Raw genomic sequence first — 128,987 nt, 5'->3', positions numbered from 1 at the left:
AAGTACTTACCAGCAGATGCATGTGATGCAAGCCTGTCACAATGCTCTAGTGGCTGTACTCTCCGAAGCATCGCATTCTACCCATGCACCTATTCCATCACATCCTCCCTCTGTCCATCCTTCCACCATCCATCCTTCCACCGCCATCCATCCTCCTCCCACTCCCTCTCCTTTCTCTAGTTCCCCATTCCATTGTTCCCAGTACCTTCCTTCCCCATTGCATTATACCCCAATGCCCTCACCATACCCACCCCCACACACACCTTCAATGTTCCCACAAACCTCCTCTGTCCATCAACTCCTGTCCCAAACTCATGTTTTCAACCCCCCTTCCACTTCTGATCCTCAAAAACTCCCTTCCCAGTCCTCCACCCCCCCCCCCGATGTGGTCAACCCTGTTATCCCCTCCGATGATATCTCCACCCAACAATATCGGCATCTGTAATCTTCTCAAAAAATGTTATATATGTAATTTTATAAAAAAAAAATTAAATCAGTTTTCTCAAAATTAACAAAACAGTCTATAATTTTGAAAAAAAATTGCAAAATAAACATGTTTCTGTTTCAAAAGAATTTTATTGTGTATTTTCCTTTTTTTCTTAGGTTCTTGGTAAAAGGTTGAAAGTACACCGGTGGTGTACAGATATTTCAAAGTACACCAGTGGTGTAAAGGATCAAAAAACAAAACTTGGTAAGTTACACTGGTGGTGTACAGGTAATAAAACACAACATTGTTATTACCCACAATTTGTGTAAAGGTATCAAAAATAAAAAAGGAAAAATTACTAAAATTTTTCTTATCCAAAAAAGGAACCTTGGTAAAAAAAAAAAAAATTATACCTTGTCATCTTGCCAGTCGACTCTTCCTTCTGGTGACAGAAAATAATCCGCAAATTTGTCCCTCATTCTTGACACTGACCCAGTACTCCGAACAGTTGGCTGCTGATAATCCCACAAGGTGGTTTCACAAACATTTTCTTCCATGGAAACAGGTTCCTTTGAAAGTACAAAGTTGTGCAGGATGACACACGCCTTCACCACCTCATCCACAGTCTGTTTTCATTTTTATGGCTGTTAACAGTACTCTCCATTTTGCAGTTAAAATCCCAAAAGCGCACTCCACCACTCTTCGCGCTCTGGTCAATCGATAGTTAAATATTGTTTTCCCGTGTGTCAATCCATGACTACCATATGGCTTGAGAAGATGTTTGGACAGCTGAAATGCGTCATCACCAACACACACAAATGGCATTGGTGGGCCTGTTGTTCCAGGGAGTGGTCTTGGAGGTGGGAAATCAAAATTATCTCCATACAAACGACGGCCCAATGCGGACATCTTGAACTCCTGAGAATCATTTGAACGCCCATACGCACCAATGTCCACGGCAATAAATTTGCATTTTGCGTCTTCAATGGCCATAAGTACAATTGAAAAGAATTTCTTGTAGTTTAAAAATTCTGATCCAGATCCAATGGGTTTCACAATCCTAATATGCTTCCCATCCACAGCACCAATGCAATTTGGAAACTGGCAGATTTGTTCAAAGTTGTCGGCAATCTCCAGCCACCTCTCCTGTGTTGGCTGTGGGATGTATTCCTCATGGAGACAATCCCACAATGCCCGGCAGGTCTGTTGGACAATTCCAGATATTGTTGAAATCCCAATCCGGAACTGGTAATGGAGGGAGGTGAAGGATTCCCCAGTTGCCAGGAATCTGGTAAAAAAAAGGGAAAAAAGTAAAATTATTACAAAACTACAAGCCATAAAATAACAATAAAAGTCTGCAGAATCTGAAACATTTTAAAAAATAGATTACCGTACTTACCGAAGGGTCACCATCAAATGCTCTGCCGGTGAAATAGAAAAGTGCATGTAGGTGTCCCGTCTCCGGATTTGGGCTCCAACACGCTCCACCAATATCTCGAACAAGTCCTGTCTCATGCGCACATAGTTGAAGAACTTGTCCGGATTATCCCTCAATTCAAGATACAGTGTAGAAAACACGCCAAGGGTAAATCTCTGTGCAGTTATCGGATAAATCCACTGCCGTCGTCTCTTCCTCTGATGCAGGACTCACAGTCTTTTCTCCCTCTGGAGAGCAATAATTGCCAACCGATTGCAGTGAAGATCAAATTCCACACAGAAGCTGTCAATACTCGCAATAACTCCTTCCAGACTCGCACTAACTCCTTCCATCGCTGCCACTAGCTCTACAACCTTTCAAATATATTGTTTTACAACACCCTAGATATAGTTTTCCCCTAGTTTCCAGGATCCAATCACATTTGGGAGCATTTTCCAAGAGCCAGTCATATTTGGGAGCTTCCCATTTTGGAGGTGTGGAAAAACAGATCCATCAGAAAACGGATCTAACGGATGGCAAAAACGGATGCCAGCGGATGGAATGGATCCGGTTTTTGACAGATCCGTACAAAAATCCATATAGCGGATCCGTCAAAAAACGGATACGTACCATCCGCTTGCATCCGTTTTTACACATTTTTTGCGGATCCGCCATTTTCACTTTTTGGCGGATTTTGACTGATTTGAAAAAACTGATGTGTGAAACAGGCCTTAGGAGCACAGAAAATGGTAACTAAAACAATCAGCGCAGCGCCGGTGTCTCAATACGGCTGGGGTCACATGAGTGTATGTTCTTGTGTGAGAGAATCGCGCTGATTATGCTAATGACACTGGCTCAAACTCGAATTTAAGTGTGATCAGCATGAGCGAATAGAACTTAATTTCTCCATCTTTTCTACTGTCCGTGTCTGTGGATGTCAGACTGAACTTGGATGTCATCTAAGAGCAGGTCTGATGATTCACACACACGCATACACTAGAATGGGTAAGTGCGATCTGAATTCTGGAGCCACTTGGAGTAAGCTGCACTTTTGTCTCATGCCGAATTGTGAAGAGAAAAAAAAAAAGAAAGAAAAGAAAGCAGATCAGCACTGCCCCATGGTATAACATTTATAGTATACCATGTATTGCAGATGTGGGCAAATGGCGGCCCACGCGTCAAATCTGGTCCTTTGATTCTTTCTGTCCGGCCGCAGACAGAAACAAGGAAAGGGCAGGAACTCGCATGTGAGCTCACAGCTTGGTATTAGCCCCGCTGTCTTACTATTGGTGGAGCGCCTTCTGCTGGAGGAAGTGAGATCACTCACAGACACCAGAGCAGCTCCACTTCTGTTGTAGCTTGAGGCTCTGTGCAGACGGTGTGGATTCTGCTGCAGATCCGCAGCGGATTTGGCCCTGCGGATTCACAGCAGAACTGCATGTGATGTACAGTACCATTCTTTTCTATGTAAAACAAAATCCGCTGTGCACATGCTGCAGGCTGTTCTGCTCAGATTTGGTGCGGAATGAAAAAAGCAGCATTTCGTGCGCTTTTGCTGCAGTTTTCCACCTGCTCCATTCTAGAAATCCGCAGGTGGAAAACCGCAGGGGAAAACCGCACAAAATATGCACTAAATCCGCAGGAAAAATGCACTAAATCCGCAGGAAAAATGCAGGTCATTTGACCTGCGAATTTAGTGAATTCTGCACGGAAAATTCCTAAGCAGAATACGCGTCGTGTGCACATACCCTCACTGGGAAGTCATTGCAGTGCCCGGCAGCTTCTGCACATATGTACTTGGGAATTAGTCGCCTTGTAAGGGGGAAAGGGGGGTGTTTGAGATTAGAACCAGGAGGCAGTTGTGCTGGGTCTGTGCTGTGCAAAGAAGAATGGCAGAGCTGCCTCCTTTTAACCCCACAACTGCTGGATCACAGCTTGAAATCAAACTGGAGGGAGGGCCGCTAATTATTATCTGCTGCACCATTCTCTCCCTCCCTGGCAACTGGATCAGGTTGATAGGAGATAAAACACTTGAGCCAATTATAGTGTCCAATAGTGAAGTGCCCCCTCAGCCTCACTACATGCAGCCTGGAAATCTCACATTCTGTGTGCACCCCCTCCCTCTATCCTTCAGTAGTGAAATTTGCTTCCCAAACTTGTCTTCTTTCTGTGTGCCCCTTGTACTCTGGTGGCTGCTCTGTGTGCGTGTGTCCCATGTACTCTGTTGTCTGCTCTGTGTGCGTGTGTCCCATGTAATCTGGTGGCTGCTCTGTGTGCCTGTATCTGTGCGTGTCTCCATGTGTGCCCCTTGTACTCTGGTGGCTGCTCTGTGTGCGTGTGTCCCATGTACTCTGGTGTCTGCTCTGTGTGTGTCCCATGTACTCTGGTGTCTGCTCTGTGTGCGTGTGTCCCATGTACTCTGTTGTCTGCTCTGTGTGCGTGTGTCCCATGTAATCTGGTGGCTGCTCTGTGTGCCTGTATCTGTGCGTGTCTCCATGTGTGCCCCTTGTACTCTGGTGGCTGCTCTGTGTGCGTGTCCCATGTACTCTGGTGTCTGCTCTGTGTGCGTGTATCTGTGCGTGTGCCCATGTGTGCCCCTTGTACTCTGGTGGCTGCTCTGTGTGTGTGTGTCCCATGTACTCTGGTGTCTGCTCTGTGTGCATGTGTCCCATGTACTCTGGTGTCTGCTCTGTGTGCGTGTCCCTTGTTCTCTGGTGTCTGCTCTGTGTGCGTGTCCCTTGTTCTCTGGTGTCTGCTCTGTGTGCGTGTCCCTTGTACTCTGGTGGCTGCTCTGTGTGCGTGTCCCATGTACTCTGGTGTCTGCTCTGTGTGCGTGTCCCTTGTTCTCTGGTGTCTGCTCTGTGTGCGTGTCCCCCATGTACTCTGGTGTCTGCTCTGCATGCGTGTCCCTTGTACTCTGGTGGCTGCTCTGTGTGCGTGTGTCCCATGTACTCTGGTGTCTGCTCTGTGTGTGTGTCCCATGTACTCTGGTGTCTGCTCTGTGTGCGTGTGCCCATGTGTGCCCCTTGTTCTCTGGTGGCTGCTCTGTGTGCATGTGTCCAATGTACTCTGGTGTCTGCTCTGTGTGCGTGTCCCATGTACTCTGGTATCTGCTCTGTGTGCGTGTATCTGTGAGTGTGCCCATGTGTGCCCCTTGTACTCTGGTGTCTGCTCTGTGTGCGTGTGTCCCATGTACTCTGGTGTCTGCTCTGTGTGCGTGTCCCTTGTACTCTGGTGGCTGCTCTGTGTGCGTGTGTCCCATGTACTCTGGTGTCTGCTCTGTGTGCGTGTCCCATGTACTCTGGTGTCTGCTCTGTGTGCGTATGTCCCATGTACTCTGGTGTCTGCTCTGTGTGCGTGTATCTGTGCGTGTGCCCATGTGTGCCCCTTGTACTCTGGTGGCTGGTCTGTGTGCGTGTCCCATGTACTCTGGTGTCTGCTCTGTGCGCGTGTCCCATGTACTCTGGTGTCTGCTCTGTGTGCGTGTGCCCCTTGTACTCTGGTGGTGTGTATCTGTGCGTGTGCCCATGTGTGCCCCTTGTACTCTGGTGGCGTGTATCTGTGCGTGTGCCCATGTGTGCCCCTTGTACTCTGGTGGCGTGTATCTGTGCATGTGCCCATGTGTGCCCCTTGTACTCTGGTGGCTGCTCTGTGTGCGTGTCCAATGTACTCTGGTGGCGTGTATCTGTGCGTGTGCCCACGTGTGCCCCTTGTACTCTGGTGGCTGGTGTGTGTGTGTGTGTCTGTCTCTTCTCCACTCCATGGACTGAAAGGAAGACTTCTTACCGATTGTCACTTTCTCCCCACATATGAGTGGTGAGCAATTAAATTTTTGAATGCCCTCAATTTTTTTTTCTTGAAGGGGTTTTCCAAATTCAGAGAACTCAGTTTCCCGAATGTAATTTAAGAAAAAAGAAAAAAAACCAAATCTGCTTTAGGGCATAATCATACATCAGTTTTTCACGTACGAACTCTATCCTTGTTTTTCACAGATGGCACTCAAACCTAGTATCATCTGTGGGGGGCTGTTCACATGTCCCATTTTTATTTTTGCAGACTGAGTGGCCTTTGCAAAATCACAGACACATGTCTGGTACTGATCCGAGTGTCCTGTCAAACTCAGCAATGCAAGTCTGTGGAAAAAAAAAAATCTGACAGCACTGAGACGTCATCGGCTGCCACATAGGAAAAGGTAAAGAAACTTATTTTTTCTCAATGGAAAAAACTGATGAAATGCAGACCAAACTCAGATGAAATGTTGACATTGTGGAAGATCTGATGTAAGTCTAAACAGAATCATTGATGAAACAAGGACTGTTCTTCTGATAAATGAAAAAACGCACATCTGAATGAGCTCTTACTCGCCCTTCCCAGGTTCAGCCGCTGATGTGCGCAAAAAACGCATCAATGTGCACAAAAAGTGCGGAATTATTTAAAATGAATGGGATGCTTCTTGTAGCGTTTTTTACGCGTTTTTGCTGGTAAAAACGTGAAAACAAACCCGCTTACGTGGGGGCACAGCCTCACAGACTCAGCGCTGGTCCCAGGAGGAGAAAAAAAACTTTTTTCTTTTGTAACTGCAGCTAATGAGAAGGGTTTTCTTAAACTGGAAAACCCCTTTAATTAACGGCTAATACATGTTACTATGGGTCTTAGCAGCTAATTAAAAACCTATAACTTACTGCTTCTTATAACCTGATATGATCACTGTTGAGCTCTGTTCATATACAAATTAAAAGCCACATTTTACAGTACGAGCCGAAGCGATGAGAATTTGAGAACGGCATCGTCTTTTTAGTCTGCAGTGTGTCAGTTTGTTCAGCGTTTTCCACTGTCACCCACAGAAAGTGCAAAAATGCTGCAAAATACGCAATAACTGTTTTTGTAACATTTTTAAGCATTTTTGGGAAATAAAACCAACTTTATTAAACAAGTTAAGTATACAAAGCACACGTGTAATCCACACCCAATAAAATGCAGCAAAACTGGTGTTTTGAACACAGTAGACTTATTGCCAAGAGAGCAGGTTTTGGCTTCAGAAACAAAATGCAGCAAAATCACCGCATGTGCACATAGCCTTAAGGAGAATTATGATCAGCCAATTGGTTCAGCCTCCACAACAGTCCCAGTTTTTTATGTGGCCTCTTTGAAAAACTGAATGCCCACCCCTGCTCTATTGGATAGCACTCGGCCGTGTTATACGCTTGTGTGAACGAGCCCCATTTATGGGGATAAGCTGCTGCAGGAGACTGTGCTGATAAGCACAACACTTAAGAGGACACAGGTGACGACCCCTTTTACTACCATCATCTGTACTCCAAATAAACATGCGCTGCTATCAATACAGCTGGAGGTAGGCAAATAGGCTTGAAAAGCAGGGGTTTGGAAGATACCAATTTTTTTTTTTTTCAAGAATATTAAGGGATTTTTCTACATTGTGATTTACAAAGCTTCATTACTTTCTCTGCTGGACAAAATTAGAAAAAGATAAAAATGAAAGTTTAGTTTTTCCTGAAGGAAAAGCTGTCTGCGTAGGTTCTGATTAGCAAACAAAGTTGCACTCTGTATCACAATAACATGAAATATGAATTGCATTACTGCTCTAGAAAATAGGAAACATTGAGAATACTTAGCACATAAATTGGCCAGTTCATGTGTACCCGGCAGCCACGGTAAGGTGATTCTGGTTGCCTTATCATGGCTGTCGGGTATACATGAAATGGCCAATTTATGCGCCAAGTATTCTCAATTTTTCCTATTTTCTAGAGCAGTAATGCATTTCCTAATTCATATATTTCATATTTTCATGCTATAGCGCTACTTTTTTTGTTGATTATATATGGAGATGGCCACTCTTAGTTTGCACCTGTACGCACCTGTCTTCCGTTTGGAAGTGACGGTCAGTCTTTTGTTAGAAGGTTCTCCTTAGGTCATACTTGGTTTGATTCAGCATTATCATGTAATGTAGCACTTCACAAAACAATTGCTGTGTCACCATAAAATTTATGTTGAAAAAAAATGCACTCAATTGAATATTGAGTTGTTAAAGAATCGAGTTTCGTGATAACAGAAACATACTTGTATTTATTTTTGCAATACATCTTCTGTGCATAAAAACAGATAAAATTTAATTTTCGGAGTGCATTTCCTTGCACAACATAAGCCATTACCTTTTGTTTGTGTTAAATTAAAAAAACCTTTTGAATTAACAAAAAATTAATTTACCGTGTATAAGCGGAGATTTTCAGCCCATTTTTGGGGGCTCAAAGTCCCCCTCTCGGCTTATACATGAGTCATATAAGGGGGGTCGGCGGGGGGAGGGGAAGCGGGTGTGTCAGATATCATACTGACCCCCCCGACGCGTCTCTGCAGCCCCCCTGCTTCTCCCACAATCTCCCTTCCTTCCTTCAGCGGTCACATGGTACAGCTCATTAAACTCATGAATATGCGCATATTCATGAGTTTAATGAGCGGTACCACGTGACCGCTGAAGGAAGGGTGACCGTGGAAGAACGGGGCTGCAGAGACCGCGCCAGGAGGGGGTAAGTATATCCAATATTCACCTGTCCCCAATCCATCGCTGCTTGCTGCATCCTGTCAGTGACGTTCAGACAGCAGAGGGCGCGATGACGTGGTTAGTGCACGCCGTGCCCTCTGATGCGGCAGACAGCAGCGATGGATCGGGGACAGGTGAATATCTCAGGTGCTGGGTCCTGAGCCAGCAGCGACACCGGCACCTGTCCCCCATAGCGCACAGGTGTCTCAGCCTGCTCAGGACCCGACACCTGGCCCCCAAGGATGAGAGGTGAGCATGTCATTTTTTTGCAGCAGCGGCATATGGGGGGGCATAATCTATGGAGCATTTTATGGGGGCATAATCTATGGAGCATCTTAGGGGGGCATAATCTATGGAGCATTTTATGGGGGCATAATCTATGGGTCCTGAGCCAGCAGCGACACCGGCACCTGTCCCCCATAGCGCGCAGGTGTCTCAGCCTGCTCAGGACCCGACAACTGGCCCCCAAGGATGAGAGGTGAGCATGTCTTTTTTTTTTGCAGCAGCGGCATATGGGGGCATAATCTATGGAGCATTTTATGGGGGCATAATCTATGGAGCATCTTATGGGGCAGCATATGGGGGCATAATCTATGGGGCACTTTATGGGGGCATAATCTATGGAGCATCTTATCGGGGCATAATCTATGGAGCTTCTAATGGGGCAGCATATGGGGGCATAATCTATGGGGCACTTTATGCAGGCATAATCTATGGAGCATCTTATCTGGGCATAATCTATGGAGCATCTTATTGGGGCATAATCTATGGAGCATTTTATGGGGGCATAATCTATGGAGCATCTTATGGGGGCATAATCTATGGAGCATCTTATGGGGGCATAATCTATGGAGCATTTTATGGGGCTAGAACCTTTATGGGTCAGCATATGTGGCATATTATTCTATGGAGCATCATATGGGGCCATAATTAACCATTGTTCAGCATTATATGGGGTGTATTTTCTATAGAGCATCTTATGGGGCCCATCATGAACTGTATGGAGCATTATATGGGGCTCCTGATTCAATATGGGTATTCAAAAACATTTAACCTACTGATGTCTCAATTTATTTTACTTTTATTGTTATCTATTTTTATTTTTGAAATTTACCAGGAGCTGCTGCATGTTCCACCCTAGGCTTATACGCGAGTCAATAAGTTTTCCCAGTTTTTTGTAGCAAAATTGGGGGGGGTCGGCTTATACCCGAGTATATAAGGTAAACTGTATCTAAACCAAGCACCAATAAAAACTGATTAACATACCAAAAATGAGTATAAGGACGATCATAAACTAAAGGCAATTTTTCTTCCAATAAGTTATTGCTTAACTATATCTAACACTTGTATAGGTTTGCTCCTTCAGGATGCAACGTTACTGACCAGTTCTTAGGGTACCGTTACACTTAGCGATGCACCAGCGATGCCGACAACGATATGGATCGCTGGTGCATCGCTAAGTGGTCGCTAGTGAGCTGCCAAACAGGCAGATCTCACCAGCGACATCGCTGGGGTCGGGGGTCGCTACTTACCTGTCAGACGCGGCGATCCTGACGTCCTCCCGCCCGCGTCCACGCGTCACTCGTCGGCGCCACAGGAAGCCCAGCAGGAAGCGCCTGACGAGAAATGGTCCAGGACCTTCTCGTGCAACCAGCGATAATCAGCGGGGGAGCCGGTCGGCGGTAACTATCACATGTAGCGATATCGCTAGCAATATCGCTGCTACGTCACAAAATCGGTGACTTTACAGTGATATTGCTAGCGATATCGCTATGTGTAACGGGGGCTTTAAATTACCAAAAAAAAATACTGTTAAACATTGGCGCCAGTCTTTGTGCCCCTCAAACTCAATAATCTTATCTGTCTCTAAACAGATTCTCAGATTTATAACTTGATACATGAAATCTACCATTGAGACGCATCATTTTCTTTTACTCAACACCCCCGAATACTATTCTACACATTGCTTATTTGTATAAAGAAGTGTTGCTCCAGATCTGATATATTTTATTTTAAATAGAAGACATTTTCTATAAAACATTTGCTTAATTTTCCAGTGAAAAAAAAATTACACATGAACGTGTGCACGAGTTTACTCTTCTGAAGTTCCATAAACAGTGAAGTCGATGGCTTTAACACTTGGATTCACAACAGAGGCAGCAGTGATTGTCCATTTCCTTTATTCTAGTTCACTAGGAGAACTTTCCAGCTTGTGGAGGAGGTCCCAAGAATCCCCCTGCCTGTTTGGTAGCAGCCCGTGAGGGTGCGAGCCCCAGCATCTTCTGGATATTCTGAGAACAAACAGAAATTAGTTTGACGTTATTTCTCCCAGCTAACTCACAATTTCCTTACATTAAAACCATGAAATGTATAGTCTGGGCTTACTATGCACATCACATGCTTCATCACCGCTAAAGTGGGACCATCAGTAACTACTACTGATGTAACAGATCCTTTTGTACAAGATCTTACTTCTAGATTACCCAAGGCACTTAGGGAGCCAGGTACATACAGCCAATGCCTAAAATTAACACCGGATAAGAGGATATTAATAAACCACACCTAACCCGGCATTCCCACAGTCTGGGCCTTTATACACAGGAAGTCACAAGCTCAGACACAGGATTTGCGTGCTTCCCTGGAAAGGAACATGACAACAAATGGAGCATCCTTAGCTGCCAGGGAAATCTGAGCCTCATTCAGACGTTGGGGTAATTTACTTTTTTTTAACTTGGAGAAAAATCTATTTTCATCAGTATTTGGTTAAATTGACAGTTTTTACCATCAGTTTCTCTCAAATGCACAAGAAAAAAAATATGTAGGTTTCTCAAGCTTTTCCAAAAGTCAGTGAAAACTGCACATGGATGGCATCAAAGTGCTGTCTGCTTTTTTGCAATCGGCAAGTTTGATCTGTGACTTAGATCAAAATCGGACATCCATGATTTCATGTGGATCACTCAGCTCCCAAAAATACATAAGTATGTGAGCAGCACCATAGGCTATAATAGGAACAAGACCTATCAGTGGAAAAAACTGAACTCATACATGAAAAACTGATGTCTGAATGAGCCCTAACAAAGAGCTACATAACAGGCCTGGACAAATGTCATCCTGAACTAGCAAAGTCAGTAAATTGCAAAAAGATCCCTGCTCCCTCACATATGTCTGAACACATAATAGCATACATCCATTACAAGACAAGCACAAGGAGGAAAAAGGGAAAGGAATTATCCACAATTAGATACCCACCATTTATGACATGGGCGATGCTCAACCACTAAACATGTCTACGATCCAGATTACAAGCATTCTCATACAAACACTAAGGCTGTGTTCACACACAGCGCTTTTTTCGCGGTTTTTCCCGCGGATTTGCCAAAAAATCAGCGGGAAAAACGTGAAAAAGAAGCTTCCCATTCATTCTTATACATTTTGCACTTTTTGTGCACATTGATGCTTTTTTTACCGCGAAAAAAACGCATCGCGGTAAAAAACGCAGCATGCTCATTAATTTCGCGGATTTTTCCGCATTTCTGGCTAGTTCAATGCGCTTTGAAAACGCGCCGGAAAAAATGCATCAAAGACACGCAAAAAATGTGCAAAAACCGCGACGAAAACGCGCGGAAAACGCAACGACAAAAAAGGCTCGGTTTCTGGGAAGGGAGTCAGGTTTTTGAGCAGAAATTGTGCACTTAGCCTAATGCTGATCATTACCGCTTGCCTCTATGATGAACACACTTTTTATTGTCACTTTCCCGGAAGAATAACTTGTTTTTGTGTAAACAGAACGGTCTGAGGGCCGGATCTTGGTATTATTTCTGGATCAGCTGCTCGTCGGTGACATCTCGGTACATTTAACTTGTTACCCAACGAATAAACTCTTCAATTATGTGGTTTTAGGTTTTATGTATCTACTGCAACTATTGAAGTTAGACTGAGTTAGCTTTGAAGTATTTTTGCATATATGATTATAACCTATTTTAAAGTAGTGTTCTGTGCAAACACTCAGAAAAAAACAGGATTTTTGGGTTGCTTACCGTAAAATCTGTTTCTCGGAGCCTTCATTGGGGGACACAGAGACCTTGGGTGTATGCTGCTGCCACTAGGAGGCTGACACTATGCACAAAAAAAAGATAGCTCCTCCTCCGCAGTGTACACCCCACCGACCGGCAGAGAATTCCTCAGTTAGTGAGAAAGCAGTAGGAGAAGGAACAGAATAGGTTGACAACATAAACAACTCAACTGTAAACATTCAACCAAAGTAAGAACAGGAGCTGTAAAACATGGGAGGGTGCTGTGTCCCCCAATGAAGGCTCCGAGAAACAGATTTTACGGTAAGCAACCCAAAAATCCTGTTTTCTCGTTCGCCTTATTGGGGGACACAGAGACCTTGGGACGTCCCAAAGCAGTCCCTGGGGTGGGAAACAAACTTCCATCAGGCCAGCGGACTCACCACCGCGGCCTGCAGAATCCGTCTACCTAGGCTGGCGTCCGCCGAAGCATAGGTGTGGACTCTGTAGAATTTCACAAACGTGTGAACCGATGACCATGTTGCAGCTTTGCAAAGCTGCAGTGCGGAAGCTCTGTGGCGCACCGCCCAGGAGGCACCCACTGCTCGAGTAGAGTGGGCCCTGATACCCGGAGGGGCTCCGCGACGCTTAACACGGTAGGCTTCCAGGATAGCCGATCTGATCCAGCGAGCAATGGTGGCTTTTGACGCCGGGTGACCTTTCCGCGCTCCATCAGGGATAATGAAAAGAGACTCTGTCTTTCGCAAGGAAGTCGTCCTAGACAGATAGACTCTTACCGCCCTAACCAGGTCCAGCTTGTTCAAGGACCGCTCTCGGGGATGAGTTGGATTCGGACAAAAGGATGGGAGCACAATATCCTCGTTGAGGTGAAACGAGGACACCACCTTCGGAAGGAACGAGGGCGGAGGCCGCAGAACTACCTTATCCTGGTGGAGAACCAGAAAGGGAGAGCGGCACGAAAGAGCTGCCAATTCCGACACGCGCCGGACGGAGGTGATGGCCACCAGAAAGGCTACCTTCCAAGAAAGGAGAGAAAGGGAAATATCCCTGAGGGGTTCAAAGGGCGGACCTTGCAGAACCTCAAGAACCAGATTAAGATCCCATGGATCCACGGGCGCCCGGTACGGCGGGACCGTGTGAGCCACGCCCTGAAGAAAGGTCTTAACCTGAGGACGGGAAGCCAACGTTTTCTGAAACAGAATGGACAGCGCCGAAACTTGACCCTTCAGGGAACTGAGGGCAAGCCCCGCATCCAATCCTGCCTGAAGAAACGCTAGGACTGAAGGGAGCGAAAAGGACATGGGCGCGACGTCATTGCTCTCACACCAAGTGAAATAGGCCTTCCAAGTACGGTAGTAAATCTTGGAAGATGATGGCTTTCTGGCTCGGATCATGGTCTGAATTACGTGGTCGGAAAATCCTGCTTGTTTCAGAACCTCGGTCTCAACAGCCACGCCGTTAAATTGAGCGGCCGAGAATTGGGGTGGCAAATCGGACCCTGAGACAGCAGATCTGTTCTGTCTGGAAGCTTCCAGGGGGCGTCCGCGAGAAGGTTGACAATGTCCGCGAACCAAGACCTTCTGGGCCAATTCGGGGCGATGAGAATGACCGGAAGTCCTTCTGCCTTGATCTTCTTCAACAGCTTGGGAAGAAGAGGCAGAGGAGGGAACAGGTAGGGAAGTTCGAACTGGGACCAAGGAACGGCCAGGGCGTCGGCGCCCACTGCCAGAGGGTCCCGAGACCTGGACACGAATTGTGGGACTTTCCTGTTGAGGCGAGACGCCATGAGGTCTACATCCCGGGTTCCCCACCGAAGGCAGAGCAGATGAAACACTTCCGGATGTAGGGACCATTCTCCCGCCGCGAGACCCTCGCGGCTGAGAAAATCGGCGGCCCAGTTGTCTACGCCGGGAATGTGAACCGCGGAAATTGTTGGGACGGAAATCTTCGCCCAACGAAGAATCTTGGACACCTCCGCCAGGGCTGAAACACTCCGTGTTCCCCCTTGGCGGTTGACATATGCCACCGCTGTGGCGTTGTCTGTCTGAATCCGTACCGGCAGTCCCTTGAGGAGCCTTTCCCAGTGGACCAGAGCAAGATGGATCGCTCGAATCTCCAGAACGTTGATCGGTAGCGCTGATTCCCGATCCGACCATCGACCCTGAACAGTGTGGTTGCGGAACACAGCACCCCAACCGAGGAGACTGGCATCTGTGGTTACTATCTGCCAGTGAATGGGAAGGAAGGATCGACCCGACAGAATGAGTGGTGACGACAACCACCAGTTGAGAGACCGCTTGATCCGGTAAGAAAGATGGACAGGGCGATCCAGGGACCGAGGCGACCTGTTCCATTTCGACAGAATGGCCTGCTGGAGAGGCCTGGCGTGAAATTGGGCAAAGGGAACTGCCTCTATTGCCACGACCATCTTTCCCAGGACCCTCATGGCTGTACGGAGGGATGGGAATCACGAGGTCTGCAGCGATCGTACTTCCTGCTGCAGAGAGAGAATCTTTTCTTGTGGGAGAAAGACCCTTGACCGACGAGTGTCGAACAGAAGACCTAGAAAGACCAGGCGTTGGGTAGAAACCAGACAGGACTTTTTCCTGTTGACGATCCACCCGAAATTGGAAAGAGTGTCCAGGACGATTGACAAACTTTGGTGAGCCTGTTGGAATGAGGGAGCCTTGATCAGAATATCGTCTAGGTACGGGAAAAGAACGAGGCCTCTGACTCTCAACAAAGCCATCAACGCAGCCATGATCTTCGTGAAGACTCTGGGAGCGGTGGCAAGACCGAAGGGCAGTGCGACAAACTGGTAGTGGTGCTGTCGAATCGCAAAGCGCAGGAACTTCTGATGTCCGGAGAAAATTGGAACATGTAAATAGGCATCTTGGATGTCTATTGAGCACATGAATTCCTGCTCCTCCATGGAGGCGATGACCGAGCGAAGCGACTCCATGCGGAAGTGGCGAAGGCGGACCCTCTTGTTGAGCAGCTTGAGATCCAAGATGGGTCGAACTGCGCCGTCTTTTTTCGGCACTACAAACAGGTTCGAGTAGAACCCCGTGAAGCGCTCCGATTCGGGAACGGGCACAATCACCCCGGAACTGAGGAGAGCAGCGATAGCTGTAGAGAACCCCGGGATCAAGGCTGGATCCTTTGGAGGCCGGGATTCGAAGAAATGATCCCGTGGGAGAGAGACGAACTCTATCTTGTATCCTGAGGATACGACCTCCCTGACCCAGGCGTCCTCCACGGCGGCCAGCCAAACGTCCCTGAAGGAAAGAAGTCGACCTCCCAATTGGAAAGGCCCTTCGCGTGCCCGATGATAGTCATGCTGAAGTAGACCGTCCAGATCTAGATCTGGACGGTCTGCCCTGGGAGGAGTGGGGTCGCCAGGAAGGAGTGGGTCTGAAGGAAACTTTCCTTCTCTCCTGGCGAGCCTGCGGTCTCTGTTGGCTGGAGGAGTTGTCCGCCGTATTGAAACGGCGGAAAGTCCGAAAGGGTCGAAACTGACGCCTTAGTGGGGGTCTGCGAGGCTTGGACTGAGGGAGGAGTGAACTCGTGCCTCCGGTGGCGTCCTTAATAATCTGGTCCAATTGGGACCCAAAGAGGCGCACCCCCTGAAAAGGCAGGTTAGTGAGGGACTTTTTAGAAGACAAGTCCGCTTGCCATGCCTTTAGCCAAAGTGTACGTCGAATTGCAATAACGTTGCTTGACGCCTGAACTGCACAGGATGCAGCATCCAAGGAAGCGGAGAGAAGATAGTCCCCAGCATGGGAGATCTGATTGGCGAGATTGGCCAAATGCTCCGGTTGCGCCTTATCTAAGATGCCCTGCCGAAGGTCGTCTGCCCACGTGGCTATGGTCTTTGCTGTCCAGGATGAAGCAAAGATTGGACACACCGCCGCTGAAGCCGCTTCAAAGGCAGACTTCGCCAGGGATTCTATAATCCTATCATTAGAATCCTTTAGGGACGCCACGCCTGAAAGCGGGAGAACCGTGTTATTGGATAGCCTGGACCCGGCGGATCGACCGAGAGAGAGGCCGACCAGTTGTCCGTGAGCTCCTTAGCAAATGGGTAGAGTATGCCGAGACGTTTTCCTCTTTGAAAGCGTCTGGTCGGATCCTCTCTTTCCTTGGTAAAAATGTTCCCAAACTGGGAATGGAAAGGAAAAACCCTGGAGGGAGTTTCTGCCCGTCTGAACGAAACCTCCTGATCTGAGGATTTCGCAGGGGAGTCAGCAATATCGAAGGTATGATGGATCGCAGCAATGAGGTCCTGCACTGTGACCTTCATGCTTGCATCCTGGTCTGAATCCACCTCTAAAATCCCCTCAGATGACCTGTCCGAAAGCGCTTCCCCTGACTCGGGAGAGGAGGCCCGAGAGGGAGACTGGTGAGAAGGGCTATGCGGTGAGATGGGACTAGGAGAGGATACCGGCTGGGAATCTTGCCTGGGTCTTTTGCGACTACCGCTGGCTGATTCAGATGGAACAATTTGGGACCTGCTTGGCCCTGCTGAAGAGTCCAGGGGCAACTTATCAAGAACGGCCACCAGGGACTGAGACACCCTGGTGAGGTCTGCCACTGATTGAGATAGCGAGGAGGCCCAGCCAGGCATGGGGGGCTCACTCTCACCTGGGGCCGCAGATGGCTCCTGGACGGCGTCAGGCTGAATTGGATTGCTACAATCCAGGCAGAGGGGAGTGGACTGGCCTGAGGGAAGTTTGCGATTGCATGAAGAACATGCAAAGTACTTGACTAAAGTGCAGGGGGGGGGCGGTAGAGCGGGTAAGATCAGACTTAGACATAGTGAAAAGCTGAGGTAATGCCGGAAGGTTGGGGGACAGAGGGCGGAGAAGGGTCAGTCTGCAGTGCAGAGCTACTCACAGTCCGGTGTCCCCAGAAGCGATGCTCTGCGACCTGTCAGTGGATGCAGGTCAGAGCGAAATCCGGCCGACAGACCTCCTGAAAAAACCAGCTGGAGAAGATGCTGTCCAGTGAGGAGCTGGTGCCCGGCTAACAGGCTGGGAAAATGGCGCCGTCCTGAGAAAAAGCGCGCCTTAGGAGAGGAGGGAGGGCGGAGCACCTCGCAGGGTTAAAATTCACCGCCCTCTAGCCAATAGCAGGCTGGGCAGGTGAAGGACAGGCGGTGGGAGGGCCTGGGAAGAGCGGGAGAGAAGCCCGCTTAGAAGAAAGGGGCGGGGGGCGTGGCCGCGACGCAGCGGTAGGCCCGAACTGAAGCCGGGGCCTAAATTAGTTGCGGCGGCCGCCTGTCAGCAGGGGGTCGGCGCGGAGGTCCGAAAAAGTGGGACGCCGCAGTCGCAAGTCGCTCCCAATGGGAAAAAACCTTGTGCTCCCTGTACCCAGAAAGGGGGGAGGGAAGGGGGGGGATGCCCAGCAACATTGAGCTGCGTATAGCCTTGTGGCGACTGCGAGCGACCGCAGCGCCTACCCCTGTGACCATTGAAGAGGTGACCGTCGGGAATGGTAGCAGGGCCTAATACTCACCTATCCACGATCCGTTACCTGTCTGAAGAAGTCTTGCGTCTCATCCAACCGACAGGCTCTGGTAGGCGAGTGGGAGGGAGACTGGCGACAAGGACCCCTGGAGTCGCTGGCACGTCTTGGTGTCGGCGTCCGTCTGGCTGGTCCTGCCGCGGAGAACCGCAAGGATACGGGGTGGCAGTAAACGCTGTACTTGCAGACTCCATGTGGGAGTACAGATGTGACTTTTCACTCTGTATCCCTCCGTAGAACCTGAAAAGGAACGACGCACAACGAGGTAGATATGGGTCTAATAAAAGACCCGTGTCCACCTCCTACTGACACTAAGCTAAACTGAGGAATTCTCTGCCGGTCGGTGGGGTGTACACTGCGGAGGAGGAGCTATCTTTTTTTTGTGCATAGTGTCAGCCTCCTAGTGGCAGCAGCATACACCCAAGGTCTCTGTGTCCCCCAATAAGGCGAACGAGAAAAACAGGTTTTTCCGTAATGAGTCCCAAACACTTGTTATGTTTACTTCCGCTCCCTGCATCCATCTATGAAGCACTATACTGACTATCTTATACAATTCCAGGTTTTTTCTTTTTGATCACCGTTTGGACGTCTCGGGGACAGTCTCATTTACCTGTATGTCCAACACAAAAGACTCGCACAAGATTTAGTCCTCAGGCTTTAGGCTAACGGGGCATCCATTACATGTTGAGGAAAGGCGATTCCAGCAGCTAAACAGGAGAGGGTTCTTTACAGTTAGAGCAGTCAGCCTGTGGAATGCCGACCACAAGAGTCAGTAATGGTGGACACTATATCAGCTTTTATGAGAGGGCCGGAGGAACAAATGGCACTGTGCATTACAAGTAATCTAGCAATAAGGCTGAAGACAATGGACCTGTCTTTTTCAAGCTAAGTACCTTTTTTCTGAGCATTCACTTATTTTTCATAGACAGGGCTGTGTGAGGGCTTCCTCTTTGGTGACACAAACAACTGAACTTTTTGGCACTTGGTATTTTATTTTTGGGCAAGGATGTACAAATAATCTGAAACATTCTTTGAATGTTATTTTTTTTTATGGCATTCACTGTGCTGTAGAATCGAAATGTTAATATTTCCCAGGTCAATATGATTACAATGAGACCTAATTTATATTCTATTTTTTGCTTTACTGTTTTTACATAAGAATAATCACTCTTCAAGCCATCATACTGTGAGAGCGATAATCTTACATTATTCTCTTTGCAGAGCTGGATGTGGGTTTGGCTTTTGTGGAAACAGCAGTAGTTTATTGGTAATATTTGGTGTTTCTGACATTTTCTTTTTTTCCACTTGAACTTTGTAGTACAGGTTTTTATGGACACAGCAATGCTAAATGTGTTGTTTTTGCAGTGGTTTTATCCCCTCCCTCCCCCCCCAAATCAACACTTTTTCATGTGTAAGACGGGTTTAGGGTCTGTTATGAAGACCCCACCTCAGACAGGATACATTAGGCCTTTGAACCTGACAGACTCAGAGGCCACTGCTGGCCTCTGATTGCCATAGCAGCCGTCCAGCACCTCATAATCATATTGCATAGGTGCCGATGGGCTACCTCTGTGAAACTCCTCCGATCCCACGGTCAGTTTTTATCTTGGCATCTGATCAGTAACACTGCCGGGATAAGAGCTAGTTTCGGTCCCAGAAGATGTAGTGGGGGGCTCAGCTGTGTGTTATAGTAGACTCCCAATGCTGTGGCCACACCACCCCTGGGATATACATGTACATCCTGATACGGGACGTGGTTAATATACTCATATTGCCCATCTACAATATGTACTATTAGGATGCATCAATGATTAAATAATATGGTACCCGGCCCGCTGCATGAGAAGGATATTCTACTACACATTGCTGGGCACCCACTGGATAAAAGACCGCTCTTAGACTGACCGATAAATAGGCGCCCTACCAACCAAGCTGCTCATCAGATCGAGGAGCCCACCAGACACCTCATCGCTTGTCGCCCCCAGATCTAACTCTCTTACAATCATTCACACACATGGAGTGTAAGAGGAGCCATACTGTCCAAGTGATAACCTTACTTACCTGCCGGATAGACATAGTGCAAAGTATGTAGAGGAAAATAAATGAGCAGTCAGTATAATCCTCTCCCAATAGGTTCCTGTGTGATAGCCCTTGAATATAGGACAGAGGAACAAAGGGTAATTTTGCCACAACGCGACCATCAAAACTGAAAATAAAGAGAATACATTGCACAAAAGTTACAATATATTGCAGACATACCAGGGGATTCAACTGAAATACTTGCAATAAAAGCCCTATAGTATTTTAAAGGTAAATCTCTCATTACGTTTGACTCCTCTTAACCTGTTTACATATATAGGGAGGGGAGCAGAGCTGACAATGCTGTGAGAGCTGCAGATGGAGAAGTGTTAGTAATGACATTTAGGCTAGGTGCACACGCTGTGGTTTTTGCTGCGGTTTTGGCAGCAGCAGTTCTGCAGACAGTGTACAGTAGCATGTTATCCTATGTGATTTACATTCTGCTGTGCACATGCTGCGGATTTTTAACTGCGGAAAAGCTGCGGTTTTGAATCCGCAGAAAGAAATGACATGTCAATTCTTTCTGTGGATTCTGCTGTGGTTTATCATCTCCTCCATTGTAGAGGTGATAAACCGCAGATCATTTTACCTGTGGTTCCGCAGACCAATCCGCAGCGTGTGCACTTAGCCTTAGGCTACTTTCACACATCTGGTGTGTGGGGTCCGTCGGCGTGCGGCAAAAAGCCGGGCCGCCGGATCCGGCTTGCAGCCGTGACACCGGATGTGTGTGCGGCGAGAGATACGGCTCGGACATTATTTAAAGGAGCCGCAGGGTGAGGTGGACAGAGGCAGCCGATGAGAGACAGCTGCTGAAAGGGAGGGGAGGGGACGAGAGGAGAGGATAGGAGAGGGGAGAGGGGGGTGGAGAGAGAGAGACATGGGGGGTTAACACTTAGTGTCCAGGCGAGAGAATCTCTCTCTCTTGCCGGGCACTTGTGGGGTTAACCCCACAGAGAGATCTCTCTCTCTCACCCAGACACTGTGAGTGTTAACCCCACAAGTGCCCGGCGAGAGAGATCTCTCACAAGTGTCCGGGTGACAGAGAGAGATCTCTCTCTCTCTCTCACCGGGCACTTGTGGGGTTAACATTCAGAGTCCCTGCATGCGCTGTGGAAAAAGCCGGTCCGGCGCTGACAAAAAACGTTGCAGGGAACGTTTTTTGCAGATGCCGGACGGCTAGTTTATGCCGTGTCCGGCAACAACCGGACATGACGCATAACCATCCGGCACGATGCGGCGACCATGAAAGCTTATAGGACAAAACCGGATCCGGTGCTGGATCCGGTTATTAAAAATTTCGTCGCATCGTGCCGGATTACAAAAACCGGATGTGTGAAAGAGGCCTCAGGTCTGCTCTCCTCACTCCCTCTCCTTGTAGTCAGAGGGAGGGATGTGCCAAGCTTATTAACTCCTTAGTGACCAAGGAAATTTTGACCTTAAAAGGGTTGTCCACTACTAGGACAACCTATTGTTAAACTAAATGTTACGCCCCGATAAAAAATATACCAGGGTTCCCCAACTCCAGTCCTCAAGGCCCACCAACAGAACCTGTTTTCAGGATTTCCTTAGTACTGCCCAGGTGATAATTGCATCACCTGTACAATACAAGGGATATCCTGAAAACGACCTGTTGGTGGGCCTTGAGGACTGGAGTTGGGGAACCCTGGTCTATTCTCACCTCCCGCGCCGGAGCCGTTCCCGTGGTGTGGACACCCGCTTTCCTCGGGGCTGTGATGTTGTGGAATGATGCGTGATGCTCATCGCCCAATCAGCGCAGCTGTCACCGTCTCTGCCTTCAGACTAAAGGGGGTTTTACACATAGCGATATCGCTAGCAATAACGCTAAAGCATCACCGATTTGGTGACGCGGCAGTGATATTGCTATGTGTGATACTTACCTCCGACCGGCTCCCCTGTTGTCTGTTGCTGATCGCGCAGTTCCATTTCTCGTTGGGTGCTTCCTGCTGGCACCGACGAGTGACGCGTGGACGTCTTCATCGCCTCGTCTGAAAGGTAAGTAATGACTGCTGTATCGCTGCTGCATCGCTGTGAGATCTGCCTGTTTGGCAGCTCACTAGCGACCATTTAGCGATGCACCAGCGATCCTGACCAGGTCGTATCGTGGTCGGGATCGCTGGTGCATCGCTAAATGTAAAGGGGCCTTAACTGAACATGAAGAGGAAGCCCGAGCTACAGCTGCAGCCCTGACTTCCTCTTCATGTTCAGCTCGTACGAAGGTGGAGACAGTGACACTAGCACTGATTGAAGGCCGGCATTACATGTTCACAACACTACATCACAGCCCCGAGGAGAGCGAGTGCACACACCACGGGAACGGCACCGGCACGCGAGGCAGGTATAAGCTTTACTATTTTATCAGGGTCGAACATTTAGTTTAAGAAGGGGTTGTCCTATTAGTGGACAACCCTTTAATGACCGCCAAATTTTACAATTCTGAGCAGTGTTCTATTATGTGGTCATACAGTGGCGAAAAAAAAGTATTTAGTCAGCCACCAACTGTGCAAGTTCTCCCACTTAAAAAGATGAGAGAGGCCTGTAATTGACATTATAGGTAGACCACAACTATGAGAGTCAAAATGAGAAAACAAATCCAGAAAATCACCTTATCTGATTTGGCAAGATTTATTTTGCAAATTATAGTGGATAACAAGTATTTGGTCATTAACAAAAGTTCATCTCAATATTTTGTTATATATCCTTTGTTGACAAGGACAGAGGTGAAACGTTTTCTGTAAGTCTTCACAAGGTTGGCACACAATGGTGGTGGTATGTTGGCCCATTCCTCCATAGCAGAGATGTTTTGGGCCTGTCGCTGGGCAACACGGACAGTGCAGTACAATAGCTCAGTGGTTAGCACTGCAGCCTTGCAGCACAGGGGTACTGGGTCCAAATCCCACCAAGGACAACATCTGCAAGGAGTTTGTATGTTCTCCCTGTGTTTGTATGAGTTTCCTCCGGGTACTCCTGTTTCCTCCCACATTCTATTTACAATGTGGGAGGATAGGGAACTTTTGTGAGCCTCACTGGGGACAGTGCCAATAATGTCTGTAAAGCGCTGTGGAACTAATGGTGCTATATAAATGAGTAACATAAATAAATTAACTTTCAAATCCCTCCAAAGGTTTTTTATGGGATTGAGATCTGGAGACTGACCAGGCCACTCCGGGACCTTCATATACTTCTTAAGTTGCCCTGTGGTGTACTTGGGATCATTATGCTGAAAGACCCATCCACTTTTCATCTTCAATGACCTTGCTAATGGAAAGAGGTTTGCACTCAATCTCAATACATGGCCCCATTCATTCATTCATTCATTCATTCATGTACACGGATCAGTTTCCTGGTCCCTTTGCAGAGAAACAGCCCTAAAGCATGATGGTGCCATCCCCATGCTTCACAGTAGGTATGGTGTTCTTTGGATGCAACTCAGCATTCTGTCTCCTCCAAACATGACGAGTTTTGTTTCTACCAAACAGTTCTACTTTGGTTTCATCAGACCATATGACATTCTCCAAATACTCTTCTGGATAATACAAATGCTCTCTAGCAAACTTCAGACAGGCTTGGACATGTACTGGCTTAAGCAGGGAGGACACGTCTGGCACTGCAGGATCTGAGTTCCTGGTGGCGTAGTGTTACTGATGGTAGCCTTTATTATGGTGATCCCAGCTCTATGCAGGTCATTCACTAGGTCCCCATGTGGTTCTGGGATTTCTGCTCACCGTTATTGTTATTGTTATCATTTTGACCCCACGGCGTGGAGCCCAAGATCGCGGGAGATTATCAGTGGTCTTGTATGTCTTCCACATTGTTATTACTAGCCGAAGAGCCCAGCGTTGCCTGGGCAAAGTAGCTAACTACGGTTAGTTGTATCAAATTATGATTATATATATATATATATATATATATATATATATATATATAAAGCTGAGTGTAGAGCCCCGCCCACTCCTCATAGCCACTTTCACTATAATATCCCACACTTTCCTGCCAGCCAGATCTACCGGACTACTACCCCTAATATCCCACGTCGTCCCGTCAGCCAGAGCCACCGGACTACTACCCCTAATATCCCACATCGTCCCATCAGCCAGAGCCACCGGACTACTACCCCTAATTTCCCACATCATCCCATCATCCAGAGCCACCGGACTACTACCCCTAATATCCCACATCATCGCGTCAGACAGGGCCACCGACTACTACCCTTAATACCCCACATCATCCCATCAACCAGAGCCACCGGACTACTACCCCTAATATCCCACATCATCCCATCAGCCTGGGGTCAGAACCAGAGTGCTGAGTGGAACGGTCCTAACTTCCATACTGGTGATCCCTTTAAGAGAGGCCTGGCGTCAGAACCAGAGCGCTGAGTGGATTTGCCATGACTTTCATACCAATGATCCCTTTAATAGAAGCCTGGTGTGAGAATCAGAGTGCTGAGGGATTTACCCTAACTTCCATACCGGAGATCCCTTTAAGAGAGCCTGGGGTCAGTACCAAAGCGCAGAGAGGATTTGCCTTAACTTCTATACCAGGGATCCCTTTAAGAGATCCTGGCGTCAGAACCACAGAGCTGAGTGGAACGGTCCTAACTTCCATACCGGGGAACCCTTTAAGAGAGGCCTGGGGTCAAAACCAAAGCGCTGGATGGATTTGCTCTGACTTCCATACCAATGATCCCTTTTAATAGAAGCCTGTGGTCATAATCAGAGTGCTGAGGGATTTGCCCTAATTTCCATACCGGAGATCCCTTTAAGAGGGAAGATGTGCCTAGGGGATGGAGGATGTGTGATGTGTATATGAGTAGGGAGGGGGTGATTCATTTCTGTCTTGTGCTCTCTGCTCCTTTCTGGGGGGCAGACAATGGCTGAGAGCTTATGTTCCCGGGGATGCTAGATTTCACCACCCGGTCAGTGCCTGCTGAGGTGTTGTGGAGTGGGAAAACTGTTGCTCATAGCAACTAATCACAGCTCAGCTTCTTTTAAACAGCTCTGGTGAAATGAAAGATGCTTAGTGATTGGTTGCAAGGAAAACTGTTGCTCATAGCAAAAAAAATCACAGCTCAGTTTCTTTTAAACAGCTCTGGTGAAATGAAAGATGCTTTGTGATTGGTTGGTGATAGCTACATACATACATTCAATTTTATATATATAGATTGCTCCCAGAGTTGATTTCATCACACCAAGCTATTTGCCTATTGCAGATTCAGTTTTCCCAGCCTGGTGTAGGGCTAGAACTTTGCTTCTGGTGTCCTTCAACAGCTCTTTGGTCTTCACCATAGTGGAGTTTGGAGTGTGACTTTTTGATGTTGTGGACAGGTGTCTTTTATACTGATAACAAGTGCAAACAGGTGCCATTACTACAGGTAATGAGTGGAGGACAGAGGAGCCTCTTAAAGAAGTTACGTTACAGGTCTGTGAGAGCCAGAAATCTTGCATGTTTTTAGGTGACCAAACACTTATTTTCCACCATAATTTGCAAAATAAATCTTGCCAAATCAGACAAGGTGATTTTCTGGATTTGTTTGCTCATTTTGACTCTAATAGTTGTGGTCTACCTATGATGTCAATTACAGGCCTTGTTCATCTTTTTAAGTGGGAGAACTTGCACAATTGGTGGCTGACTAAATACATTTTCCCCCCACTGTAACTCTAGAATGCTTCAACGGATCCCACTGATTCTGAGATTGTACTTCCTGATAGTGGTAATTTTATTTGAAATGACTTGTGTTTATTTATGGAAAAAAAAACCCGGAAACTTGGCAAAAATCTTGCAATTTCCAAACAACTTTGTGCCCTTAAATCAGAGTTATATCACACAAAATAGTTACTAACATTTCCCACATCTACGTTATATCAGCACAATTTTGGATTAAAAATTGACCCGCGATTTCTCAATTTTTTAACAAAATTTACAAAATTTCGTCTTTATTTTTTAGGGACCACATCATGTTTGAATAGACTTTGAGGGGTCTAAATGAAAGAAAATACCCAAAAATGACACCATTCCAAAATCTGCACCATTCAACGTGCGCAAAACCACATTTTATAAGTTTATTAACCTTCAGCTGCTTCAGGGGAAATGACAAAACGTGTAAGGAAAAAACGTACTTTTACAAAAAAAATTCTTTAGACGCAAAGTTTTTTATTTTCACAAGGGTAACAAGAGAAAATGGACCACAAAATTTGTTGTGCAATTTGTCCTGAGTACGCAGATACCCTATATGTGGGGGAAATTCACTGTATGGGCGCACGGCGGGGCTCGGAAGGGAAGGAGCATTGTTTGACTTTTTGAACACAAAATTGGCTGGAATCAAGAGCGGACACCATGTTGTGTTTGGAGAGCCCCCAATATGCCTAAACAGTGGAACCGCCACCAAAGTGATCCCATTATGGAAGCCACACCTCTCAAGGATTTTATCCAGGAATATATCGTGAGCATTTTCAACAAAAGAGGTCCGACAATTTGATAACACTAGATCATCATATTAAATATGTCGTCATTAGTGTTGCGCTCAAGTGCTCACTATTACAGCTTGCATCGGGTATGCACCGATTATAGCGGATGCTCAAATGACATGTTCGAGTCCCAGCCCCACATGTTTTGCAGCTGTTAGACACCCCCAAAAAACATGAGGGGATGCGCAATAATCTATGCAAACCAAAGCACATGATGCAAACTCGAGTAGCTTTTTATTTTATCATTTTTATCTAACTAAAAGGTGACAAAGGGGGATTTGATTTACTATTTTTTTTATTTTGATTACTGTGATAGGGCCTATAACAGTGTCCAAAAAGAACCAACAGGAAAAATTCTCTATTGTTGATGGGTACCAGCCCGGCAGATCTCGGCAGGCTCATTGTGAATGCTGAGGGCTGGGGCACATAGAAGGACAGACAGGAGGATGGTGGAGGTATTGGAGGTGCTCGGGGGACCCCGTTTCTCTCTTCTCTGATATGTTAGATCATATCAGAGAATCAAGAAATTAATTTTAACCCCTTTCCTGACCAATGACGCCACATAGGCGTCATGAAAACCTGTGCCATTATTACCAGTGACGCCTATGTGGCGCCATGACTTTAAAACCCCCTGCGGGTTGGGTGACCGGGGTCACTGAAAGGTCACCCGACCCGCAGATACAGGGGGCTTTGTACTTCACCACATGGGGCGTGGCTTCGCCCCCACATGGCTACGATCGCTCTGATTGGCTGTTAAAAGTGAAACAGCCAAACAGAGCGATAATAATATTTAATCAATGAAACATGGATTTTTGTGAGTACTCACCATAAAATCCTTTTCTCCGAGACGCTCACTGGGGGACACAGAGACTGTGGGGTGTATGCTACTGCCATCTGGAAGCTGACACTAGGTATACAAAAAACAAGTTAGCTCCTCCTCCGCTGCATACACCCTCGCCCCGATAGCGGGCGGAAACCAGTTTAGTGCAAAAGCAGTAGGAGAACATAAAAAACAAATTAGCCTTAATGCAGAAAGTCATATGTCTGAAGAAGGACCACCCTACATTAAAAAAGGAATTATAGTAATTAAATAAAGAAGAGCCAACTGGCCAATAGGGCGGGTGCTGTGTCCCCCAATGAGCGTCTCGGAGAAAAGGATTTTACGGTGAGTACTCACAAAAATCCATGTTTCTCCTTCGTCTCATTGGGGGACACAGAGACTGTGGGACGTCCCAAAGCAGTCCCTGGGTGGGAGGACAACTCACCGATCCAAGCCGCATGCCCTCCTGTCTAAAGGTGTGCCACTGCTGCTTGGAGAATTTTTCTACCCAGGCTCGCATCCGACGAGGCCTGAGTATGCACATTGTAATGCTTACAAAAAGTGTGCAGGCTGGACCAGGTTGCTACTTTGCATACCTGCTCTGCCAAAGCCTGGTGCCGAAGCGCCCAAGAGGCGCCCACTGCCCGAGTAGAGTGCGCCCCTATCCCTGTTGGAATTGGTGCGCCTCTAATATGGTAAGCCTCCTGAATAGTTAGGCGAATCCATCTGGCTATGGTCGACCGTGAGGCTGCGAGCCCCTTCCTGCTCCCTTCGGGAATCACAAACAACGAGTCTGTCTGGCGAAAAGGTGCGGTCCTTGCCACGTACCTCCTGAGAGCTCTTACTAGGTCTAAAGTGTGGAGCGCCCTTTCCACTCTGTGTACTGGCGCTGGACAAAACGAAGGCAGAACAATGTCCTCATTAATATGGAAAGAGGACACGACCTTCGGCAGAAAAGGCAGCGGTGGTCTAAGGACTACCTTATCCTTAAAAAAAGTCAGAAATGGGGCTCTACAAGATAATGCTGCCAACTCCGAGACCCACCTAATGGAAGTTATGGCTACCAAGAATACAACCTTCCTGGAGAGATCTGCTGAGATTACCGAGTGGTGCCTCTCGGCCCAACGGAGTACATGCTCTATCTCGCGCATGGTTGCCCTGCTGCGCGTGCCTCCCTGGTGATTCACGTACGCTACTGCCGTGGCGTTGTCTGATTGAACCCGGACTGGGTGTCCTGCTAGCAAGTGCTGAAAATGCTGCAGCGCCTGTTCGCTATTGCGATAGAGCCATTGGCGGCTGCTATTAGACGCAACAAGGCAATAAAGGGGTTTCAATATGGCGATTTGGAGGAAAAGGTGGCCCTGTATGCGGATGACCTTTTGTTATTCCTAGGGGACCCCTCGGCTTCATTGGATCATGCTGTGCAGACCATTGAGGGGTTCGGTGAGAACTCAGGACTGACCATAAATTGGTCTAAATCAAGCCGATTTAAAGTGGACAAGGAGGTGGTATGGACTCAGGAAGACATAGGGGCCAATAAACTACAATGTGTGGAAATGTTTAAATATTTGGGGATACAGGTTTCCCTACCGGTGACTGAGTACCTTAATACTAATCTAGTACCCCTAATGGCAATTCTAAGAACTAAGGTGGACACTTGGAACAAATCGATTGCAAACCGAAGGAACCTTTGATGCGGGGGAAAAATAGGGATGTGCAGGTAGGCATCCTGGACATCGATCGAGGCCAAATATTCTCCGTGCTCTATGGACGATATGACCGACCGGAGAGATTCCATGCGAAAACGCCTGACTCTGATGAACCTGTTCAGGAACTTTAGGTCCAGAACCGGCCTTACTGTTCCGTCCTTCTTGGGGACCGCGAACAGGTTGGAAAAAAATCCTTGGGTTCTTTCGCACTCTGGTACAGGGACAATGACCCCGTTGCGCTGCAGCACCTCGATGGCCCCTAGCAATGCCTCTGCCTGGGATTCCGTTTTGGGAAGCCGGGAAATAAAAAATAGTCTCGGCGGATCTTTGACAAATTCTATTTTGTACCCGGAAAACACTAATTCTGCCACCCATGCGTCGCGCGCCACTGCGACCCAGACGCGGCAGAACCTGAGCAGACGTCCGCCTACTCTGCTGTCCTCGGGTACCGGATGCCTTGAGTCATTTTGCTGAGGGCCTCTGGGACCTGGCCCCCCTTGACCTGGGCGGGCGGCCCCGCATCCTACCCAGCAGGTTGGTTTTATACGTGACCTGACGCTCTTTGTCTTGGCTATAGCGAGCTGGGGCGGAGGTACTGGCCGCTGCTATCCACCCGGGGGTGCGAAATGCTCGAAAGCGCGCCTGAGGTTGACGAAATGGCAGTCTAATCCAAAGATGCATTAATTAAATAGTCACCCGCCATCGCGATCTGACTTGCTACCTCAGCCACTTCCGTCGGCAATTCTCTATCCTGTAGGACCTTATTCAAAGAATCTGACCATGACATCATGGCTTTGGCTACCCACGTTGCCGCAAAAGAAGGAAAGAGCGCTGATCCCGATGCCTCATACACCGAGCGAGCTAAACCTTCTATGAGTCTATCCGTGGGGTCCTTAATGGAAGAACCACTAGGTACTGACAAGGATCTTAAGGCCAGGCGTGACACTGGGGGATCCACCACCGGAGATTCTGCCCATTTCTCACAGAGCTCTGATGCGAACGGATACCTCGTTTCTAGCGGTTTTTGTCCTGAAAAACGTTTGTCTGGACGTTCTCTGTGCCGCTGCACTATGTCCTCGAACTCAGGATGAGTGCTAAACACTATGTGGTCTCCTGGCCTTCTTAAAGGATACATTATGACCTGCGGTTAGGGAGACATTATCCTCAATACCCGCTTCAATAAGACTGTCTACCATCTCCCGATACCCCGGGGTATCCAGGTCCAAGGATTCCTCCACGTCATCACCTGAACTCTGCTCGCTCCCAGAAAATGGTGACGGTGAGCGAGACGCCGCACTCGCAGATGCTGAGGCACCGGAGGGGCCTGGAGACGCAGTATGGGTTCTTTTCCTATGAGTCTGCCTAGAGAGAGTGCGGCCCCTGCAGGCCGGAGGCTCTTGTGAGGTGGATGAACCCTCCCAAACAGGCGAGCCGTCGTCTCTACCCCTATCCGGGGCCTGAAGGGTCTCAATCGCCTTCGTGAGCGAAACCATGGACCGAGAGAGTGATAACGCCCATTCTGGGGGATCCAGACCCCTGGGCTCTGTCGCAGGGGAGGGCGTTCGGAGTCACAGGCTTCACATAACTTAACAGTCTGCGCTCGTGGGAACATAACCCCACAGGAAACGCATGCGGCATAAAGGAACGTGTGCGTTTTTCCTTTTCCAGACATACTGCTGGAGTAGGCCAAAAAAAAAAAATTCCTTTTAAGGTTCGAGGGGAGAGGAGGAGGAGGAGGGTAACCCTGTAATGCCATAGTGTGGCTCCGGGACGGGGTCGCACTTACCCGCTCCTGCGTGTCTCTCCCGTGTCTCTGCGTGCTCCTGCAGTCAGCCTGCTGCTTCACTCCTGGGTAAGCTGCGAGTCTTCTATGATCTCGGCCTACCCTGCTTTGCAGCCAGGGCCTCAATTTTATCCGGCGCCCGCCCTGGTGATGGGGGGGCGGCGCCGGATATGACGTCGCGCCCAGGGCGGAACTTCCTCCCGCGGTCTAGGCCGAAGCCGCGGGCTAAATTAGAGACGGTCCGCCCGCTTGGTATGCTGGCAGACCGCTACCCCGCGATCCGACTCCCCATGCCGCTCCATCTGCTGGCGGCTCCCCGGGCCCACTGAGTCTCCCAGACCGCACCGTTACCAGGAGGGAGGAGGGAAGTGACGGCGCGAGGATGGTTAGAGGAGCGGAGGGAGGGAGGGAAGGAAGGGGGGGGATTAACTACCCGGGCTTTAGCCATTCTAAAGACTGTCCCCCCCAGCCAAATGGCCGCCTGACTCCTGCAGCGCCTCTCCAACTATCCTTGGCTCCGAAAAACGCTGCCCAGGGCCCTCTCCAGCTCATACCTGCGCTCCAGCTCGATAGCCAGCACCTGAGGTATTTCCGTTTAGGACGGTGCAGGCACCCTAACTCCGTCCACCTTGCAGGGGCGAGGAGAGGGACCGTCCGCCGCCATGCAGCACTGCCGTCATGCGTTGGTGGAGCAGTGGGGGCCGCACAGACTAGTCTTGTGCCTCTGTGCAAGCCCATAGTTTCAATACCTAGGGGTGGACAGGGCTAAGTCTGGCATAGTGTCCCACGTCGCGGGAAAGGAAACGTGGAGGGACACTCGCACGTGGTCGCCGTTGCTGGTTTGGGGAAATCGGATCCTTTCAATAGGATGCGTTGCCCCTGTCTTATCTTCATAAAATAAAAAACAAAGAAAAAATAGATGTCTGGGGAAAAGTCCCAGAGATGTCCCTCGGTGCGGGAAAGGATACGCGGAGGAGATACTCAACGCGTGCTCGCCCGTTGATGGTTTGGGGAGATCGGACCCTTTCAATAGGATCCGTCGCCCCTGTCTCATCTTCATGGTAAACTAGAAAAAAATAGTCTGGAGAGATCCAGACTGCGTGTGCCTCCATAAGACACTAAGCAAAAAACTGGTTTCCGCCCGCTATCGGGGCGAGGGTGTATGCGGCGGAGGAGGAGCTAACTTGTTTTTTGTATACCTAGTGTCAGCCTCCAGACGGCAGTAGCATACACCCCACAGTCTCTGTGTCCCCCAATGAGACGAAGGAGAAAATTGATGAAATATTACAATCCAGCCATGGCCGATGCTGCAGTAGCATCGGACATGGCTGGTGACACCAATCCGACCCCCCCACCAGTTAACAGGGGCGACCTGCCCCCCGCCACTGAATGACAGCGGCGATGTGCCGCTGCGGTCATCATCTGCTCCCCCGCCTTCCGATTACCTCGCCTCCCACCCCCCGGTACCTACCGAGTGCCGCTATCGCTCCCGGTGTCCCTTGGTCCTGGACCATGGGCGCCGCCATATTGGAAAATGATGGGCGCATGTGCAGTGCGCCCGCTGGCTGCAGATTCCATTCATTTATTTTAATCACTGTGATAAACTCTCACAGTGATCAAAATATAATGAAAAGTAAATAAACCCCCCCTTTATCACCCCCATATGCAGGAACAAATAATAAAATAAAGAAATTATTTTTATTTTTCCATTAGGGTTAGGGTTGGAATTAGAGTTAGGGTTGGAATTAGAGTTAGGGTTGGAATCAAATGTAAATTATTTGGCCACCTTATGTGCATTGCCGCTATATATATTCCACCCCCCTACTCGAGTACTAAGCTGAGGGAGACTTGGGAATTCTCAGGAAGAGGGGGAGTATTGCCTCTTTTGATAGTGGGTGACTATAATAATGTAATAGACTCTTATTGGGACAGGAATAGGAGGCCGTTGGGAGTATTGAGTGACACTATAACCCCATTTGGCAATTTAGTTCGGGAAATGGGTTTGATGGACATTTGGAGGGTAAGAAATGACGGGAAACAGTGCTTCTCCTGCTATTCAGCTTCTTATAACACCCTATCTCGCATCGACATGGCATTAGCTAATGAGATGATGAATGCAGTGGTGGGGGATGTGCAATACTTACCGAGAGCGATCTCAGACCACAGTCCCATCCTTGTGTCCATTAAACGGGAGCGTTTGAGAGGCGGGATAAGGGGAGAGTGGAAGTTACATCCGGCCTGGATACAACATATAAATATGCAGGGCATCATGCAGGAGATTGGGGAATTTTTTGTCCATAATGATGATAGTGTTCACCTTCTGGTGGTATGTGACGCCATGAAGGCATATCTCCGGGGAATTCTATACAGGGATATATGTAGGAGAAAGACACAAACTAAGCGAGATGAGGTGGATAGTCTGGAAGCCCTAACTAGGGAAGAAATAGAAATGGCACAGCACGCTACACCCGACACTCAACTGACACTTAGGCAGGCACATGAAAGGGTCAATAGGTTACTACTAGATAAAGCAACTAAGAAGCAGGCTTTTCAGAGGATTAGATTCTACGAAGAAGGGGAAAAAGTTGGTCATTATTGTTGATTATAGCTGCAGCCCAGAGAGGCAGCTCATTTATACATAGTATGGATACTGCAAAGGGGACAAGGGTTACTGAGACGCCCGACATTCTGGAGGTCTTCGCAGGTTTTTACCAGAACCTCTATTCATCGAGTAGAATGGGAGGGGAAGGGGGGGCGGAGGCATTTCTACTCCTATCACAGTAGAGGAGTTGGAGATGGCTCTGCATGACATGACTAATGAGAGGGCCCCGGGAGCAGACGGTCTTCCTGCGGAAATATACAAACACCTAGAAGAAATTCTGCTACCCAAGCTATTAATAGTGTTTGAGGCGGCTATGAAAGAAGGGATTTTGCCTGCGTCTATGCAGGAGGCGGTGATAGTGGTGATTCCTAAGGACGGTAAGAATCCAGGAATTCCAGATTCATACAGGCCAATATCCTTGCTGATAGCTGATGTGAAAATACTGGCTAAAGTGCTGGCGAACCGACTAACTGGTGTTATTGATACATTGATCCATATGGATCAATCGGGGTTTATGCCCAACAGATCAACAGCAGCCAATATACGGAGACTATATCTCAATCTGCAGTTGCCAGTCGATAACCCAGGTGGGAGGGTGATAGCCTCACTTGATGCCCATAAAGCCTTTGACTCTGTAGAATGGTCATACCTGTGGAGAGTGCTGCATAGTATGGGCTTTGGTCCTCAATTTACAGCGTGGATTCAGCTATTGTATACTCAACCCGCAGCTAGAGTTAAGATTAATGGGGTAATGTCTCCGGGAATACAGCTGCATAGAGGAACGAGGCAAGGCTGTCCATTGTCACCGCGCCTGTTCGCTATTGCGATAGAGCCATTGGCGGCTGCTATTAGACGCAACAAGGCAATAAAGGGGTTTCAATATGGCGATTTGGAGGAAAAGGTGGCCCTGTATGCGGATGACCTTTTGTTATTCCTAGGGGACCCCTCGGCTTCATTGGATCATGCTGTGCAGACCATTGAGGGGTTCGGTGAGAACTCAGGACTGACCATAAATTGGTCTAAATCAAGCCGATTTAAAGTGGACAAGGAGGTGGTATGGACTCAGGAAGACATAGGGGCCAATAAACTACAATGTGTGGAAATGTTTAAATATTTGGGGATACAGGTTTCCCTACCGGTGACTGAGTACCTTAATACTAATCTAGTACCCCTAATGGCAATTCTAAGAACTAAGGTGGACACTTGGAACAAATTACACTTGTCGGTGGTGGGAAGGATTAATCTACTTAAAATGGTTTTAATGCCCAAACTTATATATATATTACACAACTCCCCAATCTGGATACCGCAGAAAAGGTTCGGAGTGGTGAATTCACTGTTTAGGGCCTTGGTATGGGGTAAGAAACAACCTAGAATAAGGCTAGAAACCTTCCAAAGACCAAAGGATGAGGGGGGACTGGCACTACCAAATCCGGAACTGTATTTTTTAGCTGCCCAAAGTCAACATCTCAGAGGGTGGTCTAATCAAGAGAAGGCAGGCGTCATCAGAGGAGTGCTTCAGTTTTCATTATCAGAGGAGTGCTGGAATACGTACTAAATATAAGCCCGTTGATACTTGGCCTAGAGAATGGGAAAATGGGTGTAATGGGAGATGGGTGTCCCACTCTGCGACTCTTACAAGACCTGTGGAACAGACTAAAGAGGGTGAGAGGGGTGACCGGGTTGACTAGATTCACAGTTATATGGGATAATAACCTCCCAGAGATTCGGAAACTTGGGAGACTGGAATGCTGGAAACGTAGGGGGCTGACATTAATGTCTCAAATTATGGGTAACGGGGAGCTGAGACCGTTTGTGCAATTACAGAGTGAGTTTCAGTTGCCGGATTCTGAATGGTACCACTACTGTCAGGTACGGCATGATATTACGGCTCAAAAACTTTCCAGAAACCTGCAGATACAATCTGACAGTGTTGGACTATATATGTGGTGGTGGTGGACTTACAAAACGGGTAATTTCTAACACCTACAAAGATATATTGCATACACATTTAATGGGGTTCCCACTTAAAGCAAGATCCAAATGGGAGGGAGAGATTGGGGTGATGACTGACAAGGTATGGGACAGCGTCCTAGAATATGTCCCCAAACTCACTATGAGTGAACCAGCTAGGTTGTCCCATCTTTATGTGATCCATCGTGTGTACCGTACCCCCCTTCTGATGTTTAAAATGGGGCTGAGGGACAACTCTGACTGTCCAAGATGTGAGGGGTCTGATGCCGGAATCCTTCATATGATGTGGACTTGTCCCAGGCTATCTGCGTTCTGGTTTAATGTCATTGACAGAATAGAAGGGGCTTACGGAAGTGTTATACCCAAAAACCCACTGGTCTGCATACTGGGATATGTGGAGGAAATTGAAATAGTTAATAGTGCAAAGCTTGCTATAGCCAGACTACTATATGTAGCAAGGAAGCTGATTGCGAGGAACTGGATCAGGAAAGAACCACCTTCTGTTAGAGAGTTTGTGAAACAGGTGTCTTGTATCATCCGGCTGGAGGAAAGGATATATGCTAAAAGAGGCAATTCTAAAACCTATGACAGGTTGTGGAATCCCTGGCTACAATTAGGTACAGTTAACTGATGGGAATGTGCTATATTTTACAATGCTGGTGTTGTAGATAAACCATTAATACCCGAACATAGGAACATTTCTGTTTTGTATGGTTTGATTGACAATATGGGTAAAGAGGATGACTAATGGTACATTACAGTGTAAGAGGAATCTTACGGAGAAAAGAGTTATATATGCTGTCTACATGGGGGGGGTGAGAGGGGGGGAATAGGGTTGTTCAATTTGTAAATCTATTGTTTGTGGAAGATTTACTGTATATTCTGTATTTTGAATTCTAATTAATAAAAATCTATTTGATAAAAAAAAAAAAAAAAGTTAGGGTTGGAATTAGAGTTAGGGTTGGAATTAGAGTTAGAGTGGAATTAGGGTTAGGGTTCGAATTAGGGTTGGAATTAGGGTTAAGATTAGGGTTAGGCTTGTGTTTAAGTTTGGTATTAGGGTTAGGGGTGTGGTTAGGGTTGGGATTAGGGTTAGGGATGTGTTGGGGTGAGGGCTGTGGTTAGGGGTGTGTTGGGGTTAGGGTTGGAGTTAGAATTGAGGGGTTTCCACTGTTTAGGCACATCAGGGGGTCTCCAAACGTGACATGGTGCAACCATTGATTCCAGCCAATTTTGAGTTCAAAAAGTCAAGTGGTGCTCCCTCCCTTCCAAGCCCCGACGTGTGCCCAAACAGTGGTTTACCCCAACATGTTGGGTATCAGCGTACTCAGGAAAAATTGCACAACAACTTTGTGGGTCTAATTTCTCTTGTTACCCTTGGGAAAATAAAAAATTGGGGGCTAAATATTATTTTTGTGGAAAAACATTGATTTTTGTGATAAACTCACCGTAAAATCCTTTTCTACGAGACGCTCATTTGGGGACACAGATACTGTGGGTGTATGCTTTAGCCGCTAGGAGGCTGACACTAAGTGAAAAAAAAAGAGGTTAGCTCCTCCTCCATCGTATGCACCCTCGCCCCTATTGCGGGCGGAACTCAGTTTGGAACAGGACGGATAAGGCCGATATTTGTCTCCTTAGGGAACTAGGGGCAAAGACCGAGTCTAATGCTCTACCGACTGAGCTATCCGGGCTCTCTAAGGCCGACTGGAGAAAAACCAAGATGTTGAGGATCGAGAACCTCAGCGGAGAAATACTGCGGCCTCGACACCAAGCAAAGAACACCTTCCAGGTGTGGTGGTAAATTCGTGCTGAAGCAGGTTTTCAGGCGCTAATCTTTGTAGCGACCACCTCGCTCCCGAACCCTGCCTGGGTTAGAATCCAAGATTCAACGGCCATGTCGTCAAACACCGGGTCCCTGAGTTCGGGTGGCAAATCGGCCCTTGAGACAGTAGATCTGAGCGCTCTGGCAGGCGCCAAGGATCGTCGGCGAGCAGCTGCATTAGATCTGCGTCCCCCGCTCGCCGGGGCCAGCAGACTTGTTGGCACCCCTTCCGTCTTGATCTTCTTGATGCCTCTCGGAAGTAGTGGCAGTGAGGGAAATAGATATGGGAGGCGAACTGGTTCCATGGCAAAACCAACGCATCCATCGCGAATGCCTGCGGGTCCCTGGCCTGAGCAACATATGTGGGCACCTTGGCATTCACTCTGGAAGAAATCCGGTCCATATCCGGAGCTCCCCACAGTTGACAAATCTGCTGAAAAACTTCAGGACGTAGAGACCACTCTCCGGACACAAGCCCCTGCCAGCTGAGAAAGTCTGCTGCCCAATTTTCCACGCCCGGGATGTGGACAGCCGAAATCACCGAGTGGTTTGCTTCGGCCCACTGAGGAACGTGCCCCACCTCACGCATGGTTGCTCTGCTGCGGGTGTCCCCTTGATGATTTATGTAAGCCACCGCCGTGGCATTGTCCAATTGAATCCGGACGGGGCGGACTGCTAGAAAGTGATAAAACTTCTGCAGAGCCAGCCGAATTGCTCGTATCTCCAATAAGTTGATCGGGAGGCGTGCCTCCTGTGGCGACCACCGTTCCTGGGTTGTGTGGTGGCGAGACACCGCTCCCCCACCGAGAAGACTGGCGTCGGTTGTCATTACCAGCCAATGATCTGGGGGAAAGGTTTCCCCTGGGCCAGAGAGGAACTGGTTATCCACCATCCGAGCGACTGCCTGACTTGAGGACAGTCGGCACCGCCGATCGAGCGTGAAAGGATTCTTGTCCCAGGCTGACAAGAGGGTGTGCTGCAGGGGGCGAAGGTGGAACTGGGTGACAGGTATTGCTTCCATTGCCGCCACCATTTTCCCTAGAATCCTCATCCCGGATCGGATGGTATGAGTGACTGGCTGGCGAAGTGTCCGGACTCCCTGCCGAAGAGCTAGGGCCTTATCCTGAGGGAGAATTACCAACCCTCGGCAAGTGTCGAAGATCATTCCTAGGAAGGAGATCTGAGCTGGCACAAGGGATGACTTCTATGCATTGACCAACCATCCTAAGCGGGCAAGAGTACCTAGTGTGATGTTGACCTTTTCCTCGCATGCCCGTATTGACGGGCCCTTGACCAAGAGGTCGTCCAGATAAGGCAAGACGACTATGCCTCGAGAATGCAGTGTGGCCATGACAACTGCCATAACCTTTGTGAACACTCTGGGAGCCGTGGCTAGCCCGAAGGGTAGCGCTACGAACTGAAAATGTTGATCTCTGATAGGGAAGCGTAGAAACCTCTGATGAGGAGGAAAAATGGGAATATGCAGATATGCGTCCTGGATGTCTATTGAAGCCAAGTATTCTCAATGCTCCATGGCCGATATGACTGGACAGAGAGACTCCATCCGGAAATTTTTGATCCTGATGAATTTGTTCAGAAGCTTCAGGTCCAAACAGGCCTGACAGGCCCATCCTTTTTGGGAACCGCAAAAAGGTTGGAATGGAACCCCTGAGCTCTTTCGTGTTCCGGCACTGGAACAATGACTCCGTTGTGCTGGAGCGATTTGATGGCTCCCAATAGAGCCCTTGCCTGGGTATCCACCCTGGGAAGCCGGGAAAGAAAAAGTCGTTTTGGAGGATATCTGACAAATTCAATTTTGTAACCTGAGGCCACCAACTTCTTACCCATGCGTGACACTGAACCAGATGCGGCGAAACCAGAGTAGCCGGCCGCCCTCCCACCTTGCTGGTGTCGTCTGGCAAGCGCCTTGAGTCATTTGGCTGATGATCTTTGGGATCTGGATCCTCTCAATATGGCTGCTGAGTTCGCATTCTCCCCAATGGGTTGGTTCTTTTGAGACCTGCCACCCCTATCCTGGTTGGGACGGCCTGAAGCGGCGGAATTGGCCGCTGTGGTCCACCCGGGGTTGCGAAAGGCCAAAATGAGCCTAAAAAGGGTGGCGAAAAGGCGGTTTGACTTTTTGTTGAGGGATAAACCCGCTCTTTCCTCCTGTGGTCGGAGATAAGTTTATCCAACTTCAAGATTCTATGGCCACGCCATGTCCTTAACTATAGAGCTCTTCTGATAGCAATTGTGTTAGCGGCAGCAAGTGCCGAGCAATTGGCCGCATCCAAAGACGCCTTGATTACGTAATCTCCGGCCATCGCGATCTGACTCGCAATTTCCGATCTTTCTGCAGGTAGCTCTTGCTCCTGCGCGACCCTGTTTAATGATTCTGACCATGAGATCATGGCCTTGGCTACCCCAGTTGCTGCGAACGAGGAAGAGAGCACTGATCCTGACGCCTCATATACTGAGCACACTGAGCTCTCTATGAGGCGATCCGTGGGATCCTTAATAGAGGAAACGATAGGCCCGGATAACAGGGTTATAGCGGCAAGGCGCGACACCGGTGGATCCACCGACGGAGATTCTGTCCATTTTTTACGAAGGTCCGGGGAAAATGGAACCTTGCTTCGAGTGCCTTTTGACCCAAGAATGCCTGTTTGTTCATTCCCTGTGTGGCTGTACTATGTTCTCAAACTCAGGGCGAGAGGAAAAAATTCTGTGCGGCCGCTTCACTCGCTTAAATGCCACTTTATGCCCCGTAGCCGCTGCGGGATCATCCTCAATCCCCAGGGTCTGATTGACGGCTTCTATGAGGCTGTCCACTGTTTCACGTGACCCTGGAGTGTCCAGGTCAAGGGGCTCGTCTGAGTCGCAACCTGAGGTCTGCTCGCTATCAACCACTGGTGACGGGGAGCGAGAAGCAGAGCTTACGGATGCCAAGACACCGGATGGACTGGGCGACACCGCGTGGATTTGTTTCCCTCGGGTCTGCCTGGAGTGAGAGCGGCTCCTGCAGGCGAGAGGCTCTTGTGAGGTGGAGGTTCCCTCTAAGGTCGGTGAGCCACTGTCCTGTCCCCATCTGGGGCCTGAAGGGACTCAATTGCATGAGCTGTGACAGTGATAGCGCCCACTCTGGGGGGCTTGGCACATTGGTCGTGGTCGCCACAGCAGGAATCCTCACAGGGGAGGGCTCCTGGGCGAGTTTGGAGTCGCAGGCTTTGCATAATCGCTTGCTCTGCACCCGCGGAATCGCAGCCCGACAAGAGATGCATGCTGCTTCTTCGGACATGCTTCGAACCTCCAGTCGCGGACTAAATTTATCCCCTGCCCGCAACGGGGGTGGGGGGCGCGAACTCCATGGCGCCACAAAAAATGTCGCTACTTACTGGCGCGGGCTTCTCCGCACCGGTCTGCAGCCACGCTCATCCAGACATGGCCGGTGGCATCTGACAGCTAAGGGCTCCAGCCCCGGATCTTCGACGCAGGAGCCCTCCCAGGCCCTCTCCTCACTGACGATCCTCTTCAGCTTCCCAGCTCAGGTATGTGAGGGGGGCCTTGAAAAAATAGGACGGTGCAGGCACCCTAGCTCCATCTAACCCCTTCAGGGGGTGAGGAGAGGGACCGTCCGCCGTCTTGCAGCACCGCAGTCTAAGCATTGGTGGAGCAGTGGGGGCCGCACAGACTAGTCTTGTGCCTCTGTACAGCCTATGGTTTCAATACCTAGGGGTGGTCAGGGCTAAGCCCGGCATTGTGTCCCACGTCGCGGGAGAGGATATGTGGAGGGACACTCGCACGTGGTCGCCCGTTGATGGTTTGGGGAAATCGGACCCTTTCAATAGGATCCGTTGCCCCTGTCTCATCTTCATAGACGGTAAAAATAAAAAAAAATAAAAAACCGGTCTGGGGAAAACGTCCCAGATATGTCCCACCGTGTGGGAGAGGATATGTGGAGATGATACTCAACACGTGCTCGCCCGTTGATGGTTTGGGGAGATCGGACCCTTTCAATAGGGTCCGTCGCCCCTGTCTCTTCTTCATGGGGGGAAAAAGAAAAAGTCTGGAGCAAAACCAAAAGTGTGTGCCTCCATGGACACTTAGGCCTGTTTCACACTTCCGTTTTTGTGTCCGCCAAACGGATCAGTTTCCGTTTTTTTGACGGAAACTGATGCAAACGGATCCGTTTTTAAAAAACGGATCCGTTTTTTTGACGGATCCGCTGTAACCACTAATGGAAGTCTATGGGACAAAAAAAACGGATCCTGCAAAAAAATGGCGGATCCGTTTTTTTACGGAAACCAACGGATTTTGACGGATTTGAAAAAACGGAAGTGTGAAACAGGCCTAAGCAAAAAACTGATTTCTGCCCGCAATAGGGGCGAGGGTGTATACTGCGGAGGAGGAGCTAACCTCTCTTTTTCACTTAGTGTCAGCCTCCTAGCGGCAGAAGTACACACTCACAGACTCTGTGTCCCCCAATGAGGCGAAGGAGAAAATATTTTTTAATTTCACGGCTCTGCGTTATAAACTTTTGTGAAGTACCTGGGGGTTCAAAGTGCTCACTATGCATCTAGATAAGTTCCTTAGGGGGTCTAGTTTCCAAAATGGGGTCATTTGTGCGGGATCGCCACCGACCACCTCATCTATCATTACTATGGTTATTGTGGTTTTATGTGATGATTAATAAAGGTATATTTTATATCTATTTTGTGCCATGGTTTATGTAGGGCTGGATGCTCCTTTAATGTGTATATTCTGACTGTGAGGTATGTGTGGGGAGAGAAATTTACTGACAGACGACCTTTAAAGGTGATAAGCTGGTGCAACCGAACCATTTGGCTCATTAACTGAAGTGTGCAATGTGAATATCCTGTATGAGCACTGAATAACTATTTAGACCAGGGCTGTGGAGTCCAAGTCGGAACCCATTTTGGTGGAGTCAGAATAAAATGGACCGACTCCGAAAATATATAATAAATTGGGTACAGTAGTTCAATGCAGTTTGTGGGGAATATTTTTTTCATAAGAATTGGGGAAAGTTATGAAATGTCCTATAAATGTCTGTCCTATTCCTGATCTAAGGTCTAGACTTTTAGCTGAGATGAATCTGTGCTGCAGTTTATGGTCATGATAAGTAGTGAAGTTCCTCCTCTAAGGATAGGGGGAAAAAATAAACACACAGGGAAGGAAAGCCTGCATTCATCTCAGAACTTCTGGAGTGAACAGGAAAGCAGAATTAAGGAAGGTAAGCACTTCTTAAAGCATATCTACACTTTCAATAAACTGTGCATAAATTAATAGTCCAGAATATGTTGTCTCTGTATGCGTGATAATTTAGTTTGTTTTTCCTGTTCGTTCGTGTTTGGAGAAAGTAGCTGCTCAAATGACTTACTGTATATACACTATATATCGAATATAAGGGGAAAAACTGGTTTCCAACATCTCAAATTCGGAAATACAGCAACAGGATCCATAAGGAAATATAGACAGAGGGTAAGGAAAGTATTCAGACCGCTTTCAATTTTTCTCTGTTTCATTGCAACCATTTGGTAAATTTAACAAAGTTCATTTTTTTCTCATTAATGTTCACTCTGCACCCCAACTTGACTGAAAAAAAAACAAATGTGGAAATTTTTGCAAATTTATTAAAAAAAGAAAAACTGAAATATCACATGGTCATAAGTATTCAGACCCTTTACTCAGTATTGAGTAGAAGCACCCTTTTTAGCTAGTACAACCATGAGTCTTCTTGGGACTGATGCAACAAGTTTTGCACACCTGGATTTTGGGATCCTCTGCCATTCTTCCTTGCAGATCCCTCTCCAGTTCATGAGGTTGGATGGTGAACGTTGGTGGACAGCCATTTTCAGGTCTCTCCAGAGATGCTCAATTGGGTTTAGGTCAGAGGCTCTAGCTGGGCCAGTCAAGAATGGTCACAGAGTTGTTCTGAAGCCACTCCTTTGTTATTTTAGCTGCGTTCTTAGGGACATTGTCTTGTTGGAAGGTGAACCTTTGAGTAAGTCTGAGGTCCAGAGGACTCTGGAAGAGGTTTTCATCCAGGATGTCTCTGTACTTGACCGCATTCATGTTTCTATCAATTGCAACCAGTCGTCCTGTCCCTTCAGCTGAAAAACACCCCAATAGCATGATGCGGTCACCACCATGTTTCACTGTTGGGATTGTATTGAGCAGGTGATGAGCAGTGCCTGGTTTTCTCCACACATATCGCTTAGAATTATCACCAAAAAGTTCTATCTTCGTCAAATCAGACCAGAGAATCTTATTTCTCATAGTCTGGAAGTCCTTCATGTGTTTTTTTCTTAGCAAACTCTATGCGGGCTTTCATATGTCTTGCAATGAGGAGAGGCTTCCGTCGGGCCACTCTAACATTAAGGCCCGACTGGTGGAGGGCTGCAGTGATAGTTGTGGAACTTTCTCCCATCTCCCTACTGCATCTGTGGAGCTCAGCCACAGTGATCTTGGAGTTCTTCTTTACCTTTCTCACCAAGGCTCTTCTCCCATGATTGCTCAGTTTGGCTGGACGGCCAGGTCTAGGAAGACTTCTGGTGGTCCCACACTTCTTCCATTTAAGGATTATGAAGGCCACTGTGCTCTTAGGAACCTTGAGTACTGCAGAAATTATTTTGTAACCTTGGCCAGATCTGTGCCTTGCTACAATTCTGTCTGAGCTCCTTGGCCAGTTCCTTTTACCTCATGATTCTCATTTGGTCTGACATGCACTGTGAGCTGAGCTCTTATATAGACAGGTGTGTCACGGAGGATCATAAGGAAATGGACAGCATGTGACTTAAATATGACTCTCTAAACAAAGGGTCTGAATACTTATGACCTTCTGATATTTCAGTTTTTCTTTTTTAATACATTTGCAAATATTTCTACATTTGTTTTTTTCAGTGAAGATGGGGTGCAGAGTGTACATTATGAGAAAAAAATGAACTTTTTTGATTTACTAAATGGCTGCAATAAAACAAAGAGTGAAAAATTTAAAGAGGTCTGAATACTTTCCATACCCACTGTATTTGTGTATGTGTGTGTTCTGGAATATGATTCAGCAAAAACATGCTCCCTCCCTCCTCCCCTCTTCATAGACTGAAGAAATATGATGTGAAGCATTCATTGAGCTGTACCCCGAGACAAGCCTGACATTGAAAGTTCAGAGTAAAGCTATCTAACATATTTTACAAACTTTATACTTATCTGTCATATTGATTTATGAAAGGATTGTTTTATTTGTATCTTAAATTATACAGTGCATGATTCCATATTCTTAAATTAACCAAAAAGGGAAAAAATAAAAAATCACTATATCAAAATAAATAAATAGGTACACAGATAATATATTGAAAAACCCCTCTGGAATGAATGGATGGCAGACCATCCGGTATAAATACCACTATGAACTCTGGGTGTGGTGGAAGTTGAAATAGGCAGGGTGTAGGAATAAATAAAAATAAAAAGGTAAATAACAAAAAATATTGATAAAATAAAAAATAAAAAATAATCCAATAATAATGATAAATTGCCTTTATTAAAAAATTATTATTAATACATGGTATCATATAATGAATAATTAGCTATATATTACAGCAAACAGGTTAAATACATTGCCATAAAATAAAAAACAACAATAAAAAAGTGCAATTGTGCTATCATATGAAGAAAAAAATCACTGAACAACTCTACAATTCAGACAAGAATAAAGTGCAATAGTGATGTCATATAAGCAATAAATAACCATCAGTGATTCAGTGTAACACACCAAAATTAAAAGGCAATCATACCTGATAGACCAGAATTACAGAGTGCCGGCGTAACGCGCCCCAACGCGCGTTTCGGAGTTGCTCTCCTTCGTCAGGGGGTAAATAAGCTGGTGATCAAAGCATCCATTTATAGTATAATTAATTCCGGGCATGAAGCACAACGACTCATGCGCCGACGACGTGACTCGGAAGACACAATGCACGGAGGCGTCATGTGACTGAACACCACCGGGTGAACCCGGTGTGTCAGAACACACAGAGACGCTGTCGCCATGTGAACCGCCGGCGCGTTAGGCGGCGCATGCGCTCTACATAATGCCCTGAATAGATTTTAGAAAATACGAATGGGCGGCATTGAAGTGTAGAAGATTATACAATAATCCAATAAACCGCCGACATGTACCCAGCGCATGCGCCCTATATAATACCACAAATGGATGTATTTTACTCCAGGCGGCACAAATGAGCGGCATTGGAACATGATGAAATAAAAATAGTCTAGATATAAGAAACTTATGGGCCATGTTATAGCATAAAAACATGAATCTAAGATATTCTCAGTATATAGACAAAGGATATAAAATATATATATATAAGAATATATAAAAAAATAATAATGAAAAATAAATAATATAGATGCATATATAAAAAAAATATATATATCAATACTATACAAAAAATATATATCTATAATAATGCAAAAATATAAATATAATATAAAGTGCAATGTGCAATAAATTTTTTATATTATTTATTATAACAATAAAAAATATATATATATATATATACATACTGTATTTGAGCATTTCACAGTGACTCAAGATAAAAAATATTGTGTGTCAGTGTATAAGTGACCCAGATGAAAACAAATGCTGTGATGCCAAAATCACTACATACTCAGGCAGTGGAAAAAATGTTCCTTCAAGAGCTTCAAATCTAAAAAGAATTGTGGCTCGCGACTGTCTGCGAGCTTGGTGCATTAGGTCCAGGTCTAGAAAACAGGTATAAAGAGCACATCTCAAAATGGTGAATTTTGTGAATAGTCCTGCACAGAAGAGCAGAGCTGGATGCACATTTACTGGTCTTAGGGGTTTAGAGATGCTTTAGGTATGGTACCCTGGAGGATACTACCTGTTAGAGGAGGTTCTTGAAGCTGGATGTGACAGTGTGTTGGGAGTCCTTGATGGGAGAATACTTAATGGGGGTATTGTGGGAATCCCTGGATCTCAGTGTACTGCTTTGGAGTGATTTCTGTAGAAAAGTTTTGGTTATCGTTATGCCTGTAATAGGGGCTTTGGTTGACACTACTTTGAAGGGGGTGGGAGCTGATGTGGCTCGCGACCCTTTCTCTAAGGGTACCGTTACACTTAGCAATGCACCAGAGATCCCGACAATGATATGACCTGGTCAGGATCGCTGGTGCATCGCTAAGTGGTCGCTAGTGAGCTGCCAAACAGGCAGATCTCACCAGCGACATAGCAGCGGTCGGGGGTCGCTACTTACCTGTCAGACGAGGCGATGAAGACGTCCTCCCACGCGCGTCAACGCGTCGCTCGTCACCACAGCAGGAAGCTGACGACGAGAAATGGCCCAGGCCGTTCTCGCGCGATCAGCGATACCTCTGATCGGCTCCCCCGCTGGTTAAGTATCACATGTAGCAATATCGCTAGCAATATCGCTGCTGCGTCACAAAACCAGTGACGTTATAGTGATATTGCTAGCGATATCGCTATGTGTAACAGACCCTTAAGCTGAATGTGGCTCTCAAGGTCAGAAAGGTTGGAGACAACTGCCCTAAGGCATTCTTGGAGTCTGCCACACTGAGCTCTCTCATCGTAGGTCAGGATCAATCTAGTAGGTGGACTGAGGGTAAGGAGTTGTTGAGTGAAACAATTGATGCTTCACAGTCATCATAAGTTGAAAGGTTCTACTAATCTAAGCAACAAACTGAAACATGGAGAGGGATTATTCAGATGAAGAAGTTATTACATAGTTACATAGTTATTAAGGTTGAAGGGAGACTTTAAGTCCATCTAGTTCAACCCATATCCTATCCTAACTTGCCCTAACATGTTGATCCAGAGGATTACCACCACAGAGAAGTGATTTAGGGAAGCATATGAATGAAAGGCTTGCATGTGTATGAGAGAAATTTACATTTGCAAACCACAACACAGGCAAATTAAGAAATACAGATGACCCAGGTTACTGGGAGCTCTAATTTCCAGGGTCTGACATACTGAATTCTTACAATGACCAGATTGGTAAAAGATAATTGGATATCAAATCCTGATGCTCTCCCCTTGTTATTGAAAAATTAGGCTGGGAAAGAGAGACATTACTGCCAGCCTATGAAAAAAAAAGGGCCTTGTGATGGAAATCAAAGGTTATGATGGGCCCTGTGGAGCAGAATAGCAGTGCTACTCATTTTTATCACATAACACAGAAAAGAGAGTTCTGGAGCTAGTAGGGATATAGAGGTGAAGCAAAACAAGAGAAAAAGCTTGCCAAGATTTTACAAACAGTAAGACCGGTGCAGGGAGAAATGGTGGAAATAGGGGCTCAATTTGTTGGCTTACCCCAGGAGCTGAAGGCCAGAACTGTTGGCAATGGTACAGTGATGGCTGGACTGTCACTGAAGATGGGGCAGTATCAGAATGCTTCACTTAAAAGTAGGGAGAAGGCCCAGGTCATGCAGCTAAAGGGCTGAGACAAATAGGAAGGAAAAATAACGACTCTACTTGTACCCTACATAAACAGTGAAACCTGTGGCACCAAGAAAACAGGTACTGAGCCTACGAAAAGGGAGATGGGTACAAATGGAGAATGCAGAGTTATAGGTACCTGCTTTTTAGAATAGACTGATTTTTTACAATTTCCCAAGAAGCAAAACGAAAAATCTCTGAATATCATTCGATTTTGTTCACACTTGAGGCATAAAGGCTTGTGTGAAATCATATTCCAACAGGAAAATTAACTGTGAACAGGTTTCCTGCCAAACAATTGCTCCATTAACTTCTAATGATGCAAATCCCTTTCTAAACATTAAACTAGTTCCTGCATAGACGAGCAGTGCACAGCTTCTCCCGCTCAGAAGTCACACTAACCTACCTGATGTCACCCTGCTTACTCTATGCAAATACATAAAGGGAACCTGGCGCCAGGTGTGTCCCATATGTGGTAAGGTCAGTACCTGAAAGGACTCAAATACAGCATACTAATATGCTGTATATATGCCCCAATCTGTCCTGAAAAACAAGAAAAAGCTTTTATTATTACATATACCAGGCGGTGCAGTTTGATGGGTGTCGCTGGTCTTGGTCAGCTGCAACTTCTTGTGATGCCCGTCCTCCTTCGCTGCTTCATGTGGACGACGCAACCTACGTCATCCACACATGCATCGCACTCCTGTGCAGGCGTACTTCTCTCTGCTGTCACGGTCACGTTTGTCTGGACGCAGCGAGTACCGCAAGGCGAACCCATAAGACACCCGTGACCCTGGATACAGCGCCTCCAGTGGGGCGAATTTAAATAATAAAACGTGTAGCTGGATACGCTGCCTCCAACTGGCGAATTTAGGTATTACACGTTATACATACAGTAGTCTGGAAACCCCGCCTCCAGTAAGGCGAATTTAAATAATAAAGGGGGAACCTGGGTAACATTAACAATGGTGGGCCCTGCAATAGGGAATAGGAAAGTGGAGACTTCCTGTACTCCCCTGAGCCAGTGTCCCTGCACTCCTAATGTTCCCTATGCCGGTTCCGCACCGAGCGACGCACAGGAACCTAAACACCCTAGCTCGCCCTGAACCTAAACCCTCACTAGGGAATTGGTCGGTGCGGAAACTAATCCCACCACTGCACTAAACACACATGAGGGAAAATGACAATACAGGGGAAACACCACTTAGCTTTGCTCTGTTGCATACGCTCCTAGCAACAGAGCCCACCACCTGTGTGCATCTTATCCTCCACCCAGATCCATCACCATAACTGGATCCTTCACCATAGTGCAGCCTTGGAGCAGAGTCCACCACCAATTGCAGAAGTCCAGTAACAGAGTCCCAAAGAGGAGTTCAGCTCCTGCCCAAAAGTCAAGCATGCTTGAGTCCAGCTCTCAGCAACCAAGTCCCGCACGCTGAGTGCAACTCTCTCCATAGTCGTCACTCCACCAAGCCATGCAAGCACCTCCTGCCGACACCATAAACTGTGACTCCACCATGCCATGCCAGCCCTTCTTGCAGACCACATAGCTGCCACTCGTCCTCTCTGGCTGGGCTGCGCAGGACTCATGTTCAGCTCCTTCATCACCCAGGCTTGCTTCCCAAATGATGAACACACAATATCACCAACAGTGATTGAACACACCTGGCTCTCTTTTATAGAGCCTCACACCCGAATTATAATTACGTGCACTAAACCAAAGAAACTAAAGTGCACTACCACTCACCACCACCGGGGCAACTTAGAATGAATGACACCACGTGTAATAATTCTAATGGCCACCGGGGGCAATCACATCACTTTGGCACCTAGCCAAAGGGAAAAAAGTTCACTTATCTATTTAATCTGTCAGATCCACGCTGGATCATGACATCTGCACTGTTGAGGGCAGAGTACAGTAATGCAGTGAGTATGCGCTGGGGCTCTTTGGCCTTTTCCTACGCATGCGCACTGCAGTTCTTTGCTTTGCCCTCAACAGTGCAGAGAGAACTATGCAGGCGCGCGATGCTGGACAATGTGTGGATGACTGTGGATGATACCACCTGGTATAATACATAGTATAGTAAAAGCTATTTTCCTTGTCTTGCAGGACGGATTGTGGGTAGAATTACAGCATATTAGTATGAGGGCTTTCAGGTACTGGCCTTACATCATATGGGACAAACCTGGTGACAGGTTTCCTTTAAATTGCCTTTACAACTGACATGACCATGCTCCAAAATAAGAAAGGGAAACTAGGCTTCCCTAGTAAAAAAAAATGTGCATTACCACTAGTCAGACAGCATTAGCACAAACCAAAGATTTCAGTCTTCAAATTCTACAACTATATCTACAATTTTTAAAAGCAAATTGATTCTGGTCTATGCTCACATTTGGGATTAGATGTATATATAAAAATATGCACCTTTAGCCAGTTTATTTTGTATTTTCTGCCAGATAAAAAATACACCATTAGTATACAGTCATCAACGTATGGCATACAAATTGCCTTATGTAAGGACAACAGTCTATTGTGAGTACAGTGGGTACGGAAAGTATTCAGACCCCTTTCAATTTTTCACTCTGTTTCATTGCAGCCATTTGGTAAATTCAAATTTTTCTCATTAATGTTCACTCTGCACCCCATCTTGACTGAAAAAGAGAAATGTAGAAATTTTTTCAAATTTAATAAAAAAAGAAAAACTGAAATATCACATGGTCATAAGTATTCAGACCCTTTCCTCAGACACTCATATTTAAGTCACATGCTGTCCATTTCCTTGTGATCCTCCTTGAGATGGTTCTACTCCTTCATTGGAATCCAGCTGTGTTTAATTAAACTGATGCGACTTGATTTGTAAAGGCACACACCTGGACCTGTCTGTATAAGACCTCACAGCTCACAGTGCATGTCAGACCAAATGAGAATCATGAGGTCAAAGGAACTAGCCAAGGAGCTCAGAGACAGAACTGTGTCAAGACAGATGTGGCCAAGGTTACAAAAGAATTTCTGCAGTACTCAAGGTTCCTAAGAGCACAGTAGCCTCCAGAATGCTTAAAGGGAATCTGTCACCCAGAGTATCAGCTGCCAGCACCGCCATCAGGGGCTTATCTACAGCATTCTGTAATGCTGCATAATTGCATCATTCCCAAGAAGACTCATGGCTGTACTAGCTCAAAAGGATGCTTCTACTCAATACTGACCAAAGGGTCTGAATACTTATGACCATGTGAATTTTCAGACTTTCTTTTTTAATAAATTAGCAAAAATTTCAGCATTTCTGTTTTTTTTTCAGTCAAGATGGGGTGCAGAGTGAACATTAATGAGAAAAAAATGAACATTTTTGAATTTACAAAATGGCTGCAATGAAATAGAGAAAAATTAAAAGAGGTCTGAATACTTTCCGTACCCACTGAACATTGCAAAATCTGCTTCTATACAATCTTTTTATACCAATATACACCTGATGTAGGCTGAGTGGTAGAAACTGTTCTTTACTTATATGAAAAATGAAAATGTACTTCTGTTTCAAGAAATTAAGAAACGCTGTTCTGGAATAAAGTGTCGTAATAAATTACATAACTTACATAGAATTGAACATTCCCATCAAAGCTGTAAAACAAAATCCAATGGCAAACATTGACTTCATTCGGACCTAGGAGACAGCAAATGTAAATTTTACAAAGCCAGTAATAACATTGGTATTGGTGTTGTACAAGAAAAGAGAATAGAATACTTGTAGAACAAGAAGATATACTTAATATGCACTGTGTACGTACAATTGCTTACTTTGCCTTTGACCCAGCTAATTCTTCTCTGTTCCATTAGGTCTACAACATCATGTGATTAAAAACAGTTTAGCTGAATTCTTCTAAGCTCTAGGTAGAGACAGGAAGTCTTTACTCCCACTCTTCAATTCCTGTCACCTCTGTAATGTCAGGTGACATCAAGCCCACAGGTTGGTAATGGAGAGGTATCTATAAAACGCCCCCATTACTAACCACAGTCATATTATAGAAAAAAACACACACACAACCAGAATAAAGTACTTTGATTGAAATAATGACAGTCCTTTACTGAGGCTCAAGTAAACCATACTCCCTGAATGCCCCTACTGAAGCCAATGTCTCCTGTAACAAAAATAAAACAATACTCCTCACCTGTCCGGTGAGAAGATAATAATCCTTAACGTCCCACGACGATCCTGATGACTCAGGAGCAGTCACAGTGACTGCTGTCAAGAACTACTAATACAGGAGCGTCATCGTAGCACTGAGCTGCGGTGACAGAGTTTACCAGCTAATGAGCCCAGGTGATCTCACTTTTACAGCAGCACAGCTGCACGAGAAAGCAGAGGCGACGTGAGTTAACCGGGGCTCATCAGCTGATAAACTCCGGTGAACTCTCTCACTCTCTTTTTATACATATAGATGGTCCCAGCAAAGAGCAAACAGATGAACGGCATACTAGGGCACACAAATCACCACATTAACAGACGGAGCTATTTATCTGAAGTATTGCGGCATATAATTCAGTCAAAAAATGGAGGTGCTTGCATGAAAAAACATGAATATTTCAATGTGAAAAAAAAAAAAAAACATGAATATTTCAATGTGAAGAAAAAAAAGAAGAAATATGCAGCACTCATGGATGTAGCTGAAAAACTGTGAATCTTTATTTCACATAATTTCCATCAAATGTGTGGACATGCCGGACGTAGAGGAATGCTAGGGGAGGGAGGGGCCGGACAATGGCCGTTTCGCGATTACTCGCTTCTACGGGTCCAGGTGAGGGGATTAGCTAAAGGTCATTCCCTTTATAGGATCACAGACCTTACTAATTAACATACATAACAAGTTGTGAAACAAACATTTACAAAAAAATATATAGTTATACAATATACAGAGTGCAAGATACTAGTAAAGAATAAATCTTTCCATATCGATTTACAAGATAATCTATATTTTTACAATGTCATAGGAAGATTATTATCTAAATAACTTTACACACAATTTTTTATATAACATTTTTTATAAAAATACTGATAGATCGATCCGGTCATTTAGTCCCAAAGTACTTTGTGCGTTCGCTTTCAGGATCCATTTTGCTTCTTGTTGCAATAAAGCTTTGTCATGGTCGCCTCCTTGAAGTGGAAAATTGACCTTTTCAATCCCTGCAAAACTCAAAATTTCTGGGTTAGCTTTATGCACATCTTGAATATGCTTAATTAATCGCAGTGAGCCCTTTCCTGATGTAATAGATCAATAGTGTTCACCAAAACGTATCGTAAGTGGTCTTATAGTTTTTCCAATACAAAAATAACCACATGGACAAAAAATATAAACCACGAATTTAGTTTGACAAGAAATATAATTTTGTACCTTATGTTCAATAGAGCCAAAATGTATAGAATTCCCTGTCAGATGAAGATGACAGTATTTGCAGTGACCACATTTATAATTTCCTTTTATTGATAATTCTCGTAGCCAATTTTTTTGAGGGGGATGACGTCTATGATGTACTAATAAATCCCCTATATTCTGTGCCCTTTTGTATGCAAATTAAGGAACTAATTTACCATCTGTGTGTAAGGTTTTTTCTGCATCAATGAGATGTCAGTGTTTTCTCACTGCTGTATGTATTGCTCTATCCATTGCACTATGTTTGAAACAAAAATTAAATTTTTTTTGTAGGTTTGACTACACTATTTAATTTTTTAGTCCTTTCCTTTAATAAATCCATCTGAGAAAATTTTTTTACCCTTTCATATGCTTCATTTAATAAAGTCATAGGATATCCCCTTTGCAAAAAACGTTGTTTCAGCTCAGAAATGTGTTCATTAAAAATGGTTTCATCGTTACTCAGTTTTCTTACTCTTAGCATTTGACTATATGGAAGTCCCTTTTTAGTGTGTAATGGGTGAGCGCTCTTATAATGTAAGTACCGTATTTTTCGGACTATAAGACGCACCGGACCATAAGACGCACCCCTATTTTCAGAAGGAAAATAGGGAAAAAAATAATAATGTGTCAAATGGGGGTCCGTCTTACAGTCCGAATTCAGCTTACCTGGGAAGGGATCCGGCACAGGTGGAGTAGTCACAGGGGTCATTCAGTGGTCCAGGCTCGTGCGGTGGCGGCGGCTCTGTGCTGGGGCAGCTGCACTGGGGCTGGGGCGGGTGGGCTGTGCAGGGGCAGCTGTGGCAGGGGCTGCTTGCTGGGGCAGGGGCAGGTGTGGCAGGGGCAGCTGTGCTGGGGCAGGTGGGCAGGGGCAGCTGTGCTGTGGCAGGGGCAGCTGTGGCAGGGGCAGCTGTGGCAGGGGCAGCTGTGCTGGGGCAGGGGCAGCTGTGGCAGAGGCAGGGGCAGCTGTGGCAGAGGCAGGGGCAGCTGTGGCAGAGGCAGGTGGGCAGGGGCAGCTGTGGCAGAGGCAGGTGGGCAGGGGCAGCTGTGGCAGGGACAGGTGGGCTCTGCGGTGCGGTGGTGGCAGCAGGCGGCACTCTGCGGTGCGGTGGTGGCAGCGGGCTGTGCTCCGGTGCAGGGGCGGTGGCTCCACCGGCATTTCTTCGCAGCCCGGAGGCCCCCGCGCACCCCTTGCTGGGCGCTGCCATGTTGCGGTGGCCTCCGGGAGCATGGACGCCGGCAAGATGGCCGCCGGTCCGGGGACGGCGCATGCGCGGCTTCAGATCTCGTGCCAAGATGTCGGGGGGTGAGATTCAAATCTCGACAACGAGATCTCGTCCCCCGAGATCTCGGCACGAGATCTGAAGCCGCGCATGTGCCGTCCCCGGACCGGCGGCCATCTTGCCGGCGTCCATGCTCCCGGAGGCAACCGCAACATGGCAGCGCCCAGCAAGGGGTGCGCGGGGGCCTCCGGGCTGCGAAGAAACTCCGGCGGAGCCGCCGCCCCTGCACCGGAGCACAGCCCGCTGCCACCACCGCACCGCAGAGCGCCGCCCGCTGCCACCACCGCACCGCAGAGCCTCGCCCGCTGCCACCAGCGCACCAGGTACCATGCATTGCGACCATAAGACGCACCCCCCACTTTCCCCCAAAATTTTGGGGGAAAAAAGTGCGTCTTATGGTCCGAAAAATACGGTAATTATTTGTTGTGGTTTCTTTTCTAAACACTTCTGTTTTTAAAGAGCCATTTTTTATTTTAAATTTGACATCAAGAAAATCTATTGTGTTTCCTCCAAATGAAAATGTGAAGCGCATGTTGTCACTGTTCACATTGTTCAGGTATTTTACAAAATCTGCAAATTCTTCCTGAGAACCCACCAGATAATAAAAATATCATCCACAAAGCGAAAATATGCTTGTAAATGTTTTAAGTGTGGATTTAGGGCTGTTTTTATATAAAACTCTTCAAATCGTGCTAGGAATAAATTTGCATAAAATACAAGAGACTGGCGTGCCCATTGCTGTGCCCAACCTTTGTATATACCACTTATCCAGAAATTTAAAGGCATTATGTGCCAGAACATAATCGAGTGACTCGATAATAAAGGAAATAAAATCCTGTGATTTGTTTGTGTTATGTAAAATCTCCTTTATTGCTGCTATGCCTTTATCATGGGGGATGCGGGTATATAGACTCTCAACATCAATAGATGCAAGGGAGAAATGTGGTTGCCAATGAAAATCTTTCAATTTTTTCAATAAATCTCCTGAGTCTTTTACAAAGGATGGCACAGCTTTTAGTAAAGGTTTTAGTAGCCAGTCTAAGTATTGTGAAAGTGGTTCAGTCAAAGAGTTTTTCCCTGATATTATAGGGCGACCCGGAGACTCTTTTAAAGACTTGTGCACTTTTGGCACACTATACCAATAGGGAATTTCTGGGTATTCTGGAAAGAGTTTTTCTGCTCTCTTTTTTGATAATATCCCCAATTGAACATACTTTCTTAAAAGAGATCTTAATTTATCCTTATATTTATGCAAAGGGTTGTCATTTAGCATAAAATAGGTATTACGATCATTCAAGTGATTTAGGGCATCTTGTATATAGTATGTCTTATCCAAAAGAACCAAATTTCCTCCTTTATCAGATCTCCTGAACACAGTATCACTCCATCCCTTCATTTCTTGCAAAGCTTTCATCTCAGATGCTTTCAAATTTTTTTCTGACATGGGATAGAGTAAAGCTTCTACATCCTTGATGACCATATCATGGAAAAGATCGATACTGTTCCCAGGAGATATAGGAGGCATGAAATTTGATTTTATTTCTCCTTTAAAAGGTATTGGTATTTCTTCGTTGGAATTAACTGATTCCAGGGAGAAATCTGGTTCAGTTATACTCATTAACATTTCAACATCAATTAAAAATTGTCTGGGATAGATATCTGAATTTAACATAAAGCCTAAAGGATCAATAGTTGGAGGTTTCTCTCCTTCATGTATAGGAACAGAAACTGCAGCTGAAACACTGGAAAAAGATTTTTTAAGATGTAGCGTTCTTATGCTTTTAAACAATTCAATCCTAAAATCGACATAATCAAATTTTTCTGGAATACAAAAATGTAAGCCTTTAGATAGAACTTCAGTATGTTCACTGGATAATTGGCGCTTTGAAAGGTTTATTATACGTAGATTGTCTGTTGGAGGTGTTATTTCCTCCATGATGCTTGCGTTTCTTTCCTTGATTTTGTAATTTTCCGGCCTCGTCTTGTTTTTTTCCTAAAGGGGGCGTATTATTAGAGGTAGAAGGAAAAGTAAGCATGCTTGAGTCTTCTCGATCGTCTGCAACACTTGAGTCCAAATCCGTGGTCCATCCTTCATAGTTATTTTTCTTTTTATGAGCCATGTTATATCTCCGTTTTTTAGAAAAAGAGGAACGATTTTTATTCCAGGAAAAAATCATGTTATTTTCATAGTCATTTTTATCTCTCAAAAATTTTTCTTTTTTCTTCTGTTTAATATCGATTTGTTGTAATACGAGTTTTTTATCCAATTTTTTGTAAAAATTTGTATTTTGGTTTTCTGTGTAGCGTGACTTTAATTCTGATTTCGCTTTCTCCAACTGTTCAGTCAGATGATCATACTCCTGCTCATTTTTCTCTGCTACCAATTGTAATAAATTGAGAGAACATTGGTGAAGGATATCAGTCCATTTCTTTTGGAAAATAGGATCATCTTGAAATTGTGAAATTTCCTTGAAGATACGTAAACCTCAGTCTATGATTTCAATGATTTTACTGTCCAGAATGATCGGATTTCTCTCTCAGCTAATGATTGTATTTTAAATTCAAGCGATCTTGTGCTGATAATATGCAGCTCTTCCTTAAGATTGCACTCTGCAAAAAACTCTCCTGCATCCTCTCGTCCTGCTAATAGTCCCTGTTCAACCGCATACAAATCAGAAAGCTCTATATTTTCGTCTGTGTCCATTGTATGGATAAAAAGTGAGTGAAATAAACCCTGTGCTCAGTTCAATTACACAAGTTGAATGATCCCAGCAAAGAGCAAACAGATGAACGGCTACGTCCTGCATGTCCACACATTTGATGGAAATTATGTGAAATAAAGATTCACAGTTTTTCAGCTACATCGGTGAGTGCTGCATATTTCTTCTTTTTTTTCTTCACATTGAAATATTCATGTTTTTTCATGCAAGCACCTCCATTTTTTTGTCTGAATCATATGCCGCAATACTTCAGATAAACAGTTCCGTCTGGTAATGTGGTGATTTGTGTGCCCTAGTTTGCCGTTCATCTGTTTGCTCTTTGCTGGGATCATTCAACTTGTGTAATTGAACTGAGCACAGGGTTTATTTCACTCACTTTTTATCCATACAATGGACACAGACGAAAATATAGAGCTTTCTGATATGAATGCGGTGGAACAGGGACTTTTAGCAGGACGAGAGGATGCAGGGGAGTTTTTTGCAGAGTGCAATCTTAAGGAAGAGCTGCATATTATCAGAACAAGATCACTTGAATTTAAAATACAATCATTAGCTGAGAGAGAAATCCGATCATTCTGGACAGTAAAATCATTGAAATCATATACTGAATGCAAGAGAGTCCCGAGAGGTTTACGTATCTTCACGGAAATTTCACAATTTCAAGATGATCCTATTTTCCAAAAGAAATGGACTGATATCCTTCACCAATGTTCTCTCAATTTATTACAATTGGTAGCAGAGAAAAATGAGCAGGAGTATGATCATCTGACTGAACAGTTGGAGAAAGCGAAATCAGAATTAAAGTCACGCTACACAGAAAACAAAAAAAACAATTTTTACAAAAAATTGGATAAAAAACTCATATTACAACAACTCGATATAAAACAGAAGAAAAAAGAAAAATTTTTGAGAGATAAAAATGACTATGAAAATAACATGATTTTTTCCTGGAATAAAAATCGTTCCTCTTTTTCTAAAAAATGGAGATATAACATGGCTCATAAAAAGAAAAATAACTATGAAGGATGGACCACGGATTCGGACTCAAGTGTTGCAGACGATCGAGAGGACTCAAGCATGCTTACTTTTCCTTCTACCTCTAATAATACGCCCCCTTTGGGAAAAAAACAAGACGAGGCCGGAAAATTACAAAATCAAGGAAAGAAACGCAAGCATCATGGAGGAAATAACACCTCCAACAGACAATCTACGTATAATAAACCTTTCAAAGCGCCAATTATCCAGTGAACATACTGAAGTTCTATCAAAAGGATTAAATTTTTGTATTCCAGAAAAATTTGATTATGTCGATTTTAGGATTGAATTGTTTAAAAGTATAAGAACGCTACATCTTAAAAAATCTTTTTCCAGTGTTTCAACTGCAGTTTCTGATCCTATACATGAAGGTGAGAAACCTCCAACTATTGATCCTTTAGGCTTTATGTTAAATTCAGATATCTATCCCAGACAATTTTTAAGTGATGTTGAAATGTTAATGAGTATAACTGAACCAGATTTCTCCCTGGAATCAGTTAATTCCAACGAAGAAATACCAATACCTTTTAAAGGAGGAATAAAATCAAATTTCATGCCTCCTATATCTCCTGGGAACAGTATCGATCTTTTCCATGATATGGTCATCAAGGACGTAGAAGCTTTACTCTATCCCATGTCAGAAAAAAATTTGAAAGCATCTGAGATGAAAGCTTTGCAAGAAATGAAGGGATGGAGTGATACTGTTTTCAGGAGATCTGATAAAGGAGGAAATTTGGTTCTTTTGGATAAGACATACTATATACAAGAAGCCCTAAATCACTTGAATGATAGTAATACCTACTGTATGCTAAATGACAACCCTTTGCATAAATATAAGGATAAATTAAGATCTCTTTTAAGAAAGTATGTTCAATTGGGGATATTATCAAAAAAGAGAGCAGAAAAACTCTTTCCAGAATACCCAGAAATTCCCTATTGGTATAGTGTGCCAAAAGTGCACAAGTCTTTAACCCCTTCCTGACATGAGACGTACTATCCCGTCCACGGTACCCGGGCCCGTATGACCGGGGACGGGATAGTACGTCTACCGCGATCAGCGGCGCCCACGTGGTGAGCGCCGCTGATCGCGGCCGGGTGTCAGCTGATTATCACAGCTGACACCCGGCACAATGTGTCAGGGGCGGTCACGGACCGCCCCCGACACGTTAACCCCTTGCACACCGCGATCAAACATGATCGCGGTGTACCGGGGGTTAAAGGGAAGCATCGGCAGGGAGGGGGCTCCCTCCGTGCTTCCCTGAGCCCCCCACGGCAGCGCAATGTGCAGCGCTGCTGCGGGGGGCTCCTTTCCTCCAGGCCCCCGAATCCAAGATGGCGACGGGGGCCTTCGGGGGCCTGGGGAAGCTGGCTTCCTCAGTGCCTGCAAAGCGCAGGCATGAGGAAGCCTTGTGCACTGCCTGTGACAGATTGCTGATCTGTCACAGTGATCTGTGATGTGACAGATCAGCGATCTGTCACAGGACAGTGATGTCCCACCTGGGACTATGTAATAAAGTAAAAAAAAAATTAAAAAAAAGTGTAAAAATAAATTTAAAAAAATCGCCAAATAAATTAGTAAAAAAAAAAAAAAATAGTCCCCAATAAATTCATTTTTTGAAAATAATAAAAAAAAAAAAACAATAAAAGTACACATATTAGGTATCGCCGCGTCCGTAACAACCTGCCCTATAAAACTGTCCCATTAGTTAACCCCTTTAGCGAACCCCTTAAAAAATAAAAAACGAAGCAAAAAATAATGATTTATTATCATACCGCCAAACAAAAAGTGCAATAACGCGCGATCAAAAAGACGCATATAAATATCCATGGTACCGCTGAAAACGTCATCTTGTCCCGCAAAAAACAAGCCGCCACACAGCATCATCAGCGAAAAAATAAAAAAGTTATAACTCGCAGAATAAAGCGATGCAAAAATAATTATTTTTTATATAAAATAGTTTTCATTGCATAAAACCGACAAAAACATAAAAAAACGACCTAAATGAGGTATCGCTGTAACCGTACTGACCCGAAGAATAAAACCGCTTTATCAATTTTACCGCACGCGGAACGGTGTAAACGCACCCCCCCCAAAAGAAATTCATGAAACGCTGGTTTTTGTTCATTCTGCGTCCCAAAAATCGGAATAAAAAGCGATCAAAAAATTTCACGTGCCCGAAAATGGTACCAATAAAAACGTCAACTCGTCCCGCAAAAAATAAGACCTCACATGACTCGGTGGGTCAAAATAAGGAAAAATTATAGCTCTCAATATGTGGTGATGCAAAAACTATTTTTACAATAAAAAGCGTCTTTTAGCGTGCGACAGCCGCCAAACATAAAAACCGCCATAAATAGTAAATCAAACCCCCCGTTATCACCCCCTTAGTTAGGGAAAAATAATAAAATAAAAAAAATGTATTTATTTCCATTTTTCCATTAGGGTTAGGGCTAGGGTTAGGGCTAGGGGTGTGTTGGGGTAGGGTTGGGGTAGGGTTAGGGCTAGGGTTAGGGGCGTGTTGGGGTTCGGGTTGGAGTTAGAATTGGGGGTTTCCACTGTTTGGGCACATCAGGGGCTCTCCAAATGCAACATGGCGTCTGATCTCAATTCCAGCCAATTCTGAGTTGAAAAAGTCAAATGGTGCTCCTTCCCTTCCAAGCTCTGCTATGCGCCCAAACAGTGTTTTACCCCCACATGTAGGGTAGCAGCCTACTCAGGACAAATTGCAAAACAATTTTTGGGGTCCAATTTCTCCTGTTACCATTAGGAAAATAAAAAATTGGGGGCAAAAATATCATTTTTGTGGAAAAAAATGATTTTTTTATTTTCACATCCGAGTGTTATAAACTTCTGTGAAGCACTTGGGGGTTCAAAGTGCTCACCACACATCTAGATAAGTTCCGTGGGGGGTCTAGTGTCCAAAATGGGGTCACTTGTGGGGAGTTTCAATAGTTTAGGTACATCAGGGGCTCTCCAAACGCACATGACACCCGCAGACCATTCCATCAAAGTCTGCATTCCAAAACGTCACTGCTTCCCTTCCGAGCCCCGACGTGTGTCCATACAGTAGTTTTCTCCCACATATGGGGTGTCAGCGTACTCAGGACAAATTGGACAACAACTTTTGGGGTCCAATTTCTCCTGGTACCCTTGGGAAAATAAAAAAATGGTGACTAAAAGATCATGTTTGTGGAAAAAATACGAATTTTTTATTTTCACGCCCGGGCGTTGTAAACTTCTGTGAAGCACTGGGGGGTCAAAGTGCTCACCTCACATATAGATAAGTTCCTTAGGGGGTCTAGTTTACAAAATGGTGTCATTTGTGGGGGGTTTCCACTGTTTAGGTACATTAGGGGCTCTCCAAAGGCAACATGACACCCGCAGACCATTCCATCAAAGTCTGCATTCCAAAACGTCACTACTTCCCTTCCGAGCCCCGACGTGTGCCCATACAGTAGTTTTCTCCCACATATGGGGTAGCAGCGTACTCAGGACAAATTGGACAACAACTTTTGGGGTCCAATTTCTCCTGGTACCCTTGGGAAAATAAAAAAATGGTGACTAAAAGATCATGTTTGTGGAAAAAATACGAATTTTTTATTTTCACGCCCGGGCGTTGTAAACTTCTGTGAAGCACTGGGGGGTCAAAGTGCTCACCACACATCTAGATAAGTTCCTTGGGGGGGCTAGTTTACAAAATGGTGTCATTTGTGGGGGGTTTCCACTGTTTAGGTACATTAGGGGCTCTCCAAAGGCAACATGACACCCGCAGACCATTCCATCAAAGTCTGCATTCCAAAACGTCACTACTTCCCTTCCGAGCCCCGACGTGTGCCCATACAGTAGTTTTCTCCCACATATGGGGTAGCAGCGTACTCAGGACAAATTGGACAACAACTTTTGGGGTCCAATTTCTCCTGGTACCCTTGGGAAAATAAAAAAATGGTGACTAAAAGATCATGTTTGTGGAAAAAATACGTTTTTATTTTCACGCCCGGGCGTTGTAAACTTCTGTGAAGCACTGGGGGGGTCAAAGTGCTCACCACACATCTAGATAAGTTCCTTGGGGGGTCTAGTTTACAAAATGGTGTCATTTGTGGGGGGTTTCCACTGTTTAGGTACATTAGGGGCTCTCCAAAGGCAACATGACACCCGCAGACCATTCCATCAAAGTCTGCATTCCAAAACGTCACTACTTCCCTTCCGAGCCCCGACGTGTGCCCATACAGTAGTTTTCTCCCACATATGGGGTAGCAGCGTACTCAGGACAAATTGGACAACAACTTTTGGGGTCCAATTTCTCCTGGTACCCTTGGGAAAATAAAAAAATGGTGACTAAAAGATCATGTTTGTGGAAAAAATATGAATTTTTTATTTTCACGCCCGGGCGTTGTAAACTTCTGTGAAGCACTGGGGGGTCAAAGTGCTCACCACACATCTAGATAAGTTCCTTGGGGGGTCTAGTTTACAAAATGGTGTCATTTGTGGGGGGTTTCCACTGTTTAGGTACATTAGGGGCTCTCCAAAGGCAACATGACACCCGCAGACCATTCCATCAAAGTCTGCATTCCAAAACGTCACTACTTCCCTTCCGAGCCCCGACGTGTGCCCATACAGTAGTTTTCTCCCACATATGGGGTAGCAGCGTACTCAGGACAAATTGGACAACAACTTTTGGGGTCCAATTTCTCCTGGTACCCTTGGGAAAATAAAAAAATGGTGACTAAAAGATCATGTTTGTGGAAAAAATACGAATTTTTTATTTTCACGCCCGGGCGTTGTAAACTTCTGTGAAGCACTGGGGGGGTCAAAGTGCTCACCACACATCTAGATAAGTTCCTTAGGGGGTCTAGTTTCCAAAATGGTGTCATTTGTGGGGGGTTTCCACTGTTTTGGTACATCAGGGGTTTTCCAAACGCGACATGGTGTCCGATCTCAATTCCAGCCAAAAACGTCAAATGGCGCTGCTTCCCTTCCGAGCTCTGCCATGCGCCCAAATAGTGGTTTACCCCCACATGTGGGGTATCAGCGTACTCAGGACAAATTGCACAATAACTTTTAGGGTCCTGTTACCCTTGGAAAAATAAGAATTGAGGGTGAAAAGATCATTTTTGTTGAAAAAATATGATTTTTTAATTGTATGGCTTTATGTTATAAACTTCTGTGAAGCCCATGGGGGTTCAAAGTTCTCACCACACATCTAGATGAGTTCCTTAGGGGGTCTATTTTCCAAAATGGTGTCATTTGTGGGGGGTTTCCACTGTTTTGGTACATCAGGGGTTTTCCAAACGCGACATGGTGTCCGATCTCAATTCCAGCCAAAAACGTCAAATGGCGCTGCTTCCCTTCCGAGCTCTGCCATGCGCCCAAATAGTGGTTTACCCCCACATGTGGGGTATCAGCGTACTCAGGACAAATTGCACAATAACTTTTAGGGTCCTGCTACCCTTGGGAAAATAAAAATTGGGGTGAAAAGATCATTTTTGTGGACAAAATATGATTTTTTAATTGTACCGCTGTACGTTATAAACTTCTGTAAAGCCCTTGTGGGTTCAAAGTTCTCACCACATATCTAGATAAGTTCCTTGGGGGGTCTAGTTTCCAAAATGGGGTCACTTGTAGGGGGTTTCCACTGTTTAGGTACATCAGGGACTCTCCAAACGTGACATGGCGTCCAATCTGAATTCCAACCAATTTTGCATTGAAAAAGTCAAACGGCGCTCCTTCCATTCTGAGCTCTGCCATGCGCCGAAACAGTCGTTCCCCCCCCACATATCAGGTATCTGCGTACTCAGGACAAATTGCACAATAACTTTTGCAGTTCAATTTCTCCTGTTACCCTTGGTAAAATAAAAAAAATTGAACCTGAAGTATTTTTTTTATGAAAAAAAGTTAGATGTTCATTTTTTTTTAAATATTCAAAAAAATTCCTGTGACGCACCTAAAGGGTTAATAAACTTCTTGAATGTGGTTTTGAGCACCTTAAGGGGTGCAGTTTTTAGAATGGTGTCACTTTTGGGTATTTTCTATCATATAGACCCCTCAAAGTGGCTTCAAATGTGATGTGGTCCTAAAAATAAAATGGTGTTGTAAAAATGAGAAATCGCTGGTCAACTTTTAACCCTTATAACTTCCTAACAAAAAAAAATTTTGGTTCCAAAATTGTGCTGATGTAAAGTAAACATGTGGGAAATGTTAGTTATCAAGTTTTTTGTGTGCCGTATCTCTGTGATTTAAGGGCATAAAAATTCAAAGTTGGAAAATTGCGAAATTTTCAAAATTTTCGCCAAATTTCCGTTTTTCTCACAAATAAACGCAAGTTATTTGAACGAAATGTTACCACAAACATGAAGTACAATATGTCACGAGAAAACAATGTCAGAATCACCGGTATCCATGGAAGCGTTCGAGAGTTATGACCTCATAAAGGTACAGTGGTCAGAATTGTAAAAATTGGCCCGGTCATGAACGTGCAAACCACCCTTGGGGGTGAAGGGGTTAAAAGAGTCTCCGGGTCGCCCTATAATATCAGGGAAAAACTCTTTGACTGAACCACTTTCACAATACTTAGACTGGCTACTAAAACCTTTACTAAAAGCTGTGCCATCCTTTGTAAAAGACTCAGGAGATTTATTGAAAAAATTGAAAGATTTTCATTGGCAACCACATTTCTCCCTTGCATCTATTGATGTTGAGAGTCTATATACTCGCATCCCCCATGATAAAGGCATAGCAGCAATAAAGGAGATTTTACATAACACAAACAAATCACAGGATTTTATTTCCTTTATTATAGAGTCACTCGATTATGTTTTGGCACATAATGCCTTTAAATTTCTGGATAAGTGGTATATACAAAGGTTGGGCACAGCAATGGGCACGCCAGTCTCTTGTATTTTATGCAAATTTATTCCTAGCACGATTTGAAAAGTTTTATATAAAAACAGCCCTAAATCCACACTTAAAACATTTACAAGCATATTTTCACTTTGTGGATGATATTTTTATTATCTGGTGGGGTTCTCAGGAAGAATTTGCAGATTTTGTAAAATACCTGAGCAATGTGAACAGTGACAACATGCGCTTCACATTTTCATTTGGGGGAAAGACAATAGATTTTCTTGATGTCAAATTTAAAATAAAAAATGGCTCTTTAAAAACAGAAGTGTTTAGAAAAGAAACCGCAACAAATAATTACTTACATTATAAGAGCGCTCATCCATTACACACTAAAAAGGGACTTCCATATAGTCAAATGCTAAGCGTAAGAAAACTGAGTAACGATGAAACCATTTTTAATGAACACATTTCTGAGCTGAAACAACGTTTTTTGCAAAGGGGATATCCTATGACTTTATTAAATGAAGCATATGAAAGGGTAAAAAAATTTTCTCAGATGGATTTATTAGAGGAAAGGACTAAAAAATTAAATAGTGTAGTCAAACCTACAAAAAAATTTAATTTTTGTTTCAAACATAGTGCAATGGATAGAGCAATACATACAGCAGTGAGAAAACACTGGCATCTCATTGATGGTGAAAAAACCTTACACACAGATGGTAAATTAGTTCCTTAATTTGCATACAAAAGGGCACAGAATATAGGGGATTTATTAGTACATCATAGACTTCGTTCCCCTCAAAAAAATTGGCTACGAGAATTATCAATAAAAGGAAATTATAAATGTGGTCACTGCAAATACTGTCATCTTCATCTGACAGGGAATTCTATACATTTTGGCTCTATTGAACATAAGGTACAAAATTATATTTCTTGTCAAACTAAATTCGTGGTTTATATTTTTTGTCCATGTGGTTATTTTTATATTGGAAAAACTATAAGACCACTTACGATACGTTTTGGTGAACACTATTGATCTATTACATCAGGAAAGGGCTCACTGCAATTAATTAAGCATATTCAAGATGTGCATAAAGCTAACCCAGAAATTTTGAGTTTTGCAGGGATTGAAAAGGTCAATTTTCCACCTCAAGGAGGCGACCATGACAAAGCTTTATTGCAACAAGAAGCAAAATGGATCCTGAAAGCGAACGCACAAGGTCCTTTGGGACTAAATGACCGGATCGATCTATCAGTATTTTTATAAAAAATGTTATATAAAAAATTGTGTGTAAAGTTATTTAGATTATAATCTTCCTATGATATTGTAAAAATATAGATTATCTTGTAAATCGATATGGAAAGATTTATTCTTTACTAGTATCTTGCACTCTGTATATTGTATAACTATATATTTTTTTGTAAATGTTTGTTTCACAACTTGTTATGTATGTTAATTAGTAAGGTCTGTGATCCTATAAAGGGAATGTGCAAAACAGAAGATGCGGAGACACCATCACGTGTTTCTCAACGCAAGCAATGACCAGCCAGGTCTTTGCCCGGGAAGGAACAACCACGGGAAGGGCAGTCTCCAATGAAGGAAACCACCTATGCCAAAACATGGTATCCATCCACATACAGCTGTTTCGGGGTATTGCCCCTCATCAGTGTGGAGTAGGAAACTGGCTGGTAGGAGCAATGCCTAGTAAAAAGACTATGAAGAGGAGGATGAATGAACTCATGGAGATCAACATCCGACACTGCGGAGACACCATCACGTGTTTCTCAACGCAGTGATTCTAGAGCACTGCCCCCATCCCTAATGGGAAATATGTAAAACATGCAAAACAGAAGCTGCGGAGACACCATCACGTGTTTCTCAACACAAGCAATGACCAGCCAGGTCTTTGCCCGGGAAGGAACAACCACGGGAAGGGCAGTCTCCAATGAAGGAAACCACCTATGCCAAAACATGGTATCCATCCACATACAGCTGTTTCGGGGTATTGCCCCTCATCAGTGTGGAGTAGGAAACTGGCTGGTAGGAGCAATGCCTAGTAAAAAGACTATGAAGAGGAGGATGAATGAACTCATGGAGATCAACATCCGACACTGCGGAGACACCATCACGTGTTTCTCAACGCATTGATTTTAGAGCACTGCCCCCATTCCTTATGGGAAATATGTAAAACATGCAAAACAGAAGCTGCGGAGACACCATCACGTGTTTCTCAACGCAAGCAATGACCAGCCAGGTCTTTGCCCGGGAAGGAACAACCACGGGAAGGGCAGTCTCCAATGAAGGAAACCACCTATGCCAAAACATGGTATCCATCCACATACAGCTGTTTCGGGGTATTGCCCCTCATCAGTGTGGAGTAGGAAACTGGCTGGTAGGAGCAATGCCTAGTAAAAAGACTATGAAGAGGAGGATGAATGAACTCATGGAGATCAACATCCGACACTGCGGAGACACCATCACGTGTTTCTCAACGCAGTGATTCTAGAGCACTGCCCCCATCCCTTATGGGAAATATGTAAAACATGCAAAACAGAAGCTGCGGAGACACCATCACGTGTTTCTCAACGCAAGCAATGACCAGCCAGGTCTTTGCCCGGGAAGGAACAACCACGGGAAGGGCAGTCTCCAATGAAGGAAACCACCTATGCCAAAACATGGTATCCATCCACATGAGAAACAAATGATGGTGTCTCCGCAGTGTCGGATGTTGATCTCCATGAGTTCATTCATCCTCCTCTTCATAGTCTTTTTACTAGGCATTGCTCCTACCAGCCAGTTTCCTACTCCACACTGATGAGGGGCAATACCCCGAAACAGCTGTATGTGGATGGATACCATGTTTTGGCATAGGTGGTTTCCTTCATTGGAGACTGCCCTTCCCGTGGTTGTTCCTTCCCGGGCAAAGACCTGGCAGGTCATTGCTTGCGTTGAGAAACACGTGATGGTGTCTCCGCAGCTTCTGTTTTGCATGTTTTACATATTTCCCATAAGGGATGGGGGCAGTGATCTAGAATCATTGCGTTGAGAAACACGTGATGGTGTCTCCGCAGTGTCGGATGTTGATCTCCATGAGTTCATTCATCCTCCTCTTCATAGTCTTTTTACTAGGCATTGCTCCTACCAGCCAGTTTCCTACTCCACACTGATGAGGGGCAATACCCCGAAACAGCTGTATGTGGATGGATACCATGTTTTGGCATAGGTGGTTTCCTTCATTGGAGACTGCCCTTCCCGTGGTTGTTCCTTCCCGGGCAAAGACCTGGCTGGTCATTGCTTGCGTTGAGAAACAAGTGATGGTGTCTCCGCAGCTTCTGTTTTGCATGTTTTACATATTTCCCATAAGGGATGGGGGCAGTGCTCTAGAATCACTGCGTTGAGAAACACGTGATGGTGTCTCCGCAGTGTCGGATGTTGATCTCCATGAGTTCATTCATCCTCCTCTTCCTATAAAGGGAATGACCTTTAGCTAATCCCCTCACCTGGACACGTAGAAGCGAGTAATCGCGAAACGGCCATTGTCCGACACCTCCCTCCCCTAGCATTCCTCTACGTCCTGCATGTCCACACATTTGGTACATATAGATGGATAGAGATATATTATTATTATTATTATTATTATTATTATTATTTATATAGCTCCATTAATTCCATGGGGCTGTACATGAGAAGGGGGTTACATACAAAGTTATACAGTGGCATGTAAAAGTTTGGGCACCCCTGGTCAAAATTACTGTTATTGTGACCAGTTAAGCAAGTTGAAGATGGAATGATCTCTAAAAGGGCTAAAGTTAAAGATGACACATTTTCTCTGTATTTTAGGCCAAAAAATTTTTATATTGTAATTTTAAAAATTACAATAAGGAAAATAGGCCAATGCAAAAGTTTGGGCACCCTGCATAGTTAGTACCTAGTAGCACTCCCTTTTAAAAATATCACAGCTTGTAAACACTTTTAGTAGCCAGCCAAGAGTCTTCCAATTCTTGTTTGATGGATTTTCATCCATACTTCCTTGGAAAATTCTTTCATTTCTGTGAGATTCCTGGGTCGTCTTGCATGCACTGCTATTTTGAGGGCTAGCCACAGATTTTCAATGATGATCGAATCGGGGGACTGTGAGGGCCATTGAAAAACCTTTAGCTATCGCCTTTTGAGGTAGTCTATTGTGGATTTTGATGTGTGTGATCATTATCCATTTGTAGAAGCCATCCTGTTTTCAAGTTCAGCTTTTTTACACATGGTGTTATGTTTGCATCAAGAATTTGTTGAAATTTCATTGAATCCATTCTTCCCTCTACCTGTGAAATGTTCCCTGTGCCATTGTCTACAACACAACTCCAAAGCATGATTGATCCATCCCCATGCTTAATGGTTGGAGAGATGTTTTTTTCCTGAAATTCTATGCAATTTTTTCTCTGCACATACCTTTGATCATTGCGACCAAAGAGTTTTATTTTAACTTCAACGATTCACAGGACTTGTTTCTAAAATGCATTGGGCTTGTTTAGATGTTCTTTTGCATACCTCTGATGCTGAATTTTATGGTGAGGGTGCAGGAGGTTTTCTTCTGATGACTCTTCCATGAAGGCCATATTTGATAAGGTGTCTCTGAACAGTAGAACAATTACCACAACTCAAGAATCTGCTAAATCTTTCTGAAGGTCTTTTGCAGTCAAGTGGGGGTTCTGATATGCCTTTCTAGCAATCCTACAAGCAGCTCTCTGAAATTTTGCTTGGCCTTCCAGACCTTATCTTGACCTCCACTGTTCCTGTAAACTGCTATTTCTGAATTACATATTGAACTGAGGAAAGGACAACTTGAAAACGCTTTGCTATCTTCTTATAGCCTTCTCCTGCTTTGTGGGCCTCCACCATTTTCATTTTCAGAGTGCTAGGCAGCTGCTTAAAAGAACCCATGGTGGCTGTTTTTTCGCACAAGGTTAGAGGAGGCTATGTGTTTCTAAACCTGTGGAATCTGCATCAGCTGGCCTTTCCTAACTTTGAGGGTAAACAAGCCATAACCCTTACAGGCTAATTAAGGTCTGAAACCTTGGTCAAAGTTATCTGAGCACACAAATCTCCAAAGGTGCCCAAACTTTAGCATCGGACTATTTTTCTTTATGTAATTTTTAAAATGTGAAAAAATTACAATGTGTATTACTTTTTAGCCTAAAATACAAAACAAATGTGTCATCTTTAACTTTAGGCCTTTTAGAGATCATTTTATCTTCAACTTGCTTAACTGTTCACAATAACAGTAATTTTGACCAGGGGTGCCTAAACGATTGCATGCCACTGTATATATCGTTAATAGTAAACAAATTTACAATGACAGACTGGTAGAATGGTACAGAGGGGAGTGGACCCTGTCCTTGCGGACTTACATTCTATGGGATAGTGGGGAAGAGACAGAAGGTCCTGGGGTGCAGCAGCTTCTGGTGGTTTTGAGGCGGCAGCTCGGGCGGTGGTGAGGCGGCAGAATGGTTATTGCAGGCTGTAAGCTTTCCTGAAAAGATGGGTTTTCAGGTTCCATTTGAAGGATCCGAGGGTGGTGGATAATCGGTCGTGTTGAGGCATGGAATTCCAGAGGATAGGGGATATTCGGGAGAAATCTTGGAGGCGGATGTGTGAGGAACGAATAAGTGTGGAGGAGAGTAGGAGGTCTTGGGAGGATCGAAGATTACGTGAGGGAAGATACTGGGAGATTAGTTCAGAGATATACGGAGGGGATAGGTTGTGGATGGCTTTGTAGGTCAGTGTTAGTAGTTTGAACTGGATTCGTTGGGGAATTGGGAGCCAGTGGAGGGATTTGCAGAGGGGAGAGACAGGGGAGTAGCGAGGAGAGAGGTGGATTAGTCGGGCAGCAGAGTTGAGGACAGACTGGAGTGGTGCAAGAGAGTTAGCAGGAAGGCCACAGAGGAGTGTTGCAGTAGTCAAGGCGGGAGATGATGATTACTCGTACAAGAGTTTTAGTAGATTGAGGGCTGAGGTAGGGACAGATTCTTGAAATATTTTTGAGTTGGAGGCGACAGGAGGTGGGGCAAGAGTTTGGACGTGTGGTTTGAAGAACAGGGCAGGGTTGAGAGTTACTCCGAGGCAGCGGATTTCAGGTGCGGGAGTGAGCGTGATGCCGTTTACTATAATAGATAGATCGGGTAGGGAAGATACGTGAGATGGAGGAAAGATAATGAGTTCAGTTTTGTCTACATTGAGTTTTAGAAAGCGAGAGGTGAAAAAGGAGGATATGGCTGATAAGACACTTTGGGATTCTGTACAACAGAGAGGTGACATCTGGGCCAGAGAGGTAGATCTGAGTGTCGCCCGCATACAGGTGGTACTGGAAGCTATGGGACTTTATGAGTTGTCCTAGGCCAAGAGTATAGATGGAAAAAAGTAGGGGCCCCAGGACAGAGCCTTGGGGGACTCCAATAGAGAGAGTGCGGGATGAGGAGGTAGTATGGGAGTGGAAAACGCTGAATGTGGGGTCAGAAAGGTATGAGGCAATCCAGGACATGGCAAGGTCTTTGATGCCAAGGGAAGAAAGAATCTGTAGCAGTAGGTAGTGGTCGACTGTGTCGAAGTCAGAGGACATGTCGAGAAGGAGAAGGATGGAGAACTGTCTGTTAGCTTTGGCTGTGAGTAAGTCATTAGTAATTTTGGTCAGGGCAGTTTCAGTGGAGTGGTGGGGGCGGAAGCCAGACTGGAGGATGTGAAGGAGGGAGTTAGATGAGAGGTGGGAGCAAAGTTCAGCATGGACATGCTGTTCAAGGAGTTTGGAGGTAAACGGGAGCAGTGATATGGGGCGATAGCTGGGCATAGCATTTGGGTCAAGGTTTGATTTTTTTGAGGATGGGTGTGATGGTGGCATGTTTGAAGGCAGAGGGGAAGGTACCAGAAGATAGGGATAGGTTGAAGAGATGGGTTAGGGCTGGAATGATCATGTAAGTGAGGTTGAGGAGCAGGTGGGAAGGGATGGGGTCAAATGCACAGGTGGTGAGGTGTGATTTGGAAAGATGAGTAAGCTCTCCTTCAGTGATGTTGGAGAAGGAGGTTATTAGGGAAGGGCAGAGGTCTAGTAAGTGGAGTGATTGGGGTGGTGGGAGAGTAAAGGTTTGCCTTGTTCGGTAGATCTTGTTTTTGAAGTAGGTGGCAAAGTCCTCAGCAGAGATGAGGGGAGTTAGAGGTGGCAGTGGTGGGCAGAGGAGAGAGTTAAATGTGCTGAACAGTTGTTTTGGGTTGTGGGATAATGAAGATACAAAACTTGTGAAATAGGTCTGTTTACCAGAGGTGAGGGCTGATTTGAAGGCAAGTGTAGCTTGTTTGAAAGCAGCGAAGTCGTCTGGCAGGTGTGTTTTCTTTCAACGCTGCTCCGCGACCCTGGATGCTTGTCGAAGTTTTTTGGTGAGGTTGTTGTGCCAGGGTTGCCTATTGATTCGTCGCACTTTGCCATGCAAGAAAGGGGCGACTGAGTCTATGGCTGATCTGAGGGTGGCATTGTAGAAAGCGGTGGCACTGTCCGTGTTGTGAAGATATAGAGGACAGAGGTAGAAGAGAGTCTGAGAGTCTGTGAATGTCTAGGTGTGCGAGGTTTCTGCGAGGATGTGCTAGTGATGTGCTAGTGGCTGGACATGGGGGCAGGTGAGAAGGACAACTATGAGAAGGTGAGTAGATGGTGGTCAGATAGGGGGAAGGGAGAGGTTGTGAGATTAGATAGGGAATAGAGGCGGGTGAAGAGGAGGTCTAATGTATGTCCCGTCTGTGTGAGTGGCTGTGGAGGACCACTGAGTAAGTCCAAAGGATGAGGTAAGTGACAGGAGTTTGGAGGCTGCAGGCTGGTGGGTGTCAATGGGGATGTTGAAGTCCCCCATGATGATGGTGGAGATGTCAGCAGAGAAAAAGTGGAGGAGCCAGGTGGAGAATTGGTCGATGAAGGCAGTGGCTGAGCCTGGTGGTTGGTATATGACAGCCATTTGGAGATTAGAGTCAGAGTAGATACGGACTGAGTGAACCTCGAAAGAAGGGAGGATAAGGGAGGGTGGGGGTTAGATAAGGTTAAAGGAGCAGTTTTTAGAAAGAAGGAAACCCACTCCTCCACCATGTCTGTTGCCAGGGCGAGGAGTGTGGGTAAAGTGGAGGCTGCCATAACGCAGTGCGGCCGGGGAGGCAGTGCCAGGGAGTGTCAGCCACGTCTCAGTGAGGCCCAGGAAGGAAAGGTTGCAGGAGGTAAAGAGGTCGTGGATCACGTGGAGCTTGCTGCAGACGGAGCGAGCATTCCAAAGTGCTCCAGAGAGAGAGGGTGCGGGAAGGTGGGGGTCACTGGCACAGGTTTTAAGTGTGAGGGATTGCGGTAGTTTCTCTTAGTGTGAGAAAGATAGGGGTGAGGATTAGTGGGATGTATGAGGTGGGGAGGGCAGGATTGGGGGATATGTCACCAGCAGTGAGAAGAAGCAGAGAAAGGGAAAGCAGGTGGGTGAGGAAGAGTGATCGTCTTGTATTGTATTTTAGGAGGAGAGGTCTGAGGTTGAAGAGTATGTCTGCAGATGAAACGAGGTAGGGGGGGAAAGAGAGAGGGGGAGATAGTTATTTGGTTCAAGGGTGCAGGGGTTTGGGGATAGCAATATACAGGGGTTGGACAAAATAATGGAAACACCTAACGTTTTGGCATCATAATCTTCGAACATATTACAAACATGCAAACTGTGACATATGGTAATGTTTTGTAGTTGATTATTTGTGTTATGTGATATGTGTATGTAAATTAACTGTTTGTTTTGCAGAATTGTAAGAACATTGATGAGAACCTGATACCAATGGCAAACCTCTCGGATTTTCAAAGAGGCCAAATTGTTGGTGCTCGTATGGCAGGCGCTAGCGTAACAGAAAGTGCCCGAATGCTTGGCGTGTCAAGAGGTACTGTCTCCAAAGTAATGACTGTGTTTGAAAGAGAAGAAGAAACGTCCGCAGAAAAGCACAGGTCCGGCCGAAAGTCAAAGTTGACTGAGAGCGACCTTCGGACTCTAAAGCGAATTGTGAGAGAGGATCACAAGACCATGGCTCCGAAAATCACTGCTGAGCTCAATGAACATCTACAGAACCCAGTTTCCACGAAAACTGTTCGTCGGGAGCTGCACAAATCTGGATTCCACAGAAGAGCTGCAATTAGAAAACCGCTGCTCTCAATGACAAATGTTTCCAAGCGTTTAGAGTGGTGTAGAAACCTACAGAATTGGTCCCTCGAGCAGTGGAAACATGTGATATTCTCACCCTATTTACCCTATTTCCGACCTACAGTCGAGTGTACGTTTGGAGACAGCTGAAAGAAGCATTCCATCCAGACTGCCTTCTCCCAACCGTAAAACATGGCGGAGGTTCTGTGATGATCTGGGGTGCTATTTCGTGGAGATCCGCCGGGCCAATGATATCCCTTCATGGAAGAATTAACAGCCGAGATTATTTAGGCATTTTGGGTGACCAAGTGCATGCTATGGTTCCATCACTGTTCTCGGAGGGGAACGCCATCTTTCAGAATGATAATGCACCAATTCATACAGCTAGAATCGTTAAAGCATGGCACGAGGAACATTCTAATGAAGCTGAGCATCTCATCTGGCCCCCACAATCCCCAGACCTCAACATTATTGAGCATTTATGGTCGATTTTAAAGATTCAAATTCGACGTCGATTTCCGCCGCCATCATCGCTCAAAGAACTGGAGGGTGTTTTAACTGAAGAATGGGCTAAAATTCCTTTGGAAACAATTCACACGTTGTATGAATCCATACCTCAGAGAATTGAGGCTGTAATCGCCGCAAAAGATGGACCTACACCATATTAAACTAACTTTTGTTGATGTTTCCAGGTGTTTCCATTATTTTGTCCAACCCCTGTATATGTATTTAATTATTTTACGTTTTTTTTTGTTTTGTTTTTAAGTTTGAGCACAGGAGCCGGCTGATTTGAGACTACGTCTCCCATCAGCGGCACCTGCTATCACTTATCAGTGACAGAAGATGTAGCCTGATGGGAGTAGTAGTCTCATTAGCCGACACCTGCTGACTTGCGGTAAGCTTTTGGCCGCGGGTCACAGTATCTCTGCGGGGTCATGCTGACATCTGGCGTGTTTTGACCTATGGTAGTGATGTTGCCGGCGGTAGCGTTACAGGTTTTCAGAACCATCAGGCTGGTGTTTCTCAGACAGCGTGGAAAACAACATAGCAAACCCATAAAAAACAAAAACTCAGAAAATCTGCAAACATTTTTATACCTGTTTTTTTGCTGCGGATTTGCCCGACTCAACTGAAGATGCATGGAAGCGCTAAGAATCCGCAGAAAAAACGGATATGCTGCAGGATAAAATGCACTGCAAATACTCAAGTAAAATTGCTGATCATGTGCACAGCACTTCACGATTCTCATTGAGTTAGCTGTCATAAGGATTCCATGGCGTTTTAAGCTCATTTCCATGCTGAAAAAAAAAGCAGTGAAACCGCACCAAAAATGCACCGTGTGTACACAGCGTTAGGGTATGTGCACACGCTGCGGATTCTGCTGCGTTTCCGCAGCGTTTTTGGCTCTGCAGAAACGTAGCAGATTTTGCTGCGTTGTACAGTACCTTTATTTCCTATGGAAATAAAAAAAAGCTGTGCACATGCTGCGTTTTTTTCCGCGCGGTTTTGCTGCGGTTTACAATCCGCAGCATGTCAATTGTTTGGTGCAGAAACGCTGCGGTTTTACACCTCATCCATTATGAGGTGTAAAACCGCAGGGCAAAACCGCAGAAAAAACGCAGATAATCCGCAGATAATCCGCAGAAAAACCGCAGCACTTTGTCCTGCGGATTTCCTGCGGTTTTCTCTACAAAATCCGCAGAGACTAAAAACTACGTGGGAACATAGCCTTACTGTATATTACTGCAGCTTTTCTTTGTGATAACCCCAAAACTCAATATGTTCGGAATGTAATAAAAAACTGTTAGTTGGACACACAGCAGAGCTTTGAAGGAAAGGAGCACTATTTGATTTTTGAAGTGCAAATCTCGCTGGAATAAAATGGGGACACCAAATCGCATTTGCAGAACCCCTGGGGTGCCAAAACAGCAGAAACCCCCCAAAAGGGAACCCTTTTGAGAAAATAAATCCCTCAAGAAATACATCTAGGCTTTTGGTGTGCATTTTTATCCCACAGGCGCTTACAGAAGTCCAAAATAATTTGAAAAAAATTGGGCAGTAAAAAAAAAAATGTTTTTCTTTTATACTAAAATGTTATTTTTGCTTAAAATTTTAAATTCTGACAAGGGATAATATAAGAAATTTTACCCCATATGTCATCAGAAACTGGTAACACGGTGGGACTTCTAAAGGTAGGAGCACTACTTGGCATTTAAGGCAAAGATTATGGCATTATCATCTAGATGCCACTGTGGAGATTGACAGTGGCACAAAGGAGGTAAATGCCCCAATCAGCGCTAAAACCAACAGTGACTGATGTAGAAGGGTGTCATCTATTCTACACAGATGACACCTATTGAATTTTAAGCCTGCTCAGGTTGCCATTTACTTATTCTTAAGCAGCGATTAGAAATAAGAGCCATTAATGAATGCTGTAAAAAGGAGTATCGGCAGTTAAGGGGTTAAAAACAAAAATGTTTTATATTTAAAAAAAAAAAGTTGAGATTACATTTTTGGCAAACTGCCCTGCTAGCCCACCTGTCTCAAACAATTTCCGGTACATACATATGTTTAAATAGGATTTATTAGGATTAAAATGCAACTACATTCAGCCACGGAGTCAAATGAAGAGCATAAACCTACAGAGTTATATAAAATAGTGGCAAAGGTCACTAACCCAAAGATCATTGCTGTCTGCAATGAAGTTTACTTACCATAGACAAATCACGATTATTATTCTTCAGCTTCTCCTCTTGACGCTCTAGAAGAATAAAAAGTCATACTTTAAACCCCACATAAAAATCGTTCTAAGGTTGGTTTCAGATTTGCGGGTGTCAAAACTGCGTCAAAACTGTGAAGCTCTGGCCACTGCCGCACCTCCTCCGTGTAGCTCCGCCTACGTCGGGTACGCAGGCCTTGCGGATGTATGCGGATGCGTCCGCATGTGTCGTTTTGACGCTGCGGCGACCTGCATCGAACGCAACATGTTGCATTTTGTTGTGGTCGCCACAGCGTCAAAACGACACATGCAGACGTAGGCGGAGCAGAACGGAGGAGGTGCGGCAGTGGGCGGGCGGAGCTTCACGGAGGAACTACGCAGCCCTCCGCAGCTCTGATATCCGCAAATCTGAACCTAGCCTAACCCTTACACCTGCAACAAATTTTCGTTATTTTTCATCCCTTTCTGCCAAAGGCCAAAACATTTTTATTTTTACATCAACTCTGCCGTATGAGGGCTTGTTTTTTGCAAGCCAAGTTGTAGTTTTGAATGACACTGTTTTACCATTAAATGTAGGGAAAAAACTTTCAAATGTAGCAAACTAGTGAAAAAAGACAGCAATTTCGCCATTGTTTTTTTTTTTAATTCCTTTTTATCGCATTTATTGAGAGGTATAAATATCTTGACACACAGATATTACTCAGGCCGGCTTCACATTTGCAGATGGCAGAGCTGCGGAGGGCTGCGTACTTCCTCTGTGAAGCCTTGCCCACTGCGGCACCTCTGCCTGCATACCTATCTTTAATATTGGGTACGTAGGCCATGTGGATGTTTGTGGATGCCTCCGCATGCGTTGCTTTGACGATGCGGCGAACTGCGTCGAACGCAACATGTTGCAATTTGTTGCGATCGCCGCATCGTCAAATGACGCATGCTGAGGCATCCGCATGGCCTGCGTACCTAATGTTAAAGATAAGTACGCAGGCCGCATGCATACGTAGGGGGAGCTGAACGGAGGACGTGTGGCAATGGACGGAGCTTCACAAAGGAAATCTGCAGCTCTGCCATACGCAAATCTGAACCTAGCCTTACTGGTAATGTGTTTTTTCATAACCCATGACGGCACCACAAGAGAGAGGGGATCCGCCCTGAAAGGACAGGAAACCTTCAAGATAAAAAGACCGGCTCCTCTCTCCACATCAGTCGGTTTACAGAATACAAGAGGAAACTCCCAGGTTAGTGTACACACCTAAATCATACCTCTAACTCCTTATTTATCCGTAACCATAAACACCAAAGTAAAACGAGGTCTACCGAAAAGTGAGTGATTAACAGGGAGGGAATATAACCCCTTTCTGCCATATGACATACTATCCCGTCCATCTGCCCTGGGACTTAATTCCCAGGGACGGGATAGTACGTCATAACGATCAGCGGTGCTCACGTGGTGAGCGCCGCTGATCGCGGCCGGGTGTCAGCTGATTATCACAGCTGACACCCGGCACTATGTGTCAGGGGCAGTCACGGACCGCCCCCGACACGTTAACCCCTGGCACACTGCGAGCAAACAGGATCGCAGTGTACCGGGGGTTTAGGGAAGCATCAGCAGGGAGGGGGGGCTCCCTCCGTGCTTCCCTGAGACCCACAGAGCAGCGCGATGTGCTGCGCTGCTGCGGGGGCCTCCTTCCCTGCAGGTCCCCGGATCCAAAATGGAGGCGGGGACCTTCGGGGGGACTGCTTCCTCATGCCTGCCTTCTGCACTGCCTGTGAGAGATCGCTGACAATGTAATAAAGTTAAAAAAAAGTGTAAAAATATTAAAAAAAAATCGCTACATTAAAAAAAAAAAAAAATTCCCTAAAAAATTCATTTTTTGGAAATAAAAAAAAAACAATAAAAGTAAACATATTTGGTTTCGCCGCGTCCGTAACGACCCTCCCTATAAAGCTGTCCCATTACTTAACCCCCTTAGCGAACCCCTTAAAAAATAAAAAACAAAGCAAAAATAATGCTTTATTTTCATGCCGCCGAAGAAAAAGTGCAAAAAGTGCAATAAAGCGCGATCAAAAAGACGGATATAAATAACCATGGTACCACTGAAAAAGTCATCTTGTCCCGCAAAAAACGAGCCGCCATACAGCGTCATCAGCGAAAAAATAAAAAAGTTATAGGTCGCAGAATAAAACGATGCAAAAATAATTATTTTTATATAAAATTGTTTTCATTGCATAAAAGCGCCAAAACATAAAAAAACATAAATGAGGTATCGCTGTAATCGTACTGACCCACAGAATAAAACCGCTTTATCAATTTTACCGCACGTGGAATGGTGTAAACGCACCCCCAAAAGAAATTCACGAAATGCTGGTTTTTGTTCATTCTGCATCCCAAAAATCGGAATAAAAAGCGATAAAAAAGGTCACGTGCCCGAAAATGGTACCAATAAAAAGTCAACTCATCCCGCAAAAAATAAGACCTCACATGACTCGGCGGGTCAAAATATGGAAAAATTATAGCTCTCAAAATGTGGTGATGCAAAAATTATTTTTACAATAAAAAGCGTCTTTTAGCGTATGACAGCTGCCAAACATAAAAACCCGCTATAAATAGTAAATCAAACCCCCCATAATCACCCCCTTAGTTAGGGAAAATAATAAAATTAAAAAAATGTATTTATTTCCATTTTCCCATTAGGGTTAGGGCTGGGGGGGGGGGTCTAGTTTCCAAAATGGGGTCACTTGTGGGGTGTTTCAACAGTTTAGGCACATCAGAGGCTCTCCAAATGCGACATGACACCCGCAGACAATTCCATCAAAGTCTGCATTCCAAAACATCACTACTTCCCTTCCGAGCCCTGACGGGTGCCCATACAGTAGGGTATCAGCGTACTCAGGACAAATTGGAAAACAACTTTTTGGGTCCAAATTCTCCTGTTACCCTTGGGAAAATAAAAAAATTGGGGACTAAAAGATCATGTTTGTGGAAAAAATATGATTTTTTTATCTTCACGCCCGGGCGTTATAAAATTCTGTGAAGCCCATGGGGGTTCAAAGTGCTCACCACACATCTAGATAAGTTCCTTGGGGGGGTCTAGTTTCCAAAATGGTGTCATTTGTGGGGGGTTTCCACTGTTTTGGCACATCAGGGGCTTTGCAAATGCGACATGGCGTCTGATCTCAATTCCAGCCCAAAAAGTCAAATGGCGCCGCTTCCCTTTCGAACTCTGCCATGCGCCCAAATAGTCGTTTACCCCCACATGTGGAGTATCAGCGTACTCAGGACAAATTGCACAATAACTTTTGGGGTCCTGTTACCTTTGGGAAAATAAAAATTGGGGGTGAAAAGATCAATATGATTTTTTAATTGTACGGCTGTACGTTATAAACTTCTGTGAAGCCCTTGGGGGTTCAAAGTTCTCACCACATCTCTAGATAAGTTCCTTGGGGGGTCTAGTTTCTAAAATGGGGTCACTTGTGGGTTTCCACTGTTTAGGCACATTAGGGGCCCTCCAAACGTGACATGGCGTCTGATCTGAATTCCAGCCAATTTTGCGCTGAAAAAGTCAAACGGCGCTCCTTCCCTTCCGAGCTCTGCCATGCGCTGAAACAGTGGTTCCCCCAACATATCATGTATCAGTGTACTCAGGACAAATTGCACAATAACTTCGCAGTCCAATTTTTCCTGTTACCCTTGGGAAAATAAAAAAAATTGGATCTGAAGTAATTTTTTTGTGAAAAAAAGTTTGTTCATTTTTTTTTAAACATTCAAAAAATTCATGTGAAGCACCTGAAGGGTTAATAAACTTCTTGAATGTGGTTTTGAGCATTGTGAGACGTGCAGTTTTTTAGAATGGTGTCACTTTTGGGTATTTTCTATCATATAGACCCCTCAAAGTGACTTCAAATGTGATGCGGTCCCTTAAAAATAAAAAGGTGTTGTAAAAATAAGAAATCGATGGTCAACTTTTAACCCTTATAACTTCCTAACAAAAAAAAATTTTGGTTCCCATATTGTGCTGATGTAAAGTAAACATGTGGGAAATGTTATTAAGTTTTTTGTGTGCCATATCTCTGTGATTTAAGGGCATGAAAACTCAAAGTAAGAAAATTGTGAAATTTTCAAAAATTTTTGCCAAATTTCCATTTTTTTTCACAAATAGTGAAGAGAAAACAGCTGCACTCTGGGAAATTTAGATTTTCAATGCAAAATTTTTTTTATTGAAGACACCACAGGGGAATAGTGCGTTGAGGTAACGTTTCGACTCTCTGTCGGGTCTTTTTCAAACCTCACTTAAAGCACAAGAGAAAAAGAAGCAATCACGGCAGTATGAATGTGCAGGAGGGGCTAAAGTGCCATATGTAAAAGTCCGGTCTGGCAGGGACCAGGCAGAGGTCCTGAGATGAACAGGAAGCGTGGGGCAGCAAGCGCCCTCTGTGGTGTAGTGTCCCACGCTTCCAGCTCATCTCAGGACCTCTGCCTGGCCCCTGGCACTTTAGCCCCTCCTGCACATTCATACTGCCGTGATTGCTTCTTTTTCTCTTGTGCTTTAAGTGAGGTTTGAAAAAGACCCGACATAGGGTCGAAACGTTACCTCAACGCACTATTCCCCTGTGGTGTCTTCAATAAAAAAATTTTTTGCACTGAAAATCAAAATTTCTCAGAGTGCAGCTGTTTTCTCTTCACTGGATGAACGTCTGGACTAAGTTCCAGGTTCAGCTTGCACCTACCTCATGTCCACAGAGTGCACGCCTTGTCTGTATCACTACTTTTTTCACAAATAAACGCAAGTTGTATCAATGAAATGTTACCACTATCATGAAGTACAATATGTCACGAGAAAACAGTGTCAGAATCACCGGGATCCATGGAAGCGTTCTAGAGTTATTACCTCACAAAAGGGACAATGGTCAGAATTGTAAAAATTGGCCCTGTCGTGAACGTGCAAACCACCCTTGGGGGGTAAAGGGGATAAAAAAGGTGGATTGAGAGGACCATGTGGCCACCTTACAGATCTGGTCAATGGAGACGTCTACTTTCTCAGCCCAGGATGCTGCCACAGCTCTTGTAGAATGGGCCTTTAGACCTTCAGGAATGGCCCTGCCTGCACTGACATAAGCTAGTTTGATAGCCTTTCTAACCCATCTTGCTAAGGTTCGTTTAGATATCCTAAAGCCTTTCCTATATCCCTGGAAAGATACAAATAGGGCCCTCTGCATCCTTCAAGGTTCTGTCACCTCTAAATACCACAGTAAGCACCTTTTGACATGTAGGATGCGTAATTTTTCCTCCTTTTGATTGTAGGGATTGGAACAAAAGGATGGCAATACTATCTCTTGCGTCCTATGAAACTTGGTAACCACCTTAGGGAGATATGATGGGTATAATCTTAAAATCCCCCTATCCTCCATGACCTGAGTGTATGGGGGGGTCTGCCAAAAAAGAGTGTATGTTGCTTATCCTGCGAGCTCAAGTAAACGCCACCAGAGACGTCTTTAGTGAGATTATCTTTTCTGAGACAGAATGCAACAGCTCAAAAGGGCTTTCTGTCAGTGCAGTCAAAACTAAATTCAAATCCCAAAAAGGGATTCTACACATAGGGACCGACTTTGCTCTACCACAGGCCTTAATAAATCTGAAGACCCATCTATTACCTGCTTGTTTACAATTCTATAAGCGCTCCCAGGGCCGAGACCTGAACTTTAAGAGTGCTCACAGAAAGGCTTAGCTCTAGACCCTTCTGGAGGACTTCCAGTATAGATGTAACAGGGACCTGCCCCCTCGGATCTGTCACTGAAAAGGATAGGAACTTTCTCCAGGTCCTCACCGTAGATTTAATGGTTACCGACTTCCTGCTATTAAGAAGGGTAGGAATTTAGCCGAGAAACTTTTCCCTTCTAAAGTCGACCTCTCAAATTCCATGTAGTTAAATGTAGCCCGGACATCTGAGGATGTAGAAAAGGCCCCTGGGATAGAAGAGGAGATCCTCTGGAAGGACCCACAGATCCGACACGAACATTATCCTCAGCCAGTAGAACCAAGGAATCTTTGGCCAAAAGGGAGCTATCATGATAACCCTCGCTCTGTCTTCTCTGATTTCCCTCAAGACAGACAGGATGAGACATACTGGAGGAAAGGCAGAGAATAGTCCTGAGGTCCATTCCATTCTGAAGGCCTCCACCATATGAGAGCTGTTCCCTGGATCGAGAGAGCAGAACTTTTGGATCTTCCTGTTGTTTTTGGAGGCGAAAAGATCTATCTGGGGTTGACCCCCACATGTCCATGATCTGATTGAACACACTCTTCTTCAGGGAACATTCTCCCTGACTTAGCCGATTGTGGCTTAGGAAGTCTGCCCTAACATTTTCTGCCCCTTTGATATGCAGGGCCGACAAGGAGAGGAAATACTTTTCTGCCTGTGCAAATACCTGCTCTGTCACCCACATTAGCAAACAGGAACGAGTACCTCCCTGGTGAATTATATAGGCCACCGTAGTCCGGTTGTCAGAGAGTACCCTCACATGGTGGCCCCGCAGGAAGGGCCGTCCAACGCTCTGTCCACTGCCAAGAGTTCCCAGTTGTTTGAGGAGAGTAACCTCTCCTCTTGTGACCAGGTCCCCTGCAGCCAGTGTTCATCCAGGTGGGCTTCCCACCCCCAGGGACTAGCATACATCGTGATTACCCAAGGAACTTCCGAGTGTTGATTCAATCTTTAGCCACCATCAGAGGGAATCGACCACTGGTCTCCGGAAGGCTCAGCTTTCCTGCCAATCGCCCCTGCAGGAGTGCTTCGTTCTTTAAGAAGCACCACTGAAGGACTCATGTGTGGAACTGCACCCATTTGATTGCCAGTATACAGGCGGTCAGGGAACCTAAGAAAGACATTGCTCTCCTGAGGGACATTCTTGGATTTGCCATGGTCAATGAGATGAGGATTTTGATATTTCTTTCCTTTTCCTCCAGAAGATGGCATTCCTGATTACTGAATCTATAACTAGACCCAGAAAGACCTGAGATGTTACCGGTTAGAGCCTGGATTTATTCAGGTTCAGATGCCATCCTAGAGTCTCAAAAGTATGTTTGACCACATTGACTCATTCTTGACACTGGAGATAGGAATCTCCCACGATCAGGAAGTCATCCTGGAGATGAGCTGTCACCTCCTAAATTAGTCTTGTGAATATCCAGGGGGCTATTGCTAACCCAAAGGGAAGAGTCCTGTACTGGAAGTGTCCGATTTGTGACTGAATCTGTACTGCCACCCTGAGAAACTTGCAATATTGCTTGTGAATTGGTACATGATAAGAGGCAACCTTAGGTCCAGGACTGCCATATAATAACCTGGAAATAGAACCTTCACTGATGTCCTCATCGAGTCCATCTTGAATGAGGGGACAACTAAGAAGTTGTTCAACGTCTTTAGATTTATAATAGTCCTCAAGGATGCATCAGTTTGTTTTTTTTATTTTAATTAGAAATAAGGGGGAGTAGAACCCCTTCTCCATCTCCCCTGGGGGAACCTCTTCCAATACTTACTTCTCTATGAGAGACAGGATCTCATCTTCCAGCACCAGCTGTTTGTGAAAAGATGGCTGCATGAGGGTTTTCATATATCTGTCTGGAGGTAGGGTCTGTAATTTTAATTTCAGGCCGGATGCTATGATTTGAAGGATCCAGGCACTTAAAGAAATCTTCTCTCAGGCCGGGAGGAAGAGTGAAAGACTCCCTTCCACCTGGGAAGACAAGGCACTGAGGTGGCATCTTGAACTCACAGGAGGATTTCCCAAAAAAGAAACCTCTCCTCTTCTTCGGCTGCTCCTTTGGCTTGTCCTGGTCTCTGAGTGGTCTCCTGCGGGCATAGCGATCTCTACGAAAGCAGGACCAAAAGGGTGGAAAGGGTATGCCGGGAAACCCTTTCTTTTTATCCTTTGCCTTCTCAAGAATCTGGTCGAGGGCTGGACCAAACAGGAATTTACCTTCAGAGGGGAAGGAACAAAGCTTGACCTTTGCCTGTATGTCACCTGGCCAAAATTTTAGCCAGACCAATCTGCGACCTGCATTGGACAGTGCAGCCGACCTGGCCGCCAATCTTGCTGAGTCTACTGAGCCATCCACTAGAAATGCTGCTGCTCCTTTGATGAAGACACTGGAATGTCCTTTAAACTGATTTTGGCACTTCAAACACAATAATACACACTGGGGTAAAAAGAATTCACTAATTATCCCCAAAGGAAGCGAACCAACTAAACATGTAAAAAATACAATTTTATTGAATATCAAAATATTCCAATTTTTATAAAAATTACAGAATACACAGATATTTTTCGTAAGAGTACCTCAACTAATTCTTTTTTGGTTGCAGATTCAGCACATCCAGTTTCCACTATTCGGGGCATTCCAGTAGGTCAATTTTTACGTGCGAAAAGAATTTGTTCAAAGGAGGAGAGTTTTGAGCGACAAGCTGTGGACTTAACAAGAAGATTTTTGGATAGGGGATATAGTAAAAAGATGATAAAGAGAGGCTATTTGAAAGCAACTAAAACCACAAGAAATAATCTTCTATATGGAACCCCTATCAGAAATAAAGGAGAACAGAGTAATCAAATTCAGTTTATTAGCACCTTTAGTAATAAATGGAATGACCTGAAAGATATTGTGCGGAATTCATTGGGGTGTCTTAATGGTGGATCCTGTGTTACGTAAAATTCTTCCGGATCAACCTTCTTTTGTAGCCAAGAGATCGGTAAATTTGAGGGACACTTTAGTCCATAGTCATTTTGAACCTAGAAAAGAAAAATCAAAGTCTGGAACGCCTGGCTTTTTTCCTTGCGGCCTGTGTAAGGGATGTCTGAATCATGTAAAATCAGTCTCTTTTTCCAATCATGACGGATCACGTACTTTCGATATAAGAAAACATCTGAGTTGTAACTCTTCTGGAGTCATCTACCATGCAAAATGCCCTTGTGGAAAAATCTACATAGGAATGACCACAAGGGAGCTCAAGGTAAGAACTAGGGAGCATGTAAGAGACATTGAAAAAGCTAAAAATAATGAGGATCTCACTTCTCTTAAACCCCTCCAAAGACATTTTAAAATGTCACATGAATGTAATGCTAAAGGCCTGAAGATACAGGCCATAGATCAAGTAGTTTTGGGGGTTCGGGGGGGTGATCTTACTAAAGCTTTATTGCAGGTAGAAAGTAGATGGATTTACCGTTTGGGTAGTTTGAGCCCGGATGGACTTAAAGAAATGCCCCAAAACCGAAGGTTTCATTAAGTTTAACATGTCCACTGACAGTTCTTTCTAACATGTATTTGGGTATGTTCTTCTGTTTAGCATGTCTATTGAGGTTTTTTTAGGGGTTGGGGTATTATTTTATTTGTTTTATTATTAAAATTTGTTTATTATTATCATTGTTTTTAGTGTTTCTGAATATTGGGTCATCTTTTGCTGTTCTCTGATGTGGTTATTCTGAGTTGTCCTTGCTTGCAGAAGTCCATATCAAGAATGAAGAAAAGAACAAGAAATGAAGAATAAAGGATAAAGTGTCTTAATATACATAATAAAGCTATTAAATTTATATGTGTTGTAGTAAGAGATTGATGGATGTATATTTGGATTGTATGTATTACATTATGTATTTGTAGTATGGCAAGTAGGGACTGTAATTTATTGATTTGCATTTTTATCATATGTAGGTTGCCATGTTATTGGCCATTTTTATATGGGCACTATAAATTATAACTAATTAGTATTTTTATTATTTTCATTGATTTTCACTTTATATTAATATTTTTGGTCGGTATTAATTATTATATATTAATACTAGGTATTTCATTAATAATAAATTCATTTATCACTTTGTGCACGTGCACTGATTATATTATTAGAGTAATTGTTTATATAAGCACTTGTATTTTAAATATAAAAATAGCAATGCTCACTGTTTGCACGCGGTATAAAAATTATTACAGTTATAACTTATGCCCTTGTTGGTTAGTTATTATCTGAAGATAGTGCGCATGCATGGTCGGCACTCCGTGTACTTCTTGCAGCGCTGCCACGATGATCCACATGAATTTACGTGTGGGTCATTTAGCGCATGTCCAAGAAGTAGTTCTATCGCTCCGGGGTGTTCTGGACTGGTGCATGCGCCGTAATGTCTACTGAGCACTTTGATTATTTTTTCACGTCGGATATTGCACTGGGCACTCCCGGAAGTATGGGGTCACATGATGGTGGATTCAGCTTACTGATTGGCCATATGTGGATATAAAAAGAGGTCCCTAACTAGGCTGAGGTACGCTCCCGGAAGAAACTAGAGGGCGAAATGCTCCTTTGATGGTTGGAAATGATGCCAGGATTGCATCTCTAGGTACTTGCTGTTCCAACTGGTCCTCCAGGTTATCCAGCCAGACCTTCAGAGATCTGGCCACACACGTGGCTGTGATAGCCGGTCTTCGGGCCCCGGCCAAGGACTCTCAGGCTGTCATGAGGAAGCAGTCTTTCTTTCTGTCCAGCAGCTCCTTCAGCGACCCCAAGTCTTCAAATGGCAGAGAAAATTTCTTGAGATTTCAGATACCGCTACGTCCAGCCTTGGGGCTTTATCCCAAGAGGAGGAAGCTTCCTTTTCAAAGGGATACTTCATTTTAAATGAAGCTAAGCCTTGCTTCCTATCCAGCTTCTCCCATTCCCTTCTAATGATATTCTGCAACTGCTCATTTATCGGTAAATTACTATGCTTTCTCTGCTCAAGGCCTCTGAACATGACATCCTGAGCCGATCTTTTAGTTTTCTGGTCCACCAAACCCATAGTAGATCTTATAGCTTTCACTAGCTTATCCGTTCCCTCTAAGCAATGACGAATCTTCCGTGTTACTATCCGACAAAGCGGCAGACTGGTCAGATTCCCACGGGTCCTCCTCTGACGCAGTAGAGTCCTCTGGTGTTGAAGGGGATTCTATGGATCTCCTCTTCCCTCCCCCCCCTCTACCCTCTGAAGGGACCAGTGCACTAACAGATTTTTGCACCTCTGCCTTAATCAAGGACCTCAGGCTGGCAGCCAACTCAGGAGAATCCTCTGCGATCGTCTGATCCATACAGGCCTGACACAGTTTTTTCATCCATGTCCTCAATAGCAGTTCTGTCCACATAGGGGGCACTCCATATGGTTTTAGTCTTACACTTCCTAGGGACCTCCTATACCGCCCCACAAATAGTCAGAGAGAGAGTGTAGGAGAGAAAACAAGAGAACGAAGGGACATTAGCCAGCTGTACTTTCCCGTAGATCACTCACCACTCGGACGCTTTACACGGGTACCGGATCAGGAGGCTGAAAGAGCTCCCTTGGAGACTGTAGACTTTTCCCTCTTGGCACTGTGACGGCTACCGGCTCCTGCCATACCTTGTTCGCTGCCCAAGTGGCCCCCACTGCTGCTGCACTGATGAGGCTTATGCGTTGTCTGCTTCCCATGGGGATGTGACGGGCATATCCTCTCCATCCTTTGGAGAAACTCTTGCTGCTCCTGCTGAAGTGGAGGCTGCGGCTGCTCAGTTGGTTGCTGAGCCTCCATTGTCAGTACCTGACATCTAGCTACTATCGGCCCTCCGGCGGTCCCTTATGTACTCATTTGGAACAACCGGACGGCATGTATAGTCACCGGTCTGCCCCTTTCCCCGGAAGCTGTCCGTTAAAGCACGACCTCCGGTAAGCGCATTTCTGGTGCACGCTCTGTGTACTCCTGCCCCCGGCCAGACAGCAGCGTCCCCATACTGCCGACAGACAGGTGAGAACTGCGTCGTCTCTCTCTGCACCCGATGTGCTTCCAGGGAAGTGTGGCTGGAAGCACCGCCATGTTGGGGTTGAGCCCCGGATCGCTCAGGGAGGGAACCACTTTGGGACCGCCGTGGCGCTACCGGCACCCGGTGGCGGCCGCAGTAGACCCGTGTCTGTCCTCCTCAACTGCCCCATTCCCAGGCATCTTCTTCCCATATTCACCCAGGGCGCCGATGCACTCCAGGCAGCGTGGCTTACCGGCAACCAGGGCCTTCTTACCAGCTCACGCTCACTCAGGGAGGGCACCCCACGGGGACCTCTGAGGTGCTTCTGGCACCTGGCAATGGCCGCAGCAGACCCCTGCCTGCCAAACTCTAGCTGTCCCAGGCATCCTCTTCATAGAATTCACACCAAATCTTATCAGAGGGTTTCCCATCGAGGACAGGAAACAATCTGATGCGGAGAGAGGAGCCTCCTTTTTATCTAGAAGGTTTCCTGTCCTTGAAGAGCAGATCCCCTCTCTCGTGGAGCAGACATGGGTGACTGAAAAAACCACAATTCTCCAGGCCAGTAAAATGACGCAAATTAAAAACAAAACATTATATATTTTTTTACATATATATATATTAAAAATAGACAGCATGAGGTAGAGGCTGATACACAGATTTCAGGGATGTTTCACTTATTAGGCTTTGTGCTGTTTCCATACAATTAATGTTTTATCACTGCCTGGACCACAGGGCAGGCGACCCCTGGTCCAGCTCAGTCCCCTCCTGCAATATGCAGCTTAATGCCAATACAAAATATACATAGAGAACTGTGGTGTGGGCAGGGTCAGATGTTTACATCTGCTACATGCTACAGAGCTACTCACGTCTTCATAAAAAACTTCTTTATTCTCCTATACACCTAAAAATTTTGATTGTATCACAAGTGCTGCACTCAGAAAACTATGTGATATATCACTGGAATAAGGGTTTCATACATTATGCTGCTCTCAGGTGAAATATAGAGATGGGCGAACCCGAACTTTTAAGTTCGGAGTCCATACCGAACACCTACTACGTACTTCACAAGGAAGTCTGTGTTACTGTTCGGGTTCAGCATCCCAAACACCAGGTGTTCATGTGCATGACAGTGCAGCAAACACTGCTTCTGATCGTCGGTAAAATCATTACCGCTGGTCAGACAGCCACGGTTCACCACTGTCAAATGACAGCAAAAGCCAGAAGCTGTGATCAGAAGTAAAAAGGTTTCAGTGTCGGCTGATAGGCCTACTGCTCCTGTTAGCCTATATCTGCCACTAATAACAGCGAGAAGAGGCGCCGAATCAGCAGACGTCTGCGCTGTAAATAATAATTAAAAAAAAAACCCCGGCATGGGTTCCCCCATATTTTTGATAACCAGCCAGGCAAAACTCAGCTGTCAGCGTTAGCAAGCCTGGTTATCAAGTATAGAGCACTCCCCACGCTGATTTTTAAAATTATTTAAACAGGTTTTTTTTTTTTTTAAAAAGTGTGTACCCCTCCTCCACTTTTGACAACCATACAAGCTAAAGAAGACAGCTGGGGACTGGTATTCTCAGGCCACAGATCACTTAGGCTGCATTCCCAGCCAGGCCCCTGAACTGCAGTGACCTCAGGGAGATTGCCGCTTGCACAGTGAGAAAGTCTCACGGTGCAGAGCTGAGCTCAGAGTTCACCGCAGTTCACTGTGAGAATTCAGTGAACTTTCTCACTAAGCTAGCGATGATCTCACGGAGGTCACCACAGTTCATTTGCCCAGCTGGAAAGGCAGCACCAGTGACCAGCGGTAACCTCGGTGACATCTCCGCTAGTCACTGATGCTGCGCTCGCAGCAGCTCATTCCCCAGTCGTTCTCAGCTTGGACGGTCGCACGTTGGCACTGTCCAGGTTGAAAACTGTTTATCACCCAGACATGGATTACGGCATGAGAGAGAACGACGGATAGGTGAGGGGTATTGTTGCTTTTTATTTTTGTTTTATTACAGGAGACGAGGGATTCCATAATGGGCGTTTGGTGAGTATAATTATTTCCTATTTGTAAATAAAAATGGAAAAGTGTGTTTTGTTTTATTTCAAATAAAAGACTTTAATCTGGCTGTGTCTTTATTTACAATATAACTATAGGATTAGCAATGGATGCCTTAAAGACGTCTCTCCATTACTAATCCGTGGGCTTGATGTCATCTGACAATACAAAGGTGACATCTACCCCACAAATATGAACCCCACTTGCCACCGCTACAGGGCAAATGGGAAGACCGGGGCAAAGCATCCAATATAATTGGCGCATCCAATAAATGCGTCTTTTCTGGGTGGATGCGGGCTATTTTTAGGCATGCCAGCCTGAGAATACCAGTCCCCAGCTGTCCACTTTAGGTTGGCTGATTGTCAAAAATGGGGGGGACACCACGCCGTTTTTTTTTTTTATTTAAATAATTTAAAAAAAAAAAATCATAGTGAGAACCCTTCTAGTCTTGATAACCAGACTTGCCAACACTGACAGCTGAGGGTTGCAGCCCCCAGCTATGAGTTTTGCCTGGCTGGTTATCAAAAATACAGGGAACACACGCAGCTTTTTTTAAAAAAATTATTTACAACACAGGCCGATGAATACTCCCATCAGCTGCTGTCTGCACCCGCTGTTATTAGCGGCAGCTGGTGTAGGCTGATGGGATCTGCAGTCTCATCAGTCGACGCCAGTGACCGGAGATAAACTTTTTACCTCCGAACACAGCTGTGGACTCACGCCATCATTTGATAGTGTGGGAATCGTGGCTCTCAGACCAGTGGTAAAATCATTACTGCCGATCAGAAGCAGTGTTTTCATGCACATGACAGCGTGGCAAACACTCGATGTTTGGGACCCCAATTCAAGTGAATGGGGTCCAGATTCGGGTACTGGTCCGGTACCCGAACTATTTGTAACTGCTTAGCCGAACCCGAACATCCTGGGGTCTGCTCATCTCTGATGAGGTAGTAAAGTCCTGGTGACAGTTTCCCTTTAAGAATACTGTAAAACTGAAATTTTACATACAAAACATTGATACATTACATGCATTTTTTTTTTTATTTTGATTTAAAAACATTACCTATTTTTTTCTTTTGCGTACGGCCAGCAGACTCTGTTATTGCTTCTTTTTTCTTTTCCACTAAAAAGGAAAAATATGTCAGCAAATGTTATAGGGGTTTTCCGGGAACACAGATTATTAATAAAACATTGTAAAACTTCTGAGAAATTAAAACACGTCAATGTACTTGCTGTTAAAACTCTGGTCTATTCCTGAGGTGTCACAAGTGGCCATTTGATCTCTAGTGCCTTACTCCTGCTATAGATGTGCTTCGCCTGTCAGTCAAGCACGACCTTGCATGCAGGAGGTGGAGGTCAGCAAGCAGAGCAGTGAGCCTCAAGTTGTGAGACGGAGAACAGAGACCACAGTGGTGCTAGCATCGACACCTGGAACATTACTGAGTGCAGGAAAGTGTCAGGACAGAGGATTCTAGGTGGAGCAGGAGGAATGTTAGGAAGGAAAATCTGGGGGCAGTCATTTGTTCATCCTGACACTGTATAGGACTCTCCGGATGGTGCTTTGTAGGTTGGGTGCACAGGCACTAAGGATGGGAGTATGAGCACAGATAAAGCTGTGCTTCTTGGGAAATGCGGTCTACAGGCACATAGGGACTGCTGGGAAGAAATATCAGAACAGGAGGATAGCTACAGGGGGCTGGAGAGGAGGTAAAAAACAAAAGAACAGCCAGATTTTCTATGGGGCATGGGGATTGTACCCCCAAAAAACTAATTAAATCTGCTGTCTTTTTCGTTACAAGCATAATCAGAAACATGTCAGTATGTACAGATGCCATGCTTTCTCACTCTCCTATGTCCATGACAAAGAAGCACAGCAGCATTTATGTATGCATCAAGGTGCTCTGTTCACACAGACATATTAAAAGGGAACCTGTCAGAACAACTCCCCAAAACTATTAATAGGGCTGTATAGCCCTTTAAAGGGAACCTGTCAGAACAACTCCCCAAAACCATTAATAGGGCTGTATAGCCTTTTAAAAGATAAGCCAGTCAATCCATATATGACCACAAAGCTCTGGGCCAGCAGCGAGAAATCGTGCGTAGAGTGTGGCATCATGAAGCACCGCTAGCTTCTCAACCTCACGCTGTATTCCCTGCCTACTGCCAGTGTCCTCTGGTTGGCTGACAGGTTGTTTGCTCTGGAGCACAGCCACTGACCTGTCAGTGAGAACAGGCTGCAGCTAAGTACTAGAGATGCTGGGAAGCTACAAGTGCATCATCAAGCCCCAATGCACTTTCAGATAACTTCAGAAAGGTGACCTGTTGCTGCTGGAGCAGAACTTTGGAGTCATAAGTAGATGATCTCTATTTAAGGCTAAGTTCACACATAGCAGAATTCCCACGGCAGTTACCGCGAGAATTCCGGAATTCCATTCCGTGGGAAAATCGCATTTTAAATTCCCGCGATTTTCCCGCAGAAAAACTAGCGATTTGCAAGCGTAATTAGCTTGCAGAATACTAGCATTTTCCAAGCAATCTGTAGCATCACTTGGAGAACTGATTGACAGGTTGGTCACACTTGTCAAACATAGCGTTTGACGAGTGTGACCAACTTTTTACTATTGAGGCTGCCTATGCAGCATCAGTAGTAAAAGATAGGATGTAAAAAATAATAAAAAATCGGGTTATATTCACGTTCCGATGTCCCGCACAGCGTCCCCAAGCCTCCGCGATGCTCCCGTTCCCAGTGATGCATTGCGGCAATGACCTTTGATGACGTCGCGGTCTCGCGAGACCACTACAGCATCGCGAGACGCGACGTCAGCAAAGGTCGTCACAATGCATTACTGGGAACGGGAGCTGCCGCGTGTATCGCTGAAGCCTGGGGACGCTGCGCAGGACGTCGGAAGGTGAGAATATGACAATTTTTTCATTTTAGTTCTATTTTTTACAGGGATATGGTACCCAGAGCCCGGAGGACAGTCTCCTCTCCTCCAGTCCCTGGGTACCATCCGCAAATGTTCTGCTTACTTTTCGCATGGTGGGCACAGCCACATGCGGAAAGTAAGCAGAACAATGCATTAATGACAATGCTGCGGATTTTTCCGCGATACGATTCCGCCGCGGGAAAATCCGCAGCATTAGCACAGCATTGCGGAATCCCATAGGATTGCATGGGATTCTGTTTTTTTGCGTTTTCGCTGCAAAATCGCACGGTAAAAACACAAAATAACCTGAACGTGTGAACGCAGCCTTTTTAAGAGTTACAGTGTCATAATTGGTTTGGGGATGGGTGTACGGTGGAGAATAGTTGCTTAATTTTCTGACAATCTCCCTTAAAGGGAATCTGTCACCTATTTTTTGGGCTATCAGCTGCGGCCATCACCATCAGGGGCTTATCTACAGCATTCTGTAATGCTGTAGATAAGCACCTGATGTAACCTGAAAGAGAAGAAAAACAAGTTATATTATACTCACCCAGGGGCGGTCCGGGTCGGGTTCAGAGGGTGTCGCGGTCCGGTCCAGCACCTCCCATCTTCCAGCAGTGCCGTCCTATTCTTTGTTTCCCGTTGCGGCTCTTGCGCAAGCGCACTGCTCTGCCCTGCAGTACTCTGCTCTGCCCTCAACAGGGCAGAGCAGTGCGCCTGCGCCGGGAAGCAAAGAAGAGGATGTCATTGCTACAAGATGGGAGGCGCTGAACCGGACCGCGACTTCCTCCGGACCCGGAACGCCCCTGGGTGAGAATAATATAACTCATTTTTCTTATCTTTCAGGTTACATCGGGGGCTTATCTACAGCATTACAGAATGCTGTGGATAAGTCCCTGATGGTGGTGGCCGCATCTCATAGCTCAAAAAATAGGTGACAGATTCCCTTTAAAACAATAGCTAATAACGTAACTTGCTTCCTATCACCGTGCTTTCCTGAGTCCACATATCAGTCCCGTGTGCCTCACTGCCGTGTCTTCAGAGTCTCTATCTGAGCAGGATTTACTCTCCCTTGGGAGATAAAGCCCTCACTAAAGTCTCTAAAGACCTACTAACAGAAAAACCCAATGGCCACAGCTATACTTCCTGTTTCTGTTGGATCTCTGTTACATTGTGGATCACCAGCTCCTCCTCACTATGTTCCACTATCAGCCCCAAAGACACCGCTCTCTCCTGGTCATCCCATCTCTCTGACCGCTCCTCACAGTATCTTTTGTGGCTCCTCTTCCTCTAAGCTCCCCTTTACTACCAGATTCCTCAAAGCTCAGTCCTAGGCCCCCTCCTCTTCTCCTTATACTGAACAAACCATTAGCAGATTTGGTTTCCAGCATCATCTCTATGCTGATCATACCCAACTATACACCTCTTCACCTGACAACACCCCCACTTTAATACAGAATACCAGGGATTGTCAGTCTGCTGTCTCTTAACATCATGTCCTCCCTCTATCTGAAACGGAATCTCTCCAAAACTGAACTCCTTGAGTTTCCTCCGTTTACTAACCTATCTGTACCCTACTTTGCAATTTACTTTGGTGGTCCAAATAGCAAGCTCACTGTGCTGGGAGTCATATTTGACACAGAAGTCAATCACTCACTTGCTCGTGTCACCTCGGCAAAGACTCTTATTGTCGCTCTTATTCACTCTCGTCTGGACTACGGCAACTCTCTTTTGATTAAACTCCCTCTAACCAAACTCTGTCCTCTCCAATCCGTCCTGACTGCGGCAGCCAGGGTCATATTTCTAGAATTCTAGCAGGCCGCTTCACTGACTCCTCTACCCTGTGCCAGTCATTGCACTGGCTACTAGAGATGGGTGAACCCAAACAGCATAGTTCATGGTCCGCACTGAACACTTATTGCTCAGGCACGACCCCGAACACGGACTTCTCCAATATTACTATTATTCGCAATGCTAACATGTATTTGGTCCTGCCAGCAGACAGATGACAGCAATGGAAGCTGTTAGGACAAGTATGATTCTGTCAGATACTCTCTTGATTAGCAGTCATTTTCTGTTGCAGGAAAACACTCCACACAGCGTCTTTCAGGCAGATTCTGCCTGGAATCACCTGAAAAAGAGCTGAATTATCATTAAAAGAATGTACAGTATGTATGCACAGCAATGGCAAAACAATTTGTGCATGTTTCACAATACTCAGGTATTTAACATAAGAAATGTAAAAAAAAGAAAAGAAAAAAAAAAAAAACCTTTTCTTGAAATACCAAACTCTACTAATACGCCAGAATCTGTGAGACACCATATGCACATACCCGTAGGCCGGAAAAACACATGCCGTTTTCAATGCAGGACAAGCAGAAGTCTTTCCGACGTATTTGTTTTCCTTGCTGAATCTACTCCAGATTTAAGCTGGATGTCAAAAAACTGCATTTGTGTTGCACGTACTTGTTCTGTTTTTCACAGATAGAACTTGTGCCCATTCTTGTGTAACACTGTTCAAATTGTCCATGTTTTGTCACGGAACATGTGTCCATGGAAAACTCATAAGGACATGTCCGTTTTATTCCAATATCATGGATGAAAACGTCCAATACAAGTCTGTGAAAAACATGTCTGTAGGCAGGTGCCATCAGGTGAGCTGTCCGTATAATATATAAAGCTCAATGTGGGTGTGTGTCCGGGATTGGCAGCCGCACCGTCACAGCTACAGCCACATGTCTGGACCCCGTGAGCGTCATATGTTGTGAGGCGAAATTTTAACCCAGCGCGTTCCATTTCACCAAACAATTTTGCCCCATCTACATAATGGGGAAAAAGTGAAAGGAAAAGTGTTGGAGGCAAATTGACAGCTGCCAGATGTGAACAAGGGGGACTGAAAGAATGAGAGCGATGGCGCCAAAGAGTATATACCGTACAGTTGCTAAGGTGGGGCCCTGACATGGGATACTCACCACACACGGGGATATGAACACACACACAAAATGTGCCACACACTACCACGTGCTTCAACACATATACCACCCTCAGCACACATTTCACCACACATACACCAACCTCGCCACATAAAAGTCGAAACACAAAAGTCGCCATTCAAAACTCGCCACGCTGTCCCAGAGCTGTTTAAAAGATGAAAAATGAGCTGTGATTGGTTGCTATCAGCAACAGTTTTCTTTGTAGACAGTTGTGGTAACTGAGGCCTATTATTCTTATCATTTCTATGGTGTTATCGTCCTTCTGTAAAGCTGTAAATAACACAATTTATTTCCGTGCCAACACAGACCACCCTCTGACACAGACTGCAGGGGGAGCCCAGTATCAGACAGGATAGGATTAGATACACGGCTCAGCAGGCAGTATCACACAGGATAGGATTAGATACACAGCTCAGCAGTCAGTATCACACAGGAGAGGATTAGACACATGGCTCAGCAGTCAGTATCACAGAGGACAGGATTAGATACACAGCTCAGCAGTCAGTATCACACAGGATAGGATTAGATACACAGCTCAGCAGTCAGTATCACACAGGAGAGGATTAGACACATGGCTCAGCAGTCTGTATCACAGAGGACAGGATTAGATACACAGCTCAGCAGTCAGTATCACACAGGATAGGATTAGATAAACGGCTCATCAGTCAGTATCACACAGGATAGGATTAGATACACGGCTCAGCAGTCAGTATCACACAGGATTGGATTAGATACACGGCTCAGCAGTCAGTATCACACAGGATAGGATTAGATACACAGCTCAGCAGTCAGTATCACACAGGATAGGATTAGATACACAGCTCAGCAGTCAGTATCACACAGGATAGGATTAGATACACAGCTCAGCAGTCAGTATCACACAGGATAGGATTAGATACACAGCTCAGCACACAGTATCACACAGAATAGGATAAGATACAAAGCTCAGCAGACAGTATCACACAGGATAGGATTAGATACACAGCTCAGCAGTCAGTATCACACAGAATATGATAAGATACAAAGCTCAGCAGACAGTATCACACAGAATAGTATTAGATACACAGCTCAGCAGTCAGTATCACACAGGATAGGATTAGATACACAGCTCAGCAGTCAGTATCACACAGAATAGGATAAGATACAAAGCTCAGCAGACAGTATCACACAGAATAGTATTAGATACACGGCTCAGCAGTCAGTATCACACAGTATAGGATTAGATGCACGGTTTTTATGTGCAATATAATCATTATAATTTGTTATAACTAACCACAGTTGGTTACTATGCCCAGGCAACTCCGGGCTCTTCAGCTAGTAATGAAATAAAGGGGGCACCACCAAAAAACTAGGGATCAACCTAAAGCACACCAAAACGAATATAGAAAGAGGGAAAAAACAGAGAAAGGAAGTATGCAACAAGGAAACACCTATAAATAATCACAGGATAGTAAATATCAGAAAAGAACACATAACATAAAACAATCAAAGCAGCCAAAGTGTATGTGTACGGACCATGATCTGCTCATGGTGGAGCAAATGCCAAACCTCAGATACGCATTAAGATAATAATATACTGTGACTGAGTAACAAATGTGTAATACAAATGTCAAACAATGGCTATGATGAACAAGGGGTAGGTGAAGGAAGTGAATGGAGAAGTGATCGATTCATTCATTAGTAATGTACAAGTACACAACTATATGCAAACAGATGACAGTACCGGGCGTGCACAAAGATGCACCGATAAAACAATAGAATTGGATGAAGTTCTAACACTAAGATAATACAAGCTACAGACCAACAAAGTCCCTGATGGAAGGAGAGTACCAATCTATTTCATAGGATGGCCGTGTTTTATCACGGAACATGTGCAAAAGACACAGAGAGATGTCAGTTCTTCCTAGTATTACAGATAATAAGGGCCAATACAAATCTATGGGTCCGTGAAAAACATGGACAGCACATGGATGGCAGCAGTGTGTGATGTCCGCATTTACCATTGCAACGAATGGAAGCTTCATAATTTATCCATGTGTGAAAAACACAGATGACACCGGTAGCTTTTTCTTGCATATGTGAAAAATACTGACATATGAATGAGGTTTTAGATAAAGAAATGGCAGATTAGCGTTGTTACTGGAATGAATGACAGAAAAAATCTGCTCTAAGGGTGCAATTATAGAGCATCAGGGACTCGGACTGCAAGCTTGGAGCAGGCTCCTCATTCCTCTTGGTATCTGGTGATTTATGTCATTACTGTTGTTCTGAAATGTCTTATTGTCTGTACAAGTCCCCTCTAAAATGTAAAGTGCTGCGGCATATGCTGGCGCTATAGAAATACAAATTATTATTATTATGGCCAATCACCCAATGAACAAGCAAACTCTTGTTCATCAGGTGAAACAATTTTTAAGCAGGTTAAAAACACATCCCCATTCTCGTCAGGACATTGTCCCAGGACCTTTTCTGCATGATGTGCACATTGGGAGTGTGGTCAGCCTGTGTAAACAGACTATTAAACTGCTGCTGAGCAACAAACATGTACCTGATCGATGGTCGTTTCCGGCCACATGTTGTGTAGTGTAAACGCACCCCAAAACTGCAAAATAGCAAATTACAGAAGCCACAGCTTACAACAGGAAGAGCTGCTCTGCAGCACGTGCTACTGCGCACATCGTCATCAGAAATGGGGGCTTTTACATAAATACATCAGTTTTAGATTTTACTAATTTTTGGATAGAAGCATGGCACTGAAGAGGAGCTGTGGTAAAGAGAGGGAATTCATCAATACAAATCTATGCATTTACCCACAGCCTTCTGCATCTGTGGACACACTCATGCTACTTGTTAAAAATGGCAGAAACGGAACTCACATTTTTTACTTTGCTTTTCTACTTCAGCTTTTAGCCTCTTGTATTTATCGGTCCTGTAAACCAAAACCCATGTGATACCTGCAGAAAAAGAAGAAACTGTTACCTGGTCACAGTGATCTTAGGCTGGTTTCACATTAGCGCTTTTTAAGCGCACGCACGGCCGGGGGTAGCTCCGCCCCCGAGCCGGCTCTCTGCCCGGCGTGCCCGCCCCTTGCTTGTAGCGCCGCCTCCTAGCGGACAGCGGCGCCTGCGATCGGCGCACCCTATCTTTAGCATAGGGTGCGCAGATTGTGCGCAGGCCGTGCGCTAGTTGCGCTTTGACCTGCGCTGCGCACTTTTGACGGTGCGCCGTGCGCGCCAAAATCCGAAAAGTTCGATTTTGGCGCGCACGGCGCACCGTCAAAAGTGCGCAGCGCAGGTCAAAGCGCAACTAGCGCACGGCCTGCGCACGATCTGCGCACCCTATGCTAAAGATAGGGTGCGCCGATCGCAGGCGCCGCTGTCCGCTAGGAGGCGGCGCTACAAGCAAGGGGCGGGCACGCCGGGCAGAGAGCCGGCTCGGGGGCGGAGCTACCCCCGGCCATGCGTGCGCTTAAAAAGCGCTAATGTGAAACCAGCCTTATACGGTCATTAAATCCAGCACACAAAGGTTGATGTTGAGAACTTGCAGGGGCCACATTGAGGTTTCGGTAATATTTGCAATCGCCTCTTAAGTTATGTTCACACTGGATGTCTTTGCTGTTTTTTTTCCGCAGCAAATCCTGATTTCTTGGCAGGAAAGAAGCTGCAGCAAAAACGCATGTTTTGGTGCGTTTTTTAATGAATTTTGGGGGCTAACTTGTGTCTCTCTGTGCACGCTAAAAAAGTTAAGTGCCCCCAGAGGAAAAAAAAAAACAACTTCCTGTAGAACTACACCTCTAGATCCTTTGAAAAGCCAGCTATTCAGCAGCTGCATACAGTTAATCACAGAGTAACAGGTTAGTATAGAATAGCTATATACACACATATACAGAGGTCAGTGACACACACACACACACATATATGAATATGTATTACATAGATAAATAGAAGAAAAGCCGGCAATTCAGTACCGCGTACAGTAAAATGACAGCAGGAGTCGACAGGATAGAAAAGATAGATTACACACAGTAAATTCATATAGAATAGGTAGATGTCAGTGACTAATACAATTAGTACAGTATGTGTGCAGCTTACTGTACATGTATTTAATTATGAAAAAAATGTGGGCTCCTGTGTAATTTTCTTAACCAGCAGAGGGAAAGCCGACAGCTGGGGGTAGATGTTTATAGCCTGGGAAGGGGGTAATACCCATGGAGCTTCCCATGCTATTAATATCAGCTCACAACTGTATACTTAGCCTTTACTGGCTATTAAAATGGGGGACCCTTAAAAAAATGATGTAGGATACACCTATAATTAATAACCAGCAAAGGCTATGAAGACAGCTGCAAGCTGATATTAATAGCCTAAAAAGGGCCATGGATATAGCCCCCCTCCCCCTATAATAAGTGCCATTTCTGGCACTTAGCCTCTCTCTTCTCACTTGACTTGTAGCAGTGGCAAGTGGGGTAATAGTTGGGGGGGGTCGATGTCACCTTTGTAAGTTCAGGTGACATCAAGCCTCAAGTTTAGTAATGGAGAGGCGTCAATAAGACACCCCCATTACTAACCCCATAGTCATATTGAATAAAAACACCAAGAATAAAATCCTTTAATTGAAAGAAAGACACAGACTCCTTTAGCAAATCTTAATTATAACATACTTATGACCTCACCCATTCCACCAACGCCACTGTTTCCTGCAAGAGAATTAAAATTAAAAACAACCATATCCCTCACCTCTCCATCGTTGTGTTCCACACCATAATCAATGTCTGGAGGATGAACAGTTTTCAACCTGAACGGTGCGAAGATGTGACCGTCCAGGGTGAGAGCGCAGCCTCAGTGACTAGTGGTGACTAGTGTTGAGCATTCCGATACCGCAAGTATCGGGTATCGGCCGATACTTGCAGTATCGGAATTCCGATACCGACTTCCGATATTTTTTCAATATCGGAAGTCGGCATCGGAATCGGAAGTTCAAAGTTGATTGACAGCCTGACGTCATCATGATGCGCGGTGTGTGCGCATCATGATGCGCCGTCATTTCGGGCCTTCCGGGGGTCTCTGCCGGCCTGCCGGGGGGCTGTGCCGGCCTGCCGGGGGGCTGTGTGGACTGCCCGGGGTCTGTACCGGCCTGCCGGGGGGGCTGTGCCGGCCTGCCGGTGGTCTGTGCACCCTGTGGGGGTCTGTACCGGCCTGCCGGGGGGCTGTGCCGGCCTGCCGGTGGTCTGTGCACCCTGTGGGGGTCTGTACCGGCCCACACAGCAATGGCATAAAGTGAGACTAGGGACTTTTTTTTTTTTTTTTTTTTAAGTGGCGGAGGAATACAGTGCGGAAGGATACCTACCTTCCGTCATTGGATTCCTGCAGCCCGTAGAGAACGGCAGCAACAGCTGATGCTGCAGTTCTCTACCCAAGATCGTCGTGGGACACACTCGTGGACTGCTTCGGATCGTGGGTGAGTATTTTTGTGGTTTGTTATGTTAATATTTATTCCGTAAAAGACAATGGCTTCGGGGAACAATGTGACAAGTATTGGTAAGTATGTTACTCTATGTTATATGTACTGTATGTCTATGTATGTATTGTATGAATGTATTGTATGTAGTATGTATGTAGTATATATGTGGTATGTATGTAGCATGTAGTATGTATGTAGTATGTATGTAGCATGCATGTAGCATGCAGTATGTATGTAGCATGCATGTAGTATATATGTAGTATGTATGTAGCATGTAGTATGTATGTAGCATGTAGTATGTATGTAGCATGTAGTATGTATGTAGTATGTATGTAGCATGTAGTATGTATGTAGCATGCATGTAGTATATATGTAGTATGTATGTAGCATGTAGTATGTATGTAGCATGCATGTAGTATGTATGTAGTATGTATGTAGTATATATGTAGTATGTATGTAGCATGTAGTATGTATGTAGCATGCATGTAGTATATATGTAGTATGTATGTAGCATGTAGTATGTATGTAGTATGTATGTGGTATGTATGTAGTATATATGTAGTATGTATGTAGCATGTAGTATGTATGTAGCATGCATGTAGTATATATGTAGTATGTATGTAGCATGTAGTATGTATGTAGTATGTATGTAGCATGCATGTAGTATATATGTAGTATGTATGTAGCATATATGTAGTATGTATGTAGCATATATGTAGTATGTATGTAGCATGTAGTATATATGTAGTATGCATGTTGCATGCATGTAGTATATATGTAGTATGTATGTTGCATGTAGTATGTATGTAGTATGTATGTTGCATGTAGTATATATGTAGTATGAATGTAGCATGTATGTAGTATGAATGTAGCATGTATGTAGTATGCATGTTGTATGTATGTAGCATGTAATTATTTTTTTTTTTTTTTTTTTTACATTCAACACATTAGCCGGATGATGGGACTACTACTGTCCCATCATTGGCTAATGTGTCAATCACTGTCATGGTAGCAGGCATCGCCCGATGGGACTTGTAGTCCCATCGGACGATGCCTGCACAGACCCCCGAAGCCTGCACAGCCCCCCGGCAGGCCGGCACAGCCCACCGGAGCCTGCACAGCCCCCCTGGCAGGCCGGCACAGCCCCCGGCAGGCCGGCACAGACCACCGGAGCCTGCACAGACCCCCTGGCAGGCCGGCACAGCCCCCCGAAAGGCCCGGACAGACCCCAGAGAGGCTGTACAAGGGAAAAACAGGATTTTTCTTATTCCGATACCGGAAGTCCCATAGACTTGAATGGGACTTCCGGTATCGGAATCGGCGATACCGATACTTTTTTTTAAGATCGGCCGATCCATTCCGATCCGATACTTTGAAGTATCGGACGGTATCGCTCAACTCTAGTGGTGACGTCACTGAGGCTGCAATCTCAGTCGGGCTGAGAAAGTCGCACAATGCAGAGGCGAGTTCACCGCAGTTGAAATTCACCGCAGTGAAATTCTCCCGGTGATCTCGCCTCTGTACCATGCGACTTTCTCACATTGCTAGCGGGGATTTCACTGAGGTCACCGGCACCGCAGTTCAGCCCGGCTGGGAACGCAGCCTCAGTGACGTCACCGCTAGTCACTGAGGCTGCGCTCGCAGCAGCTCATTCTCCAGTGGCTCTCAGCCTGGACAGTCACATCTTGGTACCGTCCAGGTTGAAAACCAATAATCCCCCAGACATGGATTACGGCATGGGACAGAAAGATGAACAGGTGAGGGATTTTTTTGTTTTTTTTATATTAGTTTTATTACAGGAGAACGAGGGCTTTGGTGGAATTAGGTGGTAGGTGAGTATAACTGGGCTTGTTATTTTTAAATAAAAAAGTAAAACTGTCTTTTGTTTTATTTCCAATAAAACACTTTATTCTGGCTGTGTGTTTATATACAATACAACTATAGGATTAGTAATGGATAGGCATCTTATGGACGCCTCTCCATTATTAATCTGTGAGCTTGATGTCACCTGACAATACAAAGGTGACATCAACCCCACAAATATGAACACCACTTGCCTCCGCTAACCCCATAAATATGAACCCCACTTGCCACAACTACAGGGCAAGTGGGAAGAGCTGAGCAAACCACCAGAATTGATGCATCTTAGGCTAAGTTTACATTAGCGTTCGGGGGATTTGCGGACGGCTACGTACTTCCTCCATGAAGCTCTGCCCACTTCCGCACGTCTTACGTTTAGGTCCGCCTACTTCTGCATGCGTCCTGCGTACCTATCTTTAACATTGGGTATGCAGGACATGCGGATGTATGCGGATGCGTTGTTTTGATGCACCCGCCGACCACATGGAATGCAACAAGTGGGCGGAGCTTCAGGGAGGAAGTATGCAGCCGTCCGCAGAGCCCCAGTATGCAAGTGTGAACCCAGCCTAATAGATGTGTCCTTTCTGGGCGGCAGCAGGCAGATATTTTTAGGCTGGGGGGGCAAAATCCATGGCCCTGTACCAGCCTGAGAATACTAACCCCCAGATGTCAGCTTTAGCAAGGCTGATTGTCAAAATGGGGAGACCCCACGCCGATTTTTAAAATTATTTAAATAATTATAAAACAGCGTGGGGACCCCTCTATTCTTAATAACTAGCCTTGATGAAGCTGACAGCTGAGGGTTGCAGCCCCCAGCTGTGAGTTTTGCCTGGCTCGTTATCAAAAATACGAGGGAACCCACGCAGTTTTTTTTTTTTTTTTTATTTACAGTGCAGGAACTGGCTGATGAATACTCCCATCAGCCGCTCCTGCTTTCACTATTATTAGTGGCAGCAGGTGTCGGATGATAGGAGCGGTAGCACCATCAGTGACCAGATGTAAACTTTATACCTCCGATCACAGCTGAGCGATCACGCTATCTTTTGACAGAGTGGGAACTGCGGCTGTCTGAACGGGGGAGATGGTTTCACAGCCAATCAGAAGTGGTGTTTGCCGCACTCTCATGCACATGACAGCATGACAAACACTGTATTGTGGACCCCCCAATCAAGTGAATGGGGTTTGTGTCCGCTGCTCAGTGTCCCTGATGGATGACAGGCTGTATGGACGCATCATGCATGGTGGCTCAGTGGTTAGCACTGCAGCCTTGCAGCGCTGGAGTCCTGGGTTCAATTCCCACCAAGGGCAACATCTGCAAGGAGCTTGTATGTTCTCTCCGTTTTTGCGTGGGTTTCCTCCCACATTCCAAAGACATACTGATAAGGGAATTTAGATTGTGAGCCCCATCGGGGACAGTGATGATAATGTGTGCAAACTGTAAAGTGCTGCGGAATATGTTAGCGCTATATAAAAATAAAGATAATTATTATCATGCAGCCTGTCATCTAGATGTAGTGGAGCTGACTGAGGTCACATTCTGTGGTCCTTGACTTTTCTGCAGCAAATACAATGCAAAAAGTGAGCCTGTGTATTTGCAGCATTTTTTCACTATCCAGTCAAGTCAATGGGTGAAAAATGATGCAAAAACGCTGAAAGGTGACGTGCTCTATGTAAAGAAAATGCTGCAAAGCACAAAATCCTGATAACAAAAAAAAACAATGTGTGTGGATGAGATTTCCAAAATCTCATAGGCTTTGTCTGTACTGTAAAAAGCAGCTGAAAATTAGCATAAAAAAGCAGCAAAAACGCCCAGTGTGAACATACCCTTACAGAATCTACCATGAAGCCCAAGTGAAAAAGTAGCACAAATCTACCAATTCAAGACTCACTGTCCATTAGAGTGTGATGGTGATTCATCATAGAATTGCATTCCTTATTGTACTCTACAGTACTCACCTGTGAGGTGGGAGAACTGATACACCCATCCATAGTCACTGTACATAGTCACCCAACTAGTAACCAATGAGAATAGTGGATATAAAGCACAACCATTCCCAAAGTAAGAACATTGCACACAAACACCGGTTCATATGGAATATAAACTGCATCATACAGTGCCTTGCAAAAGTATTCAGCCCCCTGAAACTTTTCAACCTTTTCCCACAGATCAAGCTTCAAACATAAAGATACCAAATGTAAATTTTTGATGAAGAATCACCAACAAGTGGGACACAATTGTGAAGTTGAATGAAATTTATTGGTTATTTTAAAAAAAAACTGAAAAGTGGGGCGTGCAATATTATTCTGCCCCTTTACTTTCAGTGCAGCAAACTCACTCCAGAAGTTCATTGTGGATCTCTGAATGATCCAATATTGTCCTAAATGACTAATGAGGATAAAGATAATCCACCTTTGTGTAATCAAGTCTCCGTGTAAATTCATCTGCTCTGTGATAGTCTCAGGGTTCTGTTTGAAGCACAGAGAGCATCATGAAGACCAAGGAACACAGCAGGCAGGTCCGTGATACTGTTGTGGAGAAGTTTAAAGCCGGATTTGGATACAAAATGATTTCCAAAACTTTAAACATCCCAAGGCGCACTGTGCAAGCGATCATATTGAAATGGAAGGAGTATCATACCACTGCAAATCTACCAAGACCTGGCCGACCCTCTAAACTTTCATCTAAAACAAGGAGAAGACTGATCAGAGATGCAGCCAAGAGGCCCATGATCACACTGGATGAACTGCATAGATCCACACCTGAGGTGGGACAGTCTGTCGATAGGACAACAATCAATCGTACAATGCACAAATCTGGTCTTTACGGAAGAGTGGCAAGAAGAAAGCCATTTCTCAAAGACATCCATAAAAAGTGTTGTTTAAAGTTTGCAACAAGCCACCTGGGAGACACACCAAACATGTGGAAGAAGATGCTCTGGTCAGATGAAACCAAAATCGAACTTTTTGTCAACAATGCCAAACGATATGTTTGGCATAAAGGCAACACAGCTCATCACCCTGAACACACTATCCCCACTGTCAAACATGGTGGTGGCAGCATCATGGTTTGGGCCTGATTTTCTTCAGCAGGGACAGGGAAGATGCTTAAAATTGATGGGAAGTTGGATGGAGCCAAATACAGGACCTGTTGGAGTCTGCAAAAGACCTGAGACTGGGACGGAGATTTGTCTTCCAATAAGACAATGATCCCAAACATAAAGCAAAATCTACAGTGGAATGGTTCACAAATAAACGTATCCAGGTGTTAGAATGGCCAAGTCAAAGTCTAGACGTAAATCCAATCGAGAATCTGTGGAAAGTGCTGAAAACTGCTGTTCACAAACGATCTCCATCAAACCTCACTGAGCTTGAGCTATTTGCCAAGGAAGAATGGGCAAGAATTTCAGTCTCTCGATGTACAAAACTGATAGACATACCCCAAGCGACTTGCAGTTGTAATCACAGCAAAAGTGGCGCAACAAAGTATTAAGTTAGAGGGGCGGAATAATATTGCATGCCCCACTTTTCAGTTTTTGAATTTCCACAAAGATTTAAAATAATCAATAAATTTCATTCAACTTCACAATTGTGTCCCACTTGTTGCTGATTCTTCACAAAAAATTTACATTTGGTATCTTTGTTTGAAGCATGATATGGGGGAAAAGGTTGAAAAGTTCCAGGGGGGCGAAATACTTTCGCAAAGCACTCTATGTACAGAGCTAGGGATGAGCAACGCAACGATATATTGAAGACTTATCCCTGCGGCCATACTATGCACACAGTCATATGTATTCTGCTGCACTTTGTCTTTGGAGAATTCTAACCTTTGGACATCCAAGAAATTTTTCCATTTTTGTGCTTTCGCATTTTCCTCCTCCCGACAAAAGCCATAGCTGATATTTTTCCATCGACTTTGATGTATCAGGGCTTGTCTTTTGAGGAACGAGTTGAAGTTCTGAATGACACCACTCATATTAACATATAATGTACAGAAAAATGTAGAAAACAATTCCAAATAAAATGAACTGGTGAAAAAATAATTGCATTTGTGCCATTTTTGGGGGTCTGATTTTTCTGATATTCATTGTGCAGTAAAAATTATCTGCAAACAAGATTTTTCCAGGCAAATCAGATTATGACGATGCAACCAACAGCTGTCAGTGCCGGGGTGCAGTTACATCCGCCGCTCTCTATACACAGAGCGCTGACCAGGGCTGTGGAGTCGGAGCTCATTTTGGTGGAGTCGGAGTCGGTATAAAATGGTCCGACTCCTAAAATATATAATAAATTGGCTACAGTAGTTCAATGCAGAATGTGCTAAATATTTTTTATAGGAATTTGGGAAAGTTATGAAATGTCTGATCTATTCCTGATCTAAGGCTACATTCACACACAGCGTTTTTGCTGCTTTTTTGAGGATACGTTTTTCAGCTGCAAAAGCAGATCAGCTTTTTAAAAAACCGCATCACCTGAAAGGTTTTTGAGCTCAAAGATAATGTTTTCAATAGCAAAAGCAGATTAGAAATCTGCTCTATCCATTTATCCATATCTGTCTATCCATATCTTATCTGAATCAAAAAGAATGAAAGCCGGGGTAGCACACAGACTAACACTCCAATTTTTTTAGCACCAGTCAGGCACACCTCATAGTTGCCCAAAAGGACGCCCAGGACAGGCATTACTCGTCTTCAGTAACACATCAACGTAAATCGATAGTTGGAATAGACTGCATTCACCACATCTTAAGGTGCAGGCTTTATTTTCAAGTGTAGGGGTGTCCAGTATAAGGTTCTGCAGCAGCTGAGGTGTGCAGTATGAGATTCTGCGGAACAGTATGAGGTTCTGCCCCCCCCAGTTTTGATCCTGGCTAAAACCGTTTCTTATAGATATGGCGAACCCTCAGGTAACCCTAAATGAAGCTCAATGGACACAGGTGGCTGAATTGAAGGAATTGCTTAATCACCTATTTACCGTGACTAAAAAATTACAAGCTGAGGATTTAATTCCTGGCATTTTCATAAGGGAGTGGAAGAACTTGCTATTTTGCCAGTCCCAAAGAGGAGATTTAATCGCAGATGGCATTTCTGCTTCAATGAAACGGAGAGAGACACAGCTATTGGAAAATAAAATTTTTCTGGCAGCTGTTTATGTGGATCCAAGTCATCATATATTGCTTGATGATCAACAGCTTTCTAAAGGAAAAGAAGCTCTGACTGAGGTAGCAGTTAGGATGAGTGGCCTACAGGAGGACTGCCAGGCGCAAGAGGACTTGGGTCCTGCCAGTGCTACTGCTGCCATATCTTCATCCTCATCAGATGAGGAGTTTGACTTTGACAAGTATTTGGATGATATGGAGCAGGCAAAGCGTTGCCGCAAGGAAAAAGATTTCACTCCGTCTCCTATAGCAAGCAAATTGACCATATTTCAGCAAAAAGTTTCACTTGCTCTCAAAGAAAAATTCAACCGTTCATCAAAACTGACTGTGCATGAGGCAATTCATTTATACTTGGAAATTGTTAGAGATGTTGCCCATGTGGTTACGGCTTTGCCTCCAACCCAAGTTAGTGTAGAGAGGTTGTTCTCTGGCCTTAAAATTATTAGGGCAGATTTGATGTCATCTATGAAGGAGGATCTGATGGAGGCAATTCTATTTCTTAGAACAAATTCATAGACTGCACAAATGTTATTTAGTATGTTTTTGTTGAAAACTGTTTTTTGCCACTTACATAGTTTATTACATAGTGTGTGTATATATATATATATATATAAAATCGATATTACATAGTGTATTACATATTTACAATTTACTACAGTTTTTTGTGTTCTAAAGTTGTATTCCAGTAAATATATATTAAGTTCTATCTAAATATCTTGATTACTGTATCATAAAAATGATTAAATGTCTGATGTTCACATTGTACTACAATAAATTTTTCACTTAAATATAAGCAATATATGTTGGAGTCGGAGTCAGGGAAATTGAGGAGTCAGAGTCGCAGGTTTGGCTTACCGACTCCACAGCCCTGGCGCTGACTGCACCTCCACCAGTGCTGCCCCCTTTACTGAAACCTGCTGGTGGAATAAAGCTCATCTCCTGGCAGCAAGGCTCTAAGTGCAGGAGCCGGGTAGGTTCAGAACACTAGTCACCTGAGAGCAGCTGCCCCAGACACTAACGATGGAAAACTTCAGGCGTGTCCAAAGCCAATCTGCTCCCAATATGTGCAATGAGGTGACAGCTGGTCCTTACACCCTAGACCAGAGCAGCAGAAAGCAAAGGTGACAGGGGCAATATAAATGTAATGAATGGACTGTGCGCTTATAAAAGTGTCCAAGCATCCCCTACAGGTCACGGTATGTGTGCGGTACTGCAGCCTAAACAGGGCGGTCACTGAGCCCGCTGCTCCTGTACTGAGCTATATGCTGGGCCTCCCTACAGGTTACAGTATGTGTGCGGTACTGCAACCTATACAGGGCGGTCTCTGGGCCCGCTGCCCCTGTACTGAGCTATAGGCTGGGCCTCCCCTACAGGTCACGGTAAGTGTGCAGTACTGCAGCCTATACAGGGCAGTCACTGAGCATGCTGTCCCTGCACTGAGCTATAAGCTGGGCCTCCCCTACAGGTCACAGTATGTGTACAGTACTGCAGGCTATAGAGGGCGGTCACTGAGCCCGCTGCCCCTGTACTGAGCTATATGCCTTGCCTGCCCTACAGGTCACGGTATATGTGCGGTACTGCAGACTATACAGGGCGGTCACTGAGCCCGCTGCCCCTGTACTGAGCTATATGCTGGGCCTCCTCTCCCCTACAGGTCACGGTATGTGTGCAGTATTGCAGACTAAACAGGGCGGTCACTGAGTCCGCTGCTCCTGTACCGAGCTATATGCCTTGCCTGCCCTACAGGTCACGGTATATGTGCGGTACTGCAGACTATACAGGGCGGTCACTGAGCCCGCTGCCCCTGTACTGAGCTATAGGCTGGGCCTCCTCTCCCCTACAGGTCACGGTATGTGTGCAGTATTGCAGACTAAACAGGGCGGTCACTGAGTCCGCTTCCACCGTCCTGAGCTATATGCTGGGCCTCCCTACAGGTCACGGTATGTGTGCGGTACTGTAGACTATACAGGGCGGTCTCTGAGCCCGCTTCCACCGTCCTGAGCTATATGCTGGGCCTCCCTACAGGTCACGGTATGTGTGCGGTACTGTAGACTATACAGGGTGGTCACTGAGCCCGCTGCCCTTGTACTGAGCTATATGCTGGGCCTCCCCTACAGGTCACAGTATGTGTGCGATACTGCACACTATACAGGGCGGCCACTGAGCTATATGCCTGGCCTCCCTTACAGGTCACGGTATGTGTACAGTACTGCAGACTATACAGGGCGGTCACTAAGCCCGCTGCCCCTGTACTGAGCTATATACCTGGCCTCCCCTACAGGTCACGGTATGTGTGCGGTACTGCAGACTATACAGGGCGGTCACTGAGCCCGCTGCCCCTGTACTGAGCTATATGCCTGGCCTCCCTTACAGGTCACAGTATGTGTGCCGTACTTCAAACTATACAGGGCGGTCACTGAGCCCGCTGCCCCTGTACTGAGCTATATGCTGGCCCCTCCCCTACAATTTACGGTATGTGTGCGGTACTGCAGACTATACAGGGTGGTCATTGAGCTCGCTGCCCCTGTACTGAGCTATATGCCTGGCCTCCCTTACAGGTCTCGGTATGTGTGCAGTACTGCAGACTATAAAGGGCGGTCACTGAGCCCGCTGCCCTGTACTGAGCTATATGCCTGGCCTCCCCTACAGGTCACGGTATGTGTGCAGTACTGCAGACTATACAGGGTGGTCACTGAGCTATAGGCTGGGCCTCCCTACAGGTCACGGTATGTGTGCAGTACTCCAGACTACACAGGGGGGGTCACTGAGCCCGCTGCCCCTGTACTGAGCTATAGGCTGGGCCTCCCTACAGGTCACGGTATGTATGCGGTACTGCAGGCTATACAGGGCTGTCTCTGAGCCAGCTCTCCCTGTCCTGAACTATAGGCTGAGCCTACCTACAGGTCACGGTATGTGTGCGGTACTGCAGGCTATACAGGGTGGTCACTGAGCCCGCTGCCACTGTACTGAGCTATAGGCTGGGCCTCCCTACAGGTCACGGTATGTATGCGGTACTGCAGGCTATACAGGGTGGTCACTGAGCCCGCTGCCCCTGTACTGAGCTAAAGGCTGGGCCTCCCCTACAGGTCACGGTATGTGTGTGGTACTGCAGACTATATAGGGCAGTCTCTGAGCCCGCTGCCCCTGTAGTGAGCTATATTCTGGGCCTCCCTACAGGTCACAGTATGTCTGCAGTACTGCGTATTATACAGGGCGGTCACTGAGCCCGCTGCCCCTGTACTGAGCTATAGGCTGGGCCTCCACTACAGGTCACGGTATGTGTGTGGTACTGCGGCTTATACAGGGTGGACACTGAGCCCGCTGCCCCTGTACTGAGCTATATGCTGGGCCTCCCTACAGGTCACGGTATATGTGCGGTACTGCAGACTATACAGGGCAGTCACTGAGCCTGTTGCCCCTGTACTGAGCTATATGCTGGGCCTCCCTACAGGTCACGGTATGTGTGCGGTACTGCAGACTATACAGGGTGGTCTCTGAGCCCACTGCCCCTGTACTGAGCTATAGGCTGGGCCTCCCCTACAGGTCACGGTATGTGTGCGGTACTGCGGCTTATACAGGGCGGTCACTGAGCCCGCTGCCCCTGTACTGAGCTATAGGCTGGGCCTCCCCTACAGGGCACGGTATGTGTGCGGTACTGCGGCTTATACAGGGCGGTCACTGAGCCCGCTGCCCCTGTACTGAGCTATAGGCTGGGCCTCCCTACAGGTCACGGTATGTATGCGGTACTGCAGGCTATACAGGGCGGTCTATGAGCCCGCTGCCCCTGTACTGAGCTATATGCTGGGCCTCCCCTACAGGGCACGGTATGTGTGCGGTACTGCGGCTTATACAGGGCGGTCTCTGAGCCCGCTGCCCCTGTACTGAGCTATATGCTGGGTCTCCCCTACAGGTCACGGTATGTGTGCGGTACTGCAGCTTATACAGGGGGGTCACTGAGCCCGCTGCCCCTGTACTGAGCTATATGCTGGGCCTCTCTACAGGTCATGGTATGTGTGCGGTACTGCAGACTATACAGGGTGGTCTCTGAGCCCGCTGCCCCTGTACTGAGCTATATGCTGGGCCTCCCTTACAGGTCACGGTATGTGTGCGGTACTGCAGACTATACAGGGCGGTCTCTGAGCCAGCTGCCCCTGTACTGAGCTATATGCCTGGCCTCCCCTACAGGTCACGGTATGTGTGCGGTACTGCAGACTATACAGGGCGGTCACTGAGCCCGCTGCCCTTGTACTGAGCCTCCCTACAGGTCACAGTATGTGTGCGGTACTGCGGCTTATACCGGGCGGTCACTGAGCCCGCTGCCCCTGTACTGAGCTATATGCTGGGCCTCCCTACAGGTCACGGTATGTGTGCGGTACTGCAGGCTATACAGGGCGGTCTCTGAGCCCGCTGCCCCTGTACTGAGCTATATGCTGGGCCTCCCTACAGGTCACGGTATGTGTGCGGTACTGCGGCTTATACAGGGCGGTCTCTGAGCCCGCTGCCCCTGTACTGAGCTATATGCTGGGCCTCCCCTACAGGTCACGGTATGTGTGTGGTACTGCAGACTATATAGGGCAGTCTCTGAGCCCGCTGCCCCTGTAGTGAGCTATATTCTGGGCCTCCCTACAGGTCACAGTATGTCTGCAGTACTGCGTATTATACAGGGCGGTCTCTGAGCCCGCTGCCCCTGTACTGAGCTATATGCTGGGCCTCCCTACAGGTCACGGTATGTGTGCGGTACTGCAGGCTATACAGGGCGGTCACTGAGCCCGCTGCCCCTGTACTGAGCTATATGCTGGGCCTCCCCTACAGGTCACGGTATGTGTGCGGTACTGCAGACTATACAGGGCGGTCACTGAGCTATATGCTGGGCCTCCCCTACAGGTCACGGTATGTGTGCGGTACTGCAGACTATACAGGGCGATCACTGAGCTATATGCTGGGCCTCCCCTACAGGTCACGGTATGTGTGCGGTTCTGCAGACTATACAGAGCGGTCTCTGAGAACGCTGCCCCTGTACTGAGCTATATGCCGGGCCTCCCCTACAGGTCACGGTATGTGTGCGGTACTGCGGCTTATACAGGGTGATCTCTGAGCCCGCTGCCCCTGTACTGAGCTATATGCTGGGCCTCCCCTACAGGGCACGGTATGTGTGCGGTACTGTAGACTATACAGGGTGATCACTGAGCCCGCTGCCCCTGTACTGAGCTATATGCCGGGCCTCCCTACAGGTCACGGTATGTGTGTGGTACTGTGGCTTATACAGGGTGGTCACTGAGCCCGCTGCCCCTGTACTGAGCTATAGGCTGGGCCTCCCTACAGGTCACGGTATGTGTGCGGTACTGCGGCTGATACAGGGTGGTCACTGAGCCCGCTGCCCCTGTACTGAGCTATATGCCGGGCCTCCCCTACAGGTCACGGTATGTGTGCGGTACTGCAGGCTATACAGGGCGGTCACTGAGCCCGCTGCCCCTGTACTGAGCTATATGCCGGGCCTCCCCTACAGGTCACGGTATGTGTGCGGTACAGCAGACTATACAGGGTGGTCTCCGAGCCCGCTGCCCCTGTACTGAGCTATATGCTGGGCCTCCCTACAGGTCACGGTATGTGTGCGGTACTGCAAGCTATACAGGGCGGTCTCTGAGCCCGCTGCCCCTGTACTGAGCTATATGCTGGGCCTCCCTACAGGTCACGGTATGTGTGCGGTACTGCAGACTATACAGGGCGGTCACTGAGCTATATGCTGGGCCTCCCCTACAGGTCACGGTATGTGTGCGGTACTGCAGACTATACAGGGCGATCACTGAGCTATATGCTGGGCCTCCCCTACAGGTCACGGTATGTGTGCGGTACTGCAGACTATACAGAGCGGTCTCTGAGCCCGCTGCCCCTGTACTGAGCTATATGCCGGGCCTCCCCTACAGGTCACGGTATGTGTGCGGTACTGCAGGCTATACAGGGCGGTCACTGAGCTATATGCCGGGCCTCCCCTACAGGTCACGGTATGTGTGCGGTACTGCGGCTTATACAGGGCGGTCACTGAGCCCGCTGCTCCTGTACTGAGCTATATGCTGGGCCTCCCTACAGGTCACGGTATGTGTGCGGTACTGCAGGCTATACAGGGCGGTCACTGAGCCCGCTGCCCCTGTACTGAGCTATATGCTGGGCCTCCCTACAGGTCACGGTATGTGTGCGGTACTGCAGGCTATACAGGGCGGTCACTGAGCCCGCTGCCCCTGTACTGAGCTATATGCCGGGCCTCCCCTACAGGTCACGGTATGTGTGCGGTACTGCAGGCTATACAGGGCGGTCACTGAGCCCGCTGCCCCTGTACTGAGCTATATGCCGGGCCTCCCCTACAGGTCACGGTATGTGTGCGGTACAGCAGACTATACAGGGCGGTCTCTGAGCCCGCTGCCCCTGTACTGAGCTATATGCTGGGCCTCCCTACAGGTCACGGTATGTGTGCGGTACTGTAGACTATACAGGGTGGTCACTGAGCCCGCTGCCCCTGTAATGAGCTATAGGCTGGGCCTCCCTACAGGTCACGGTATGTGTGCGGTACTGCGGCTTATACAGGGCGGTCACTGAGCCCGCTGCCCCTGTACTGAGCTATATGCTGGGCCTCTCTACAGGTCACGGTATGTGTGCGGTACTGCGGCTTATACAGGGTGGTCTCTGAGCCCTCTGCCCCTGTACTGAGCTATATGCTGGGCCTCCCCTACAGGTCACGGTATGTGTGCGGTACTGTAGACTATACAGGGTGATCACTGAGCCCGCTGCCCCTGTACTGAGCTATATGCCGAGCCTCCCTACAGGTCACTGTATGTGTGTGGTACTGTGGCTTATACAGGGCGGTCACTGAGCACGCTGCCCCTGTACTGAGCTATATGCCGGGCCTCCCTACAGGTCACGGTATGTGTGCGGTACTGTGGCTTATACAGGGCGGTCACTGAGCCCGCTGCCCCTCTACTGAGCTATAGGCTGGGCCTCCCCTACAGGTCACGGTATGTGTGCGGTACTGCAGACTATACAGGGGGGTCACTGAGCCCGCTGCCCCTGTACTGAGCTATAGGCTGGGCCTCCCTACAGGTCACGGTATGTGTGCGGTACTGCAGGCTATACAGGGAGGTCAGAGCCCGCTGCCCCTCTACTGAGCTATATGCCGGGCCTCCCTACAGGTCACGGTATGTGTGCGGTACTGCAGGCTATACAGGGCGGTCACTGAGCCCGCTGCCCCTGTACTGAGCTATATGCCGGGCCTCTCTACAGGTCACGGTATGTGTGCGGTACTGCAGGCTATACAGGGCGGTCACTGAGCCCGCTGCCCCTGTACTGAGCTATATGCCGGGCCTCTCTACAGGTCACGGTATGTGTGCGGTACTGCGGCTTATACAGGGTGATCACTGAGCCCGCTGCCCCTGTACTGAGCTATATGCCGGGCCTCCCTACAGGTCACGGTATGTGTGCGGTTCTGTGGCTTATACAGGGGGGTCACTGAGCCCGCTGCCCCTGTACTGAGCTATATGCTGGGCCTCCCCTACAGGTCACGGTATGTGTGCGCTACTGCAGGCTATACAGGGCGGTCACTGAGCCCGCTGCCCCTGTACTGAGCTATATGCCGGGCCTCTCTACAGGTCACGGTATGTGTGCGGTACTGCGGCTTATACAGGGTGATCACTGAGCCCGCTGCCCCTGTACTGAGCTATATGCCGGGCCTCCCCTACAGGTCACGGTATGTGTGCGGTACTGCAGGCTATACAGGGCGGTCACTGAGCTATATGCCGGGCCTCCCCTACAGGTCACGGTATGTGTGCGGTACTGCGGCTTATACAGGGCGGTCACTGAGCCCGCTGCTCCTGTACTGAGCTATATGCTGGGCCTCCCTACAGGTCACGGTATGTGTGCGGTACTGCAGGCTATACAGGGCGGTCACTGAGCCCGCTGCCCCTGTACTGAGCTATATGCCGGGCCTCCCCTACAGGTCACGGTATGTGTGCGGTACTGCAGGCTATACAGGGCGGTCACTGAGCCCGCTGCCCCTGTACTGAGCTATATGCCGGGCCTCCCCTACAGGTCACGGTATGTGTGCGGTACAGCAGACTATACAGGGCGGTCTCTGAGCCCGCTGCCCCTGTACTGAGCTATATGCTGGGCCTCCCTACAGGTCACGGTATGTGTGCGGTACTGTAGACTATACAGGGTGGTCACTGAGCCCGCTGCCCCTGTAATGAGCTATAGGCTGGGCCTCCCTACAGGTCACGGTATGTGTGCGGTACTGCGGCTTATACAGGGCGGTCACTGAGCCCGCTGCCCCTGTACTGAGCTATATGCTGGGCCTCTCTACAGGTCACGGTATGTGTGCGGTACTGCGGCTTATACAGGGTGGTCTCTGAGCCCTCTGCCCCTGTACTGAGCTATATGCTGGGCCTCCCCTACAGGTCACGGTATGTGTGCGGTACTGTAGACTATACAGGGTGATCACTGAGCCCGCTGCCCCTGTACTGAGCTATATGCCGGGCCTCCCTACAGGTCACTGTATGTGTGTGGTACTGTGGCTTATACAGGGCGGTCACTGAGCCCGCTGCCCCTGTACTGAGCTATAGGCTGGGCATCCCTACAGGTCACGGTATGTGTGCGGTACTGCGGCTGATACAGGGTGGTCACTTAGCCCGCTGCCCCTGTACTGAGCTATATGCCGGGCCTCCCCTACAGGTCACGGTATGTGTGCGGTACTGCAGGCTATACAGGGCGGTCACTGAGCCCGCTGCCCCTGTACTGAGCTATATGCCGGGCCTCCCCTACAGGTCACGGTATGTGTGCGGTACTGCAGGTTATACAGGGCGGTCTCTGAGCCCGCTGCCCCTGTACTGAGCTATATGCCGGGCCTCCCTACAGGTCACGGTATGTGTGCGGTACTGTGGCTTATACAGGGCGGTCACTGAGCCCGCTGCCCCTGTACTGAGCTATAGGCTGGGCCTCCCCTACAGGTCACGGTATGTGTGCGGTACTGCAGACTATACAGGGGGGTCACTGAGCCCGCTGCCCCTGTACTGAGCTATAGGCTGGGCCTCCCTACAGGTCACGGTATGTGTGCGGTACTGCAGGCTATACAGGGCGGTCAGAGCCCGCTGCCCCTGTACTGAGCTATAGGCTGGGCCTCCCCTACAGGTCACGGTATGTGTGCGGTACTGCAGGCTATACAGGGAGGTCACTGAGCCCGCTGCCCCTGTACTGAGCTATATGCTGGGCCTCCCCTACAGGTCACGGTATGTGTGCGGTACTGCAGGCTATACAGGGCGGTCACTGAGCCCGCTGCCCCTGTACTGAGCTATATGCCGGGCCTCTCTACAGGTCACGGTATGTGTGCGGTACTGCGGCTTATACAGGGTGATCACTGAGCCCGCTGCCCCTGTACTGAGCTATATGCCGGGCCTCCCCTACAGGTCACGGTATGTGTGCGGTACTGCAGGCTATACAGGGCGGTCACTGAGCTATATGCCGGGCCTCCCCTACAGGTCACGGTATGTGTGCGGTACTGCGGCTTATACAGGGCGGTCACTGAGCCCGCTGCTCCTGTACTGAGCTATATGCTGGGCCTCCCTACAGGTCACGGTATGTGTGCGGTACTGCAGGCTATACAGGGCGGTCACTGAGCCCGCTGCCCCTGTACTGAGCTATATGCTGGGCCTCCCTACAGGTCACGGTATGTGTGCGGTACTGCAGGCTATACAGGGCGGTCACTGAGCCCGCTGCCCCTGTACTGAGCTATATGCCGGGCCTCCCCTACAGGTCACGGTATGTGTGCGGTACTGCAGGCTATACAGGGCGGTCTCTGAGCCCGCTGCCCCTGTACTGAGCTATATGCTGGGCCTCCCTACAGGTCACGGTATGTGTGCGGTACTGTAGACTATACAGGGTGGTCACTGAGCCCGCTGCCCCTGTAATGAGCTATAGGCTGGGCCTCCCTACAGGTCACGGTATGTGTGCGGTACTGCGGCTTATACAGGGCGGTCACTGAGCCCGCTGCCCCTGTACTGAGCTATATGCTGGGCCTCCCCTACAGGTCACGGTATGTGTGCGGTACTGTAGACTATACAGGGTGATCACTGAGCCCGCTGCCCCTGTACTGAGCTATAGGCTGGGCCTCCCTACAGGTCACGGTATGTGTGCGGTACTGCGGCTTATACAGGGCGGTCACTGAGCCCGCTGCCCCTGTACTGAGCTATATGCTGGGCCTCCCTACAGGTCACGGTATGTGTGCGGTACTGCGGCTTATACAGGGCGGTCACTGAGCCCGCTGCCCCTGTACTGAGCTATAGGCTGGGCCTCCCTACAGGTCACGGTATGTGTGCGGTTCTGTAGACTATACAGGGTGGTCACTGAGCCCGCTGCCCCTGTACTGAGCTATATGCCGGGCCTCCCCTACAGGACACGGTATGTGTGCGGTACTGCGGCTTATACAGGGGGGTCACTGAGCCTGCTGCCCCTGTACTGAGCTATAGGCTGGGCCTCCCTACAGGTCACGGTATGTGTGCGGTTCTGTAGACTATACAGGGTGGTCACTGAGCCCGCTGCCCCTGTACTGAGCTATAGGCTGGGCCTCCCTACAGGTCACGGTATGTGTGCGGTTCTGTGGCTTATACAGGGGGGTCACTGAGCCCGCTGCCCCTGTACTGAGCTATATGCTGGGCCTCCCCTACAGGTCACGGTATGTGTGCGGTACTGTAGACTATACAGGGTGATCACTGAGCCCGCTGCCCCTGTACTGAGCTATAGGCTGGGCCTCCCTACAGGTCACGGTATGTGTGCGGTACTGCGGCTTATACAGGGCGGTCACTGAGCCCGCTGCCCCTGTACTGAGCTATATGCTGGGCCTCCCTACAGGTCACGGTATGTGTGCGGTACTGCGGCTTATACAGGGCGGTCACTGAGCCCGCTGCCCCTGTACTGAGCTATAGGCTGGGCCTCCCTACAGGTCACGGTATGTGTGCGGTTCTGTAGACTATACAGGGTGGTCACTGAGCCCGCTGCCCCTGTACTGAGCTATATGCCGGGCCTCCCCTACAGGACACGGTATGTGTGCGGTACTGCGGCTTATACAGGGGGGTCACTGAGCCTGCTGCCCCTGTACTGAGCTATAGGCTGGGCCTCCCTACAGGTCACGGTATGTGTGCGGTTCTGTAGACTATACAGGGTGGTCACTGAGCCCGCTGCCCCTGTACTGAGCTATAGGCTGGGCCTCCCTACAGGTCACGGTATGTGTGCGGTTCTGTGGCTTATACAGGGGGGTCACTGAGCCCGCTGCCCCTGTACTGAGCTATAGGCTGGGCCTCCCCTACAGGTCACGGTATGTGTGCGGTTCTGTGGCTTATACAGGGCGGTCACTGAGCCCGCTGCCCCTGTACTGAGCTATAGGCTGGGCCTCCCTACAGGACACGGTATGTGTGCGGTTCTGTGGCTTATACAGGGTGGTCACTGAGCCCGCTGCCCCTGTACTGAGCTATATGCCGGGCCTCCCTACAGGACACGGTATGTGTGCGGTTCTGTGGCTTATACAGGGCGGTCACTGAGCCCGCTGCCCCTGTACTGAGCTATAGGCTGGGCCTCCCTACAGGACACGGTATGTGTGCGGTTCTGTGGCTTATACAGGGTGGTCACTGAGCCCGCTGCCCCTGTACTGAGCTATATGCCGGGCCTCCCTACAGGACACGGTATGTGTGCGGTACTGCGGCTTATACAGGGTGGTCACTGAGCCCGCTGCCCCTGTACTGAGCTATAGGCTGGGCCTCCCTACAGGTCACGGTATGTGTCCGGTACTGCGGCTTATACAGGGCGGTCACTGAGCCCGCTGCCCCTGTACTGAGCTATATGCCGGGCCTCCCCTACAGGTCACGGTATGTCTGCAGTACTGCGTATTATACAGGGCGGTCTCTGAGCCCGCTGCCCCTGTACTGAGCTATATGCCGGGCCTCCCTACAGGTCACGGTATGTGTGCGGTACTGCGGCTTATACAGGGTGGTCACTGAGCCCGCTGCCCCTGTACTGAGCTATAGGCTGGGCCTCCCTACAGGTCACGGTATGTGTGCGGTACTGCAGGCTATACAGGGCGGTCACTGAGCCCGCTGCCCCTGTAATGAGCTATAGGCTGGGCCTCCCTACAGGTCACGGTATGTGTGCGGTACTGCGGCTTATACAGGGCGGTCACTGAGCCCGCTGCCCCTGTACTGAGCTATATGCTGGGCCTCCCCTACAGGTCACGGTATGTGTGCGGTACTGTAGACTATACAGGGTGATCACTGAGCCCGCTGCCCCTGTACTGAGCTATAGGCTGGGCCTCCCTACAGGTCACGGTATGTGTGCGGTACTGCGGCTTATACAGGGCGGTCACTGAGCCCGCTGCCCCTGTACTGAGCTATATGCTGGGCCTCCCTACAGGTCACGGTATGTGTGCGGTACTGCGGCTTATACAGGGCGGTCACTGAGCCCGCTGCCCCTGTACTGAGCTATAGGCTGGGCCTCCCTACAGGTCACGGTATGTGTGCGGTTCTGTAGACTATACAGGGTGGTCACTGAGCCCGCTGCCCCTGTACTGAGCTATATGCCGGGCCTCCCCTACAGGACACGGTATGTGTGCGGTACTGCGGCTTATACAGGGGGGTCACTGAGCCTGCTGCCCCTGTACTGAGCTATAGGCTGGGCCTCCCTACAGGTCACGGTATGTGTGCGGTTCTGTAGACTATACAGGGTGGTCACTGAGCCCGCTGCCCCTGTACTGAGCTATAGGCTGGGCCTCCCTACAGGTCACGGTATGTGTGCGGTTCTGTGGCTTATACAGGGGGGTCACTGAGCCCGCTGCCCCTGTACTGAGCTATATGCTGGGCCTCCCCTACAGGTCACGGTATGTGTGCGGTACTGTAGACTATACAGGGTGATCACTGAGCCCGCTGCCCCTGTACTGAGCTATAGGCTGGGCCTCCCTACAGGTCACGGTATGTGTGCGGTACTGCGGCTTATACAGGGCGGTCACTGAGCCCGCTGCCCCTGTACTGAGCTATATGCTGGGCCTCCCTACAGGTCACGGTATGTGTGCGGTACTGCGGCTTATACAGGGCGGTCACTGAGCCCGCTGCCCCTGTACTGAGCTATAGGCTGGGCCTCCCTACAGGTCACGGTATGTGTGCGGTTCTGTAGACTATACAGGGTGGTCACTGAGCCCGCTGCCCCTGTACTGAGCTATATGCCGGGCCTCCCCTACAGGACACGGTATGTGTGCGGTACTGCGGCTTATACAGGGGGGTCACTGAGCCTGCTGCCCCTGTACTGAGCTATAGGCTGGGCCTCCCTACAGGTCACGGTATGTGTGCGGTTCTGTAGACTATACAGGGTGGTCACTGAGCCCGCTGCCCCTGTACTGAGCTATAGGCTGGGCCTCCCTACAGGTCACGGTATGTGTGCGGTTCTGTGGCTTATACAGGGGGGTCACTGAGCCCGCTGCCCCTGTACTGAGCTATAGGCTGGGCCTCCCCTACAGGTCACGGTATGTGTGCGGTTCTGTGGCTTATACAGGGCGGTCACTGAGCCCGCTGCCCCTGTACTGAGCTATAGGCTGGGCCTCCCTACAGGACACGGTATGTGTGCGGTTCTGTGGCTTATACAGGGTGGTCACTGAGCCCGCTGCCCCTGTACTGAGCTATATGCCGGGCCTCCCTACAGGACACGGTATGTGTGCGGTTCTGTGGCTTATACAGGGCGGTCACTGAGCCCGCTGCCCCTGTACTGAGCTATAGGCTGGGCCTCCCTACAGGACACGGTATGTGTGCGGTTCTGTGGCTTATACAGGGTGGTCACTGAGCCCGCTGCCCCTGTACTGAGCTATATGCCGGGCCTCCCTACAGGACACGGTATGTGTGCGGTACTGCGGCTTATACAGGGTGGTCACTGAGCCCGCTGCCCCTGTACTGAGCTATAGGCTGGGCCTCCCTACAGGTCACGGTATGTGTCCGGTACTGCGGCTTATACAGGGCGGTCACTGAGCCCGCTGCCCCTGTACTGAGCTATATGCCGGGCCTCCCCTACAGGTCACGGTATGTCTGCAGTACTGCGTATTATACAGGGCGGTCTCTGAGCCCGCTGCCCCTGTACTGAGCTATAGGCTGGGCCTCCCTACAGGTCACGGTATGTGTCCGGTACTGCGGCTTATACAGGGGGGTCACTGAGCTGGGCACTCACCCTCCGCCAGCAGCGCCGTGCACACAGAGATGAAGACGATCAGGACGGTGTCCGCAAACATTGTACTCATGATCACAGAGTCCACAGCCGCAGTCACTCACTCAGCGCGGCGGCGTGACGTCACCACGCAAAGGCGGAAGTCAGATGCACGCTGGGAGCGGATTGATCGTTCACAGCTTATGAGTTGGTGACTTTTGGTGTGGGCTCGGGGCTGACGGCGTACACGTAACGTCACGCCTGTGTCCTGCAGCTTGCTTACACTGGTCTGTAGCGCGGCCAGACTGCAGCCGGCACCGAACTGACGTGTATGTGACCGAGCGCAGCCGTTCTCCTCCCCGACCCATTCGTCTGCACACACCATAAGTGCGCCTGGTCTTGTGCCGGCCCTGAGGCTCTGGCCCCAGGACTGTGAACCCCCCTCATGGGCCCAGCACGCGGCAGACTTTGGGTGGGCGAGGGGCTATAGAGACGGGGCTTCCACAGTTCTGTGGCAATGCACGTACAGGAGAGAAGTGTCTGGAAACCTGCGCCATCCCGAAATCCCCACTGTCAGGCCGCGTTCACACGGGCAGTATTTGTGAGCCAAAGCCTGGAGTGGAGCAATCAGAGGGAATGGAGACTAGAAACCTGTCACCTCTTCTGTATTATCACCCGGCTCCCGGCCCACACATCCTGAGGGAAAACACTGGCTGTGTGCGCTTCACCTGAACATCTATTGGAGCAGCTGCGCGGATTCCCCCATTGCTTTCCTGCTAGGCCTGTCGGGGCCTGAACCCCCAGCAAAGCTGGGCACCACTTTCTGGAGTGGACGCCTCCTGCAGGCAGACCCTCCGCTGTGTGGACACGGTGCATTTTTCTACGTGGAATTGGCCCAAAATGCTAGGAAATTTTTATGCCAGGAACAGCCAAGGATCCTGCACTATTTTTCCTTTCAGGATTTGCTGTGTTTGACTTATTGAATGTGCAGAACAAAGTGTTTTTTCTTTTTGCCAAGATATGCAGAAATTTCTGCAAGCAAATACTGAACTTGCACACATACTCTTAGGCTGTGCACACACTGCGGATCCGCAGCAGTTTTTGCTGTGGTGTACAGTACCATTATTCCCTATAGGAAATGGAAACCACCGTGCAGACGCTTATCTGTGGTTTCTAAACCACAGGAAGAATTAACATGTCAATTCTTTCTGCGGATTCTGCAGCGGTTTCCTATCTCCTCCATTGTGGAGACGGTGAAACCGCAGGTCTTTTGACCTGCGGATTTTGCAGAATCCGCAGACCAATCCGCAGCGTGTGCACGTACCCCAAGTGTCCGCCTCCTGTAGATGTACACTCTGAAAATGAGGCACAGCCGAGCGCATGTTTGCACGCTCCGCACCACTTACAGCCCCGACTGCAGATACGTCCAGATCCCGTTTTGCTGGGGATTCGGACACAGGCCACGATGGGACCAGCAAATGTAACCTTAAACACAATGTGAAGTACCCTTACACCCCAATGATCGGTCACTTTAACCCCCCACCCTAAAAGAAAACAAACAGGATGAGTGTAAAATAAGCACATTTGCAAATAACTTGCTTTTATGTTGCACTAGTCTTTCTGCAGGGGTATGTGTGCACACACTGCAGGTTTTTCCATGCAGATTTGCTGGTAATCCGCAGGTATAATGACTTGCGTTTTACCCCTGCGTTTTCACACCTGTACAATGGAGCAGGTGTCAAAACACAGTGGAATCCGCAGAAAGAATTGACTTGCTGCGGATTTGAACCTGCAGAAAATTCTGCAGCATGTGCACTGCATTTTTGAAAATAGGTAGACTTGAATGGAAATGTAAACGCAGCAGAATCTGCTGCGGCTCTGCAGGGCCAGATCCGCAGCGTGTGCACATACCCCCAACACTGAGCACACTCATTTGTCAGACAAGGTGCAGCTCAGGTCTAAAAACACAATTATGTAGCAGGTCTTGAAAGATTTTAATGCCATATATACATTGAGAAGACTCCCCTCATTTGCATAGTGCAATTCCAGGTCAGGACTTCCTACCACATACCTCCCAGGTGCATCTCTTTAGAAGGGACAATGTCTGACCTGAAAATCACAGCACCTGTTAGGAAACATAGTAATGTTCACCTCTGCAGCCACCAATTCAGCACAGGTGTCAGAGGCTCTGGCTACTAGTGCCTGGTGTATGACCTGTGGCCTCCCCTTTAGGCTATGTGCACACGCTGCGGATTGGTCTGAGGATTTTTATCTGCGGAACCGCAGGTAAAATGATCTGCGGTTTTGCCCTGCAGTTTATCACCTCTACAATGGAGGAGATGGTAAACCACAGCAGAATCCGCAAAAAAGTAGTGACTTGTCATTTCTTTCTGCGGATTCAAAACTGAAGCTTTTCCGCAGTTAAAAATCCGCAGCATGTGCACAGCAGACTTACATGCTACTGTATACTGTCTGCAGAACTGCTGCGGCCAAAACCGCAGCGGATTGGGAGCAAAAACCGGAGCGTGTGCACATAGCCTTACTGGCATCGTTGCGCTAATGTAGGAGGTCACTAGTGCATACAGCATAAAATCAGAGGCCACTGGCTGTGGCTGGCATAGGCCTGGCTGCTTGTAAAGATTACCAATATTATGACCGTTTATAAAACGCTAATAAATGGAACATACTACTTATGTCCATAGGGTTACATTGGCCAAACATTAGTCCAGAGGATTTATAACTGTGCCGCAAGTGACAGGAGCCTAGTTGTCACAAGATGCACCCATGATGACTTCGGAGAAAGTTACGTGAATGGTAGTGCAAATCTTATTGCTCATTTCTAGTTTCTCAGTGCAAGGCCATATTCACATCCGTATTACAGACCGCCCGCAGGGCTTCTGACCTGAGTTTGTCAGCCTCATAGGCGTATATGAGGCAGGAGACCCACGGTGCTCTGTGCTTGGACCATGACACACAGATATGTGAATGCGACCTAGACGGGCATTTTAGTCTAATATAGTGATTATCTCCATAAACAGTGTGCAATTTGCTAATTAGCCCCATGGCAATATTTAGTTTTTTTGCACTGTGGTTTTCTCGTCCTAGATCCATAACGTTTTTATTGTTTCGTGCACACAGCAGTCACAGCTCGTTCTTTTTGTGGGATGAGCTTTTGGCCCTGTGCACATGGTGCAGATTCTGTGCAGTTCAGCAGCAGATTTGGCCCTGCAGAACTGCACGTGATGTACAGTACCATTTAAGGCTATGTAAACAAACGCTGTGCACATGCTGCAGATTTTTCTGCGCAAATTTGGTGCGGAATGAAGCAGCATGTTGCTTCTTTTGTGCGGTTTTGCTGCAGTTTTCCACCTGCTCCATTATAGAAATCTGCAGGTGAAAACTGCAGGGGTAATCCGCACAAAATCTGCAGGTAAAACCAGGGCTGTGGAGTCGGAGTCGGATTCGGTGTTCATTTTGGTGGAGTCAGAGTCGGAGTTGGAGTCGGTATAAAATGGACCGACTCAGACTCCTAAAATATATAATAAATTGGGTACAGTAATTCAATGCAGGATGTGCTGAATATTTTTTCATAGGAGTTTGGGAAAGTTATGAAATGTCCTATAAATGGCTGTTCTATTCCTGATCTAAGGCTACATTCACACACAGCGTTTTTCCTGTGTTTTTTGAGGATACGTTTTTCAGCTGCAAAAGCTGATCATTTTTTTAAAAAACCGCATCACCTGAAAGGTTTTTGAGCTCATAGATAATGTTTTCAATAGCAAAAGCAGATTAGAAATCTGCTCTATCTATCCATTTATCCATATCTGTCTATCCATATCGTATCTGTACCAAAAAGAATGAAAACCGGGTAGTACACCAATATATATTCTGTTCTAAATATCTTGATTATTGGATCATAGAAATGATTAAATGTCTGAGGTTCACATTGTACTACAATAAATTTTTCACTTAAATAAATATAAGCAATACCTCGCCTACTGTATTATCACCCATCCCTTGAAGATTGTGAGCCCTCGCGGGCAGGGTCCTCTCTCCTCCTGTACCAGTTATGACTTGTATTAAGATTGTACTTGTTTTTATGTATACCCCCCTCACACGTAAAGCGCCATGGAATAAATGGCGCTATAACAATAAATAATAATAATAATAATAATAATAATGTGTCGGAGTCGGTGTAAGGGAAATGAGGAGTCGGAGTCGCAGGTTTGGCTTACCGACTCCACAGCCCTAGGTAAAACGCAGGTCATTTTACCTGCAGATTTAGCAAAATCTGTGTGGTAAATTCCACAGCAGAATCTGCACCGTGTGCACATAGCCTTAAGCTGCAATTGTCACCATTAATTTGCGCATATAATGTTCTGGAATATGGGGGAGGGGGGCAGTTATGCCACTGCTTTTTTCGGATTTTGTTTAGCAGAGTTCATTGTGGGGTAAAAATGACCTAGCAGTTACATTGTTTCAGGTCAAGAGGATTAGGCCTATTTCACACATCAGTTTTTAAGGTCAGTGAAATACGCCAAAATAGCGGGAAACGGATCCGCAGGTGGACTGACAGCAGTGGGTGTCACCGGATGGACGAATCCGGGGAAGGTTAGAATTTAAAGGAACCTGCTCCTGATTGCAGCGAGAAGATATCGAGAGAGAGAGAGAGATTTTAGCGGCTCCCGGGATGGTAGTCATGGGTTAAATTGCCACCTGGAGTGAAAATAGCGGACCGTCACTGCAAAAAAACGTTGCAGGGCCAGTCTCATCCGCCCGGGAGCCGCTAAAATCTTGGCGGATCTGTACAACAACGGGTGTGACGGACGACAGTCAGTCAGGATCCGCCAATAATGCAAGTCTATGGGTGTAAAAAACAGATCCGCCCCTTTTTGGCGGATCTTGACTGATGGGAAAAAACTGATGTGTGAAACAGGCCTTAGGCTATGCCAAAATTGTCATTTTTTAATTTAGTGGGGGGAAAAAAAAAATTGACAATTTTTATATCAGTGGAGCTGTACAAAAGCTTAGTTTTTGCTTGATTTACCAACATTTTTATGGATACCATTTTGGGGTATATGTTATGTTTTTATTTAATAAGATAAAGTGGGCAGCCAAAGAGGCATTTTTCCAAATATCTGTCCCCTAAAGGGCCATACTTGCTAAAAACGTATAAATTGTCGGATCCTGACACAAGGCCCTGGATACTATAAACTCACGGCGGCTTTTCTGGCAGAACAGCTGGATGTCATGGTTTGCAGTAACAGGGCGCTACCATGCACAGTACTGAGCACTTTCTGAATAACTTCTTTCATTATATTCCCAGTAGATTCAGTACAAGTGCGATCACAGATGGTGGCGAGATCCCGATCTGCATGCCAGGATCACACAGTATGGAACATATAGCAAAAGTTGGGCCCTTTGGGAGACATTAGGGACCCCTCCTGGCATTTGTTAGGGAAAAAAAAAAAAAAAAAAAAAAAAACACACCAAATGTGGGACTGACCACTCCAATAAAAATGGCAGCCCCAGATTAGCAATAGATACTCTATTGTTCTGTCACACATCAGGATATAAAGTATACGCATTTGAGGAATTTATTCTTTTCCAAACACTTATGAGAAAAGGGAGATTTTTTTTGTTTGTTTAC

The 128,987-nt window shown here is 46.6% G+C and overlaps 1 protein-coding gene across 1 annotated transcript; it reads right to left on the bottom strand.

Moving 5' to 3' along the window:
* Positions 1 to 10,390: 10,390 nt before the first annotated feature.
* TMCO1 (transmembrane and coiled-coil domains 1) lies at positions 10,391 to 123,523 on the bottom strand. Its single transcript, XM_073557948.1, has 7 exons — positions 123,362 to 123,523; positions 99,531 to 99,608; positions 91,798 to 91,857; positions 76,906 to 76,952; positions 51,315 to 51,382; positions 20,019 to 20,163; positions 10,391 to 10,691 (listed from the first exon to the last, which is right to left on the bottom strand). Exons 1-7 carry the CDS (start codon positions 123,429 to 123,431, stop codon positions 10,593 to 10,595), a joined length of 567 nt encoding a protein of 188 aa, XP_073414049.1. The 5' UTR covers positions 123,432 to 123,523; the 3' UTR covers positions 10,391 to 10,592.
* Positions 123,524 to 128,987: the final 5,464 nt, after the last annotated feature.

This window comes from Dendrobates tinctorius, unplaced genomic scaffold (assembly GCF_039654945.1).
Source record: "Dendrobates tinctorius isolate UK_male_01 unplaced genomic scaffold, ASM3965494v1 ptg000012l, whole genome shotgun sequence".
NCBI lineage: Eukaryota > Metazoa > Chordata > Amphibia > Anura > Dendrobatidae > Dendrobates > Dendrobates tinctorius.
This window is presented reverse-complemented; position numbering and strand designations above follow the sequence as displayed.

What these genes read in the sequence shown, in the direction of transcription:
- TMCO1 (XM_073557948.1), bottom strand. Translation starts at nt 123,431, where the DNA reads ATGAGTACAATGTTTGCGGACACCGTCCTGATCGTCTTCATCTCTGTG. An exon ending in CACGGCGCTGCTGGCGGAGG is followed by an intron (nt 99,609 to 123,361) that starts GTGAGTGCCCAG and finishes CTTTTTCTGCAG; the next exon opens with GTATCACATGGGTTTTGGTT. An exon ending in AGAAAAGCAAAGTAAAAAAT is followed by an intron (nt 91,858 to 99,530) that starts GTGAGTTCCGTT and finishes TTTCCTTTTTAG; the next exon opens with TGGAAAAGAAAAAAGAAGCA.